Source organism: Larimichthys crocea, chromosome XXIII, assembly GCF_000972845.2.
Source record: "Larimichthys crocea isolate SSNF chromosome XXIII, L_crocea_2.0, whole genome shotgun sequence".
Lineage (NCBI taxonomy): Eukaryota > Metazoa > Chordata > Actinopteri > Sciaenidae > Larimichthys > Larimichthys crocea.
In genome coordinates, this window is record NC_040033.1 from 7,567,626 (window position 1) to 7,708,876 (window position 141,251).

Sequence of the window (141,251 nt, forward strand, 5' to 3'; positions counted from 1 at the left end):
CACTTCTCTTGGACTGCAGAAATTGAAAAATTGTGAACTCGAGTGTCTCTTTGACGCGTCCTCCCGATTGTACCGCGAATGAAGAAGGGAAAAAAAGGGTGGATAGAAATTGCTTCTGGCCTCGAAATGAACATGTGAGGACAGCCTTCGCCAAAAGCTGCTTTTGTTTCTGCTCCATTGTTCAAATGTTTTTGTTCTTATAAATCTCGACCAAGTTGCAGCCTTGTAAATAGTGACCCTGCAAAAAACTTTTCTAGTGTATGGTAGGCATTGGTGAACAAATGTTAATGTTGTTGGATATTTGCTGTTGCCAGTGTGTTGTTCTCTCTCTAGACGGAGAGATATTTCGACTTACAGTACATGTTTTACAGTATGTAATCAGTTTAGTAAATCTGCATATAAATCAAAGTTTAAATTTATTTATATACTGTGATTTTGAGAGTACAATAGTATATTGACTTAAATATCCCAATATAAATATTACATTTAATATGACAGCTGTAAACAGCGTCAACTGTTTGTATTCAGCAGATTACCCATAACAAACTAATTTACCTCAGACTGAATGTAATGTAACATTTCTTTCCCTCATCTGACTTCATTCAATCAATATTTCATACCAACTTATTTATATTCAGGACTGTAGCCTATGCCAGCATGCACTGGGTGAAGAGTAAACTTCCTAGATTCACTTTCCTCTCCTCAAAGGGGGACACCGGGGGATGCTGTAACACTGTTCTTTGACCAGGTGGAAGCCTTTTTCCCTTCCTTATTTCTCCTGAGCTCCAGCACAGTTCAGTCAGAGTCTGTGAACCTGCACCAGCATCACCTATCGCTAAAGTAGAGGAAGAAGTCATTGAATGTGTGCTGTCGACCAGACAGGGATATAAAACCAGCCGCTCCATGGAAGACGAATGAAGTAATCACTCTGTGCAGCCAGAAGATGCAAATTTTGGACCATTACACTGAAACGAATGTGCCTAATTATCATGCAGCACAACTAACGATCACTTCTCGTGTTTTTAGCTTCTCGAAAAACTCTCTGCAAGTATACTTTGGCTTATTCTAATGTTTACCGGTTCTAATTAAAAAAGAAGCAACTTGCAAAATTAAAACCAATTAGAGTTAATAAATGTTTTAATATATGGAGACTTTTCCATTTCCCTAACTAGGTCTTCAAGTAATTGTCCTGATTGCTGCGTGGAGTCATTTCCCGATTCTAAAGAAATATAATGGAAGCACAAATGAGCTCATTCATTACTTAGTTTATGAACTGTCCACATTATTTTCTTGCCATAGTTATGACCTTTGACATCTCTTCATATTTACCATAATTACTCACAGAAGCTCGCAGATCCATGACTTCCTGAGGGCGTTGAGGAATCAGCAGCAAATGAGACCTTCTAATATCCTCAGACATAAGCTCCGCATCGGCTGCTTTGCCGGGCGATGACATGTTGCGGATGAGTCACGTTATGATCCACTGTAAATCACTGATAATCACACAAAGCATCGCAGCCTAATGCATCCAAAGTAAACGCTTGGATGTTTCCTTTTCATTGTTTCATGTAACCCTGGAGCCAGTGCAGCCTTAACAATTGCTGTCTGATTGCAGCTGAAGGACATGACATAATGGAAAAATATAAGAGTGTAGAGGATGAAATGATGAACAAATGACACTGGCTTTCAGTGAAAATCAGTTCTATACAAATAGAATAAAAGATCCAACACCCCAAATAACAATCTAATCCATGCTGTTGTTTGGGGCACGGGCCCTCTGCTGCATGTCTGAAATCAATAATGATAATCGCAAAAACAACCAATTTCTCTTTTTTCTTCTGACCTTATTTCAGCCCGAATGTACCAAAATGAACTCTTCAAGTCAAGTCGGTTTTATTATTTTATTATTTATTTCAATACACAGTGAAACGAGACAGCGAAAGTGTAAAATATGAACAGTGAAAATCTGTGGCACTGGCTGATGCCATGTTGGATCTACTGCTTCTTCTGCCTCCTGTCTAATCTAAAAATCATCATCGGACCTGAGGTGGGCCGAATGATGCCTGGATGCTCAAACAAGTCATCTGTAATGGCTCCCACCTGTCAATCAGAGCGGCCACGCTGTTAATCCTGCATAACTTTAAGCCTTTATATAATCTGACCAGGTGAGTTTTATATAAATTCACCCTCAGTACAGTTGTCATGAACAGGGAAATTAGCTATAGAGGTGCAAACATTTAATCAATTGATCGATTAATTATGAGCAAACTGTTATAAATCCACACTAACATACATATAAATACACTCTGGAATAATGTGGGAAGGGTATCATTGTGTATTAACACCACCAACAACAATAACATATATAAAGCTTATTGTAAATACCTATTTAATCATGTTTTACAGCTAGTTGTATGTGTTAGTATCTGTAGTGGAATGTTACCAGATAAAAATCATGTTAAAATGATGAAAAAAACAATCAGATAAAACTTTTGTTTTTGAACCTAAACCAAAACACAACATGAACACAGATGCTCCTCACACATTTCTCCAACTCTGCCATCTAACATACTTCACTGGATATCATAATACTTAGTACATAGTTTGCTAACAGCCTGTGGTGCCAGGATAGAGGAGAGCTGTTTCTTGGCACCCGCACTGCAGGAGAAACAGATGAATACATCAGGCCGGGGGGGCTTCAGAGTTTAAAGCAACATTGTACAGAAGATATATAAAGATATGTTCTGCTGTTAGAGTAAAAAATATAAAATGTTTGGAAAAAGAAGATCTGAAAATCTTTAAATAAACAAACTTTTGAGAACAGAGGCTGAACCGTATCAACTTTTACTCTAAAAACCATGTGAAAGGTGAAGCGACGGGTCACCCGGCTTGCTGGTTGGGTGATTTGTATCCTGCCTGCACTGGACCTTGGTCATATATCATCCCCTTTTCTCTGTCCTTCTGTCCACTAAAGCAGAAATGCTGTGAAATGTGCAGTGCTGTGCCCAATGAAAATGGTTATGACCCCGTCACCCAGGGCTGAATACTACCAGATTCATTTCTCCTGGCTTTTTCCTCCCCCCTCTGTCTCACTCTCTCACCTCCCCCCATGTCTAGTTCAACAGTGACATGCAAAAATTGGGTAAATTACCACATTTGTAAACATTTGCACAAATTTGTGCATTATCAGAAGACAAATACAACATATTAATAATGTTTTACTGCCTGTCAACTCTACATGTTCCATGTATGTAAATCAGGGATGTCTTGGTTAATGCTCAACTGTTTTTACCTCACTGTGACATAAGATTGGAGGCTGTGTGCCTGCCTGCAGGTTATTGTCATCGCTCTGTCATCTCATATTTTGGGTGAAGGCTGGCTGTGTGTGTGTGTGTGTGTGTGTGTGTGTGATGGGTCTAGCCTTACTGCGCGCCACCCTCTCCATCAGTGCGTGTGCACGAGTGTCCGCAAAGCCGCTGCTGCTGCTCCTCTCCAGGCGCGCAGAACCATTCCCAAACTTTGATGAGCTGAAACCTTTCACCAAGGCAACAAAACAGGGAGAATACATTTTTTAAAATATAACATATAATTTACAGGTTGCGTCCGAAAATTCCGGTTGATCAAGGTGAGTAAACCTGTGAGCTTCAGATTGCAGTGCACGTTTTTTTTTTTTTTCCTAGAAACGCTGGAGCTCTTTTGTGTTTATTACCGACTATGTTTTTGCATGATCTACAAGTGGCTCCGGATACGAAGTGCAGTTTATAAGGCTGTCATAGTTTTGCAGTAACATTATGTTTTTCTTTTTTTAATATATATTTCAATCAGGATTTAAGTTGATTTTTACGCGCGTCTTTCTGGCTCGGTGTCACCTAATTTGCACACATTTACTGATTCCCATGAGATTTTTTTTTTTCATTTAATCAATCCGCTTTAAAGTCTCAATTTGAAGCTTTTTAGTTCTTATTTATCAGCCTAACAAACAGGTGTCAACATGGAGGGCACTCCGGTTGAAATTTTCAAAGAAGACAATAAGTGCCTCTCCACGCTGCTGGATGACTGTCCGGTAAATTCCTCATCCTGGGTGTCCGGATACTCAGACAGCCGCAATGTGACCCACGATGATAGCTGGGAGCAGGAGGGCATGTCTCCCATAATCCCCATCATCACTGCAGTCTACTCTGTGGTGTTTGTGGTCGGCTTGTTTGGCAACTGCCTCGTCATGTATGTGATCATCAGGTAAAGATCCTGCCATGTTTTCTCTTAAATATGTGCAATACTTCTATGAGGTGTCGATTTTGCAAGAAATACACTACTTCTATGGCAATATGTGTACATATATGTATATATAATACATGCATGTTGTGGGGATTTAAAATAGTTGCAGGGTGAACTTGAATCTAATGTCTTTCGGCACATGCAGGGGAGCCTAACTATGCCACATGTTTTTAGAAATACAGAAAACAGGCATAGGAATGTGCTACTACATTGTTACTGTAAACGTTAGTACTGGTGGAGAAGGCACTGGCACCAAAGCCTGAGCTTTCACAGTGACCTCTAGGCCATCTGGTCTATCTCATACCCTTACTGCCTGCAGTTTTCTTCTGTGATGCTCTCAACAGACAGATCCTTTAGAGAAAGAACATATTGCTCCAAAGCCAGCAGCAGCTCATCCAAAGAGATACATCTAAATGTTTGACATCTATAAAGTTGCAAGAAACTAAACTGGAGTTGCATTTTGACAAAGAAGGGGTTAATATTAATGCTGTCGTTTCTAATTCAACACCACAGTCGATTCTGCCTCCTTTAATAGTTACAAAGTGCCTGAAAAGTGTCACATTTTTACCCCTCAAGACCTTTAAAATATATCAACAATATTCTCTAGATCTTTCCTAGTCTGGCGGGCATAATATTAATCATTTCGAAAGCAGTGGTGCTTTATCAAGCTGATAGCCTGTTTGCACCTTATTGGGTGTTATTTATGGGGTGCGAGAGTCACAAATCTCCCCTGATGTAATGTGAAACGCAGCAGTGCCATCCAGAAAGCTTCAGTCCATAGACAACAATTACCCCAACTCAGATTGATTGCGACACCTGTCAGTAGAAGCCAATTTTAACGCTTGGGTTTCAGAAAAGACCGTACATTTCACTGTTTAGTTGCTCCTTGGAGGTTGATTCAGCTGATGTGAAAAGAGGTTTAGTGCTGATTCGGTGTGATGTAACGCTTTAACAATTTAAATGCTTGTTTGCAGGGATAGTTTGACGTTTTGAGCCAAACACTTCTTCACTATTGTGCAGAGTTACATGATGCCTGCCCGATATGAAGCTACAGCTAACAGCTTATAACCGCAACACATCATTTTTTACACGTTTTAGACCATTTTTGTATGGATTAAACTAACATACATATATATGGCGTGTTAAGTAGTGAACATTAGAGATTTTGTTACCATTGGAAAGCTGTTTTCTCCTATTTTTTAGTCTTTATGCCAAGCTAAGCTAAGCTGATCAGTAGAAACTAATGAATATTTTTCTAAAAATGTTGCTTTTGAGTGATAAATGCAATGTGTGATAACAACAGCGCCAACCAGGACATAATTTAGAATTACAAATGCAATTTTAATGTCAGTAGATAGTAAATAAGCACATACTGGCTGCTGTTTGCAGTAGATCAACTTTTTTTTGTCTTGCTGTTCTTGTTTATAGTTAACATTAGGTTTATTATAAACTAAAATAAAATGCTTCACTTTCTTGTGAGCCGTGAGAATGTTAGTCTACGTTAATCAGAACGAGGCAATTATATGGAATTTAGTTTTAATCTCAATGCTTCATTAAAATTAAAGTTATACCACTTTAAACTTTAAACTTTAAATAAGATTTTAAATTAAACTCTGCAAAGTCATCGTATGCTGCTGTAATCCCATTACACTTTAATGAAGTGGAAACAAGTTGGTTATATGCGGCCTGCGATCAGCAGTTATACCATACATTACAATGAAGTGTGAGTCAGAAAAATTACATTACAGATTCAAGGAAGCAGTGTGGACTAATGGACAATGTTTAATTTATAATGAGCCAAGACAGTCCTAATGAGTGGTTAGCTCTGGTTACAGGATCATCTTGCATGTTTAACAGGTACACAAAGATGAAGACAGCCACCAACATTTACATTTTCAACTTAGCCCTCGCTGACGCCCTCGTCACCACCACAATGCCCTTCCAGAGCACGGACTACCTGTTGAACACCTGGCCCTTTGGTGAGGTGGTGTGCAAGGTCTTCATCTCCATCGACTACTACAACATGTTCACCAGCATTTTTACCCTCACCATGATGAGCGTGGATCGCTATGTGGCCGTGTGTCACCCGGTGAAAGCGCTGGACTTTCGCACGCCGAACAAAGCCAAGATGATTAACGTGTGCATCTGGATCCTGTCGTCGGCCGCTGGGATACCTGCTTTTGTTCTGGGAGGCACCCAAACGAAGAGTGGTGAGGAAGTGCTTTCACCTTTTCCAAGCTGAAGAGCCTCAGAGCCTCACTTAGTTTTCCATTAGTCACACATCATGCATCCTTCCTGAAATAGATGATGTAAGAAAGAGCAAAATATTCCTGTTTGAGTGCAGATTAGCTGCTCCATAACTGCTTGTTAAACTGATAGCAGCACAGAGTGGGATTTTATTTATGATAGAGCACAAGTGCACTTCATCACTTCATCACTTCATCACTTAATTCACATGTTCTCCCTCCCTCTCTCCTTCACTCCTGCAGACATCACTGAGTGTGCCTTGCAGTTCCCAGAGCCGTACGTGTACTGGGACACAGTGATGAAGATATGCGTGTTCGTCTTTGCCTTCGTCGTGCCTGTGCTCATCATCACGGTGTGTTACTCCCTCATGGTCCTGAGGCTGAAGAGCGTCCGAATGTTGTCCGGCTCGCGGGAAAAGGACCGCAACCTGCGCCGGATCACTCGGCTGGTGGTGGTCGTGGTGGCCGTGTTTGTGGTCTGCTGGACGCCCATTCACATTTTCATCCTGGTCAAGGCGCTCGTGAGCGTGCCAGAAACCACAACGGTCATGGCCGCCTACTTCTTCTGCGTGGCTCTGGGTTACACCAACAGTAGCCTCAACCCTGTCCTCTATGCCTTTCTGCATGAGAACTTCAAACGCTGCTTCAAAGACTTCTGCTTCTCGGCCAGACTGAAGGGGGACAAAGTGTCCGGGAGCAAGAAGGGCCCCAGCACCATGCGGGAGGTCGCTGTTCCCCTGGAGAACCCAGATGGGACTAGTAAGCCCACATGACTAGCAGTGGAACTGTCTTCAATTTCCCACATTGGAAAAGAAGACTCACATGACCTGGGCCTAACCCACGTCACATCGACAATGTAGACTAGTTTTGGCTCGATTTCTTTTCATGAGTTCAAACACTGAGTGCCAACACTGATGTGATTTCATTTCAGAGATCAAATGAAAGTTACACATTATAAATTGCGTTCCATCATTTCTATAAATCAACAAAAAAGAAAAAAGCTCCTCTGCATGACTCCATCCTCCTCCCTGTGGCTTTTGTCACTTTGATCCATTTTTCTCATTTATCATAAAGATTGTCTATTTATCATTTGAACATGCAGGAAAACAGAAAGTCTTTAACAGTTTCTATTTTCCAACCACATCCAGTCCTGCTACAGAGTTTATTATTAAGAAGGAACTGCTAGTGAATTATACAGATTACAAGAATATGATCCCAAAATGTCTCAGGAAAGTTGTTGATTATTTAATAGATAGAAATATTGTAGAAAGAGGTTGATTGTGAAACATTACTGACTCATGTCAAGTTATGAAATGCTAATTTAACTACATTTTATTTCAGCCTTTCTCAGCTTTCATTTATTCCCGTCATTTCCTTTTGCCAAATGTGCCTTTAACAGTCCAGGATGACACATGTTTGCATCAGTGGAGAATGACTTCAGTAATGACAAGTGAATCAGGTCGAACAGCACTTAAACTCGCAGGAAGTTAAGTTCTTGTATGCTGTTAACGGTGAGTCAGTGGTAGCTGCATGAATCACTGACAAGCAGAAAGGTGCCAAAATCCTTTTTTTACATCCGCGAAGAGTTTGAAACGCGCCGATTGACCAGAATGTGACAGAAATGACTCATGTCGGACTTTGAGGTCGATGGATGGTTCGCAAACGAGCTAAAAAGTTGCTCTCGGTTGCATCAACGGCAAGTTTAGCGCTGTGGGAAAATCCTGGACTTGATTGTGCATTTAATATTTGACAGAGGGCTCTCTATCAGCTTTGACTCTGGAGTTGTGTCCAGTTTGATAAGTTGTTCAATTCATGGTGTAAAATTCCATCACGTGTGTGCTGTTTATGGCTTTTTACCCATGATACACATTCAAATACTATTATTGTAGAGAAATGTTCTATCAATCTGAAAACATGAATAGCTGTTCGAACAAGTTGTGCACATTGTTAAATACAGTTTATTCTGTCATCTGTACAGTATGATCGTATGTGTGCCATGCATTATTTTGTATAGATAAAAAAAGAAACCTTTGCACAGACATCATTGAAATATCCTGTATATATGTAGCATGTCAATGATCATTGCTATGATAGTAATGCGACATCAGCAGCCTATATGCTTGATGGTCTGTGCTGTTATTTTGAATGTACTGCAGATAAACTGTATTATATTTATATATATAATAAACATATCCATTGTATAAACTCATCTATTCCATTAGAGGAGAATTCAAGTAATTCAGTAATAAAATCCATTCCCATTAACACTCATCCCTCTGAACCGAAGCCTTGTGGGTTCAGGGAAACTTTTTTAATTGTTAACAAATCTTTAAACACATCATGTATACTGGCGTTTAAATATATTGAGCATAGAAGTTCTGTTACTTGAAAAAAAGAGACATTATTCTAAGAAACTACACTGTGACCAAGAAATCATTGTTTAGTTTGTTTTTCAGTTTCTTGTACTTACTGCTTAAATCTGCCGCTGCTGTATATTGGCTTTGTCTGCTCTCTACCTAGCAGGAGATGTATTGATCAAAACATCTTGTGTGTGAAGTGCTTAATATTAAAGCAAGTTTAACAAATCCACACTGATTCTCTCAGTTTGTGTAGTGTGTCTGATCGGGGATACGCTCCTCGGATGCTGCCAGAAATATCTTTGGTATTTTTGCTCTGCATCATTACTTTGGAATATTTAATATATTTATTTTAAGGCTCTCACAGTGCCCCCTTTTGATACAAGATGAGCAGTTTTAGTCGGGAGTCTCCGGCAGGTGTAGATTTTGTCTTTTAATGTATGTCAGCAGCTCCCTCCAGAGGAAGAAAAGAGGAATTACTAGAATATATGTTGTGTTGATGCTTCATCCACACAGATAAGTCCTGTGATTTCCAGGCTGATATCATTAAATCTGACCATTTACAATAGGGGGAACGCATCCTGACAGATTGGAATATTACTGTCAGATATATTGTTCCCATCTGTTCCATAGGAATAAAATAGCAATTTATATTTAGCCTATAAGTGAATGAGCAAAAGTCCATAATATTCAAAATAATATGATATTCCAAAATAACAGTAGTTGGTTGTGTTAATAAAGACATAAAACATAAACATATGTGCTGTTGTCCCAGTTTAAAAAATATAACTAGACAGTCATGAAATTTGGATTTCACTTTAACAATACAACATCTTCAGATAAAACTCACTCGGACTAGAGGAAACACATCTGGACGAAGAAACAGCACCTGCACAACACCTGGAGTATACTGGGGTGCAGATGTTTTACCTCTTACAGAGAGTGTGTGTGTTTTCTGTCTTTTGCATATCTCGTCCGATCCCCTTATCTGGCATGTGTTCACTGAGGCTGGCAGGGAGAGATAATTTAAAAAAATAGTTCAAGGACAAGAGAGACAGGTCAAGAAACAAGAAACATAATGTTCATTACTGAGCGGAAAACCAAAAAAGGAAATTGTGAGTGGGGAGATGTCCAAGACAGCCCATTTTAAGAAAAATGTATAAGAACCAACTGTTAGAGCTCCTCAGGGAGCCTTTTTCTCTGTAACCCCTTTTTGTGTGTTGCACTGTTAAACACTCCTTCTTGTACAAGAATAATAAATTCAACTTAAACTTTGATACTTTGAATCCAGTCCTCCTTATTCAAGGGTTCTTCTGTTTATTAATTTTCTTCACGAACAGACATACAAAAGACAGGACCAGACAAAAAACAGCAAAACCACACAATAACTACAGCAGCTAGACATGGAGAAAAATAAATAAACAAAAATAAAAAACTAATATTGGTTTTCTTTTCTTTTTCTTTTTAAACAAATCCTCTCATCAGTACAGCAGCAACATTTACATTAATATAGAAATGGAATCAAGAAATCAAGAAATGAACATATATTACTAAAGGAAAACAGAAAGAGTTTGTGCATCTCTGGGAACCACATATGAGCATTGTAGAATCTGGAATGTAAATTTATTTATTTATTTGTTTTCTTTTGTGTGTATATTTAAATGTTTTTTAAGGGGGACCCTTATTACATTTTATTTATTTTTCTGTTTTGTTTTTTCTCTCTTGCTTTGATTTGGCAAACCTATACATTAATATTGTGCAAGTTTGTGTGTGTGTGTGTGTGTGTGTGTGAGTGATTGTTGTTGGTTCTGTTTGTGAAGTGTTGCAGTAGTATAATTGTTCTGTAATACTAATAAAAACCAATAAATATATTTTGGAAAAAAAAAAGAAAAAAGAAAGAAATGGTTGCCATGTCAAGGGTTGTTCTTTAAAAATTCTCATAACACCACCCCTGTCAGTGGCATTGTATATTTACTGTCTGTGTTGATAACTTGTTGCACAGGTCAGGAAATACAGTAATATTTGTATTTATATAAAATAATTTTCAGAGATACAAACATAAACAAATCTCGGTGGGCGTGGCTACGAGTGAGCAATAATCATGTGACTCCCCTGACGTCACCCTGAAGTCTCTCTTCCGGGTGTTTTCCTCGGGTTGGTCCTGAAACTAGCTGCAGATTTTTCTTCAACTCGTCTCAAACTTTTTATTTTACAAACATGAACCGTATATTCGGCTCCGGGAAGCCCAAAGCTCCTCCACCGAACCTCACGGACTGCATAGGAAATGTGAGTACAGACACAGAAAGTACTTTTTGAACAGAGTAAACAAACACGGAGCTAACAGTTAGCTCCTCTTTATGAGCAGAAAAGACGTCATCGTTTAATTTATGTAACATTTGTCCTAATAAACAAATCAAATAGTTAATAAAGTGATGATTTATGGCTTTATTAGTGGCGGACAGGGTTAACCCAGTGGGTGTTTTGACTTTAAACACAATGCAGATAGTTTCAGTCGATAAAAAGTCACATAATTAATCAGCTTGATGTAAAAGTATTAAAGTATTTAATAATAATAATATTTTTTATTTCATAGGCGCCTTTCTGTCACCTTACAATAAATGACAGACAGCAAATAACAAAAAGAACCATAAAAGTATTTTTTAATTACAAGAATACATTAAAAACAGGTTAAAATAGGACAATGCATATGAATCAGATGGAAAAGGCTGTTTTTTTTTTAAACATGTGGGTTTTAAGTTCAGACTTAAGTTGTGAGAGTGAATATTTGAGCATCTGAGATATTATAACTTGGCAGAAAACAGGTCTGTGTTTCAGAGAAGTGACGTGAACCAGTTTTGCAGGTTATCTGTCTGGGCAGAGCTGTTATTATCCAACATGAGGAGGAAGAGAGGAAAACACGTGATCAATAATGATTAATTAATTCAGCTACTGTGTGTTTATCTGAGGAAAAAACACATGTTCAGTGCATCAGCTGATTAAAATCCACTATAAAACATAAATTTTTGGATTTACAGCATATTAATACTCAACTCGACTATAAATAAATAAATATATAATATAATTTATTTATAAAGCACATTTAAAAACAACTGAGGTTGACCAAAGTGCTGTAGATTAGATTAGATTAGATTAGATATACTTTATTCATTCCACCACGGGAAAATTTACTTGTTACAGCAGCAGAGGAAAGTGTAGCATACACTACAGACTTAGAACAAAGTAGAAAAAAGACAATAAACAGACAGAAATATCTATAACCTACAATAAACACGATAAACAATCAACCTTCAAACCAGACAAGTACTGAGGATAAAAGTGACATGATGTATAAAAAGAGCATTGTAATGTAAAGTGACCATAGTGTAAGAAATATTGCAAAGAAAGTGACCATGATACAAATAATAATATTATTGCAAGAGTAGTGACCATAATATAAATAGGTTAATACATATAATGCCATAATTACAAAAGGTTCAGATAAATGCTAAGAGACTTAAACTTCAAAAGTCAGGGAGTAAAAGTGTGTTTTTTATGGAGGATTTAAAAACCTCAGATGATCCGGCAGATCAGATGTGCCGGGGCAAGTTATTTCAGAGCCGAGGGGCCGCCGCCACAAAGACTCGGTCACCTTTTGGTTTTTAGTTTTGTTTTAGGGGCGAGCAGTAGCAGCCGACTCGAGGATCTCAGTGTACTGGCGGGGGTGTGGATGTGAAGAAACTCGGTCAAATACACATTATAACATCCATGTGTTATCAAAGAAAGTTGTTAACTCGACACCGGAGTCTTTCTAATCCTCTGTGTGTTTTGGTTTTCTCTGTGCAGTTTATATATTTTTAAATACATTTCAGAAAATCTCTGTTTATCAGTATGTTCATATAAATAACTCTTTCAGACAATAAAAGTATCTGTTGTGCTGCTGTTTTCCCCTGAGGTGTTTAAAATGAGTCACTGCTGCTGACCGTGCCTGCAAGTATCAGCTGATATCCAGAAATCTATTGTTTTGTAAAACTTCATTCCTATAAATGATGGTTACTAAGATGTTAATGACTTTTTTATTATTATTATTTTGAGTGATTCCTGCTGTTATTAATCAATAGTCGCACAAACATTCATGTCCTATCCTCTGTTTGGTTTTTACTCAAAGGTTGATTCTCGGACAGACTCCGTCGACAAGAAGATCGGCAAACTAGATGCTGAACTCATGAAGTATAAGGATCAGATGAAAAAGATGAGAGATGGGCCCTCAAAGGTGAGAGTCATTATCTAAAGCTGCTGTAAAACTTCAGCCACAGGACCCAAAGTCTGCTCAGTTATAAATAATAAATGTTTAAAATGAGCATCGTACATATTTCTATTTATTATAACCCATATACACTGACAGAAATGCTGATGAAGACATGTTTGACACGATTGTAAATCATTTTAATTCTGCACAAACTCTCCAGTGTGCCCTGGATTGTTTTTGAAGGAGACTTGCATTTTTTTAAATCTTTTACTGAGACAATACATGAATAAGCACACCTGTATGTGACAGCAGGCAGCAGCGTTTCACCTCCATTCGCTTCCCTAAAAAGTTGGTGTTCGTCATTAAAAATGTTAGCAGCAAATTTGTGAGTTCTCATCCTGATTTTTTTATGCTGTAAAACAAGATAAAAACAACTTTTATTTAACAAAATAAGTAAGATTGAAATGTAAAAAATGTGAAGTGCAGCCTCACAATTTTTTCAGTCAGGACAAAAAGTCTTATTGTTTAATGTCCGCCTTACACATCACGTGTTTGTGTGTCCAGCTCATGTTTCTGAAATATTCTCAATCATTTCTCATTTCCTAGAACATGGTCAAGCAAAAGGCGATGAGAGTTCTGAAGCAGAAGAGAATGTAAGTGTTGCATATTAGTAATTAGTATGTGTAGTGATAGTGTATATATTAAACATGTCAAATAATAATAGGTCTAACTGTATTTCATCGTTATATCTTCCAGGTATGAGAGCCAGAAAGATAACCTCATGCAGCAGTCGTTCAACATGGAACAAACAAACTACACAATCCAGTCCCTGAAAGACACTAAAACAACAGTAAGAGAGTAAATGATCTACAAGATGTGATGAAGATAGTGACTGAAGAAAAGTTTGCTAATATTTGCTTTTGCTTTTTAGGTTGACGCCATGAAGATCGGCCTCAAAGACATGAAGAAAGCATACAAGAACGTGAAAATTGATAAAATTGAGGTATTTGGTTCTTGGCTACAGATTTACTTCAACAGGAGATGTTGGGGCCATGGTGAAGATAATTGATGTCACGAGAGGAGGAGATGGTGTCACAGCTGATTGTGTTAGGGTCATCTAATGGGACAGAAATTGCTGTAGTTGTGAGCTCGGGACAGTGTGATCTGTACAATAGACGTCTTTGTGAGCATTTTACAGAGTCGATGGATGATATTTGAGCTCATTATCTTCTTTAACATTCAGGATCTTCAAGATCAGCTGGAGGACATGATGGAGGATGCCAGTGAAATCCAGGAGGCGCTGGGCAGAAGCTATGGCACACCTGAGATCGACGACGCCGACTTGGAAGCAGGTCAGTAGATGTAGAATTTAGCTTTGATGCCAGAGACCACAATTTAAGTAATGTTTGGTTGTTTATTAAAAGAAACAAACAGTGGTAAAAATGATACCATTTGCTGATGTGTTCACAGAGCTGGATGCTCTGGGAGACGAGCTCCTGATGGATGACGACAGCTCCTACCTGGACGAAGCTTCAACAGCTCCCTCTATCCCAGAGGGTCTGCCCGGAGACAGGTCGACCAACAGGGTGCGTCACAGTTTTAGGATCTTTTTAGTTAAAAGTTCTCTCCTGAGTGCAAAAATGTGTTAATTCTCTTTCTTCTGTTGCGTTACAGGATGGCGTTCTGGTGGACGAGTTTGGCCTTCCTCAGATTCCCGCCACATAAAAAGGAGCAATCAGAACACTCACGCTGGTTTTACATGTATCATAAGCCTTTTTTTCTATTTATCCAACTGACGCTCCTAGTCTTAGAGTGCAGCATTTATAATCAAAGCATTTTTCTGTCTAATCAATGATGAACAGCCAATATCATATCTCTCAGGTGATTGGTGGAATTGGGATTTTCTTAACTTTGTACAGTTTTCTGCAGCGTTGAGTTGCCAAGAACAAAAATAAATTATATTTTTCAAATTGTGCTAAACGTTGTGTGATGCATTAAGGTCATTCAGTGTTTATACAAAGCTCATTTTATTGTCAAGTTTTATAAGCAAAAGCGCAAAAATCAATAACTTAAAACATTATTTTGGTGATGACTTATTAGAAAAAGTAAATATTGATTTCTTTCAGTAGGGAAAAGGCTCAACTAAAGTGTCACATCCAAAGTGCTGTCATCTGCATCATCCCCAGTTCAGCCTGAACGTGTGAGGGAAGATTTTCTGGTGCAGATACTCGACCACGCTGCTCTTGTGTCGCAGTTTTTCAAATTCATAGTACGGGATCTAGAAGGAGAGAAAAAAAAAAACAGTCAGGAGGTCCTACTTGTATTTTCTGAACCATTTAACAAGTAGATATAAGTAGTAACATTTAGGCAGGTGAAGGGCCAACCTGAACAACTTGATATCCCAGAAGCTTCAGATGTCGCTGCTTCATGGCCTCTTTTCCAAGTAGCTGCCTCTTGTTTGTAGTGAACCTTTTATATCCGTCGATACAAAGAGCTATCCTGTAACACACACACAACGAACACACAAACCTGATGTTAAATCACTCCAGCTCTCAAACATGAACTTTACTTTTAGTATAATCAAAACTCTGAAGCTAAACAACTTACCGTGATAAATACCAGAAATATCGGGATACATTTTTTTGTCTACATCACCCATCCCTGTAAACATTTACCTTTTGTGTATGTCGTCATTCTGACTGGCAGGCAGCACGAATCCCTCTTCATCAAGTTTTATCTCCACGTCTACAGAAGCAAAAACAAAAATATCACACCCTTGCTCTGTAGACTGCAGCGAACATTTAGAAAAATAACCGCCTGTTTTTTTTTTTTTTTAAAGTATATTTTTTGGCCTTTTATGCCTTTAATGATAGGACAGCTGAAGATAGACAGGAAGCAGGGGGCAGAGAGAGGGGGAATGACACGCAGCAAATGGCCGTCCGATGCGGGATTCGAACCGGGGCCAGCTGCAGCGAGGACTATAGCCTCTTACACACGAGGCGGCCGCTTAACCCACTACGCCACCGACCGCCCATAACCGCCTGTTGATCAGGTATGTTACCGAGTGTGTAGCAGTATGGTGTCAGAACTTTGGATCCAAAGTATGAGCGAGCCCCGAGCAGATCCACCAGTCCGGTTTTCACAGAGTTGTACAGATGTACGTCCACCGGCGTCTCCAGAGAGCGTCCAAACATGAGGAAAGACTTCACACAGTACTTTGGAAGGAGCTTCGGACCCTGAGGAGACAACAGGAGCAATACGTTAACACTTAAATTTATAACATTACAACAAAAGCAGACTTTTCCAATGTTCCTCCTCTATTACACAGAATTAGATCCTTCTTGTGGAATATATTGTCTGGTAAAATAAAAAAAACTATGTATGTATGATGCACAAAAGACGGCAGTTTATCCGTAAGTCGGCAATTCAAATATGAAACATTCAGGTTAGTTTATCTTTCATTCTGCTACTTGATGCTCAGTTTATTTCATAACATTCAGAATGTTATCTGCAATATGTAGATGTATATTAAATAAAGATTAATGTCTGAACATCTTTGGGATCTTATTAAAAAGATCTGTTTTGGTATCAGCCTTCAGAATAAAAGCACAAGGGAATCATTACCAAACAACTGGCAACCTCTGTCGCTGTGAAGTGAAGCCAATGTGAATTTTTATGACTCACCTGTTCGAATTGTATTAAAGGTTTGTAATTAACAGTGTGGCAGCTTGTTTGAGCAACCAGGCGTCATTCAGCACGCCTCACCTCCACCCACAATCTACGCCTTTGTCGGGCGGCAGAGGCAGAACTGCCAAGATGCTGATAACCAGAGCCACGCTCACAACAGCTCTTCAGAAGCCTGCGGGTGACGTCATCGATATGACGTCCATATTTTATACGGTTTATGGCACCAAACCAAGTAGTAAACACACTGGATTAATGATTAATTAAAAGGGTGTGTATTCAGGTTTCAGTCTATTGGGCTGGACTCACCTTTAACATATACGACACACTCTTACCTCATAGAAAGGACACTCCAACTTCAAAGTCATGTAGAGCTGGGTCAGCTGTGCCAGGATGATCTGGTCAATCCCATTGCCCTGGTCTGGAACACAGTCAATGCATTCATTGTAGTCAGTTGCATTTATATAGTGCAATGCCACAACAAAATGAATCTCACAAAGAGTAACACATCAGCTGTTTCAGGATGGAGAGACATCCTGATGACATACAACGCAATCCACGCAATAATGTCAACATCAAGACACCACGGGATGTTTTACCTTGCAGCTGCTGGAGGAAGTAGCTGCTGAAAACTTTGGAGACAAAGTTAACGGGGAACCTCTCCAACATGGTGCAGGAGTGGAGCAGGTTGAGCAGCGATCGAGGCTGGAAGTGCGAAAAGCGCGAGTACAGGATGGTCTCCACTTTCCTGAACACGTCGTTGGCGTTGGGAGGGAGATAGCCGAGCTTTCCAAGAGCCATGATCTGCCTGGTCACCTGGCTGGTGGTGTAGTCGTCGGCTCGGTAGACGAAGCTCTCCGCGACGGCGTCACACACAGTCGGGGAGAGGATGTTCCTCCGCCCAAAGAACTGAATCACCTTGGTGACCGTCTCCGGGTGGGAGGTGAAGGTCATCGTGGGCACATACCTCTCCATCGCCTCCACAAAGAAACGATCGCTGTGACCAAAGTGCATAAGCGCCCCGAGCACGATGGTGAGCTCCTCGTCGGAGAAGCGAGGTACATGTCGTACAGCCTGTTTGCACAGATTGATCACAAGAGGCATGGCCTGGGTTTGATTCAGGGACACGAGGGCACCGAGCAGCCCGCTGACGGCTGCAGGATTCATGCGGGAGGTGACCGTCACAGCATGCGTGTGCATGGCATTCAGGAGGTCCTGATACTTCCTATCTTCACCCACGCCACCTTGTAGGAGTCTGTATACAGAAACGAGATCTGCCAGGCTCCACTGGGTGGGCTCCTGCTTCTGGATTTGCTCCATCACCTGCTCCAGCATCACACAGCCGGGACCCTCCATAGCCAGCATCGCAAAGCCCAAGGTGCACAGCTGCCCCACACTCATCTGCCCTCGGTCTAACCTCTCCTGGCTCTCAGACACCAGCCGCACCATCAGTGTGCTCCAGGGGTCCAAGAAGAGCCGCGTGCAAGCCCGGAGAGCCGACACCGCCCCGGCGTCCGTCAGCCGCCTGGAGTCCTGCTCCAGCTGGAAGCACAGAGCTCTGATGGTCTCCTTCTCCAGAACTGTGGGATCCTTCAGAGAGTTCCCCACCTGCTCCAGGTCGGCCACACGGTGAAGCACCGCTGCAGCCATGGTGTCAGACACGATCTCCACCGAGCGCAGCAGTGTGAAGACCTGCAGGGATGAGGAGCAGCTCCACAGGCGCTGCTGGAAAGACTCCTCCTCTGCAGATGTGGGTCGGTGCAGCTGGGTCAGACGGAACCGGGGCCATGAATCCCTGTGGAGTCCCACAGAGCTGCTGGCTACAAAGAACGGCTCCTTGATGGTAGTGGTGGTGGTGAAGCTCCTTCTCCTACAGTCCTGCTGGAGCTTCCTGCAGCCCTGTGTCCGGATGCAGCCGCCGGATGAGGTGCACAGGCAGGCGACACACACGGGCTGAGCCGCGGGGCCGGTGCTCAGCAGCCTGGCGGCTCCAGCGTGAGGGTAACGCCCGAGCAGAGGGGGGACTCTCTGGATCAGCTTCAGAGCCATGACCCTGGAAGAGCAGAGCTGAAACAAAACGTGGAAACACTCAGAGAACTCGTGGCCATGTCTGTCCAACCTTGAGGTTAGCATTAGCTGCTATCATCATGGCTAACCTAAAAACAAAGACCCGCGCTGCTCTAACTAACCTGTTTTTAACGCTAACACCAAAAACTAACACTAACACAAACAACGGGTGACAACATGAGACTGGTAAACATACCTGGACTCTCCAACTCCGGCTAAAGAGGTCACAGAACCGCTGACAGCGAGAATACCGTCATAACGTGGCTCCGTAAGAGGAGTGGGTCGATCGGGAACGAATCGTTCAATTCGAACGAATCTTTTAAATGACTCAGTCTCAGTGATTTGTTCATTTTCATGCATTTTCACATGGGAGGATAGGAAACATTGAAATTAGTTTGAGTCTCTTGTTCATTTGTCACATGACACAGGGGGCGCCACCACGGATTTTGGGCTCCATGAAAAGATATCACACTGCACTACCATCATGTGCAGTTTCTGTACCACACCTCTACCTGTGAAGGTTTCAACTCTCTTATAGTCCGATACTAACCGTACAAATATCTCCTGACACTGAGCTGTGATAATATATCACTGTGTAGACATACAGGCAGGGGCGCCGTATAGCATGGAAAAGTTAGGATATATCCAAGGGCCCACGACTGACAGGGCCCCAAAAAATAGGTAAACACCAATATAAAATGATTAAACCATCAACATTGAGTATATATATATTTCAAATATAATAATGACATTAATTATCTCTTTGTTTTTACGTGTTTTTAGGCAGTAAAAGTTAAATAAAAAATGGCCTTTAGCACATTTTTATGGTGGCTTTTAGTCTCACGTCAAATAGTGAACTACACTGCATAATGTATGCAGACTTGCATGCATGTACAAATCACCAGCAGTAAATATTGTGCTAGTACTAGTATTGAACTACAAGACGCAAAACAGTTGCAAGCATTTAATTGAAGTTATGTGAAGCTTTTGATGGGATAGTTAGGTCCTAGAGATGTGGTGACAACAGCTGCACAGAGGGGGCCCAATTTGATTTTTTTGTCATGGAGCCCAAAATTCCTGGCGGCGCCCCTGCATACAGGAAACACTCTGCATACAGATAAAGTGTTTGCTTAATTATAAATTAAATGTTCTATTAAAATCCATAAATGATATGTCAATAAAAAAATAAACTAATGTTTTAATATTTTCTTTTAGGGCCCCTGTCAGTCACGGGCCCTCAGAATCATCCTAACTTTTCGCCCCCTAATGGCGCCCCTGACAGGCCACTCAGGCTGTGTGAGAAGCAGTATATGCACAGTGGTTCGTTCATACAGTTTACATCGCCCACAAGAGGGCTACAGCGATGCACTAGTGAATAAACGAAATGACTCAACAGAAAAAAAGATTCGTTCAATTTACTGCCCGAGAGTAAGTGATACGATTCAGTAAAAAGACTCGAACTTCCCAGCACTATTGTGAGGCGCTCGTAAATGTGTAACTCAGTACACCTTCATCGTACCTTAAACTGCTCTCGTGATCTTCGCACCCCAAATTCCGCATTCCAGTAAACTGAGACATCATAGAAAAAGGTCATACGACCACCATATCACCAAGCTAATTAATTTAACGCTTTTATTTTAACTGACTTTTGAGGGATTAAGTAGATTTTCCGACAGCATATGAAGGCAGCACCATAGAGTTTGAAACTCTAGAGGGCGATACAACCAACTCCACATGTATGAAGGATTTACCTCAAATGAACTAGTAGATCTATTTACAATCGGTCAATTTTAATTATCTAAATGAATTATTCACAGCACTTTTTTGATTGTCACTTGGCAACAAAAAGACAGTAAGATACATCTACAAATATTTTCTATTAGTATATTCCTACTGTCATTATTGCTACCATATCTTCATTACAGTTTATAGTTAGTTGATGATTTGCTGCTGCTGTGCATCTGTGTCTCTCTATCTCTATCACAGTTCCACTGCTACTGTAATCATTTTATCATTCATTGTAATTCATTGTAATTTTATCATTCACTGTAATTCATTGTTATTTTATCAGTCATTGTAATTGTACAATATGTTTGTGTTGATTTGTTCTGTACACGTGACATCCATTGCACGTCTGTCCGTCCTGGGAGAGGGATCCCTCCTCTGTGGCTCTTCCTGAGGTTTCTTCCACCTTGTTTCCCTGTTAAAGATTTTTTGTGGGCAAGTTTTTCCTCACTCGAACCGAGGGTCTAAGGACAGAGGGTGTCACTCCCTGTACAGATTGTAAAGCCCTCTGAGGCAAATGTACTTTGTGACTTTGGGGCTATACAAATAAAATCTGATTTGATTTTCAGCTGAGGTAGACTGGATGACACCTTGGTGCTCAAACAAGCCACATTTAACTGCACCCACCTGCCTGTCAATCAGAGCAGCCATGCTCCTAATTATGCATAACTTTAGGCCTTAATATAATTAGAACAGGTGAGTTATGTTGAAATTCAGACTCACACAGTTGTCATGAACACGGGAAATCAGCTATAGCTGAAACACTTCTTTCTAGTACATAATGAGCTCACATAAATCCCAATACAGCTTTGCACAACTCCAACCTGAGCTGGTATAATTAGCAACAGGATATGAGGAGCAATTTAATCTATACCAATGCATCATATTTGAGGTATAACTTAGCACAAATGGGATATATTGAAGTACAGATACAGTACTGGAGTGTACTTATAAATAATAATGATTCATAAGGCATTCTGCAATGTAAATTATTTGTTTGCATACTCAGTCATAGGATGGGCTTAACTTCATCATGCTTATCTGATAACTCAAGCATCCTTGCATGTCTGTTACATAAGCAGTTTAATTACACAAGGTCACGCCCTCAGACAGGAATGCATAACCATGCATGCAGGCGGTCATGTTGTCAGTTTCCCTTGTTTGGGTTCATACCGTGTATTCGCCCTTTTCCAGAAAGAATTCAGCGAGTGCTAGTCAGCACATGTTGAATGAATTCGCTCAAGAGGCAGCGGAGACTTGTCATGACTCGACAAGCAAATGGTGTATAAGCATTTTAGTTGTGCCTCAGGAAAAAAAAAAGACAGAATAAAGCAACACGTATTTCAGTTGTCATTTATGGAAGGGAAAACAGTCAGCGAAGTACAACTTTAGAGGGCTTTATTTAAAAAGTTTATATTATAAAATGTAAAAATTCAGCTAAACCCAATCACATGAATTGCAAAGACTTATCCCTTAGAGCTTCCAAGGTGCTGCCTCGTCACATCTTTACATGACAGGAAAAAAAAAAGCAACATTTGACAACCGATTCAAGATTTTTCTTCTCATTAGAGATGTGTACATTTGGCAATACTGGAAGTTCACAGCAAACACAAGTGGATAGTTATTGCTTTGGTTTGTTTAAAATTGGGTTTATACTGGAGAAAAGTTGAGACATGCAGCACGGTGATCTAGCTGACAAACAGGGTGGAAAGGAGCACGCTGGTATGGCTCTTTAATCGTCCTTATCCTTGGCGCCGTGCTTAAGGATGCGTGTGAACTCCACATAGTTGAAGTTGCTTTTCTTGTCAATGGGGGCCTCCCTGAAGAGCTCGTCCACCTCCTCATCTGTAAACCGGTCACCCATTGTTGTGAGCAGCTCTCTGAGGTAATCTTCCTGGATGAAACCTGATGGGGCGGGGGGACAGTCAAATCAGATAAGAAGGCTCAAGCTTGAATATAGCTGCAATGTACCGAGGTAAAGAATCTTATTTTAAAAAGCTAAAGAGCGTTTTAGCATCTTTGTTTCGAGAAGAGCTTCACAGCAGCAGCTTCTACAGCAAACTAAGATTTTTTGTTGTCAGTATTTACCTGTCCCCTCCTCATCGAAGCAAGCGAATGCATTTCTGATCACATCCTCAGGGTCTGTGCCATTGAGCTTCTCCCCAAACATGGTGAGGAACATAGTGAAGTTGATGGGTCCAGGAGCTTCCATCATCATGGCTTCCAGGTACTCATCAGTTGGATTTTTACCTATAGGAAGACAAGCATCGTGCACTTTGAATAAGTCTGAAGGGTTTCAACTACACAAGTACAAATGGAATTAAAACACATGATAAACATTTAAACGTGTTTGCGTGTCGAACTAGTTTTCAAATGGCAAACAGTGTAGGTGCACACCCACAACCTTTCGCCAACATGTTGAAGTAAAATCAGACTCAGAGACTCTCCGACTCACCCAGTGAGGCGAGCATGTCGTGAAGGTCCTCTTTGTCCACAAACCCATCACGGTTCTGGTCGATCATGTTGAAGGCCTCCTTAAACTCCTGAATCTGAGACTGGTCAAACATGGCGAAGACATTGGAGGTGGCGCGCTGAGGGCGCTTCTTGGTGGTCTTTCCCTTAGCCCTTTTGCTCGACATTTTGACTGTTTTATACCTGTTAAAAAAACAAAAACAATATACACACACGTTGTTAGATTATATACTCAAGGAAGACGACATAAAATCCAAGTGTAAATAACATCTCCATATCATAAAAGACAGTCCTTCCTTAGCTACAATGACACAACAACAACAGAAAGGGAGGTGCTCAAGAATAAGACCAAGTATAGGCATGATAAGACAGACAAAGGGTCAAACACATGAAAGACATGGAGCCTCTCTGATCAAAGGGAAGTGCATCGTGTCATTACTCAAAATACGATTTCGTCAACTGTGTCCACAACTCAGTGACAGAGTATTTTAACTCTCTGGCAGTGAGACTCCCCAGTGTGCCGTCCCTCGATGAGCTATAAATGGAAATCTTTCTAGGTTGATCACCTCGCCGCCTCCGCTAAGGGCAGGAAAATTACTGATGTGAGGACAGATGGCCTTATCGGGCAATGTCTTGAATGTAGACTCCATGCACATCCTGATGTCGACAGATCACTGAGTGTGTGTTTTTAAAAACCACTAGGTGTTGATAGAAAAGCTTGGACAGCAAGTACCATCTAGATATTGACAGCACTGTATTAAGATGTTGTCAATACGGCTCAATATTATCTAGGACACTGGTAGGCTCCAACATTCAGTGAAACACAGGGTGATGTTTTGAGTTAGGGAACTAATTACTTAATACTGGATCATTTAGTGTTTTAAATGTCTATCACAAGCTTCCAAAGCAATTAAACGTGACAAGAAAGGAGGCAAAGTCTCACATCTGAGAGACTGACAATCAATACTTCATAGTTTTGTCTTGAAAAAGACATTTTTACTGCTCAGAATGTGAAAAAACACAGATGATGTTTAAAATATTGACAGAAGTGAGGCAATGAGAATAAAACAAGACATGTAAACCTTATCGTGACATTTGCATTTGCTCATATGGAACTTGCAAATCGTGTAAGCTTATCAGAAGCAACTTTATCTTCATGTTAATTACACGACAGGCACTGACGCACACAGTTTTAATGGTTTGCGGCCTCTAGCTTGAGTCATATTAAATATTTACGTGTGCGCACATACACTAGAAAACACCGAGCAGCGGCTGAAGTTACCCAGGTTGATTTATAATGCATAAAAAAAGGTGATAACTAGGTTTAAAAGTCTAAAATACGCGATTAGTATCACCCGCTTAGGTTGATACGCTGCGTTAGCAGCGCGGCTAATGTTAGCACATCCAAAATGGCATATTTAACCTCATATTAACCTCTAATTCAGACACACGCCTTTAATATCACCAGCTGCAGGGTGTTATCCTCACAGCAAAACATTTATACCGTAGCTAACTACCGCAGACAGAGAGAGAGAGACAGTCTTACCTGACAACAACCCGAGACTTGTCAGCTAGCTCCGGTGCTGCTCTTTTTCTCAACCACCGCCCTTCACTTCCTGATGTCGGGTTCCCGTGCAGAACACTCGGAACAAACCAACTGAGGAAAATAGGGGGAGTGTAGTCAAGTGTGAACACATTATTACAAGCTTGAGTAATAATTCACTCCTTGTTTCTGTCTGAACTTTATATCACCTCTCACTTTACGAAACTATATTCGAAAACAGATTCTACTCTTTGATTATTAGTAGTTATAAAACACATAATATACATCTACACCCCCATTGGAGTAAATGTAACTTCCACAAACACTCCCTTGCCTGCGTTGACATTCCTGGATATGCCCTTTTAAGGGCAGAAAGAATACGACGTCCTTTGCATTGTGCAATTAGAGATAACAGATGCCCGCGGGAACTAATGGGGGGTAACGTCAACAAGGCAAACACAACAAGAAGCTGGTATATTTACTAGAATATTAGAGGCAAACAATAGGGTTTATACTGTTTGTCAGGGGAAATAGCTAATTGCTTTTATTCCAGTAGGATCATTAATACATTAATATTAAATTTTTAAACAGGTAACCCGGTTAAATTAGGAATTAAGATCAATATTTTTTTAAGGCCAATAAAATGAGGTTCATAACACTAATAAATAAAACAATAAGAGGAAAAATGTTGATAGCGGAAAGGGCAGAAAGAATACAAAGTCCTTTGCATTGTACAATTAAAGATAAAAGATGGGTGGTAACGTCAATAAGGCAAACACAACAAGAAGCTGATATATTTACCGTTATTTTACATCTTTTGTTATCTGATAAATTATATTAATCAGAGGCAAACAATAGAGTTTATACTGTTTGTCAGGGGAAATTGCTTTTATTCCAATAGGATCATTAATAAATTAATGTTAAATTAAATTCTCCATATCTATCTCAAACAGATTAAATCAGGAATTAAGATCAATATTGTTTAAGACCAATAAAATGAAGTTCATAATCCTAATAACTAAAACAATAAGAGGAAAAATGTTGATAGCGTGGATAATTATAGATACTGGCTCCCCAGCGTAGGTCAAACAACAGTTGGTACCCCAGTCATTGCTGTAAAGAGAGGCTTATGGCTGGAGAGCGCACGAAAACAAAATGTGGAACTGTTGAGTCACAGGTTAAAACAAGCCACATCTGTCCTTTTTGTCCAGTTGTCGTATCACTTTCAAAGTTGATAAAAGAAATGGTTGAACATGTGCCATGAGTCACTGATAGTATGTTATATGTTTAACAGGCCTCGAATTTAGAGCCCTAAAAACAACTTAACTATTGTTAATCATGGGTACAATAGGAGATGATTTAAGAAATAACTTAAGTAATAAAAAAAATCTGATCTGATGATTGCCTGATGTTTAAAACGAGCAGACACAAACTATTATTATTATGGTGTGTTACTAAAAGACAAACACAGATGCTCCAGACAGCACAGAAACATTTTGGGGAACTCTGCATGTTGTGCCACCTTATGTTGTGATCTAGCTTTAATGTCAGACAAAATGTAATATGAGTGACTCACCAAAGTTAGGTTGAGAAAAATATTATTTAAAAAAACAACAATAATTGGGATTGGTTTAACCCAGGATTTCAAACTTTTAAAGAAAACTAGTGGAGGTCTATCAGATATCTTATATCTAGACATTAACCGTTTCATGTCAGGTCTAATTAATTCAACTTTTCAAGCAGATACAAGCCATTTCTTTCTCTGCAAATTCAAATCTTTCCAGTTGATCTCTTTATAATAATTCACTAAATGAGCTTAGACATGTATTGTATATTACATGTATTGTAGAGTCAATTTAAACCACTAGAGAGCGCTAGCTTCATAGCAAAACATTAATTTTGTTGAATGATATGATAGACTGATTATTGAAGTCATTAAGTTTCTTTCAGCATGTTATCCAAGCCTGTGTGTGAGGATTTGTTCATGGCTAGAACTGATAATTTAGACATTTAAACAGACTCGATGTGTGGGAGCCAAACAAAACAGAATATAAAAATAGTCCTAATAAATCCCATGAGACGTCTGTACAGTTGGAATTTCCTGGACAGCTGAAGACAGTAACATTCTTCCAGCATAAATATGATTAATTACAGCCATCTTCCCATGGACAGTCAAACCACTCTGTATGTAAGTGGGGAATGGGCAAACATTAGAAATACCATTGAATATAAAGCAGTCTAATACAACTCCACCACTCAAAATGATCACTTTAATCAGCACTTTTCTGACAAAGTTTCAACAAAAATGAACATTATACACTGGAGGCCACTGGATTATACAGATGTATTCATTGTAATAAACCAATAACTGTGTATAGGTTTCATGACTCCAGTTATAGGATGCTAAAATGCACTGTTGACACTGATCAAGCTTGCTAAAAATAGATTTCTGTGACATATGATGCTCGTATCATAGGGTACAATGGGATGAAGTGATTAGGTGAATGTGTTATCATGTTCCTGGGAAGATATGTGCAAGAGTCTTTCAATGGAATTGGAGAGTTTCAAGGAAAAGACTCTTCTATGAGCTGTGAGTGACAGCTGGTTGGTAATTAGGATTAGGATTATAGTGTGTGCTGTTCTTTGATGTTGAGTCATATTCACTAATGCTGAGGTTACTTTACTTTTAGGTGTCTGACAGGGTACTAATACATAGACTTTATGATATAAATATATATAATTGACTGACTACACAGTATAACATGGCAACAACGTGGCTTGCATTAAGGATTTGTTAGCACAGGATACAAATCAATAAGCATTTATTAACAAAATTTGTAAGGAAGAAATCACTGTATAACAAAAAAAGATATTTTCTCTGCCTGTGAGTGACGGAGATACATTTATTTGCTTTCTTGTTGCTTAGCAAGCTTACACAGAGAAACACAGAGTGTTTGTTTGACTCTTTTCAAGAGGAACAAAATCTGGCACCCATGGCTCAGAAAGCTATCAATTAACATGAAATATCTTTAAAACAAATCACATTTTATCCATCAAAAACTGTGCTGGAACTCACTGTCTCTAAAAAATTTATTTTTGTATGACTTAACACGCAAAGTTAAAAATTTATCATGCCTGCATTCATGCAATTTTGGAAGAATAAAAAGTAAAAACCTCCTATTATTCCATTATGAATGTTAATGCATGGCTACCCACACTGCTGGCCTCGCAGTCACATCATCTCGGTTCAGTTAGCTGTTTGGAGTGGTTGGTTCGCGAGTGAAACCAGATACAAACAAACTTAATTGATCATATTGGTTTTGACATTTTGTGAGCAACATTGTTGCTGTCAGAAAAATCCCCAGTATTTCTCAGTTTTATCCGACTCGTTTGCTTGTAATTTTGGTGTAAACAATGATGATATGAACTTATGACAGAGTTTGTTACATTTGGACAGTGATAGGTTAACTGTTTCCATTCTTTATACTTTATAGGTGCTGCCTGTTAATTAATATTTACTGTACAAACAATAGAGTGTTGTCAACCTTTACATCTAACTTTTGGCAAGAATGTGAATAAGCACATTTACCTTTTTCGCAAAGTAAAAATAGAGTTGACATGCACTTGAACTCCAGCACAAAACATAAAATAGAGTTGACATGCACTTGAACTCCAGCACAAAACATATGCGAGTCAACAAGCTGAGATCACTGCTGCTTCTTTGATGATTAACAGTCTTGGCTCTCAGTTGTAGTGTAAGTATTGTGGAAGTTAGTCACGTAGGCAAATGAATTAGCGCCTTGTATCATACTTGTAAATTATATCCCATATTCATTAGACAGCATGTAGTGTTGCGACCCTGCTTGATGTCTTTTATTGTTCTCCTCAGTGTTGATTTCTTTTATCAAGTTCACACTTCAGACCGCTGCCATAACATTTTAGGCACGTTGCCACGCTGCATTAAGTCATGTGGGACGGTGGTGGATGATGGCCAGTAAGGACGAAAGTTCAACATAAAGGTCTCAGAGGTGCTCATTGACATAATATTCTTTCCATGGAAACTTACCAGGTGTTTGTCTTGGAGTCAATTTCCAGAACAATGTCCAAACATCTGTGGCAGCTGAATAAAATCTGCCTGCCAAATGGCCTCCAACAGACTTGATTTAAACAGGAGTCTTTTCTTTTCGTGACAACTTTTATAAATTCATGTTTATGAGTCATACAGGCAAAAGGAGCGTGTTTTCATCAACAGCATCTCAGCAACAGAATAAAGTGGGGATTAAAAAATCTGCCACTGGATTCCGAGTTCTTGATTTGTTCAACCTTTTCTTTCAGGAGGTGTTTACAAATGCCCCCACTTGGGGACAAGTGGGGGCATTTGTGTACTTCAACAAATGAGAGTGAGGCTAAAAGGGAGAGTGACAAAGAGATATTAACGGGCATCTGATGCATGTGAAGCTAGTAACAATAGCGTAGCTAAACTTAGCAACAGTCACAGCTGAGACTGCTGCGGTAAAAGTCAAGACAAAAGCTGCTGGAGGTTCCCCAGTGATGGCATAATGTTGACTAAAAGCCAAGCCTTTCATGCTTGTGGGATGGACTTAAAAAATAACAGATGAATTAAATATAATATTGTTAAATTAAGCCGGCCGCTTGAGGACTCTCAGGACTGTGAGGCGCTTTTGTACTGTGACATTGATTTAAAGCGTGTAGACTTTGTCATATTAATAACTAGTCAACTCTATGACTTTTTTCCATATGTGTGTAGAGGAAAGAAATAGAAAACAGTGAACAAACCGAAAGACATGCATAGAAAACATGGACATTCACTTACAAATACAGTACATACCACACATATAGAGGCTTACATTTTATAAATATATAAGATGGATAAAGAAGGCAAAAATTTATATTGAGATTATGACAATATGGATAAAAATTGGACCCAAAATACAAAAATACCTGTGTTTACCTGCATATCAAACAGTAGTGCTCATCAGCAGAGACCTGCACCCATAAATGTGTTGCGCTACGGGAGTCGACGTGCCCCCCACACTCTGCTCTCAGCTATATTTATCTCCACCCTCACCATAAAAGGTTGTGACTGCTGCTTGGACCCTCTGGCAAGGGCCAATATTATTTTTGTTGTGTAGACCGCAGCCCTGTACGCACCTACCTGTAGGTTTGCTGGGATATCAAGCTTTAAGTCTGGACTTGGATCATCTTTTCCTCTAAAGCTTGGAGTTTGAGGCTTTTTGTCCAGGGTAAGTAACAACTGTTGTGCAGGGACAAGATGTGATAAGCCAAGTTGTAGCTGTTGCATATGTCTGTCTGAGCATGCTGACAAAGTGCCTGATTGCCTGGATCTTATATAATGTCTTGCTAGCTGATGTTGCAGATTTGAATTTGCAGATTTTGTGATGGTTAAAGACTTTTTCCTGTTTTTGTTTTGACATAAAGACATATTATTTTAATATATTCATCATGGGAATTACAAAAATTCTCCACAACATTATTTAGATTTAGATTTTTTTGAGTTATCCATGTTCAACCCGAAAGAACATGTTGAAGTAAATGAAAGCATGACCAGCTTGTCAGTGCAGCCCATTAATGATTTCAATGTTTAAAACTCCTACAATATATCATAACAGAAATATTGAACACTAACTAACCACACAGACAAACAGATAGGCAGCAGGAAACTCTGGGAACATAAAACAGGGCTCGTACCAGGAGTGGCCTGCAACATGTCTGGATCTATACCGTTCTACCAGAAGCACCATCGCCACTATGACCGTGGCTACCGCAGCAAGGAGACAGAGTCTAAACTGAGCCAGTACCAGTCCAGCAGCAGATATACTGCTGGTAGCAGCACGTCCACCACCAGCAGGAGCAGGGGGTAAGGAGAAGGAAGAGGATCATACAGTACCATTCATCAATCTCTGTCACAGGAAATCCCTCCTGCTCCCTTTAACACCATCATCCAACCCAACTGATCAAGTTCACCTCTGTTGGATCACATTCCTGTCACAGCATTGGGATCATCTTTCCAGCTAACAATCCTTCCCTTACTCTGAGTTTAAACTTTGATCAACCCTCACACACACCTGAGGACTGTCACTCTTTATACTGGTTGATTCCTGCATGAAGCTCTTTGCACGTAGATGCCCTGTTTGCTTTTATGCATGCGGACGAACTCCAACCTTTTACACACTTATCCTTGTATAATTAAAATGCTTTTGTCTAGTTTCTGCTCTGTTCAGAACAAAAACCCTTTGTCAAAATAAGGAAATGTAGCGTTATGTAATGGCTGAGTAATGGTATATGGCAGAGACTGAAATAGGAGCTTGACCTGTGCATATCAAGTTCGAGAGAAAGTAACAAGTGACAGTTTGTTGGGCTTGTCTACTTGAAATCTGAAGACCTGTGTTGCGAATTTAATATCTTCTTCCTTTATCTCCAAGACAAGAGGAGAATTGTTGTTGTTCATTGTAGTTTCTGTTTTCCAGATTTGTGCAGTCCCTGTTTAATGCATTGGTCATCTGTCTAGTGTTTAGAGAACATGCATGGGTCATATGTGTGTTTCTCAGTGTAGGCGTTTGTTAAATGTTTTCCAAGGAAAGAGAAAAGAGTAAATACCACAGCAAAACCAACACGTTGAATTGTTTGGTTTTGTGATGGTGTGTCACTCGAAAGGTTCTTCTCTACCAATTTAATGGAGACCCTATCGTTTATAGTCCCTGGCGAATCTTTAAATATACTGGCCTGGAAAGTGCGAACAGGTCAGAGGCTTAGGTTTATCCAACACCATCTGATCTTTCCCTTTTACACTCACTGCCCGGGCAGCCCACCAGCCACCAAACATGTGCTGAGGAAAGGAGAATTGTGATGCGATGATGATGCAAGTGCATTTATGTAGACACGAACATTGGAATTGTTATGTGTGGTAACCATTTCGGTAATGAAACCGAAGCTCACCATATTATAATCCATTTTTATGGGAGTTGTCGCAGCCCTGATCCTGGAAAGTCATGAGAATGTAAATGGTCAGAGCTGCTGAAGGGACAGTGACCCACATAGATACAGGAAAAACGAGAGCAGTTGCCCTGTCACCCTTCTTGCCCCTGCCTCCTTATCGGGTTCTTGTTATCTCATACCCCGAGCTCCCACCCCCAACTCTCTGAGTGGTGCAGATAGTGTTGCCACAGTTGAACTCTTTTGGCTTCTGACCAAAAATCTAGATTCAAACCTATCATCACTTTTCTAAATTTATACTGAGAAAGCACATAGAGAGAGATAATTGTTGTTTGTGGTTTGCACATATTTATGTGAGTATTTGGGCTATAATATCAGGTGTACGCTCAGATTTGTGTTGCAGCAGCAGTGTTGTTGGGTCCATTAAAGACTTCAGTGAACCTTAGTGGTGCTCTTATTGTCTTTTGTATCACATAGACAAAACTAAATCATCCACACTACTTTCACCTTAATCTACAACTCATCTACCCTCACCATGGCTTAATCCCCACGTGTTGATGTTATGTTATGATGTACACTGTCTGGCTGGGCGCCAGGCTCATGATATTCTATATGTCCCAGACTTAAAGTGTCTTCACATTCTGGGCTGGAGGCGAGCAGACTGAGCCCTGTACCAAAGAGAGCCAAGCCAACTTACTTGGCTGTGGATAGAGAGAACCAAATCATCGGCTATGTAGTGCCTATCTTCAGGGGCAGGTAATAAACTCTTCACCATATAAATCTGGAACTCAACAAGAATGTTTTGCACCATCATAAAGTTATTTCAGTTTTAATCACATGCCTTACTCCTCACATCCATCCCCCGGCGCTACTCCTGCAAACTCCTAGTGAAGAGTTTGCTACAGGATATTCGGGTACAGAGGAAGCAAGGGTGAGAGACACTGCTGCATACATGGCTCGCAGGGATTTGTTCACCAGTGGGCTGGAGATGGAGAGGTCAGAGCTGATCTCCAGGAGGGAGGCCATGCGCGAGTCGGCCGAACGCATCTCTCTGAACAAAAGGGTCAGTGGGGGAATTCTCCATGTAGCTATTTTGAGTTCATACAGGAAGCCGTAGACGTCATAAACACGGATAACACTGATTGTGACACCGTCCCCTTTAGACTTTAGTGTTTGTTTTGATCTGTACTCGCAAACCATCGTCCTTCATGACGTCACAGACTATCTTTTGTTACTTGTGATGTCATCACAGTAGATCACTTTGGTTCATGACATCACAGATATGTCAATACAGTACACTGTTCTCTCTAATGACGCCACAGATTAGCTTTTGATACCTGCCACGTCATCAAATTTGACAATCCTTTTAAACAGCATCACAAAACTTAATATTAGGCGACTACTTAATTACACTACTGCTTAGGAGCACCAAGTGCCTGTGGCTACAGTGGTTACTACTACTACTCCTTACTACACAAGGGAGTTATTTACGTCTCTGCGTGATTATGTGAAGTGCTATCCGACCATTCATTGAGCATCATAAAAGCCACAGCGACCCCCTCACTGTATTTATCTGTCTTCACTCTGCCAGATAGCCGTACTAATGGGCGACAAATTCCTGAGGTGATCGTGTTTCTCGAGACACAGGGAAGCAGTGTCCCAGTGGTGTTGTCATATTATGTGTTCACTTACTGGACGCACAACTCAGTGGGGGCTCGATACCCCTACCTATTTATAGGACATAATGAACAACACACACTCCCACGTATAACACGGTGAAAAATACATCTTGCATGTGTGAAACAAATAAAGATATGTTGCTCATTTTGTGTATGTAAAAGCTTTGTTTTTGCTTGAACCATGCATTGTGAAATACTGGTGAAATTATAGGGAGTTTATCGTTGGCGTTGGTACAACTGTCTGAGTTACTTAGTATTGTTCTATTTGTAGATCCATGAACACGAGGAACACTTTAAGCGTATGAACGAAGATAGCCTGATGCACCCCCCGGAGTTTGTGATTAAACCACGCTCCCACACCGTGTGGGAGAAACAGTGCGTGCGGCTGCATTGCACTGTCACTGGCTGGCCGGACCCACGGGTCGTCTGGTAGGTCAAAGACGTACATACATCACCCATAACATAACCTCATACCTGTTCTTTCTGTCTCCTCTCCTGTAACATCCTTTACATTCATCTACTTTCCATGGCTTTATTGTTTCCCTCTTGATTCTGTTGCATCCTCCTTAGTTCTGTCTGTTTCCACTGGTCTGTCCTCTTCAATGTTTTCTGTCTCCCACTACAAGGTACAAAAACAATGTGACAATTGACCCTCTTGCCAACCCTGGCAAGTATAAACTTGAGAGCAAATACAGCGTGCACTCACTGGAGATTAACAGGTAGGTGTAGTTTCTCCCATCCACATTTTTTAAAATAAAGAAACGTTTTGTGCCATAGTTTAATATCCATATTGTGTCACTTACATAATGAGGAAACATTGTGGAGAAGTCCTGGAATTTGCATAAACCATATATAACATATAGACGTCCTTTTTCTTCTGTAGCTTGGCTTGCTTTTAACTACAGCTGTGGTTTCTTAGCAGGCTTTAGTCTGAAGAATTGCAGTTCTCAGGCCCTTTAAGTTGAGTTTAACCCAGCCTGTAAGATTACTTACCCTGTTAACAAACCCAAGTGTCAATGAGGAATCATAATGTGGTTCTAGGGTATAACCCACTGCCACTTCCGTGATGGGCTGGTTTAACTAGTCACACTAGTTCATATTAGATTGGATAGATTTGTGTAAAAAATATTCACATTTTAACATTAAAGGAAAAGAAAACAGAGATTTTTATATTTATTTTTTCAGTAATTGACACAAGGACACATGATTACAACTTTATTTTTCATTTTGATGCATCTTTAGGTGAACAAGTCTCGACATTTCCAACAGAGATGTGACTCAAGTGATTCATTTGGACTTTTTAAATAGATTTTCTTATAGCCAGCATCTACTCACACTGCACTGTACTTTAGCACTGGCATAGTAATGTTGATACCCGCCTGTGAGCCAGACTGTGAGTCTAAAGATAGACCTAAAACCAGGGTTAAGTTACATTATCTTTCACACGTTTTATTGGAAAATGCCTGCAGTAGTCTGACTGTTGGTTTCCGTTATATACTGCCCACAACAGATACTTTCATGTACTTAGACCCACACCACCTGGTGCAGATGACATCACCCGTGGTGTCTATTTATTACCAGAGCATTCCTGGTCGGGAGTTATGGAACGCTTTACAGTCGTGGGCTCACATAGTTGGTATTATTTACATGTTCAAAAGGGCTGAGGTTGAGGTGGGGGAAGGGCACCGTACATGTGAATCCTTAAGGAGACAGAATGTGCGCATCATGGACATTGATCACCTGATGCTCTCGTCTTTCAGATGTGATTTTGATGACACGGCGCAGTATCGTGTCTCTGCCATGAACTCCAAGGGAGAGCTGTCTGCATTTGCCTCCATCGTCGTCAAGAGTAGGTTTCACCAAGTCATAAAACCATCACACCCCAGTGCTCTTAACATGAACAAACTCTCTACAACAAGAGAATTATGAAACCATAAAACATAAATCTGCATTTCTCTAAACCATTTCTTGGAAATACCTGCTCATTAGTTAATATAAGTCTCAAACAAATGTAATTTAAGTTGTGCCATAATAATAATAATAAAAACCCCACTATGTGATTTCTCATATTATTTTGATATCTTCCATCTTTGATGTCAACATATCTTGTCTTGTATGCACCGTAGGGTTCAAAGGTGAAGTTGATGAGTACCTGCCAGCACCCAGGCGTAAGTGTGAACTTATTGTATGCTGTATTGTGGAATTAAAGCTGCAGCAATAATTTTTTGTCCACTAGGGGGCAGAAGAACAAGCTGAAAGACACAGCCATATACTGAAACATCCTATTAAATCAACAGTTGCTGAGCAACGTTAACTTTATGATTATAATTCTGTCTAACAAAAATATCTTTAGCTGCACTGTGCAATTTATTCTCTTATTTTATTCTCTCTGTTACCTAGTCGCTAACTTTGTCTGCTGTTTGACACTGTGCATGTCCGAGAGACAGCTGCTCTATCAGAGTCTAATTTTGTAATTGTGAGACTGAGCTGCAAATTTTCTGGCTTTAAAACCAAAAACAACAAGCTTTAAAGAGGCTAAAAAAAGTCGCACAAAGCCAAACAATCCTGTATTAATGCTCTGTGGGTTTGTCATTGCCATTACAAGTTCACACTACGTGTAGCCATTTTATTCAATGTCAAAATAATGCAGCTTTAATGTTGTTATTGTGCATTTATTGCTCAAAAAACTAATTCTGTATTATTGACTAGAGCCCAACTGATATATCTATTATCTATTAGCTGATATTGGCCTGTCATAGATATATTGATATCAGTGTACATGCACCGATTTGAAAATTTCTCTTTTTTTACATGAAATAATACAGAAAGATGTATACTTTTATTTTATATTTATTGTATAGTTATTAAATTATTCATTGCACTGATTACAAGTTTATTGTTGAAATAAAACCTGTATCTGTCGGGCTCTGTTATAAACGTTACTCATGCTGGGTTAACTGCTCACACATGTGGCTGGAAAAAAGACAGTGGGTGCTTCTGCCCTAACAACTTTTTTGTTTCCTTGATGCTGCGGCGACAATGCAGGGGCCATTACTCAAGGTAACAGGGTGACAGGAATCTGGTTTGAACTTTGCTGTTTCCCCTGATCACTTTTGACTGTGTCCATGCATGGCCACTCTCGTCTGTATAGAAATTTCACAGTATTCTCCTGAAGTCAGAAAAATCGACAGATTTTTCATCCCGTTCCACTTTGCATGCATCAAGTGTCAAAGTATACAAACTAGTAAGCTAATGACTATAGAATTTATTACAAGAATTTTCTTTAAATACATCTGCATTATTATTATATCTCCATTTGACAGCAGAGTCCTGGAAGTGGGATGTATTGATGAAAGTGTTGTAATGTGGTTTTCTTTTATTTCAGAGATCATAATTCAATCCTACAAATAGTGTAAATGTTGTAAATGTGTAAATAAAGGTGCTAATTTTCATTTTCTATCACTTCAGCAGTTTAAATAACTGAAGATTGAATATTTTCACGTGTCTGTTGTGCTTCACTGTTTTGTGCATGACAAGTTTTTTTTTTGTGAGCACTGTACTGAAGTTTCAGAGTCACTCTTTTGGTTTGTATTTGTTTGTCGTCCTTTATCGTCACACGTGTGATACATGTTCTCTTCTCCACCTTCTCCTGCCTGACTAAAATTTGTTTTATTGTTCATGTTTTTTGTCTTTTTTTTCTCTCCGTGGATGTGATTATTGTTGTGATCATTTTCTGTCTCTTTCACAGTGCAGTGTTTTGTTCTTCCACTTTGATTTGAACACAGTCTGCTGTGTGTATGCAAACCGTTTGCACAATACCATCAGTCCAAGCTCTGACTCTGCCGTCTCATGCTTTTTCTGTAGAGGGCCCAGTCTCTGAGTATGGCATCAACTTCAAGACTCACATTGTTGATAAGTTCGGTGTTTCCTTTGGAAAAGAGGGTGAGACCATGAGTCTGGGATGCACGGTTGTCATTTACCCTGCCCTGCACCGCTATCAGCCGGAGGTCCAGTGGTACAGAGATGGTAAGCAGATCCAAGTTGTGATCTATTGTACTATATTGGCAGCTTAATTATGACTAAACTAAGATATGTTTGCATGACTCTGCTCTAGTGCATATTACCGAACCACCCTCCATGTTTTTTTGTTTTATTTTACAGGCATGCTGCTGTCTCCTTCTAAATGGCACCACATGCACTGGAGTGGAGATCGAGCCACACTGACGCTCACACACCTCAACAAGGAGGATGAGGGGCTCTACACCCTGCGCGTCACCACCAAGTCTGGATATGAAACCTACTCATCTTATGTCTTTGTCAGAGGTGGGTACACCTTCTATATATCTTGACCGCTACATTTTACATCCAGAAACATCCGACCACAAATTCAGTCGATGTTCCCTAAATGATCTGCTGCTTGACTAAATAACATATCCAGATGTTACACCAATGTTGCCTCCAAGCCTCACACTCTAAGCTCTGACTGTGACATTTCAGATCCAGAAACATCCGACCACAAATTCAGCTGTATGTTCCCTAAATGATCCCCAAGCCTTTAATTCTCTATAAATGTTACGTATCTACGTCATTTCCCCTGCTATCCCAGTCAGCACAAGTTTAATGAGTCCAGATTCCCACAGCTTTGTTTTTGTCAAGTATGCCATCAGATCAAGGTCGAAGTCGCAACAGCCTTGTCCTCTGGCACCTGATGACAATACCGCATTTAATGGTCAAAGTGTTTGAATGTGAGTGAGTGGTTTTTAAATAGGATATCTCTAATAGAGACACCAACAAGTGGCATCTCCCTGGCATCCTTTTAAATACCATGGAAAAAGCGGTCAGTGAGGCTTATCTTCTGCTGCCTTCAGAGACAATCTGACCTTTGAAGCTTCAGCTTCTACACATGTTGGGAGCATGAACATGCTGGAAAATAGATCCCCGTTGTTCCCTTGGTACAACTCAGGGGGATCGCCCAGTAAAGAAGAGGCCAGGTACAGTCTCCATAACAAAACGCTATACGATCCTGGCTGCCGTCAGGCTATTCTCAGAGAGCTCAGCTATGGAATGAGTCTGGCTGTGAGCTGGCAGATAGAGACTGTAAATAAATATCTGCTTCAAGGAGAAACAATAGGTGTCTGCTGTGTGTGTGTGAACACGTATCCGGTTATGATTATCTCCTCTTGTTTGACCTCCTTAGATCACAAAGTGGTCAATCGATGAAGTTACTGTTGACAGGAAATCTTTCTTTTGTATTTTTTTTTTTACGTGTTACATCTTTAAAAACTTTTATTTTGTAGATAATTTGAAAAGGAAGCGAGACATTCCTTTATAGGACGTAAACAGTAGGTGTTATTTCAGTATGTTTCTTTAAGAGTCACCTGCCTTATCCCCTTTCACCCTGGGGAGGGCTATTGCTAATTTTGTCCTCCTGCAGCTGATTGCTTTCAGCTTGTGTTTGACTTGAGGACCAGAAACATTCCAGGCATGGAGCCCTGCAGATACACAGTTCATTGCAGGGCACAGCTCACTTTAAATCAAACCAGCCACATTAGAATCATTAAAGACAAATCAAAGTGAATAAATGTGAAAATTTTGTTGTTACTGTTTGTGTTAGACGCTGATGCTGAGCTCGAAGGAGCTCCCGGTGCCCCTCTGGATGTCCGTTGTCTGGATGCCAATAAGGATTACATTATTGTCACCTGGAAGCAGCCAGCTGTTGATGGTGGAAACTCTATCTTGGGCTACTTTGTGGACAGGTCAATCAAAGCACTAAAAACACTAAATATATTCCTACATTTTAATAATAAAAAAAAAAAAGACTTACAGTATTTTATGATATGTGTCCAGATGTGAGATTGGAACTAACCACTGGATCCAGTGCAACGACACTCCTGTTAAGTTTGCCCGTTTCCCCGTCACTGGCCTGGTGGAGGGCCGATCCTACACCTTCCGTGTGCGTGCCGTCAACAAGAGTGGCATGAGCCGCCCGTCTAGAGTCTCTGAGCCGGTGGCTGCCATGGACCCGGCTGATCGCGCCCGCATGAGAGGTACTGCAAGCTTTAACGTATGTCTGTGATGGATCATCAGATCAGCATCAGATTTCTAACTTTTACATGATGACCCTCCGCTTGCTGTCAGGTACCTCTGCTCCCTGGACTGGACAAATCATTGTCACAGAGGAGGAGCCTGCAGGTATGAAATCTAATATTTAACAGTGACGTGAAGTTTTTTGAGTGTTTACTGACCCACTTCTTTGTCTCTTGACCATCAGAGGGAATCGTTCCTGGCAGACCTCTTGAGCTGCAGGTGACGGAGGCAACCAAGAACTATGTGGTGCTGAGCTGGAAGCCACCTGGAGAGAAAGGCCTTGAGGGTGTCATGTACTATGTGGAAAAGGTGAAACTAAACCTATCTAACAACATATTCCTTCATGTCACCATGTTTCTGGGACGTGACAGTGACCTTGTGTGCTTGTTTGTCAGTGTGTCTTGGGCACAGACAGCTGGCAGAGGGTGAACACAGAGATCCCGGTCAAGTCTCCGCGTTTTGCTTTGTTTGATCTCGCCGAGGGGAAATCCTACAGCTTCCGCGTCCGCTGCTGCAACTCCGCCGGTGTTGGCGAACCATCTGAAGCAACCGAGGCCACCACTGTTGGAGACAAGCTTGGTCAGAAAACAAACACACACACACATACATATCATAACAGCAGCAATGTTGGATCTTTGTCGACACAAAACGTGTCAAATGTTCTGGTCCACAGATATCCCATCTGCCCCAGGAAAAGTTGTCCCAACCAGAAACACAGACACATCAGTCGTTGTGTCTTGGGAAGCATCCAAAGACGCCAAAGAGTTGGTGGGTTACTACATCGAGGGGAGTATTGTGGGCAGCAGTGTGTGGGAGCCATGCAACAACAAGCCTGTAAATGCCAGCAGGTAAAATCCTCCCCTTACTCCTCCACAAGGTTTTGTAAAGTCTAACTGTTTAATATAAATATGTTGCTGGTTGATTTGCAGGTTCATCTGCCACGGTCTGATAACAGGAGAGACTTACGTGTTCAGGGTGAGGGCAGTGAACGCAGCAGGGCTCAGCCAGTTCTCCCAGGAGTCTGAGCCTGTGGAGGTGAAGGCTGCTATTGGTGAGTAACACTGAACACGAGAGGCTAAAGCAGGAGTCAGGAGACTGACTGAAAAAAGACGTACAGTATATTATACTGTAAGAATTATAAAACCAGCTGTTGGTGTTGTAGTTTGCATTTCTGAATTCATTTTGTGGTTAGTGTATGTCAATTATGCTCAGATATAATATGTCAGGATGTTTCTATGATATTCATATTCACAAGCTATCAGTAATGCTACAGTAAAGATATTATTTAAATATCTTAGATTAAACAAAGAAAAGGCTCTGTTCTACATAAACCTTTAACAATCATACTGAGAGAAATCATCATCAGAAATCATATGACTTATCATTTTTAAAAGGCCAGCTTTGGAGAAATATAACCTTGATTTTTAAAAGGTATTCTGGGAAATGTAGGAAACCAGTAATTGAAATCTGAAGTAGACATAGATGAAGCAGGTTTAAATATAAAAATAGGACATTTTACCACAAAATGACTCCAGAAATGCACTAAATACCACAGATTAAAAGTTTCAATATTGGGTGAAATTTTCCTTTAAAGTATGATAACAAAGAATGAAAGAACTGGTCTTTTCCTTGATGTTTTAAAATGATGTTGTAGGATTCCAGCGTTGTCTTCACTTCTTTATATCATCACCATCTACACTGTTTCCACCATGGTTCCACTCTGTCACCCTGTCACGTTATTCTGCACCGTTATGTGCCCCACCTACCCACCTCCCTGCCCAGCCACATCCACTCCCCCTCCTCTTCCTCCTCCTCCTCCCTGCACAGCCTGAGGCGGGGTCAGGGTCAGGACTTGTAGACTTCCTCTAATTTGGGTCAGTGCGATCCAATTCAGCGGTCGTTACAAACCAGCCCAGTGTCACACACCACCACCACAACCACCACCACCCTCCATTTCCCTCACCTATCCTGGGCACAAGACATGTCGGCCCACATGGTGCTAAAGGTACCACACACCTCTCCCACCCAACCGGTACCCTTAATCTGCACTGAGCTTCTCTGTCTTAACCTCTCTGCTAACAGATAACCTGGCAGTGGTATTGTTCTGGTCGGATTTTAATGACTAGATGATTATTAACTATAAATATTACTATTAAATAACTATAACTATTAAATAAATACTTACTGTACACCACACACACACACAGTGCTGCCAGACTGGTCTACTTTTTATGCAACTGGGAGGATAAAAATTGTGCTTGGGGTCATGACATAATCAGGGCTATTTTTGTACTATCTGGGTGGTTTCCCCCAAATAATAAATGATGTTATATTCTAATGTCCTGTAATGTGATTGATACTGAAAAGGGCACTAAGTTCAGTAGACTCACAAGGAGAAAAACTTGTTATAACTAGTATAAAGCCAGAAAGAAATACCACAGTCTAAAAATACTCCTTTAGGAGTAAAAGCTCTGAATTCAGTTAATTCAGTACAGATGTATTATCAGCAAAATGTACTTAAAGTATTAAAAGTGCTCTTTATGCAGAATTCCTCCTTTTTTAACTAACAAATAAATGTAAAAGCATTTTAATGTTTGTAATGTTTAATTATAGATACTTTGGATACTACTACTTACAGTATATGTTTTTTAATGTAATAAGTCATTAGTGTCAAATAAATGTACAATAGTAGAGTAAAAAGTATAATATTTCCCTCTGAATTGTAGTGGAGTAGCAGTATAAAGCAGCATGAAATAGAAATACTCAAGTACAAGTATGTCAGTATCACCACATTTAACCACTGGTCTATCCACATAAGTGAAAAACCTTTTATATTTAATATAAATGTGATTCATTTCATACTAAAAAGACACATCCTAGGACAGAGCGCTAAGTTATTTATTTAATTTTTGTCTTCCTCTGGTGCTTATTTCCAGCTACCGATCATATTTTAAGAAGAGCCACCCTACATTTGGGCTACATGGACCTAGATCTGACCAGACTTTATTCAACACTGTAACACTGTATATATAACATACTATATCATGGTATTTTTCCTATAATCATTTCTATCAGAACATGGCGAATGTAAGCAAAATCACATAAAGTAATCAAACTATTATTTCCACTGTTATCCTCTAAAAAACTCGTTACACATCACTTCATTAGTCTGCTGAGCCCAAACACGCACTGTGTAAAAAAGACCGATCCAGCTGCTCTGATGATCAGAGATGCTGTTTCTAATCTCCTGCATGTGTTCCCTGAAGTCTCTCTGCATTATAACCGACATAACTTTGGATGTCACTCATTCACAGTCCAGCTTTGTGCTGAGCGGCATGCTCTGTTTTCCCTTATGAAACACACTTGGTAAAAATGCCAATGGATAGGACGTAATGGTAATGTCAGGAAACAGTTGTACTGCTAACATGCACGTACAGGGAAAGTTACAGCTCACATTTTTTAATGTTGAGGAAAAATAGTAACAGCTAAAACCAATTACACTACTTCATGAATTAGATCATGGTATGGTGCAGCGTTCAACTTCAACACACCAATTATTTTAATCTGAAATCTACGAGCTGATGAAATCCACTGGCATTGTTACTAAAACACAGTGTTGTGTTTTTTCATAGAGGGTTGGCGCAAAGCCTGCACATCCACACTCATTGGCTGCTCTACTTCACTCGCCTGCATGTTCTCATAATAATAAATTAAGTGTAGTCACTTCCTCACACGGATGTCACCTGTTGGTCATCTTGTCTTCATTTTTCACTCCCCGTCAGATGAAGACATTTTACTGTATTTGATAAACAGATGTATTGAATTTTGTGCGATTGACTGTTTTTAAAAAAGCCTCTTTTGCTTTTCTCTGCTAACTCCTGTAGGGGGCGGCATCCCTCATGGTGTGTTGCCGGAGATGGGGCCGGGGGGTAACGTGGGCCAACTAACTGAGCACAGGCCACGCTGGACGGGCGCGCATGAAACTGTCCAGTCCCCCCCTGACACTAAGCAAAAGCGCAATAAAGCTCAGGCTGACACTGAAGCCAGGGAGGGGGCCGGGGATGCTAGCTCAGGCCTCGCACAGCCCGACCCCACGGAGTGTAAAAGCAAGGGGTGCAAGAGGGGCAGCGTGTCCTGGGCCCCTGACCTGGCAAAAGACCTGGTCTTAGAGTCTGTGTCGGACTCAGTTTCTGACTCACTTACTGACATAGCTGCACACTTAGACCCAGGCACTGCCGAGGTTCAGGATCAGGCTGTAGAGACAGTCAATGAGCCTGAGACCAAACAGGCACGTAAGTTCTCAGTAGATGCTTCGGCTAATCGGGAGACAGCGAGGCCCAGGAGAGAGTCGGCAGGTGAGCACCGGTCAGAGATGGAAATCTTTTTGTCAACTCCAAAACAAAACCACAAAAAACTCCATCAACCCCCCCCAACAATCATCCCCTACCCTGACTTTATAAGTTCTACTCTTATGTCACATGTTTTTGACATGATATAATGTTCAGTTAAAAGGCTCTACTGGTATTCCTCCCTTTAAGGTAAGTCACGGTAAAACACCACCAAACTTTAACTCAACACAGCCACGCTTGTCAAGACTTTTGCTGGCCACCATTTTCCCACAACATCCTCACCCGGTGGCTTGGCGTCAGTCACCTGGCACCTCGGGACCTGCCATCACATCGAGTACCCAGAGCACTTTAACACACAAACACACACACAGAAGTATGTCATGGCAGGAGCCAGCTAATCACAGCCTGAACTTGATAAGTGGGTAATCCAACCAACACAAGAGCAGGACACTTTGTGACCTGAGACCTTTATGGTAGTGAACTGTGTACTTCAGATGTCCACCTCTCGGGCACTTTGACCAACTTCTCACCCCTAAATAGGGGAAGGTATCGAGTTCACAAAACTATTTGTGTATGACAGGAAAATTTATTATCACCATGTTACGTGATCCAGCTTTTTGAGAGACCTCTTGCGCACAGTCACTCCTTCATCCAAGTCCCAGAAATCACTGTGTCCTTTGTCCATACCAAAGATTTTACGTAATATTTAACTATTTTACCCAATACTGTAAGGAATAATGTGACTTTTTTTTGGAAATACTTTCAGCCACTTTCTTGCTGAGAGGTAGATGAGGAGATACCACTCCACAGCCAAAGACTGGATACAGGGTGAAACAGTTAACCTGGATCTGTCTGAATAACAACAAAAAATCACATCCTCACACCTTTAAAGCTTGTTGTCTAAAATTAAGTTGAGTTTTATAGGGGTTAAGCTTCTGGTTTTTACACTTCAGTATCAGTATGGATTAAAAAACAAGACATAGCATGTTAATTAGTGAGCTTTGTTGAATTACGCAGGCTAAATGTTAATCCCTGTGGGGGATATTCAAGTGGAAGATGAGCAAAGTTACCCCAATATTGTCACTATACTACTCAGAGGAGTAACAAGTGTTTTAGAGAGGTCAGAGATCCTCAAACACGCAAGATAGTTCATAGTCTGACAAAGATTGAAAGAAACGTAACATACATTTATACAGTTCCTGTTCCTCCATGGGGAACTTTGAAGTTATTTCTCAGAAGTCTTCCCATAAAGAGGAATCTGACTGTTATATTAGCCACGAACGTGATCAACCAAACCTCTCCCTTTTGAGGAAACTCATTAAAATAAGTTATTTACACTATAAACACAGCTTGCTAACCAAACTCTTGGCTGACCCTTGTTACGGGTCACAGCTGTGAGGTAAGACTGTAAAGCTGCAAACTGTTCTCAAAGGAAAATACAAAAAAATTTAGTAAAGTTTAACAGTGTAATGGATACATTTGCACAACATCCTCTGTTTCCAGTATTTAGCTGACCGTCTCCTGGTTGTAGCTTCATATTTAACATAAAGACATGTACTGATCTTGTCATCTAACTCAGCAAGAAAGGAAACAAATGTATTTTCCTAAATCTAAGTTCTTTTAGCAAACCTTAATACAAAAGCCTGATGGTACAAATTGTGTTGTGGGTTTGACTAAATTGTGTTGCAGCATTAATCCACCTACGATTGTTTTTAAAATTAAACACAATCCAGTGATCGTGTAATATCTTGGCCATGGAAGAAAGCGAGCTGTGAATCAGTCAATATTTGCTGTAAACAGGAAAGTTCTTAGTAATGGGTCGCTGAAGCTCAACAGCATTTCCAAACACATGAAATGCAATTGACAAGAATTTCAAAGAACATGATTATAGATAAATTAAAGCAGTTGCCTGGAGGTGTAAAAGATACGTTTGGGATTTCAGAGTATCACCTCATTGTAGCGCTTCAGTTTCCCATTACTTCACCCTTTTCCCCAACTGAGCTGTTATGGTGTTCATATGAGTTTTCTGTCATCTCAGCCTCCCCTGCTCCACCCTATGGCATCACTGTCCTGGAGTGCGTGCGCGACGCCATGGTGCTGGGCTGGAAACAGCCAAACTTCGTCGGTGGTGCTGACATCATAGGCTACTTTGTGGATTACCGTGAGGTCATCGATGGCGTGCCAGGGAATTGGCATGAGGCAAACATCAGGGCTGTCAGCGACAGGGCCTATAGGGTGAGCTGATACTAAATTCAACCCAAACACAGTTCAACCCAAACACCCACGGGACTATTTCACAAGCAAGGCTTTGGTCATCTTCTTGTATCTTTGTCTCCAGGTGTCTGACCTGAAGGAGAACAAGAAGTACCAGTTCCAGGTGCGTGCAGCCAACATAGCTGGCGTCGGCATCCCGTCACTGCCCAGTGACACCTTCCTGTGCGAGGAGTGGACCATTGCCGTGCCAGGTTGGTCAGACTTGAAACATACAAAGTACTTGTTGTAATGTTAAACTGATAATTACAATCAGATGTTTTCACTCCTTAACATTAAGTTCCATGTCAAATTAGATAAGATATACTTTATTTATGCTCCCTTCGTTCCTATGGGGAATTGATTTTTGGACTCTGCATTGGACTTCCACAATAAATTAACAATTGAACAGCCCTCTGAGAACACACAGAACATGAACACCAGCAGCACACATCATAAATCACCAACTATTAAAAAAAGAAGTCCCAAGTCAAGTCAAGGTCTTAAACTTTGGGTTTCCTGAATGTTCCTTTGGTTCCATCTGTTTGGATTTATTGAAAATCAATTATTAGTTAAATTAAAAGTTAATTTTGCGACATGCTAACATGTAGTCTTCCCAAGTTACATTCAAGAGAAGTCATGACTCATTGGTCCAGTCCAATGGTTTTTTTTTTTTACTTTATCACGTTGTGTTAAGTCATCAGATTCAGGTCAGAATTCAACTGGATTTATTGGACCCTTAAATAGTAGCAAGACATAATCAAGCCCACTGGTCTGCTGTGTTTTAACCTACCTGTGTATTTCCCCTGTGTCTGTTTCAGGACCTCCTCATGACCTGCAGATAAGAGAGGTGCGAAGCGACTCTCTGGTGCTCCTATGGAAACCACCCATTTACCAGGGTCGTGATCCAGTCAACGGGTTCTACATCGACATCAAGGAGGCAGAAGCACCAGAGGAGGCGTGGAGAGGAGTGAACACTAAAGCTACAGAGAAGTTATACTATAAGGTCACCATTGTAACTTTTTTCTCTGAGAGATTTTGGGTTCACGTGCTGCAGCGGCCGGTCTGTAATCTGTTGATTTCCTTTCTTTTTTTTAGATTAAGAATCTGAAGGAAGGCGAGACGTATCTGTTCCGTGTGCGTGCTCAGAATAAAGCCGGTGTTGGAAAAACCTCAGATGTGACAGAGCCGGTCCCAGCTGTGACCAAACCAGGTAGGAGAAGGTGTTTGGAAAGGAATTCTGGTCAACTCCTGCAGCCGAGCTCTTTATTTCATGGTGTAACTTCTCCGGGTTTCAGGCACCAAAGAGATAGTCGTGGATGTTAATGACGATGGTATCGTCTCCCTGAACTTCGAATGCTGTGACATGACCCCCGACTCCAAATTCGTGTGGTCCAAGAGCTATGAGGAAATTACAGAGTCATCCCGCATGACCTTAGAGACCAAGGGAAACAAGTAAGACGTTGCTGAGACTCTTTGATCAACGCACCATCGCTCAGTATTCCAATTTATTCCTCCTAAACTTGGTTTTCCTGCAGGTCCAAAGCAGTTTTCAGTGCCCTTGGGGAGGAGGACATTGGCCTTTACTCATGTTTTGTCACCCACACCGATGGTGCTTCAGCTAGTTACAATCTTTCTGCAGAAGGTAGGTTACAAAGTCCAGAAGAAAATCACACGTTTAAGGAGGTAAATGTATTCAAAGTTTCTCTCTTTCCTATCTTTGTCAGAGTTGCAGAGGCTGCTGGTGATCAGTCACGACCACAAATTTCCCAGTGAGTGTTTCAGCATCACTGCTGTTTCTAAGTATGTCACGACCTGGACTGTTTTTTTTTTTAAGCTGACACTCACTCTTTCTTCATCTTTTCTCCTTAAACTAGTTATTCCCCTGAAGTCAGAGTTGGCTGTGGAGATGCAGGAGAAGGGTAGAGTTCGCTTTTGGCTGCAGGCGGAAAAGATGTCAGCAAACGGCAAAGTTGATTACGTCTTCAACGATAATCTTCTCTCTCAGGGGGAGGTCAGTGAACAAAAGGGGAATGAAAACAACAAAACAACAAAGGGAATGAACCCATAACCAGGAACAAAGTTTTGTGTGTGTGTGTGATTATTTCATGTTTAAAATGTGTCGTCTGTTTGCAGAAATACAAGATGAACTTTGACAAGAACACCGGTGTGATTGAGATGTTCATGGACTCATTGACCCCCGCAGATGAGGGCACCTTCACCTTCCAGTTGCAGGATGGAAAAGCAACCAACCAGTCCAGTTTGGTACTGATCGGAGACGGTATGTTCAGCCAAGCAAAACAATTGGGAAGAACTTCCTAAACAAAAGATCTATTGAGCCGGACTTCAGTGAGATTTTTGCTGAGTTCAAACTCTGTTTTTTTATGAGGCAATAACTAATGGAGAGCCAGTGGATACTTACCTTTCAACAGATACATTTAAATGATTTAAAGTGGTAGAAAATAATCAGTTGTTGTACTGTGTAGTTCAAATATCTTGGTGTTAAATTCGCCTTTTAAAGCCTGGTTAGTTTAGTGTACAGTGGTAATGCATCTGCCACTCTGCCACTCGTCCATTCTGGACACTGGAGGGCAGTAAAACACTCAAGAAATCACATCATGAAAGAACAAACAAGGTTGACAAACTGAACCGCTCCCACCAGTGAGAAGTTGGGCTGTACTGTATGATTTATTACTATTAGTGATTTAAATAAAATGTTACACACGTTGTTGACAGACTTAATGTTTCATGTATTGTCTATGTAATTAATTACAGTATTAGAAATGTTATGTTGTGTCAGTTTCACTTCTTGCCAGTCCTGTTTAGGCACAGCTGATTCCAAACTACATTCATGTCCTCACATACTTTACATTTAACCAAACGAGTATCACATTGTTAGATTTTGTGGTTAGATGAAGTATTTAACTGCACTGTAAACTCCGTGTATTTACAGTGTTCAAGGAGCTGCAGAAGGACTCAGAGTTCCAGAGGAAAGAATGGTTCAGAAAGCAAGGTACCACACGCTCACTATCATGAGTATTGCAGCCCTAAATACTATACTATACTACTATACTAAATAGTATTACTCATGTATTTAAGGCCACAACCAATAATCATTTACACTATTGATAAATATGCTGATAATTGTCTACATTAAATGATTTGTTGTGTGTGGAAAACAATATAAAAATCACAAAAAATTACACACTGGAAAGCAAATATTGAATTTTATCTTAAAAATGGCTTAAATAATTAATTTGAATGAAAATAGTTGACTGATTTTCTGTTCATTGGCTAACCTTTGAGCTGTACTGGAATCACTGTTGATCCAGTTTGCATTACATGTTCTGATCTCCACTTTTCCGTCTGGCCCAGGTCCTCACTTTATCGAGTATTTGAGTTATGAGGTGACACCAGAGTGCTGCGTTGTGCTGAAATGCAAGGTGAGACCAAGACTTTAAAGATTTTCAAAAGAATAAAACTCTGTGAACATCTTAAGTTCCTCACCTCCTCTTGCTGTTGCCTTTCAGGTTGGCAACATGAAGAAGGAAACCTCAGCGCTGTGGTACAAAGATGGACGCGAGATCAAAGCAGACGAGCACCTCGGCTTCAGCGAGGGAGTGCTGAAACTGGAAATCGCTCAGGTAAGAACACGAGAAAAGAAACCTGTGAGGTGTGAATTTATGTATATATATGTATATTTCTGTACTGTATAACTGTCACTGAGTTCATTTGCATATATGAATGTACACGCACAGCTCTGATTATGACAATACTCAACAAATATATGGCTCCTTCACATTTTCTGAGCCTCTTTCAGTGTCCACAAGATGAGGCCTTTGAGCAAGTTGGAGTAAAAACTGATCAAAAGGGCGCTGATAAAACATTTAATTCTTAACCAACATTAACATATCATATGTTTAAGACCTAACAAGGCCATTATCACTCTCTTCTCTTTTCTTCTCTGTTTTAATTTTCTCTTTCGTATTTCATCTAACCCTCTTTTCCATTCTGTATCTCGTAACTCATTCCCATACCACTGTGTCGTGTCTGAACGTCTGTCCGAGTGGCACTCAGTCCAATGACATGACATCCTTCCTGGTAGTCTAACATATATAAACATGATGTCAAATGTGTCCCATTTTCAGCGCGACTCCTGTGCAGACACAGCAGACTATGTCGACAGCCTAATCTGGAGAAGACTAAAAGTTGGGATCAGTTATCTGTTGTCATCATGGGCCAACGGCCTCTTCTGGTTTTGCCGTTCTGCCTGAGAATGCTTTTTTTTTGTTTTTGTTTTTGTGTTTGTCTTTCTGCTTTTTTGCTGTTGCGTCATATATGTGTTTTCTGCAGCACCCATAGCAGAAGAGAAAAGCTTGCCTTTTCAGATGAATACAAATCATATTCCTTGTTCTGTGTTGTTGTTGTTTGTTTGTGTTTTTTTTTTTTTTACAACTGAATCTGACGTTCTTGTTCTCTCTGTCAGATTTCCAAAAAGGACTCTGGTGTGTATAAGGTTATTCTGAAGGATGACAGAGGAACGGACACTTCCACGTTGAATCTGACAGATCAAGGTAACCCTGCAGAGTCAGTTCATCACCTCATAACTGCAGCTAATATGTCACGTAACATGATCAAATCTTGTTCTCTTGTAGGTTTCAAAGACTTGATGAATGAAGTTTTCAGTTATATCGGTAAGCCAGCCATGCCTGATTCATTTTTAAATCATCATTTTAACTCAAATATATTTTTACAAAGAATTTAAAAGTAATTTAGAAGGGTTTACTGAGGGAATGATGGTGAGAGATGAAGGAATGAGGGGGGGGGAAACCAGAGTAGGAGTACAATGAAGAACTGGTGTCAGCTGGTGTGAAGACAGGAAGGAACCAGAAGAGTCGAGACTCGGAGTCTATAATTTGGTGAGAAATAGCGGAGGGAGGGAAGTGGAAACTGAGTCAAAGAAGAAGGGAAAACTTAAGTGCTTAAGTGGTTTTTGTGTGGAAATGGGATGAAATTGAGGCGTGGACCTAAAACTGAATTCATTTCAACTGCAGCCAATTCCTCCACTCCACTGAAGATCACAAGCACAGAGCATGGCATCCGACTCTACACTTTTGTCAGCTACTATAACGATTTACTCCAAGTGACATGGCACTACAAGTACGTATAGCATGTGCAAGCATGTGTACGTTTGGTATTACATTACAGCCACTCCAGTTGATTTCTTTAAGAGTTATACTTTAATTACACATAATACTTGCCTACATGTTATTATATCAATGTGTACATCTAAATCTGTAGTACTTTTAGTGTTTTGTGCCTTTTGAGACAGATTGTATGAATGTAGTACAACAGTAAAATGTCTTTATTCTCTCTCTGACAGGGATTCAGCCATCGCCTTCTCTGACCGTATAAAGAGTGGTGTGGTGGGAGAGCAGCTGTGGCTGCAGATCACAGAGCCCACAGAGAAAGACATGGGAAAGTATGCCATTGAGTTCAACGATGGAAAAGGTGGCCTGAGGAGGACTGTTGAGCTGTCCGGTCAAGGTGAGACCGTCAGCAAACGTCTCTCTTAGCCGCAGTGGTTGTATAGTAACATTATAGTAACATTATAGTAACATTTCATGACCCCTAATAGATTTGTTTCTTATCACGTGAATCCTACACAAGCTGCATTTCTCACATAATTCACTCAGAAACAGAAACACAGACTCAGACACCTACAACCTTTCTGTTTGTTTGTTTTGCAGCATTTGACGACGCTTTTGCAGAATTCCAGAGACTCAAGTAAGTTACTAACTACTCAATATCTATCTTATTATTGTCTTTACAACAAACAAAAGCATGTGTTTCACATGCTCCACATAGACACACTGTTGGTTAATATAAACCTACAGATTTGAGTACATACATGAGGAACTATTCACGCATATCAAGCCTCTTTCACTTTCACTTCTGATTTTTCAGACCTTTACCCTAATTTCTTCTTCCTTCTTTTGTTGTTTATCTCTTCAGAGCTGCTGCTGTTGCAGAGAGAAGTAAGGGCTTCTTTATATATTGTTTCAAATGTTTCAATTTAAATTGTCTCAATGTTTCTAATGCTTAACTAAAAGAAACATCACACAGTCCTCATTCTTTCTACCTAAATAAATTATCCAGACTATGTATCAGTAAACACATATATTTATTGTATTTATCTATAAAGTGTCATCTTCAGTTTAGAGATGGGACTTTCTCATCTCAGGCCTGGACTAAAATACCTTTATCCATTTCTACGAGTCCAACTTGGCCATTTACTTTGTGTTTTTGAAGGTGCAATAGAAATAAATAAAATGTATTTAACATTGAACATTGTTTCTTTCAGATCGTGCTCGAGTAGCAGGAGGCCTACCTGATGTGGTCACTATCCAGGAGGGCAAGGTATGGCAGTCATAGGAAAACATAATGTCATGTATTTTCTCTCAAGAAGGACGCTCAGCCTCTATCTCTGTCATTATTATATAATATTACACATGTGTGTTGCATGTTTGTCCTCCTACCAGGCCCTCAATCTCACCTGCAACATTTCGGGCGACCCCCTGCCAGAGGTCACCTGGCTGAAGAATGACAAGGAGATCACGTCCAACGACCACTGCATCCTTAAGTTTGCATCAGGCAAGTTTGCCAGCTTCACCATCACCGCCGTGGACACAGTGGACTCTGGCAAGTACAGCATCCTGGTGAAGAACAAGTACGGCACAGAGAGCGCGGACTTCACCGTAAGTGTCTTCATCCCTGACGAGGCTGGCGGCAAGAAAAAATAAAAGCGGTCCAAATCTTGTCGTAAATATGTATAAATGGAAAAATGCTGGAAACAGTTAAAGGAAGAAAAAAAGAAAAAGGTTTGAGGATGTGTTCGATGTTTTGTGTAGAATATAAACTCTAGAGGTGCTGAATCTGAAATGAAATGTCCAACAGTTCAGAGAGAAATCCAGAGTGTGGTTATGATTTGTCACTTAAAATAAACAAGAACAACAAATCTAACTGAACATTAAAAAGGGTATTTGTGACATCATGTCACTGGTGCAATTTTAGCTTTTGCAAATTCTTTTCCTGTGTTTGCTTTAGAAGAAAAAAACTGAAACATTACTTGACGAAAAGCCGAAGATAACAGTTTGACATGTTGATAGGATGCAACGCTAAGTCATAGAAAAGAAAGTCAGTGTGGAATGTCTTTGAGTGTTTATACATGTTTTATCCCATTTGCTACATATTATGCATACTTTACTGCCAACCAGGTACAAAAACACTCAATAATGTTTGACTGATCCCTGAATTATTCCTGTATTTTAGGCAGTTATGTTTGACTGATCCCTGAATTATTCCTGTATTTTAGGCAGTTATTTATATAGTATCACATTGAAAGCTTTTGCAGAGACTTAAGACATACTAGTGATAAATCTTCTTTTTTTTTAAAAATCAGTGTTGCTTAAGTCTTCAGTTGTGATGGGAATCTAGAACATCAGAGTTTCTAGCCTCTGCAATTTCCGTTGAATTACGGAGTAACAATGACGTAACCTTGACAAAGACACGGTGGCGTTATGCAACAACTTTCACATCTCGCTTAGTTGTTGGTGGCAGTTTTTGCACCTGTCAAGCTTTAGTAGCAGATATATTTAAATTTGGCTTCTATATTTCAGACAGCCGTAGACAAAGGCAGGCTTCTAATTTTCTAGACTTTATCAGCTTTGGCTAGTTAGTGCTGTTTCTGCTTGACTTAGTTTGCTTCTTGTTCGTATTTTCAAACTGTTTTCACAAGAGCAAAGGTTGAGCCAATGCATCCGATGATAGCAATGATAGCATCCGTGACAAGCGTGAAGAAATACCACATAGTGGATATGCAAGCTGTCTTGTCTTGTCTTTTTAAACATAACTTGGACCCCAACGACAAGCTATGATACCCTAATGATGCTCCTCAGACTAAATTAAAACTAGTAGAAGTAAACACAATATGGTGCAAATGGGTTAAAACATGATCTTTACTGTAATGTGCCATTTCACCAGATTTTACATTTAGTCCTGTTTTGTTATTCAAACATCACTTCCACTGTCTCCCTGTCTGTACCGAACACTGTATGTTTGCCCACTGTCACTGTTGTTATTCACCACTGTTATGACACTCCCTTCACAGTCCATCATTAATGATTACGATGCCTCGTTATTTGTGATTATGATGATAACGATGCCACTGTAATGAAGACTGTTAGTTATTGTTGCATCACTTCCTATTCCCCTGTTTCTTGAGGACACTAATAAAAACAAAGCATGTACTTCCCCACTTCCTCCTCCTCTTCCTCTTTGAGTTGCCTCACGTTTAGTTTGAACCTTTCCAACCCTTTCACTATTCACCTTGTTGTTTCAGTTTCCCTTTTTTTCCACTCCCAGTCACAATGTCTGTAGACGTGGACTGCTCGAAGATCAGCCACCAGCATGGAGACAACCCCTCTCTTTCTACCGTAATAACCATGGTGGGCTTGATTGACGAAGCTCTGGAAGAAAAAAAAAACACAAACAGAGCGAACGAAATCAAGCTCACCTGAGTGTAATCACCTGAGTGCTGTTTCCCCTTGTTGTCTGGTCACCAGCACCCAATGGTATTGTCATATAGTAGAAATATAGGTTATAAATCACTTTACTCATTAGTTTTATCACATGAGTACTTCTGCTTTAGACGATTGGAAGTCACAGTCCAGCACATGATCTCACATTTCTGTACAGATTAAACAAATAGTACACACAGGCAGGTTTCTCCCTCTTTGGACAGAGCCAGGCTAGCTGTTTCCCACTGCTTACAGTCATTATGCTAAGCTAAGCTGCTCCTGTCGTCTCCTGGATGTAGTTTCATGCTGAGCAGGACTGTATGTCTGTAAGTCATAAGGGATGTATCTATGGCTTAATTACATATAATTTTAAACAGAATAGATTGACCTATTAGAAAGTGGGCTAAAACCAGCCCACTTAACAGCATCCATTATATGATGCGCCTAATTTTCTAATTTGGGAAACGCTGGTTTAAACTGGTTGAAGAGTCAGATCATTTTACTTAAAATGGAGCGACACCCTTCCTTGTGTTTCAGGCAGAAATCAGTTGAATTATTAGATATAATGCATCCCAAGAAATGGGTTATAAAATGAAGGGAATACGGGTTTGGATAGATTAATTATCTGGATAACTTTCTGAGCTCATTGAACCTCCTCGGTAAGTAGTAGACATCATTCTTTGAATGGTGTGTTAATTCTGATTAAAGCATTAACTCGAGTTATTCTCCTTTCAGCTTGAGATTACAGAGGGAACACCTGACTTGGGTGTGACTTCATATTGGACTGACGCAGAGGGAAATGTCGTATATGGCCCAAATACCCCAACGGAAAAGATGAAAAGTCCCGTCACTGGAACAAAAAAGGAGAAGCGAAAGGGTGAGAGGGCTGAAATGAAACACGTCTGTTAGTCATTCGTCATGAGTCAGATGAAATGTTTGCTAATGATTGATCTCTTGCAGAATCTGTAACTAAGACTCTCCTAATGGAAAAGATCGAAGGCAACGAGGAGTCTGAAGTGCAGGAAGATAAAGAAAAGGTCGCAGCAGAACCCAAAGCTTCAGACCCAGAACAAAAAGAAGATGCAAAAGAAGAGGCTGAGCAGACGGTGACCTCCGTCCAATCGGATGCTCCCGAGCAGCCTGCAGCGGCAGTGGAGGAGCCAAAAACACAGAGTGAACCCAGTGAAGAAAAATAACGAGTATACTCGCATTTACGTGCATATGCTACAAGTGTGATGTGGGCTTTTAATATGATTGATGATTTATTTTAAATTTGATGTTGCTTTTGCTCTTGTGTTGAGAATATTCCACATTTGTGCAATAGAATAACTTTTGTTTTATATCTTGTATTCATGACAACACTTCACAGACCACTGTTTTTATGGTTTGCCTGCATTTGATTTGGATATTTTGTCTACTCTGTGTATCTTTTTCATCATATTTGCTTGAATAAAGGATGCTGATATACATATCTATTGATTTAAATGGTCACATTTGTTAATATATAGACTCAAGACTCAATTTTACAAGGGTGAGGTGCTCACTTGTTGGAGAGAAGAAAGCAAACATGAGAAATACTTGGGGTGAAAGAGGCCTGCTGCTCTGTATATGATCGTGACCTCTGACCTCCACATGGAGAGACTGGAAACTGAATTTCTTCACTGTGATATTAATTTGCTGCATAAACAATGAGCATGTTGTATTGCATCCGCCTTGGATCAAATCTGATCCAATAAAAAAACTTAAAATATATTTCTGATGGTACAATAATATATGTTATCCAAAATATAAAGTCAGTCCATCAGTAATACAACAGTTGGAACAACTGTAGAGTCATTCTACAAAACATTAAATATATGTTCATCCTCCAAAACAGCATATTTCACACCTCAGACATTACAGTCCTTCTTAATATTACTAATAAATGTACACCATCTAAGATGTAATATATGAAATACACTTTTTACACTAGTGAAAATGTCCCAGTTTTTGCAAAGCATCAATAGAAATGTATATTTATATTTTAAGACCAGTATGTAGAAATCACCTCCTGTGTAGTTGCTGATTTCTTCCACATTTTCTCCCTGTTAAAAGTTTTTTGTGGGCAAATTTTTTCCTCACTTGAACTGAGGGTCTAAGGACAGAGGGTGTCACTCCCTGTACAGATTGTAAAGCCCTCTGAGGCAAATGTACTTTGTGACTTTGGGCTATACAAATAAAATCTGATTTGATTTAATTTGATTTCAACCCCCTCATGTCAGTCTCTCCTTCCTAGAAAATCCTTTTAGTGGCAGTGTTTAGTTTGTCGGTCATGGAAGTTCAACATGCCACATGTGTGAGAGGGTCCTTGTAGATAAAGGTTTCATTCTAAGAACGAAACAAAAAACAAACAAACTCATTATGATTCTTATTTTCAGGTGATTATACACTAATGAAAACATAGATATGCATATTATATTCCATTTCTGTCGTATGATTGTACATAGAGCCAACTGTGACAAACCCCCTGAAATGTAATATACAAGTATAAATCTGCAGAAAATGAAAAAATCCCATAATTTAAATCAATTTAAGCGTCATTACAGATACTTTTAGAGGTTAGTAGTGCAAGAAAAACCCCGACATCCCTCCTTAAATGTCTAATAATTAACCCTGATAATTAACCTCATCATATGTCCTCCTCCTGCGCTGTCATCACGTGCAGCCTGCGCGCTGCAGGGTCACGTGGCGTGTCCGGCTCAGCCGCAGAGACTCGTCGAGCTGCCGAGGTGCGACTGCCGCCGGTGAGCCTCCACTGCAGCAGGTAAGGATGATTTAACCGGCTCTTCTCCTCAGTACCGCCATGTCACACTTAGGATAATAAAAGTAGACAGAGTAAATACTAATGCGGGTTAGTGCCGCTCCTCTGTGCTGTAAAAACACCGGTATCGGAGTCCTTGAAACCTTCCTGGGGAGTCATTTAGCGGCTTGGTTGTAACTCCTACTGAATATATATTTTTAAGTGTTGTATTATACATATCTATGTTATTTGCTAATGTACGACACGTTGTTTCTATTTATAAAATCCTCCTAAATGTCTCTGATGTCAAATTACCCCCCCGCAGCTGTGTGTCCCTGAACGCCTCATGGGTTTTTAAGACGATACAGGATGACTTGACAACATCTACAGGTGCTTTTGTGCACATTGGACTCCATTCCCTGTCTATATCATGAACATTATGAAGCAGATGGACTTGTTTTTTATGATATTGAACTCTGTGGTTAATAGTATGAAGGTTTTATCTAACCCTCAAACAGAGATAAGGACCCTGAGTTAAGATATATCACTGTACTGTGGCTCTTAAATGTGATATGAGAGCCAGCAGGCTGTTTACTGAGATTCAGGCTATAGTAACACTGTTGTTTTTAATAATAATGAGAACATCATTTATATAGCATCTTAAAAAATGGTTTATAAAATGCTTTGACAGCACCAAAATAGCAACAGAGAACCAGGAACTGAAGCCAAAGAAGACAAATTAAGATTTTGCTTATGTTTTTTCCTTCTTAAAGTCTGAAATATAGCTAAACAACCAGTGAATGTGAAGGTATTTACATTAATAACATATCTTTTGACAGAGATCATATCTGCCACACATACCAGCACCAAGATATTGTCACATATCGTGCTGAAATCATTTAGATTTTGAAATCAATATGCCAAACAGATGCGTTTAGTGATCTTCAAATATGATTTGATTAATCAGGAACTGATAACTGGTGGTTTGGAATAAAAACCTGCAGAGTCAGTGATCAAAACAACAACTGGATGACGCAGACTCACGTTGTACACTTGGATGTAGCAAGCAGGACATACGTGCAGGGACAGGGAAAGCTAGATTTGTGCTAATCTTGTAAACAGGATTAACACCTCTTAAGGTTCCCTCAGTGTGTCGTGGATGAGAACTGGCTGTGCTGGATTTGTATCATCGAATACTGGGGCATTTTCTTAGGTAGCACACAAAATATTACCAATAATAAAAAAAAAACAAAGGTTTAGGAGGTTGGTTAACTTTATTCTAATTGCACTGTATCCATGGAGACCGCTTATTGTCTTAATATGAGGCTGTAAAGGGCTGAAAAACAAAGCGGAGGAAGAACATCTGCGTGTTGTCACTTTTGGTTTTGTTTCCTTCTTTTGTTGTTTCATGACTTCAGAAATGTAGTTGCTGACAAAACAATCTAGAGCTGAAACAGCTGATTAATGTATTAGACAGTTGACAATACAGTTTTGCATAAAAAAATGTTTGATTATCAGCATTTTTGCTGATATTTATTTATTTTCTTCCGTGATTGTGAAGAGAACTTTTGAGTTTCGGACTGTAAATATTCAAACTTAACATAATTATCAGGTTTTTAGGACTCCATGGTAACATTTAGGTGGCTTTATTTACAGAAGATGACAAAAAATTAAATATAATATGCATAGCTATGTTTATATTAGTGTATAATGACCTGAAAATAAGAATCATTGTGTTTTTGTAACCTTAAAATGAGCCATGAGTGAACCATGTTGACCCGCAATGTCTCTACAGTAGCATTTCATGGCCACTGTAGTATCCTCTTCCCGTTTGGAAAGGGAGAGTGACTAGAGGGGGTTGCAACCTGCAGCTATACTGTTAGATGCCACTAAAACCTACACACTGATCCTTTAAAAAAATGAACTTGACCGCTCAGCTGATGATGAAAAGTGATAAGTGCACCTTCAGCTGAGAATGTTTTGCCAAATATAAAAGTCTATACATAAACACTAATACTGATTAATGAACAAACGCTATTTGAACTTTTATTTTCAAGGCCGCCCACATCACCACACTGCTACATCTCAGTTCAAGTGTTGCAGCAGAGCGGTCTGTGTGACGTGCTGTGGGAGTTGAGGCTCTTACTAAATGTGGTGAGGTGTGTAGATCACGCAGACTGTGCAGTCAGCTCACCAGAGAGTTCTGGTTGTGCAGCGTTGCTATCACGGCTGATGACTCTCATCTAGACACTTCTGCTTTGTCCATTAAATGAGCGCTGCACTTTGTCTATACAATGTTCTGTGCTGGATAAAGCCGCAGCACAGTGCATGGGCACACTGTACTATTATCAACTGGTGCCACAATATGTACACTGCCTGGATGCTGGATGGTGACTTTTGTTATTTTGTTAGTTTGTATTAGTTCAGTCAGTTACAGCTTTGGGCAAGACTGAAATAACTGACCAGCTATTGGATGGGTTGACATTTTGTTCAGATATTCATGGCCTCCAGAAGATGAAGCCTACAGACCTGATCCCCTGACCCTTCTTGCCAACAGCAGGCCAAAGTTTTCAGTTACTGTATCCAGAGAAATATCCCAACATGTACTTGATGGTTTGGAACATTTTGTGCAGACATTCGTGCTCCCAGGAAGATGTACCGTAACTTTGGAGCTAAAACCTGAATTTTCCTTGAGCGCCTTGAGTGAAAGTCAACTATTAGATCAATTATCTTAAAGTGTTAGTTTGGATACATAGAAGTGGGATTGTATAAGGTACTTATCTAAAGTGTATTACCTACAGCAGAGATTGGCCAGTTTGCCTTCAGGCCGTGGTGGACCAGTTACTCCTGTACTCTGTGAGGTAAAATTGTCAGTGAGGTCTGGTGGCTTTGAGCAATATAAACAGGTTATCTGACTAAAGCGGTATAAATTCTCTAAATATAGTGTATGCTTACACTGGTATTGATATTTGTTTATGTATTTTTTATTTTCAAGTGGCTAAAATACGTTTTGCTGCCGAATTGTCCACATTAGTGCATCGTTTATCTTCTGTGCTGCTTCTCCAAACTTGGGTCAAGCCTGCTGATAACTGATTATGAATAAGCACCTTATAACCTTAAAACCTGTAACCTTGTAACCTGAACTATCCCTTTTTAAAAATGTAGTTTAGACATTCATGTTCCCCTCAGGATGACCCATATAAGTGCAAAACTCAACAGTCCTATCAGCTTCAGCTGTGCTATTGCTTAGTAGCATTTATCCAAAAGAGAGCCACTAGCATTGCTCTATAGACATTCAATCCTAAAGTCTTTAGTGATCCACTGACTTTTTATGGAGTTTAGTTTGTGACCTCTAAAAACAGCTGACCAAATTCCTGCACCTCAGCTGAGATTAATGCTAACAGACTACAGCATGCTTAGAGGCATTACCGTGCCAATATGGTCAGTCATACACTGACATACACTAAAATGCAGCTGTGGCTGTGACTCTGTCTTTGTTTTTCTCATCATAGAGTGGATGATTAGTCATCTATTAGTCAAATAAATAATTCATAGATTAAAATGTTCCCTCAAGCTGTTCTCTCTGTTGAGACTTTTAGAGCACAGGTTGGCAGTCACGGGTTGCTGGTGCTAAGAGGTTATGTAACCGTTTCATGGTTCAAGCTTTGGGGTAATTTTCCCTCAGAGAGTTTGTGCTCAACCAGAGTGGTTAGACAGGATGTAGGAGCTGTGGTGCATGGCACAGACCAGGAGCAGGTTGGCGGATGAGGAGGCCTTAGCTCAGCCTCGGTCCTGTTGGGGTGACATGGAGCTCTCAGGAAGGTTTAATGTAGAGCAGCAGGACCGGCGGCTGCACCTGAGGTCCTCTTGGTCTCTGGTGAGTTGGGGTGCTGGTTAGACGTCCATTTGAATATGCAGAGTGAGTGATGTTTTTCATTATTAATTTGGGGCTCTGTTAGAGTTCATTTAAAAGGAAAGCTGACTTCATCTTTAACCCGATTTTTAGAGTCTGTCTCTAACCCTAACCTAAAATTAACACCTGTAGATTACCTTTCTATTGGGTGTGACTGATAAAGAATAATCACATGGATAAATGAATTAAATTATATTGTATTCACACAGAATACAGAATATTTCCATAAAGTCAGCAGCAGAAGCTGCAATCAACAGTCGCTGATCTCGGTGTAGCCATAATCCATCAGAACCCCTGCGAGACGAGAACAAACAGAAACTCATAGAAGAAGCTCAGTTACTAACACGCATTAACAGGACATTAATGTGTTCAGATGGAGAGAAGAGCTCAGTGCATCATCAAACCGGCCCAGCAGGCCTGTAGCAGCATCACTAAGCGATGGTTCAGCACCTGATCTATCTTAAATGTGGAGAGGGTGTCTGAATCCAGAACCAGAACTGGGAGCTGGTTCCACAGGAGAGGAGCTTGATAGCTGAAGCCTCTGGTTCCCAACCTACTTTTGGAGACTACAGGAACCACAAGGAAGCATTCAGTCTGACAGCATGGTGTTATAAACATGAAGATTTCAAATTCTGTTATGCAAAGAAGTTAAAATGAGAGAAACATGACTTCTTTCCCTGGTTCAGGTCAGTGAACATGCTACATTCTGGATCAACTGCAGAGTCTTAAGAGACTAACTGGGGCAGCCTAATCCAGCCTGGACTGATACAGTATGTGCAGAATGTTTATGTGTTTTTACTACCACCACTTAAGTGCATTATAGTTTAGTTGGTGGCTGAATGGTTTCAAAGTCAGCTCAGCTCAGATTTAGTTACCGTAATGTCCTACAAACTGAAACACTCGTTAAGTTTTATCAATGATCTCAGTCTCAAAATGAAAGTGTGAAAGTGAAGTGGCGTTGTGTGGTTGACACAAGATGTACAGATGTGTTTTAAAACCACTCAACCTACTGTAGACTCACAGATCAGTTCCTCAGACACACAAATCTTTGTCTTTTGGGGATTTCCTTGGTGTTTAACTAGTTTGGTCACATTTTTAAAAGTGTGTTTTCATGAGGACGTGTTCAGGAATGAGTGAACGACTGAAAACAGAGAGCGATAATGATAAAAGGGTATCAGCTCGTCTTCATGACAGGATGAGATCTCCCTCTGTGTGCAAATGTACTTTTCTAGACGGGTTTAATGTTTGTTGATGCATCAACTTAGCATCTGTTAACTGATTTAAATTAAACAGGTACAAAAAATATTGTGGCTTTGCAACATAAGGCCTGTTTTCTTCCTTTCCCGTTAGCTGGATGTTGCCAGTGCTGCCTTATAGCATTACGCACTTCACTCAAGTCGTAGTAGTGCAGAAAGAGATGTACAGGTTGCAGAGAGTGTCAGAGGCACCGTTGACCTGATTAGACATCAGTGTAGCATCAAAATGAAAGTGAAAGTTACTGTGAGGTAGAACAGTTATATAATGTTGCTGTAAAATGCTCATATGACCTCCAAACTGCAAACCACATACATTAATAAGAAAGTTTAAAAAGAGCTAGAGTAGTTGGCTGACCTGAATTGGACTAATTATGACCCAGTGTTCCTCGTGGTGCCAGAAACACAAACTGTCCAGGCTCTGCTCTGGTCTGCAGCAGCCTTGTCACTGCATTCAGGGTCGCCTGATTAAGTCCTGATCAGCTCAGGACTCTTTTGAGGAAAATGGGACACAGCCGCTGTGTTTAGGGACCAGCTTGCATTTCACTTTGCAGACTATTCTGAACAACAGGAGCTTTAATACCAGGACACTGGCCTAGTAAAAAAAAAACTAGTGCGTGGTTTCATTCTGCTGGTTAATTCTGGTGTTTGTAGGTTGTTACATATATTCTGTATGTTTTCGCTGACAGGTGGACACCATGAACTACGTGGGGCAGCTGGCGGGCCAGGTGCTGGTGACAGTAAAGGAGCTGTATAAGGGGATCAATCAGGCCACTCTGTCAGGCTGCATCGACGTGATCGTGGTGCGACAGCCTGATGGGACGTTCCAGTGCTCCCCGTTCCACGTCCGCTTCGGAAAACTGGGAGTGCTGCGATCCAGGGAGAAAGTGGTGAGGATAGTGGGAAAGTTTGTATTTGTTCCAAGGCAAACATTTCTATTCAACTCCTATGCTTAGTTGAAGTAGCAGCATGTTGTTATATCCCCTCCTCCAGCATTTAAAACTCTAACGTGGGATAAATGTGCAGCTTGAACCAGCCTTTCCAGTGCTGTGACTGAGCTGCACAATCGATTTTTTATTCTTCCTCTCCCCTCTTCTTCTTTTCCTTCCCTCTGAAGCTCTCTGAACATTACCATCCAACCCACTCTCTGCCTCTCTTGCCCTTCCTCTCTATTTATAGACACTGCGTAGTCGTCAGCTGACGACTGAGGTGGGATTCACAGACTAAAGCTCAATCAAGCCTCTTATTCCCAACTTGGAAATTCATCCCCATTCAAAAAAACAAAAAATGTGTCTTACAGGAAAGCCTCATCTTTTACATGCTTACGTGAGAGCGAGACAGCGCAGGAAGTAGTCTGTTGTTGACAGAGACCGTTTCAGTGATTATGTAAAGCATGTGGGTTAAAAGCATCTCTGTCACTGCTGAGAAACAGAGCAGGAAAAAATCTGATCTGGACGTCATATCAAATGTCAGCATCTTGCAGAGACTTTCAATAGATTTGAGTTTATTTTTAACCTCGATCATTTAAAAAAATGTTCACGTTTAACAATCTAGTTCCACCCAGGCGGCCCAGTTTTGAGTCTGTTTGATACACAGAAACTCGTGGCTCATGCTGCAAACAGCAAGCCTTCATACAAACCGCTCTTTGTTTCTTTCTCTGGCTTAACTGTAAATCTGCAGGTAAATCTGTGGCACAGTTCTTCTTATAGCTTTACTGACTCTTACTGGGGTTAACGCTAAAACCTGAGGAGAGCACGGTGAACTATTGTACACAGTAAAGCTTTGAGTGCTTCCTACAGCAGTGTGTTTGTTTGACTCTGCAGATTGACATAGAAATCAATGGGGAACCTGTGGAGCTACACATGAAGCTCGGAGACAACGGAGAGGCCTTTTTTGTCCAGGAGACAGAACAGCACAACGTGAGTTTCTCCAAGGGCATTCCCCTCATCCTCTGCTGTATATATACCTGTATAACATCAACATGCAAGTTAGAATTTAGCTCAAAGCATGGCTGTAGATGGATTTCTTTCTTTTACCCCTTCACAGGAGATCGTCCCGGCCCACCTGCTGACTTCACCCATCCCCACAGAAGAGGCTCTTTTCAGGAGCAGAGAGGCCAGATGTGCGGGAGCTGTGACAGAGAACATTCAGCCTCTGAGTCCAGAAGACCCGACCTCTGGAAACCTGCAAACCTGCTCCACCACCACGGCTGTAAAGAAGAGGAAGAGACGCAGGAGGAAGCACAAAGCCGAGCCACGCAAGGAGGAGCAAACTACACCTGCAGGCGGGGAAGTCGAGCTGTGCGAGCTCAGCTCAGATGAAGAGCATAACACGTACAACGGACGGTAAATACTCAGTTTGAAAGCTCAGTGTTGTTTGCTGTAAACCGTCTGTTAATTTATCTGTTTCCTGTCTCCAGGACGTCTTCGCTCTCCATGATGAAAGACAACATGGACCACAGGCAACAGTCCCCCCTCACCGCCCTCGAATGGGACAGCTACCCTTTCTCTGATGGAGACTGGTCGCCTTGCACTACGTATGGGCCCTGTGAATATTTATATCGTTCATACAAACAGAGACAAACAATGAGACAAAATTTCCATTTCATCAAAACAGAGTGACTCAATGGAAATGTTTGTTTACAGCAGGGAGATGTCCGGGCCCACGTCGCCCAAGAGCGACTCTGAGCTGATGGTGAAGCCTGGACAGAACATGCTCAGGGCCGAGGCCCACATGCAGTGGACCTGGGGAGAGTTTCCAGAATCCACCAGGGTGAGGTTCAGGTCTAGACTTGTACAAATCTAGTCTAAACTTTATAACAAGGGAGGAACCTGTGGGGTGGAATTGCAAGTCTACTTCGTGTCCTAATTTCTGATTGTGCTGTTCTTTCTCACATCCAGGTCAATAAAAAGGACAAATCCGAGCCAAAGACTTTGACCATCACTCCCTCTGAGAACACACATTTCAGGGTGATCTTGAGCACAGAAGCCATGGAGGAAGAGTCGAGGGAAGGAGAGAGAAGCACAGATCCTGTTTGCAGTATTGTAAAACCAGAGCCCCGGACCATCAAAGTCGACCTGTGCAGCTGCAAACCACAACCCCCCGAAGCTTCATCACACAGTGCAAACATTATCAAGCCAGAGCCAGACCTTTCAAATATAATCTCTAGCAGGTTTACCTCCGAACCATGTCCCACTAACTCTGATCTCGGCACAAAACCCATGCACAAGAGGTGGACGTCTTCACCGCCCAGCCGCAGGGACAGCGGCTCGGCTGCCAGTGGGAGCGGTAACATGGCAGGAGACTCCTCGAAACCTACCGACTCCCCCATCAAGAGGAGAGGTAACGTGACTTCTTTTATAACTCACTCTGAAAATGTGTTAACTGAACTAAATGTGTGAAATGAAAGTCTTATTTCTGTTCTGCATCTTTATTAACGTGGGAAAGTAAAACTCCAGATAGAGTACAGAAGGTACTCTACAGCTAAATGTAAGTGGAGGTTAACAGGAAGGATGTGGTTTCTGTTTGGGCCTAGACTTCACACTCTGTCTGTGGCTGCTCCGCATTCACATGCACATAAAAAAAGACTTCCGGTTGACATCTCGTATCTTGCTTTCATGAAGGTGTGAGGAAGAGGAGTCAACATCAGGGGCCTGAAGATATTTACCTGGATGACCTGAACGCTCTCGAACCCGATGTTGTTGCCCGTTACTTCCCAAAAAGGTACGAACCTGAAGTGAAGTGGAGTTAGTACAACTTTTAGTATGTGACAGTTTAATATTTGTGCTGTGCAAACACAATTTGAACTCAAATATACTGAGTTTGCAGCCCTCGCTGTAAACAGGACCACATTAGATGTGATTGTCATTACTCTGCAGTTCCTTTGCAAGAAATAAAAATGGCTGCAGCTGTTTATACAACTCAGCGATTCTTGCTGTGTGAAACTGGGCTGTGTGTGTGTGTGTGTGTGTGTTTCAGTGAGTCTGAGCAGGTTCCTAAACACTGGGTCGAGATGGGGAGGCGCTCTGGATCTCAGTCGCCCCAGTCTGTCGGCAGCGCGGCAGCAGACAGCGGCACCGAGTGCCTGTCCGACTCCGTTGGCGACCTCCCTGACGTCACGCTGTCGCTGTGCGGAGGTGTTGGTGAGAACTCGGAGATCTCTAAAGGTAACAGTTACAAATTACAGCAACACTTTTTAGTGTTTTGGAAAGTTCAGCAGCAGCTAATTGTTACTCACACTGCATATTATGAGGTTATTTTGTAGATGATAGAAAAGGATTCATTTGTTGTCTGTCTGTTAAATCCTTTGCTTTGCCCTCCACCTTGCATTTTTACATGTTTTACTTTTTTACCTTAAAGTACAAATCTTTAATTTTTATCTTTTATCTAATTCACCGATTCACAAACTGTGGGTCTTCATTATTTCTTAGATAAGGTCGTAAGAAAACTTTTACAAATAGTGTATACATTAGGCCTACGTTGCAGCATTTCATCCATTCCTGTGAAGAAAACTAAATGAATATTCTGAGCTGCTTAACAGCCTCGTCCTACATTACAAACATGAAGCTAACAGAACAATGATCAAGTGTCACAGAGACCTGTGAAGTATTAAAGATTGTTGAAAATGTAACAAAAAAAAAAGTTTCAAAGAAGCTCAGTGAAAACTCATCTCTGACGCAGTGCTTACAGGAAAGGAGGAACCGTTTTACAGAAACTTCCTGCAGTTATTGTGTTCACTATTTGGGTTAACTGTATATTTTATCAGCTGTTCTATACGGTTAGTTATGCCTTGAATATAATATGAAATCTCCATAAATCATGTTGCTTAGTCAGGGGTCGTCATTTGAAGTTAAAGGTTGTAAAAGTATTTTTTACATTTGTCTCTTAGCACATTAATCATGTTACTATCATCCTTAAATAAGGAGGTTGCATTGCATTTTTGACTCACTTGCATGTTTTTTTATATGTTTCATTTATTCCAGATAAATTCATGGAGCACATTATCACCTACAATGAATTTGCAGAGAATCCAGCAATAATCGATAATCCCAATCTGGTGGTTAGAATCGCAAACAGGTGAGTCACTTTCTGATTTACAAAATGGTTGGACGTTGATGACGTGCAAAAGCTTAAAAACTAAATTACAGCTTTTTTCCCACAGGTATTACAACTGGACACTGGCAGCGCCGCTGATACTTTGTATGCAGGCTTTTCAGAAGAACTTACCAAAGGTATTATAACGTATTTGTTATACAAGTTAATCTTATACTGTCGCTGCTGTGTGTCTGTTCATACATGAATCATGTATGTGAATGGCAGGCTACAGAGGAGGCCTGGGTGAAGGAGAAAATGCCCAAAAAGTCTGGACGCTGGTGGTTCTGGAGAAAGAGCAGCGTAAAGCAGGTACCGAATGTGTTGACAGAATACCGTTTGCAGTAGTTTGCATTGTAAACGAGTCTAAACAAATGAAGGACAGGTTCCCCAAATGTTGTCACTCACCATTTCATCCATGTTTTGCATTATTATGTAAAGAAGCTTTCATTGTTTATTGGTTTTAAACTTATCTTCCTCTGTTCAGTTGTCATCAGAGGCAAAGTTAGAGAGGCAGGAGTCTCTAACCAGCGAGAGCCCTGCCCTTCACCAGGCCCCAGAAACACAGTGAGTCAGCAACAAAGCTCTGCCCTTCACACAACACGACAGTGTCGGGTAAACATCGTGTCCCACACAGGCTGGATTAGCCTGTTAGTCAGCGAGCAGTGCTGCTGTTTCATGACTCAACATTAAGAAATAAGGAGACCTTTACATGCCGTTTGAATCAGGTTGATTTTAGTGTTAGAGATTATTAAAACTGCATAAAAACAAAAACATCCTGTATGTTTACTGCTGAACAAAGCAGAGCTATGAGGTCTGCTGCCCTCTAGTGGCTTTGAATGATTCTGCAGGTTTTTGTTGACCCTGAATCACACTATCAAGTATCAAATGTGGCTTAATATCATGTGTATCATGCTTATTTTGTCAGATATATCTAAAATATTGCAGGTTGTTCTAGTTTCCATCATGTTAACGTTGTGGTTTCTCTCCTACAGACAGAAAGCAGCAGAGTGGTCCAGCGACGACGAGACTAAAGAGCTGAACGCTGTGGCACCTGCTCTGAAACCTACTGAGCATGTGCAGACAGAAGGCCCTGCTCCGGCGCCTTGTCACTCCTACAAGAAGTCCCTCCGCCTGTCGTCTGACCAGATAGTAAGACTAGTGTTACTGGTAGTGTGGCTAAAATTAGGCAAAGAATGAAGCTGCTGATTAAGAGCACTGAAGTGCAGTGAAAAAGGTCAGCCTAAGAGGGAAGAGGAAAGCTTTTGATTTATTTTGTGCAGCCAGAAACTCTGTTGGGTTGCATTTTGGGTAATGTAGGCATTAGGTTTTAGAAAAGAAGAAGAAAAAGAAGATATCTCTGGTTGTGCCGGATCGATTTTGAAACTGAACTCATCTTGTGTCTCTCACAGGCGAGCCTGAAGCTAAGAGACGGGCCTAATGGTGTCACCTTCAGCATAACCACTCAGTACCAGGGCACATGTCGCTGCGAGGGCACCATCTACCTGTGGAACTGGGACGACAAGGTCATAATCTCGGACATCGACGGCACCATCACCAAGTACGAGACGAGTCTGAACATCTACCTTTTCATTATGTTGTGTTTAACGGCCTACATTCAGTCTAATCTTCTTCCCACAGATCAGATGTGTTTGGTCATATTTTGCCTCAGCTTGGGAAAGACTGGACTCATCAAGGAATTGCAAAGCTTTACCACTCCGTGCACGAGTAAGACACAGATTACTAAAAGATGTCAGACAGTGAAGTGGCTCCATTTAAGTGAAAGACTGAACGCATCAATGAATATCTGTCTGCTGCAGGAATGGTTACAAGTTCCTGTACTGTTCGGCCCGAGCGATCGGCATGGCTGATATGACCCGAGGATATCTGCACAGGGTGAACGACAGGGGGACTCTCCTGCCTCAAGGACCCCTCATGCTCTCCCCCAGCAGCCTCTTCTCTGCCTTCCACAGGTAAGACTCCCTCTCTAAACATTTGATCTAAGCAGATCTCTGCTTTAAAAGGTACCAGTCTGCAAGAAAACTACAGAGGAGATCAGTGGAGAAATGTCTGTTCAGTTTGCTTTGCTAGAATTAAAATGTGCTCTTCATGAGCTGAATAAACAAACAAGGCCATCATGCGAAAAGAATGGATATTTCTGTGCAGTTATTCTTAATGCCTGGGTTGGATTTGTTCGATTTCCCTGCAAAATCAATGAAGCGAGGGGGCGGAAACACTGCTGCCAGAATCAACAACAACAAAACGAAAGTTCTTTGTAACTTCCTATAATACTAAAACCACACTGTTGAAAGTTCTACATGAAAATTAAATTAAAAGTTTTGTATATTTACACTGATTTAAAACTTTACCAAGCTGAAGCTAAAGTTTATTTTGAGTGTGCAGCACCAGCACCAGCAGGTCTGTAATCTTTTCTTTCTCTTGTTAGAGAGGTCATAGAGAAAAAGCCTGAGAAGTTCAAGATCGAATGCCTCACCGACATCAAGAACCTGTTTTTCCCAAACATGAGTCCCTTCTATGCGGCTTTTGGAAACAGAGAGAGCGTAAGTGTAACATTTCCTCGCATCCTTTTCTTCACGTTATCATCACAGCAGGTTATATTTTTATGAAAAGTATAGAATTTACCGGCCGCAGAGACGTATAATTAGATGTTCAGTTAGATGCCGTGACTTTGAAATGATCCTTTTTTTCTGATGTTTGAAGGACGTGTTTGCCTACAAACAAGTGGGCGTGCCTGTGTGTCACATATTCACAGTGAATCCCAAAGGAGAGCTAATCCTCGAGCAAGCCAAAGGCAATAAAACATCGTGAGTATCAGTGGAGTCATTGTTTGTGTCTGTGAGCTGCATCTCAGACAAATGTTTATTGTTCCCATCGCTGGTTTATGTCTTACAGATACAGCCGTCTGAGTGAGCTTGTGGAGCATGTTTTTCCTTTACGGAGTTCACAACACAACGTCACCTTTAGCTGCCCGGAGTTCAGCTCCTTCTGTTTCTGGAGACAACCCATCGCTGAAGTGTGTTTGGAGGAGCTGCTTTAACTGTTTAATTACTTGAAATCAACGACTGTATGCACTGGTTTAATACCGATAAGTCTTTCTGTAAGGCCACTGAAGTAGTTTGGACACATTCCACTTCAGTGAAAAAGTTTGGGATGTTAATGTATCCCATGTATTCTCATTTAGGATCTTCCACTTGCAGAGTTTTTTCTTTGTGTTGTTAAGAGGCGTTTGACACGTCAGCTGTTTTTCTTATCGTTTGTTATGAGAAGATGTAGTGTTAGCCGTTGTTTTAGGTAGTGGAGGTGCAGAAACTATACGAAAATACAAGGTAATATTTATATCAGCTATATTTTCATCCCTTTAAGGCCTTATTCACACTATTACAGTCTTATTTCATCTTTGCTCCAAATGTTCAGGGTTTTGCACTAATATGCTTAAAAGAAAGAAATGTGAAATTGTCTCAGTTAATAAATGCATTACCGCTGTTAAAAGAACAGAAACACTTCATGATCTGTAGATACTGCTGCTATTTAGTATTCAGTGTTTTTTTTTTTTTCCAAATTCAGATTTGACGAATTCAATGTTTTTGCAATCGTGAAAACTACAGTACATGGACGTCAATCCCTCTTTTTGTTTTTATTCTGCTCGGTATAAAAACGTTACTTTCTATGAAAGTGAAACTTCTGTGTGAACAGAACACACTGTATTTTCCTAGTTTTTTGTTGCTTCGGGTGTTTTTCTGTAGATTATCTCGTGATAATCCAGTTTACATGACGGTGTAAGCACAAAGTATGTTTTGGATGACGTGGCTGCCATTTGTTAGACAGTGTGAGAGACAACATGAATTACTAAGTCCTTTTTATAGTGTCAAACTTTAGTTCTACTGGACATAAACTGTGTATAAAGAGTATATTTACGTCATGTTATTGTGTTAATAAACTGGTGGATAAAATGTCCTATGTTTGGATGATGCTTTAATAAAAAACAACTGTATTTGAAATAACAATCAAAGCTTATTTTGCACATTCTTGACAATTCAAGCACCAACAAGAAGATGAATCTGTGTGAACTGGAACTGTACTACAAAAAAAACATCTGTAATAGATTTCTGGATCAACAAAGAATTCAGATTTTAGCACAAACAGTTCATTAACATCAGTAAAATACTGGGTGACTGTTTGTTCTTAAATATTACTGCAGTGACAATTAAATGTTAAAGCAAAATATATATTTGTAAGAAACAAAACATAATAAAAACAATAAAAAATAAAACAAATGCAACGTAAACACACTATATATTAATACTCATGAAAGAAATAATCTTGCTTGCTTTTCTCCATCTGGTAAACTGTCTTAAAATAACATCACTACAGTATTAGTGTATCCTCAGTATTGTACACCACACTCCATGGCTTATATAAGGTGTCTTTAAAAAAGAGCAGGGCTACCGTTTTGATGGGCTGGGGTAAAGAAGCACGGCGCTGAAAGATGACAGGATCTCAGAGGAGGCTGAGATGGCGAGTTTTCCAGCCGTCAGGACCAGTCCCACTCGATCTCCTCTCTTCAAAGGCAGGACCAGGCTCAGCGAGGTCGAGCTGCTGCAGTTACATTGGTCATGAGACGACGGTGCCGTCACTCCTGACAGGAAGCCTGTGGAGTCCAACTTCTGGATGCTGCGACTGGACACTGATAGGACCGCCTCGACCCTCTCACCTCGCTGGGCTGCGAGCACAGCGGTTACCAGGTAGCGGCCTTCTGTGGGAGCTGTGAAGATACCTGAGGACACAGAGAGAAGCAAGTCAAAATATCTTAAAGGTCCAGTCCGGAAGATTTAGACTGCATCTATTTAACCATTGAACTTTAACTCGCATCGACTCTTAGTGATATACAAAGTTTCCTGATGGACAGTAAAGTAAATTGTCATGCAATGTAAGCTGCCAATTGCAGTAGGCTAGTCTACCGCCGTTGTTTTGAACCACTGGGAACTATTCACGGCGGTATGTGGAGGAATATAGATGTGGAGTGGATCCAGTGTCGTGCCAGAACCGGAGCTGGGCAAGCTTGCGATGTTATCCGATTAATTCCATAACAAAGGTTTATGCTTTATTGTCTGGGCCGGTAATAATCACCTGTATGAGCATTGTAGTGTCCTCCATCGTTGACCAGAACCTTGTTGAATCGAATGATCCCAATCTCTCCCTGGAACGACGGCAGAGTCAGGCCAGCTGAGAACGACGCCGTCTCACCTAAACACAGGAGAGGGGGAAAAAAATCACAAACGAGTCCAAGACCCCAGCCGAGGTTTGAACCAGGAACCTTCAGCGCTAACCACTGTGCCACATCACAAACAATCAAACGTTATATGAACAGAAGCAGGTTGTTGTATAATGGATAAACTCTGACCTGAAGCCTTGGCAGGTTTCTGTGGTGACGGTCTGTGCGGCAGGTTCACATCTGTCGATCAAAAGGCAAATAGTCATCCGCTCTTCAGAGGTTGAGAGTTGTGATGCAGCACAAAAACATTAAAGTGTATTTACCTAGGATTAATGGCGTGCTGGGCTTTAGTGAGTCAGTGGATTTGACTTGGGGGGTAGCTATAAAAAAAAGAAAAAGATGAGACACGTGAAACAATGCTGGGAAACATACTGAGCAGAGTGAACAGAGTGAGTCTCACCTGGAGCTCCAGCAAAACCCTGAACGGGCATCATGCTGCCGTCAGTCCCCTTGGGCAACTTGGACGAGGTCATTCTGCCGGGGGGTCCCGCCTCTCCGGTCTCCATTACAGGTGGCTGTGGGAGGGAGGCATCCAGGGGGACAACTGGCACCGTAATGATCTTATTTGAACCCTGGGGAAGTCCCGTGTCCTCCACAGTAACCTGAACACCTGAAAAAGACAGATAAGGCAGTGAGCGATGGGACTGAGGGTGCAGGTCAGATGAAGACAGATGCAGGGCCAATTGTTTGGAGGTCAGATGTGTTAACAAGCCAGCTGGTTACATGGTGACTCCTAAACCTCACTGCTATAAGTCAAGTCAAAAAAATGTCAATTATGAGCAGGAGAGGCTGCTGACTGGGATATAAAAAAGTGAACTGAACTTTGGGCCAACTGCAGTAATCTTCACTTTACAGCAGCAGTACCTTCTGTAATTATATATTTTTAGTAGTAAATCTTGCATGCAGACGTGCTGATGCTGTGAATCCCATATTGCCATAAAAAGCAGGCTTGCACACTGATTTTCAGCATTGCCGGGTGTAGTGTGGTGGTTCTTAAACTGGGGGCAGGGCCACGGCCGGGCGTCGGACATGCCCAGGGGAGAAAATGTGGAAAGCGCGTAAAGTTAAAAGAAGCAAATTCACAAAGGAACAGTAAGCTACTGAGTGTGATCTGATGCTGATACAAGGCAATCAAGATTTATTCAGATGTCAAATAAGAAACTCAAATTCACTATGAATATAACTCATAGATTTTTGTGTTTTGTGTCCAAAAATGGGCAAATTTGGAGCAATTTATCTTGTTTCATTTGAACATTTGAACAACACAGTTTGAGACATCGACAGAAAACCACTGTCAGCCTGTGCAAGCAGAGACTCGTGTCTGACCTCCAATACCGCAAACTATAGTCTGAAAATGTTAGATGAAAAATGAGATACCTCTCTGACAGCTAACAGAAATTAAAAATGATGTTTCACAATTCACTGGACTGCTTTCCTTATTTAATTTGACACTATCAGGACTTTCAAATGACTCGTTGGCACCAACAAAGATCGACAAACCTCACAGGAATAACGTGCAGTTATTTCTAATGTCGTATTTCCACTTTTCCCACTTTAATTTTCACCACGAGAAACGTGCAATTGTGTTTATGTTTATGCCCGGGCTACCGCTGACTCTCATTAAACAGCCTAACAGTCAGTGATTACCTGGGCCTGTTATTACGGTCATAAACAGAGAAAATGACAGACCACTGGTCCATCTCCCATCATATTGTGATCAGGTCTGAAACTACATGTGCCGCCGCATTCCTGAGAACCACCAGTGAGACGAAAACCTGGAGTTTATCAACAAATCAAACCCCTACTGGCTCGGGGGCACATAGTCGCCGTTACCCTCTGGTCTGTTCCAAAAGGAAAAACCAGCACATAAAAGGCATACCAGCAGCATACCAAGGCAGGGCCACATGTTCAATCACCAGACAGTTTGTCCCTTCACCCTGGGGAAAAGGGTAATTTAGTGTAGAAGGCAAGAAAAGTCTGCCTGTTAAACACACATGTGCAGAGAGGAACTGGTGTGTAACCGTAAAAACAGCACAGGGGGTAGAGTCTGCGCACATGTGCATCTGTTTCGCCGCTCTGCATTTGTTGGTCGTGTCGCTCCTCATATAAAGCGAGGTATGCGCTCCAAGTGAGTCGCCTTTGATGGGAGCCATTCAGATTTCAGACCATGAGGATAACATAGGCAAACACATGATGTACTATACGCGAGAGTGTTTGTCATGATGAAAGAGCTGAGCTGTAAACAATTGCAGCTGGATCTGCTCTACATCCTTCCACCAAAGTACCATGGGAAACCCTCGCTTTGTTGTTAGTCACCAGGCACTCCGGTTCCAAGATACAACAGCCCCTTGTGTTATAAGAAAGGCCACTTTTCCCCCCATTACATACCACATAATGACTGCACAGCAATTTGGTGAGTGTTGACTTTATGAGTCACTGTTAGCCGAAACAAACCTCTGAAGACTTTTCATTTAGGAATCAATAAATCCAGCCGCAGGAGCTAAATTTCTCCCGTCAGATAATCTTACACCGATTCCGTCGGGATAACAGTCTATAAAATGAGCAGCCACCAAAACGCTGGCAGGCTTTACGGTCCTTGAAGTCGTTGAAGTCAGATCCCATCTTGTTTTTTGGTGCGCAGGGTTATCGGTGTTTGACCGCTGACTAGAGTGTGTCATCCTACAGCAAGTCTCCTTATCTCTCATAGGTCAATGACCTACCAGCTTCTCCACCGAGCCTCGTCAGAAGCAGGAAAGTGTGTTTTCTTATCTCAGAACGTCCTCATAATAGAGCTCCACGATGCTGTTTTTAAGCTGGTTGAGGCCACCTTGTCAAACACAATGAGAAGGATGTGCTTTAACGCGGGAAAAGGGATTAGGAACCCGAGGAACAAACTGAGGAAGCGGCGTTTTGTGGTGATAAATTACTCAGTGAGATTTTCACCAGAGGAACAATAAAAAAGGAGGAACATCTCAACGTTTGGGGTCATTTTCATGGATGAGATGTGGTCAAAAGCTCCTAAAAAAAGCTGCTGAAGACCATGAGATGTGGATCTTTTATGAAGATTTTTTGGTGTAACTTTAAATAAGTCATTAGTTGAGTCTTGATGAAGGGTTTATATGTTGTAACCAATGTCTTCATTCATAGTTAAAGGTCCGGTGTTTAAGATTTAGGGTGCATAAGAACTGGATCTAGATAGGGCCTTTTCATACATTTCGCAGCAACCATCATGTTTGGAACAGGAGGGTTAGATGGGGTTGCAATCTGCAACACACTGGACCTTTAATAAACACTTTACTAATACTGCTTTATACATTAGTTATAGGGCATTACTATGAAGTATATGTGGTTGCCAGGTTGCAAAAATCCCTTTATCACTTCTGTGTTTATTTTCCTTCAGCTACTTTTGGAAACACCTGTAGAGTATCTGGACCTAAATCTATGTATTAATATTCACTAGTCTAGACTTGTGGAGCTATTAGAAAGTGTTTTATTTATCAACAGTTGAGCAACATTTATAACTGCATTATTACCAAACAAGAAGGATAAACACTAACCATAAAGATTTTTAATATTCTGGCAACCCAAAGTTGTTTTTATCAATGGGTTAAAACGGATCTATAAGGCATTATTTAATGGCATTTATCAGCATCGTTAAAACCTTTTATAAATGGTGTCTTGTTGGCCTCTGGTCAAGACTGGATGCTCAGTGTTTTCTCAGCTTTGAGCAGCTGTAGCTGTGATACACATGCACCGGACATATGGCCCACTGCTGAATGAAGAAAATGGTTTTCAAACAAAATCTCAGAGGCTTTTGGCTCATTTCTTTCATGTTGTATCAACACGCTGTAATAAACCAAAAGTGAGAATGTCATGATTAGTATGCAACGAAATCAGCTCAACTATGACTTATTGCATTTCTCTTTGGCCCTTTCTTCCTGACCCATCCATTTAAGGTTAACAACTGGTATGACATCATGGTAAGCACATTGACAAATGGCCCCTGGGACTCTGGTGCAGCTTTGAGTGTTTATTTCAACAGAAAAGGAACTCAGCCGTGGAAGTTAAAAAACTGGGTGAAGACTGCAGTCGGATTCGAAGAAACAGAAGTAAAATGAAGTACTAACGAGGGTTTGGGGAAAAGGAGTGGTATAAATGTCGATTCAGTGGCACCTAATCTAAACACAGTGAAGCTCTTAGCTCTGAAATAAAGGCACCCTTGAGAGGATTGCTGATAAGCCGAGTGGAGATTTATCTGTAATGGACTCGTCCAAACAACATTTTCCAGTCTCTTAAGATAAGCAATGAGGGGGAGACAATAGGATGAGACAGTTGGCAGGGCGAAGACAAACAAGGAGCCAAAGTTTTCTCAGTGAGTAACATCACTTAGCATGAGTGGAAATCATGAATAAATGTGCCACCGCTTGCAAAACTTACCAATGACAGAATGATGAATTAATGCCATATTATGAGCCATGGGGTGGAGTGGCAACAAGTCATCACAGATTGAGTATTTGGCAAAAATGAGTTATAGAGATGAGAATCAGAAGCAAAACTGATGCAAAGCCTCTGGTTTAACTTGGACTAAAACCAGAACAAGAACCAGGACTATTTTACCTCCTAGTAGATTCTGAAATGGATCATATGCTGCATCACCTGCCCCATAAACCAATGACTGAAAACTAGCCGGTCCCAGAGGAAGAGACTGGGCTCGTAAACATTATGGGCGTGCTTCTAGTTCACATTTACAACTGTGAAAGTCAGAGAAGTCCAGCTCGGTCTCATAGGCTCAATTAGTGAGCAGACTCATACAAGAAGTATGCGGTGATATGAGAATCCATACTCTCAAATATGCTTACAACAACACAACTCAGCCTCGCAATAGTATTTAGCATTAATCCTAAATAAATATCCAAAGATCTGCATGATGAACAAGACTCCCCTGATGCTCTCATGTTTAAAAATTAAAAAGTTTATGAACAAACACACTCATAGATGCAAAAACTTGGATGCACAAAAAAAGCCAAGTGAGCAATATTTCTTTATGCCAAGGCATTGCTCAACACAAGTGGGGTCTATTAAAATCAAACATGTGTCTTTAATCAGCTCTGCCTCCTTTAACTGAGAACATGGTTAAATGAAAGTCCAACTTCCTTTCGCTCTCAGAGAGAGACACAGTCAGACTATGATACACACCAATGGACTCAAGTCCAAGCCATGATCTCAAAGGTTTGGAAATATCACAGCACAGTTTCTACTACTGAAATCTCCATGGACACCTGAAGAAAACCATGGAAAATGTAGTGCCGCATGCAGAGAATAGTCATCATCAGTGAACTGAGTCATTCACATTAACCATCATAAGCTAGTGGTCATACCAGACCTTGTAGCAGTGAAATCCTTGAGTGCATTGACTTCAGCAACAGTATAAAGAGTTACCTGTCTTTCCTTGATTGTTGTTCACTAGCGTCTGGAGGTCTCCGGCTACATTAGAGATGTGGTTCTGGAGGTTCTGACAAGTCCCCCGCAGTCCTCCGATATCTCGGGCGTGAGCTCTAACTGTACCATTCAGCTGATTCACACAAGTCCACAACCCGGTGACGTGTTTATTCAGACCCTCTTTGATCCTCTGAAGGCTACTGGAGATAGGGTCCAGCTTGCCGCATAAACTCTCCACACTAACAATGCGGCTGTCCATGTGGGCGATCTCCTGCTCGACGTCTTCCGCTTGCACCCTGCAGCGGTCGGCCTCGGCTTTCACCTCCCTGCCCAGCTCATCCAGCCGGCTTCTCAGCTCATGATGCTGAGTCCTGTGGAGCTCCAAAAGTTCCTTGGCCTCCTGCTCAGCCCCTGTTTTAACTTGACCCCAAGTAGAGTTGAGACTCTGCAAGGACTGAGACTGCTGGTGGACCACATCTATCAGCGAGTCTTCCAACCTGCCCATACGTCCTTTCAGATAGCTCAACTCATCATGTACGTTCGTAATGCTAGTGCTGGAGTTCAGGAGTTTCCCCTCTACGGCTCCAAGACCATTTATTTGGGCTTTTAGACTCGTCTCCACAGCATCTACAGCTCTTCTGCAGTCCTGAAAGTCTTGTTGAATGTTTTCTATAACACTAAAATTAGCACTGCACTCCTTTGTGCACATCTGGTCCAAGACATCGAATCGACCCTCGAGAGTTTGAACAGAGCCCTTTAAAGAGTTTATGTCACTCTGCAGACCACCAGATGGGGAGTTGATGCTTGTATCTACCAACATGGTGGTGAGTCTGTCTTCCATGGAGGCCAGCTTGTCCTCGAGAGTCTCGCTCAGATCTTTGATGGCCTCTGCTTGTTCGACCTTCAGCTTTTCCTCCACAGAGAGGCACTGGGCTGCTACAGTCTTCTCCGATGAGTTACAAAGTATCTCAAGGTTCTCCACTCGAGCCAGAACAGAGTCAGATATCCGGGTGTCTTCCTTTCCTGGATCAGCCATCTTGGTCTTAAGGTCCTGGATCTCGTTGCGGAGGTCAGTTTCCTTTGAGTCCATGAGCTCAGCCAGGCTGAGGTAGTTTGCTTCTTGACCCTCACACTGCTCCCGAACTGACACGATCTTATAGTCGCATGAGTTCTTCAAGTCTGCCATTTTGATATCCATACCCTCCATTAACTCTTCTCTCAGAGCGCGGATCTTCTCGTCCAGATAGGCACGCAGGTCTACATCATGGGCTGGGGGAGCTGGAGGAGGTGTGGACAGCTGGTTCTGAGCAGCCTCCATTAACAGATGAATTTGTCCGTCATGACGGTTCACACGCCCCAGCAGGTCATCCAGGGTATTGCTCTTGGACTCTAGATCGTCCGAGACCTGGCTGATCTTGTTCATGACCTCATCCATCACTGTTGTATCGCCCGCGAAAGAGAAATCCTGCACCTCAATAGTTTGGGTCTCTGCGCCTCTCGCACTGGCAGGCTGTCTGACATTATTCAGCAACGTAACCAGCATTTTGCTGGCGTCCTCCTGGAAATCCAGTCTCAGGTTGGAGGACATGTCAGTCATTCTTGCCTGCATGTCAAGGACCATCTGGGACAGTCGCTGCACCTCCTCCTCCAGGTGTTGCGCATTTTGATATCCTCCATGACCCCCTTGTGGTCCGTGACCTGTCTGACCTCCAAACTGCCCCTCCCCTACCCAGGGATGGTTCCTCGGGGCCTCGGTTCGCCGCTCTGGAGCTGTACCAAGAGCAGAGGGTTGAGAAACAGGAATAAGAATGCTTTTATTCTGACATTTTCCCAACAGTTACGTATTTGTTTAATTTGGTTTCACATATTTTCATGCCAGACTTCCTAAGATAGAAACATGTATTTCACCTTGTTGGGCTGGAACATGTCCAGAGGCAGAGGGAGCATGAGGCAAGCGCTCGACTTGGATGAACTTCATGTCTTTGATCTCCCGGCAGTCATGACCCTGGTACCCAGGGCAGCACCTCCACTCCAGTTCTGTTACAGTCTTGTATGCAATCTTATACATGGGCCTAAAGTGGGTCCGATATCTAGAAATGAAGACATGAATGCACTTTGTTCTATTATGTACAGATGTCCGTGCCAAATGTTTGACAGAAATTGGGAAGAGGGTGTTTGGATACTCCTCACCCTCAGACTGGAACGCATTACAGAACGTTATAAAATTTTATGATCTGACTTCTTTGAATGTTTTTAAATCCACACTGAAAGACCTGGATACAGATTCGTTGGGGTGGCATTGCGTAAAAAACTCTTATTCTTGGATTCACTGTTGTACTTTTGAGATGTTATGTGTTGTAATACTTTCTGTTTTGTCAATGTTGTCATATCTGTTTTAATTTACTTGCTCTTAATTTGTGCTGCTGAATGTTTTGGCCACAACTCTCTTAAAAAAAAGACATTTTTAATCTTTTCCTGGGTAAATGTGGGTTAAATATAACTACTCAGTATGCGACTGTGCAAACCCCCCTCTCATAAACACAAAGTAAACTTGGACAATAAAATCATTTTGCAGACGACTAGGACTAAATTAACACATGCTACATTTGCAATTAATTAATCATGCAGAAAACAGATGAAGGCTTTCCACCCTTGTGTGTGTTGCTCTATGAACACTGAGGCAAAACAAAGAAAATCAGAGTAATGGTGGTCCATGTGTGCCATTCATGAAGATTCAACACAGATGCCTGAATATTTTTGCTTCATAAGTCATAAGTTTTTTTAAAGATTCTTCTAAGAATAAATGCCCATTTCAAGAAAAGAAGGCAAGTAAGCCCTGTAATTAATAATACACAAACAATAAAGTGTTATGAAAAGCCTGATTAGTTTGCTACAATATAAATGAGTGGCAACACAACTGTATTTTAGGACCTTGATACCCAACAAAGCTTTAAAACTAAATAAAAATATACAACATCTCAGTCCTAAACTCACTACCTCTGCATCAGTAAAGATAAAGGCATTGCATCATAATGGTAAAAATACTAACAAAGGCTAAAAAAAACATCTGTCCTCCACCCAGTGCCCCGCACTTCTGGGAACTTACATCACTTGTTGCTCACAGTTTGGCAGCTCCGGTGGACACGGTAAACCCTCTGGCTGCACGAAACTCTCCGTGCCCCCCACGACGGCACAGCTCACGTTTTTGTGCACAACGTAGGCGCACCAGTTTCTGCGGAAAACCACCGATTAAAAAAAAAAAAAAATCACACCTCATGTAGTGAGATCACCGCATGGGTAACTTTTACACCATGCTTAAATTTACGCACAGGAGATAAACGCCACAAATCAATGAGCTTTTCAAGAACATGCACACGATAAAGACATTCATTACTCACTTATTTCTCTGGCGGGTGTCCGTGCCAGAGTATGCATTTCCCTGGAACATGTTATACTGATAAGGTGTTCCACTGATGAGAGGAAAAGTTATTAAAAGGTGAAGAAGCAAAGAGGCGCAGGGTCCGCTCTTCATGGTTAACATACTTAAAACTCCTCCAGTATCTGTACTCAGTAGCAGTGAGGGTCTGTGGTCCAGTGATCAGTGAAGGCACCGCGGGTTGTTCCCTCTCTCTCTGTGCTGCGCAGACCTAAACAAGCTCCTTCCAGATGGGAGATTGGATGTGACGTTTCGGGACCCCCTCCAATACTGACAGATGCCTTTTTTCCATTTCTCAGATAGCGCGCACACACAAACACACACGCATACACATCCACTGCTCACATCCAACTCTCTTTCGGCATCCAAAAACACATACATAATTTCCGGAGGCCTAAATTTGGATAATGATTGTCTTTGTTTCGAGAAGGCGCCACAATTATCCCGTGCGTAAAATGTGCGCACATGTCCAGATCGCTCAACTAAGAACTTTAACATTTCACTGAAACTATTGTCGAAGAGAAATGAGGACAACAAGCAAAGAAATCTTTGTAAATCTATATATTTTTCAATACATTCGTTGGACATATGTATAACATGCATGGACAGAACTTTGCTATAAGAACTTATAAAACGATAAAAAACACAGAACTGTACAAATAAAAATGAATAACATGTCAGTGATCTGCGTAATAAAATAAAAGTACCAAAGAGGCATATGGTTTAAACTATAACGTAGAACCAGTCAGCTTCTTTTGTGGATCTCTACTTCTGTCTCTTTGTCATGATGCCGGATGGCTCAGTAGCATCTTCAGGATGTCGTTTCACGGGTAATACTGGTCTAGAGGCTGGAGACAGAACACAGGTCGGTTAGAAATCAACAATACTAAAAGCACAGGAAAGTAAAAAGCTTGAAGGTCAACAAACGTACCACGTTGTCTGTCAATATCCTTCAGCTGTCGATTGAATTCCTCCATTTCTTTTTGCTTTTGTTGCATTTCAGGTGAGTTCATGTTCTTCATGTGCTCCTCGCATTCCTTTGCTGCGTTATCCCTCTTCACCACAATCGAGTGATACTGAATCAGCCGGTCTGTCGAATAAAATGAGAGAAATTAAAGCTAAATCTGACAGAGCGGGACCATAAAAACAAACTTAAATAAGAGATGAGGTGTCACCTATTTGTCCTTTAAGAGTGTAGTAATGTGTTGGGTAAGGGGCTCCAAACACTTGTGACATGATGTCCGGGGCTTTGTTTTGGGTGCCTCCGAACTTTCCCCTAGAACTGATCCGGTCCCCCTGTCTGGTCAGGATGGTGGGACACTGGGTCTTATTCTGGACCACCTGTAAGCAAAGGCTTGTTTAGAGGAAAAACAATCAGTGGGCCGTTCATTTGCGGCACGGCTCCTGCTGCAGGCATCACTCACCGCCCTCCTGTAGTTGTTTGCAGAGTCCAGGTCATCTATCAGGATAGTATCTCCGAGGATGTTTTTAAAAACTGCAAAGGGAGCACAAGGTAGGAACCCTTCAGACCTGTTGTGACTTATCTAGAAATTCATTAACTCTTAACTGTTTATGCTGAAAAACATCCATGATCATGGAGAAGATATTAAAGGAGGATGAAGAGCTTTTACCCATGAGTCAAAACTAAAAAACTATAGAAAATCCCTCAATTAAAAGTCATTTAAACGTGCTGAAAGAGGCCCAATTTCCGCTGCAGAGAAACCCCTCCACCTCTGTGAGGCTGAATCCCAGGTGGAACCATTTACCCAAGACTCACAAGGAGTAGCAGCAGCATGAAGGAAATACCTCAACAACAGCAAACACAAAGAAACCTGGGGATCCTCTCCAAAAAAACAACAACACAGAAACACTGCACATAAATTATAAATCTACCCTGAAAAAAAGAACCAGGCAATGTTACAAATCCATTCAAGGCGCCTCACCGATGTCGCAGCTCTCATGGTCATGGGGGTAAATCAGGAGCTTTCTGGCGTAGACTGGATTCCCAGGGGGGTCAAAGAGATTGCGTCCGTTTCTTATGTGTGGCAGCAGTCTGTAAGCAATTGAAATCTTAGTGGAGAGACTGCAGAGATGATCTGACAGCATACTGAAGACCATACTAGTGTTTCTGAAAGATTTAACCTGTTTTGTTTTTTGTTTTTTATTAACATATTCAAATTATTTTCCTCCTGTTCTGGGCAGTCATTGACAACCAGAGATGAGATGAACTACACTTAATAAGGCTGCAACTAATGATTACATCTATTATCAATCAAGCTGCTGATTATTTTCACAATTAAAGGCCCAGTGTGTAAGATTTAGATGGTTTTAATAGCAGAATATGCCTGAAATGGAGGAAGTGGCTCCTCTAACACAGAGTCTGCCATGTTGCTGTTTTTTAGCAAGCGGCAACCTCCGTGGCTGTAAAGTGAAACCAATGTGGAAGTGCTAAAAACTGCAGTTCCTCAAACGTCCACTTGAGGCTGGCTCCAGAAGTGAGTCAGTCTCCATAAGTCCCCATGTTCAAATGTCCAACTTCACAGCAGAAATAAACATGTTTACAGCCTGGTACAAAAAACAGTTTTGGTCTCTGTAGCTAATTTCCACGTTCATGACAACTGTACTGAGGGTGAATTTATATATAACTCACCTGTTCAAATTATATTAAGGCTTAAAGTTATGCAGCGTGGACGCTTTGACTGACAGATAGTAGCCGTTACAGATGGTTTGTTTGATACACGTCTTTACTGATTTTTAGATTAACCAGGAGGTGGAAGAAGCAGGATTACCAACATGGCGGCGGATTAACCAGGAGGTGGAAGAAGCAGGATTACCAACATGGCGGCGGGCATCATTACATATTTTGAGTTTCAAAACGGCTCTTCAAAAACCTGTGGGTGATGTACATTCTTTTTCAGTGTATTTTGCCACCATAGATATATTATTTTACATTTTAAAGGCCAGGTTCACACAATTATTCCAAAACAGAATCTGCATATCAATCAACAATGACAATAATCATTAGATGCAGTCGAAATAGTGACGTGATACAGACTCACACTGCATTACAATTCAAAAATACATTCTACTCCTCTACACGGTTTGCTAAATGGTGATCTCTGATGTAAAGAATGTAATTTGTCAGAACTTGCTGAAGCATGCAACACCACTGGTATGGTCCTTTAAGTAACAGTCATCAACACACAATGAAGCTCAACAACGAGCAGCAGGAAGGAGGCTGATCTCTTTCTTCGGTTATAATTACAGTCACCGTTATATGTACTTTAAACCACAATGAAAGAACGACCCTGTTATTAAATAATACATCATGAAAACATGAAATCAGAACTTAATAAGTTTTGTCCCTCGTGGAGGAAGATGCACCGGTACTTTCAGATTTTCCAGTTTTTATCTCCTTGATAAATATAATCTATAATTTGATGAATGAAAGCAGGACTCGAAGGATTGAAGATGTTCTTGTTGCTCATTCGTTAAATAGTCTACGCGAGAACGAGGTGCCACAAAATCTTTAAATTACTGTTGTTGGAAGGCTCGGGTAGGAGAAGGCTTACAAATTAAAAGACTATAATCAAGAACACACAGGAATCTCATCAGGAGAGATACTCTGACGCCAGCAGCAACACTGAAATGAATCATGGTGCCTGAAGGTAGAGTATGAACGAGGTGTTTCGAGGAAGCTGCAGGAGGCTGAATGTCAAAATGAAGTTTTTACAGTCACAAAAGACGTCAGGCTTTTTTTTTAAAAAGACACTCACTGACACAGAAGTCGTACCTGTCGCCTGGTGTCACAAACACACTGTCCAGGGCCATGACCTGCTGCCTGCCTTGTGTGTCGCGATAGATCCTCCGCGCCGCTTCTGACGTTTTGGTGATGACACAATCCATGTCCCCCCTGATGTGCCAGGAGATGACCCTCGCAGCAGCATCATCCTGCACGTACGCCAAGTGGCCAACCTGCATTCAGAAAGGAAAAGATTAAAACAAATAAAGTACAGTGTGAGTTCTTTAGCCCCCCACTCAACTCAGACTTAAACATCGTCCCAAAAACTGACTGGATGTTACAGTTTTAAGGTCTCTCTTTCCATGACATTACCATCCCCAAAACATCCTGCTGCCCCTTGAAGTGATCGCGGATGACGCAGACTCTTCTGGGTGCTTTCTCGATCCTGTCAACATCAGCTTTCTTCTCTGCTAAAAGTCTATCAATAGCAGTGAGCTGCAAAGAAAAAAAAAAAAGCAAATTGAACCTCCTGATAAACGGATCAGATAATAAATTCTGCACATACAGAACAGTGAAGAATCTTACGGTTACAGGTTGCTTGATGTTCACGCTCCTACTTTGCAGCTCGATTCGATGGTGCGTCTCTTTTTTAGCTGCTTCCTGGTATTGAGCTAGTATGGAAGAAATATTTACAATTAAAGGCCGCACAAAAAATAAAGACACAAGCAGGGCATCGAGAGCTGTGTTCGCTTTTTCTTCATAAATCAAACTTTCATTCGTTTTACACACATTATTAACTCATATAAAATGAAATCTTACCCTCCAACATTTGACGTAGTTCATCATATCTAAAGAAGATGTCTTTATAATGTTCGATAGCAGTTATGAGCTCATCTCTCTTCCTCGTTAGCTCTGCCATTTTCTGTTGCTTTTCCACGTCTAAAAAAAGAAAGAAGAAGAAGAAGAAGATAAACAGACTTTAAAAGATCACAGCTTTTGGTTTGTTTTTTTTAGATACCACAAGAATACAATGAGTGTCAATTGAAACTCTTTTTCCGAATCATACCGTTGTAAAATTCGAAGCGGAGCTCGAAGGGATCGAGGGGTGTGGAACGCATCCTCACTTCAGGTTTGAAGAGGAGGATGTACGAACTGCCGTTCTCACCCGGGCTGTTCTCCATGACGGCCAGCCTCTGTGCAGAATAAACACACATTTATCATATGTGTGATGTGCATCACGGGGCCTTTACGTGCCAGAACAAAGGCTGTGGTGTGTTTGCGGTCACTCACGTTGATGTCGGCCTTTCCTTTCGCCAAGCTAAACTGAACGCTGTTGGCTTTGCCTTCAAACAAAGGGAGCGTTTTGTTGTTGTATCCACTACAGTTCTTTATAGAAACCTTCACCGTCCCATCCAGATCCTCCCCAGCTGGGTTTCCATACGAGTCCTGCAATCGGTCAAAAACACCAATGATTCATATATCTAACTAAAAGGCTGTTTCTGCTCTGTCATAAAGATAAATGACATCTGAGGACATGAGCTCACCATTATCCTTAGAGTCATATTCTCCACCAACGTCCGGCTGGAAATGGCCTTGCTGTAGGAAACAACTGGGGTCGGTGGCTGAGAGTCAGGTCCCAGTTTGACAGGTTGATTGGCCACCACGTTTACACTAATCTAGGAGACGAGAAACAAGAAGGTTAGTCATTTCTCTCAGTGAGTCATTGAGAATTATGACCTAACCCCCTCAGTAAACACACACTCTCCTGCCAAACAGATATGACACATAACTTTTAATATCTCATAATTAAAAGGTTCAACCTACCTGATTACTGAACAGGAATTTGTCTTTGGCTATTTGTAGAGAAAACTGGATGGTGTGCTTTCCAGTGTGTTCTGGGATCTCTTTATCTCTGCAGTGAGAACAACATTTACATTTCTTTAAAAACAGTCAGACATTTTGGAAAATAAACAGGAAAGGAGGGGAAAGAGGAACAAAACCCGCCTACCAGCCAATCTAAAGCTCAGTAATTAACACAGTAGCCAATGTCTCCTCATCCAGCTCTCGCTAAGAAAGTGATTAAGTGTACTTCCATTTGCATTTTACCTGAAGTAAAAGCAGTCGTTCTTCTCATTCTCCATGGGTTTACTACACCTCAGCTCAGTGGCCTTGAAAAGTAGAAGAATATAAATTAACAAGTAGTTTAAAATAAAAGCAAATAAACAAACAAACAAAAAATCAGTGGGCAGTCACCCACCCCTTGTGGAGGCGTGTTCTGTGTCGCTCCCCCCCTCCACAGAAACATGGTCACAGCCGCGGGGTTAAAAGTCATCATCGGGCTTCCTTCGTCGGACAACACGGTCACCAAAAACACTGTACACAACAGACACAGCTGCCCTCAGTTTGCAGAGCACTAAAGCGGTTGATTTCAGTGAAACAAGAGCTCGGCGAACAGAAAAAATAAATAAATACAAACCTGGAAATTTGCCTCCAGCAGGAAACTTGGTGTTGGTGTCATACTTCACTGTCAGGCTGACAGGTTTGGTGGGATCAGGGAGTACGGTGATATTCACTGATGGACCGGTGATGGGTTTCTTGTTGAAGGACCCCCTAAACTCTAGCTGATAGTACCCCCTAGTGAAACAACAGGGGAACAACAACACTCCTGCTACTGACTGCTGGGACATGTGCTGGAAATGTTGAAGTGAAATGCTCCCTTTTTATACTGTATTATAGAAAATGTCACTCACTTTGGTCCGCTCACACTGGTGACAGTGAAAGAGGCTTTCCCTTCAGCGTTCACAGGTTGTGAGGTAACAGCGGTCGTCAACTGAAACAACAAGAAGATCATTGTATTTCTTCTGTTCGATGCTTCTGTACAACTCAGAAGTATCTGACCATTACTTCGGCAGGAGTGTCGCACCTTCAGTGTCGGGGGTGAGGACCTCAATTCTACAACAACCCTGCGGTCTGAAGAGGGGTTTCCCCACTCATCGCATAGTTGGATGAGAAACGGCGTGGGGATGCCGCTGTCGTTCAACACCTGCAAAGGCTAATCGATACAAAACAAACACGTGCTTTGAAAGTTTGTTTGTCCCTCTGAATATTGACAATGTACAGCAGAGGGGAGACAGGAAAGGAGGAGGAGAGATGAGGATGCTGTCTTACCTTCTCCGGCTCACTGACTAGTTTAAGCTGTGCAGGTACTCCAGCGGTGACTTTTACTATGACCCGCTCCACATAACTTTTGTAGGTGAAGCAGATCTCTCTGGGGCCAAGAGTCCCAGACTGGAACCGAATCCCCGTTACCAGAACAGAACAGCAGCTCTCCTGACGTCAAAACACATATCTACAGGTCAGTATTCAGATACTTTACTTGAGTAAAAGTAGTTGTAAAACATCTAAAAATACATCCTTACGCCGCATTCAAAAGAAAACAATCATGCCAACAAGTGGCATTTAAAGGCTTGAGTATGTTTTAGGATGTCCATGCATGGTTCCAGGGAGCACATGTAAAAATAAATAAAATAAACAAGGCCGTGTGTCAAGGCCACTGTCCAGGATGAAACATCAAAAATACAAGACTACATCAGAAAGACGGCCCCGAAGGATGAACTGCTGAGAACAACAGGGCCAAGGTGCTGTGGGACTTCAGCTTCCAGACTGACAAACAGCTCCTGGCTAACCAACCAGACATAGTGGTGGTGGACAAAGAGCAGAAGAGGGTAGTTGTGATAGATGTGGCGATCCCAGCTGACGCCAACATCAGGAAGAAGGAACATGAGAAACTTGAGAAGTATCAAGGGTTGAAAGAGCAGCTGGAACGGATGTGGAAGGTCAAGGGTTGCGTGGTCCCCGTGGTAGTGGGGGCACTTGGGGCAGTAACCCCCAAACTGGGAGAGTGGCTCCAGCAAATCCCGGGAACAACATCTGAAGCATCATCCGTAAATTTATACGGGATGGAAATTTTCAGGTAATAAATCAGACCTTGCAGACACTCCCCCTCAGTGAGGAATGCCTTAAATGCGCCCAAGCAAAGATTTGTTACCCTGCATACATACTGTGCTTGGCTCTTTTTAATGGTGTGGAGGTGGAGAAATGGAGGTGAGGAGGTCATGGTGCCACAATATGCAGGAATATGTTGGAGAACTAAGCCTCACGCCACATAGTAGATTAAGTTTGTGTCTCTCCTTTCTTACCTGCCACGTAAAGGCGACAGCCGATGTGTCCAGACCGTCAGCTTTCACGCTCATGTGGTTCACACAGCTGGGGGTAAGCGACTTGGTTACATTGTCATACTGGTCCACAAGCTCCAAGTCTGTATCAGAAACAAATATGTGAGTAATCGTTTGTGCAACCAAATACTCAAAAGTGAGACTTTTGGTGTGATTATGTTCAGACTCACTGATGTTTCCAGGCAGGATTTCACCTAACCTCAACGTGCTCTGGGGCAGAGTTACTTTCAGGCGTGCTGGTTCATCCGGGCGAGGCCTTCAAGCAAAACAAACAAGAGTAAAGACAAAAGATACGAGTCTGAATATTAAAGCAAAACTTCAACATATTGAGAAATTAGCCGCTTACCCCTAGTACGATGAGAAAATCAATTTCTGTCTGAAGACAGTTAGTGTAGCTTAGCATAAAGAAATGAAACTTATTATTTCGTACGTTGTTAGTGAGTTTAATTTCTAGTTTCATATTTATCTTACTGACAAAACAAAAAAAATAGGAATATTTCCCAGAATGAATTATTCCTTTAAGCTAAATGAATCACAGCTTTAAATCTGGTATGGGACTTACGTTATGGTAAAGGAGACAGACACACTCTGGTTTTGGTAGGAGACCTGGTAGAAGTGCTCTTTTTGCACCTGCCTGGGCACCTGAACATCAGGAAGCTTCCCCTGAACCAAATCGGCCAGATTTGCGTCTCCTGTCCAGTTTACCTTAAGCAAAGTCAGAGTGAACAATAAAAACACATGGACTCCTGGTTGACTGATTTATTGCAGTAATCATTAATCATAACACACCCAAACCACTGGAATCTTTTCAGATGAAGCATAATCGGTTACAGAGTTACAGTGTAAGAGATGCCAGACATACCTTGATCTTGGAGCCTATTTCAGCAGTGAGCGGTACCTCTCTACCAGCCTCATCATACAGCCTATAAAACAGATTCTCCAGCAAGCCTCCGGCCATCCACTCGATCTTTTCCTTGTTCCTCAGCACCAGATTCTCATCAACTTGGCTGTACAGCTCCATCGTGGCCACTCGTGTGCTGGGAATCACCTTCAGCTCCCTCACAACCGCCGCAATGTTTTTCTGATTCTTGTGGGGAAAACACAGACACGGGCATGGAGACATCATGATCATGAGACTTAAATCAGAGAAATGTTCTGCTACTTGTTTTTACTTACAGACATCTCAAAATGAACTTTGAGCTTTTGTGGTTCTCCCTTTATTATTTTCAGGTTGATGGGCCTTGTCACAAACTGTCCAGTTCCTGTGCTGCTGCAGTCGATAACGTCCGGTGCATACCCATGAACCTGAGATTCACAAAAAAAAAAAAGGTGAGGATAAGTCAACCAGTGCATTCTAGTTATGTATGATCACTCAGGTATTATTAAATAAAAAAATAAGTAGGCCAGGAAGATGAGAACATAACCGTAGACATATTTTATTTAAGAAAAAAAAGGACTAGAGTCAAAAACATATTGATCGAATGAGGTTTCTGTTAAAAAAAATAAATAAAAAAATTGTATGATACAAAAACAAAAAAAGAGTCTTCAGTTATGGATTATTTATTTATTTTAAAACAACATGACGTAACTTTTATTACAAGTCTGTACATCTGTTCTTTGTGTTCCGGGTACAATCACAAGTGATTTCACTGATTTTTGGTGAAACTGGATCATATTTTATGGAGAGAAAATGTTTCCCGTTTGTCCCCCTGATGTTCTCCTCAGACGGTTTAGTAATCAGCTGCCAACTGTAGCTGCTGTTAGCTCAGTTTGTTAGCCGGGCTGCCCGAGCTTTGATCGAGTGTCCGAGCAAGAAGACTCTGCATGAGAGTAAATCTGGGACTGGCTTTTAGTCGCTGGTGAGCTTGTCTTGTGTTTTTGCACTTCCGACTGATTTTTGGCTGTTGGAAAAGTTGTTTATTGCTAGTTTTAAGTAATAAGTAATGTAATCATAACAAAGCTGTCCATATTTACGCTTCAAATGCCAACTTAGGGCACCAGATCACAGCCCTTACCATAATGCCGCTTTAAATTGTAAGATTTACGACCCAATAAGAGCACTTCTGACCACATGTTTTGTATCTGGGAGTGACAAGCCCTCTTGTTTTCATATTCTTCTGGTAAGACGATGACTAATGTAGTTGTTGCCGCTGGGAGTTTTTCTTTAGCTGGTAAACAGGATAAACTGTTACGCAAGAGCGCTAATATTCTCATGAGACAGATGTTCGCTTGCTGAACTACATTAATGCTGTAAAAACAGGCGCCATGTTCTCAGCAAGTCTAGCTCCCTGCGTCAGTCTAGTATGGTCTGAATGCTCCTTTTATAGTTCTCACACAGACATCTGATGACTTCTGGATGGATCTGCATCCCCATACCTGGCAGCGAACCGTCTGTTTGGGGTGAGCGGTGATGTTTCCAGCCTCATCGTGAATTTCAACATTAAACTCGACACGGCTTCCGTTCTCCGCTATGATTGGGTTTTCTTCTGGCATCACATGGAGGGAGTGTGGCAAACCTGAAAAACATTACCATGCAGCTCAACTGAAAGCACTTTTTTTAGGGTGACTATCACACACACACATACTGATGTCAGTGGGGGGGTTGTCAAGCTGTGCTAGCCTCCCACTGAAACATATGTGTGAAAACGGTACTAACAACCAAAATACAACGACCCATTTACTGTAAAACATTTACAAAGCTGTTGTAGCAATGTCACCCAAATTGACAAAACTCAAATATTGTGTATTGTAACACAAGCTCACAAACTCACCGGGATAAACAAATATCTTGATAATCTGTGTCTCTGTTTTCATGCCAGGCAGCGTCACAGTCAGGTCGAATGGCTGAAAAATAAACATGGAGATAAACAAGAGCATATCAAGTTGTTCTTTGCATCAAGATTCTACTCTTTTACACTTTATAATTAATATTATAACATACTTTCATCAACATGTTTTCTAACCTTTGATTCTTTCTGGACTCTTCCTCTTGCTTTGACACTTCTGATGGTGAACGTGGTTCCGCTGCTGTCCACTTTCTCATAACTCACCTCCAGGCCACTAAACATTAATAATAATAGTTTGAAGACATTATGAGATTTATGTGGTAGCTGGCAATATAAACATCTACTTAATCAAATACAAATAAGCTGCAGAAACTTGAGGTTGTTAGAGAACGAGGAATAAGACAAGAAGAAAAATATACACCACCAGTCGAAGGATTTCAGTTAACAGGTGTGGATTGTCAAAAGTGGATTTTCTTGCCTTATTAATGCGAAGTTGTGTGTTGTTTAGAGGTTCTGTTTAGCATACAGTAAATAGCTCTATTCCACTACTGTAGTAATTCATATTATCCACTGAACTAAGTAAAGAGAAGCAACAATCCATCATTACTTCAAGACATGAAGGTCAATCAATAAAGAAAATATCAAGAACTTTTAATGTGTCTTCATGCACAGTTGCAAAAAACATCAAACACTGATGAGGAGGTGTGACGGAGCGGGGTGCTTTGCAAGTGACACGATATGCCATACTGTCTGGTTTGTGTTGGACCATTATTTGTTGAAAGAGTGCAGCATTAGACGACTTGGACTCAACAATCACCCGACTTAAATGGTTAGGGTTGAACTGGACCACAGAGTGAGGGAAACACAGCCAACGAGTGCTCAGCACCTCTGAGAAGCCCTTCGAGACCGTTGGAAAACTATTCCATGTGTGTTTTCTCATAGTTTTTATGTCTTCACGTACGAAAAATAAAGAAAAACCATTGAATGGGAAGGTGTGTCCAAACCTTTGACTGGTACTGTACATAAAAGAAACATTTAAAAAAAAAAAACAGTTAGATGTTTTACAAATAGAGCAGAGTGACCTACCTGCATTCAAGTACAGGTTTGAGATTGGGTGGAGGCGTCGTTGGGTGGCCATACGCATCTTTTATCCGCAGAGGAATGTCGAATGGCGTTCCTACATTAAGAGAGGGGCTTGCCACATCGATGACGAAACTCTCAGCACTGCCCTCTGGGAAGGATAAAACAGTACAAGAGTGTGATCTGGGCATTCACAAAGGATAATTAATATGGCAGTAAACGTAAACGTTCAGTGATTTTCCTTACCTTTGATGGTGAAATTGAGTTTGTAGCTTGGAAGCTCGCTGCCTCCGAAGACGGTCACGTTACTTTCATTTATCGCAGTGTTCAGACACAGACTATACTTCCCCAGGTTGGTCAAATTCTCTGTCAAAAGTGAGATGTTTGCGAAATGTGTACATGATCTTTCAGCATACGAGAAATCACGGCATCCAAAAGATAATGAAAAGGTAGACAAATAAAAAGAAACATACCAAAGCTTTTGAACCAATAGGCCCACTTTCCATGTGAGGCAGTGAAGGAGGCAATCTCTTGATCCCCTTTAGCACCTAGGTATGAAAGGCAAACAGAGTTTATAACAAGATTTAGAGAGAGAAAGAACATTACAACTGATTACAAAGGGTAAACAAAGTAAAGCTTGGGATGAGAAGCTGCCGTTTAGAGGAACGTCTTTCTTTTTTCTTACCATGGTGGATTAGTTTGAGCACGACAAGAAGTTTTTTCACTGGTCCTTGGCCCACTGACGGCATCCTGCTTAATGAGTCCTCATTCTTGTTAAGAATTTCGATTCTGAAAGGCCCTGTGAAAGTGAAAACACAAAACATTCAGAGTGACGTTTGGACGTCTGACGTTTTTAACATGATCATATTTATGCACACTCATTTTACCTAACACAGTCCCAGCTGGACGAATGGCATTCTGTGGCCAGGGGTTACGGTCAGGCCAGTCCACCTTAAGTTTCTCTGGAAGTCTGGAACAAACAAACACATTTATTTGAGCTGAATTTGATATCAGTGTGCATTGTTGTTCTGTTTGTTCGCTCATAAACATCAGGGGAAACAACACCAGTGGACTTATTTTACACACCGTTACCAGAAATATTTCTTTTCAACGTGCATTCACTGTGAAATAGACAAACTTATGTGGTGTGGATTGTCGTTGGTTTCTGTACTTCAGGCGGGCTTGCAGCTTTTCAGAGCAGACCATATTACAGAACTTTCCAGCAGAATGACAGGTGAAGGTTACACTCCACCACAGGCCAATGTGCAGAAGGCAGAGCACATGCTCAGCAGATATTTTGTGCGGATCTTACTCATTTATTGTCATCTATCTCCCAGCCATAGAGAATGTATTATGCCTATCCCAGCTGACTGACGCAGTAAAACAAACGACAAACCTAAAGCCCCTCACTTCAGCCATCCAATGATCTGTGACAAATCTGTCAAGACATTCCTGAGATCATCTTCCATCTCAGCCCCTTGGTGAGAGAGGTCAACGGCACCCACTTCGCCCTTCCACATTTCCACTACATAGTACAGTTCTACTTGCTTTTGGCACCTCTACTGATAATTAATTGCCACTGAATCACATCTAACAAACATCACTGAGTGGTGTAAATGATTATATGGTACTCTTGCCTGTGTATAAATCCATTTCCAGGTTAGTCCAGATTAGATGCAAGCAGAATGAGAGCACTTCCCCTAACTGCTTACTCACTTGGCAAGGTCCTTGTTGATGTTTTTTATGATGGCATCTTTGGTGGCCGTCTGGTCAATCTTCGAAATGGGTATGATCCTGACCTTATCGTAAAGTGCTTTGGGTTCCTGGAAAACAGATTTGTAGTAAGTTAACTCAAAAAAAAGAAAAGAGGTGTTCATAGATCACCTAAACATTGAAAACGCTTCAAGAGAATCAAATTGTTTTTACACACAAAAATCACTCAACATTTCCATATCTTGTCCTTTCGAGGATTGACATGTGAGAAACAATCCAGAGTCAGTCATAGATGAATGCCTTTCTTACCAGAGCCAGTTCAACGAATCCTGCTGTGGCAAACACGTCTTCTTTGTGATTTCCGTACAGTAAAAACCGAACCACGACACCGTACAGATTGATCCCCGTTTTATGAGACTTCACCTACGTTATGAGGAAATATGTAGGCATCAGTGAAGAACTCAGAATAATGAGAGTGTACAGATATGAACAAAAAGAGATGCTCACAAGATCGCCTGTCGTGTAAGTTTTCTTGTCCCATACGATGGAGGAGAACGTCGCCCAAAATTCCTGCATCTTCTTCGGCAATTCTGTTCGTGTTATGGTCTCCATGTAGCCCTTGAACTGGATTTGCTTGTCCAACTTCTTGTGACAGTTTTCTAGCCACTTCGTAAACTCCTTCTGAAGGTGACCTCTTTGTTTCTGGGGACGTGGAAACAAAACAGTTCGTGAACACTTGGTTGGTTATTTCTAGTTCTTAAATTAAAACAAATGGACTAAAAAGCTGCATTAAGATAAAGATTTTTTGACCTAAGAACTCGTGTTCTACTTCTGGTTTATCACATTTATAGTTTTCTGTATGTAAATACAGGTGTGCGGGTGCCAGTCCCTGATTGGCCCCAACTGCCAGAGGCTGGCTCACGACTGGCTGTGTCCTTGGGAGTGAGGAGACTGGGACTGGGATTGTTTATTAACCTTAACACCTGGTTTTTATGTCACTTCCTTCTACCCCTGTTCACGTTAATATCAAAACTGTAGCTTAATGCAGCTTTAGTTCATCCCTCTAGCAACATGTGCTGCTGAACTTTGTCTCTCAGTGTGTTTGAGCACCTTGATGGGGGAAGGACGTAGTGGCAGACCTGCTTTCTTTGACTGATCTTTTTTCCCTGTCACACTCTTGCTCGCTAGGGAAATTCAACATACAAAGAACATCACTAACAAGCTTACTTATGGACTCTATAATGACTGCAAGTCTTATAGTCTTTGCTACAGTTTGGCACCTTGAGCAGGGAGGGGGGAATCTGCCGAACTGTTCTTTTCCTGTGGACACTTCCAAGAATAAATATCATCAACATTTAAAGGAACATATAACTTTTTATGCACAAAGGGAATTTCTTTAATGTGGGGCTGCAATCTGTCCTAATTATCGAGAAAAAAATAAATGTGTCTACCTGTCCGTTAACAATGCGTGTGAAGATAGTGTCCTTGTTCTTCAGTTTCAGCTCCAGGTCCATGAAGGTCAGCTTGTTCGTGCTGACCTGGAATTTGTCATCCGTGAAAAGCACTCCTGAAATCCGATTGTAACACTCTGCGGGCAGCTTTGATTTTTTATCTGTGCACCAGTCAAACCTGTAACAAATGGATGACACAGAATGTAAGAAGGCCAACACACCGTGCAAGTTCTTTAATAAATTAGGTTAAAGATGCTTTCTTGCCAATGCTAAACAGAGAGCTGGAGCCAGAAGGTTATTAGCCTAGCTTAGCATAAAGACAGAGAAGAGGGAAACAGCAGCGTTGTGCAGTGTTGTGTGGGTGTTTTATTTCTCTGATTTATCAGCTTTCACACTACCAGTACTCCCTTTGTCTCATTCACTGTGAACATTCTTGGCTTCTGATAGATTTTAGCATAGATTGAAAGTCAGACACAGACACTGAAGCTGGGTACACGAAATAAACCAATCAAGGACACAACTGGGAGAGTATTATAGTGTAGTCCATGAACTATGTACCCAACGCATCCAACGACCAGTTTCAGTGATATTTCAGGATGACTGTGGAGCGGTTTGACCCGTCTAATCGGATCGGCACTGTAGTGACGTTGGACAGCGTTTCTGTTTCAATTATTCCACCGCAGGTTATTGCATAATGCTCTGGCGGCTCTGGCCCCGTCGCCCCCATACATTAAATAGCTGTTAGTGTGTTTGTGCATACTTGTGTGGTCTTGTGTCTGTTAATGAGAGTTTTACAAAGGCTTTTATTTTGAAGGGACTCTTATTTTGAAAGACTTTTGTCTTGTCTGTGTGTATGTGTGTGTGTCTCTCCCCCTGAGAGAAACAGAAAATCTCTAAATGAAGCCCCTCGAACAGGTGGCCAAAAATGCCAAACGGTGTGGCGTATCCAGAAGCCGAAGGACCATGAGCATCTTCATCTTGTCGACCAGTTCTGTGTCAAGTTTGAGAGCTAAATGTTAAAAACTTTGGCCTCGGGAGTTTGAGAAAGAACAGCTGCTCCCTGCTCCATTTGGAAATTTCTCCTCCAATTTACATGGGAGTAGAAGATGCAAATATGTGGCATGGGTATAGCGTGCTGCTTCGATTCCTTGGCCCAGACACTGACTTCCCATCAATTGCTCCACTGTGATGATTAGTCTTTGTGCTAAGCTAAGTGCCTGCTGGCTCTAGTATCAATTGCCTCATTTGACACTCAAATAAGCACATTTTCCTTTTAACTCTTATAAAAAGAGTAGCCCATTAAGTGACTCCTGTGTTTTTAAAGTCAAAGTGGAAAGAATGTGTATTTACTCAGAGACTGTGGTGTAAGGGATGAGCCGTCCATTCCAGAAACAGTCAAATATCGCCTTTTTCCCTCTCGCCTGATGCTGGACTCCGGACTCGTTAGCACAATCATCGTCATCATCCGCATCAGGAGAGGCTGGAAAACCAAGAACCAAAATAAAAATCCACAATTTGAATCCCAAGCTGTCAAACAGACAGAGTAACATATTCAACATTTCAGAGTAAGTTAGTTTAAACACCTTGCTCAGCACAAGGGTCTTTAGGGTAAGTCTCCCTGTCGTAGAGGAAGGGATGATACCGAATGACTCCTTCCACTGTGCCACCGTCTTGTGCAGTGAGCGCCTTGAACTCAAACGTGTCCGCAGCTGAATTTATGTACAGGGTCTCCATGTCGTTGTCAACATCCCTCAGATCCATCACACGGGGACATTTGGGAGGCTTCTCTCGCAAAGTGATCTGATCAATGAAGAAGAGTCAAATGATAATATCAGCTGACATAGACTATATTTAGCAGAAGATTAAATGTTTTTCCACCAGCAGCCTCACCTGAATGTTAATTTTTGTTTGATTTGAGTTTCTAGAGTTCTTTCTTGTGTCATTTCCATTGACTCCATGAATGTAATAGTGATATATATGACTGAAATATGGACAAAACAAATATTATTTACATGAAACCAATCGAAGCAGACAATCAGTACAAAAACAGGTGATTTTGTTGAGTGAACTTACGCTAGCTGTCTGACCCACACTTCGAAATCCTTTTTCAGAAAGGTGACGTGCTCGGGCTGCACTCCCATGATGACCACCGCTGTGAAGCTTTCCTTCCTAGATTCCTCGGCGATGAGGGCATGGAGGAAGTGTTCGTCATCGTTTTTGATGTGTTTAGAGTCGCCAGGCTGCAGCGGTACGATGAAATAATCACACACAGGATAGATAACAGAGCTATTAACAAAGAGAGCTCCAGATTTCCAGTTCTAAATCATACTAACCCTGTGTTGCGTTCATTCATCCTACCTTTCTGTTTTTGATCCTCCCGCTGTAAATATCCTCATTGTTCTTCTCTTTTTTCTCAAACTCGTCTTTTGACAGAATCAGCTCATGGACATCTGGGGAGTTGACTGGTTTACTCATCATCTATTAAAACAAAGGAAAGCTACAGTTATTTTTTTCCTCATTCATTCAAGTGAGGCCAGTCAGGCAATGCTGGAGTGCGAACATGAAGGGTGCAAAGGGATCCAGCAAAAACAAGCGCAGGGATGTCTGATAGAAACGCTGAAGCTGGCTCAAATTTTTCCTGCAACTCATTGTGACATCATCCTGACCATAATATATATGTCAGCACCAAATCCTAGTAGAGTAGTTCTCTGGCAATGCAGTGGGGCAGCAACTAATGATTATTCTCATTATTTATTAATCTGCCCACCATTTTGCAATTAATTAATTATTTAGTTGTTTATTTGACGTCCTCAAATGTCGTATGATATTCTGTTTGCTGTCACAGAGGAACCGAGAAACCAGAAAACATTCCCATTTGGGAAGCTGAAATCAGAAAATTTGGACATTTTTCCTTAAAAAAAAAAAAAGACAACATAGTTGGCAATTACTTTAACAGCTGACACCTTATCGATTAATCAATTAAAAATGGCTTAATTGTTGCTACAATGCAATAGTGCTGCATTCTTTTCGTGAACTTACTCTGGCTGAATCTCCGATGTAGAAAGCAGCCTGTTTTCCTCCAACTCCAAAGTAGGATATATCGCTGTTGAGGCTGCGAGGGACAGGGTCAGGCCGGATATACCCCTCTTGCTGACTGCAGTAAAGAAAAAACAAAAACCCAGACATGTACCAGAATTTACAACTAAAAAGATAAAATATCGGTGGCGTACCTTGGACGATCACGGTTGATCTAAAGCTAGAAAGTCAAGCACACTAACCTTGCAAATTTGCTGTTTTCCCTGGAAAATTTAGAGAGTCTGTACACTGCCCAGTTGTTGAGCTGTTTAGAGGTCATCCCACACCCGTTATCTAAAACAATCACTGCAGGCTTCCCAAGACTTTCATCAAACATCTAGGAAAAAGAGACACAATTACAGATTTAGATAAATAAGAATACAGACTGTTTGAACTCTGACATTAATTTAGGTTAAGATAAACAAATATTTGATTAAAAACTGCAGATAGAACCAACCATCCGTATCTCTATTGTCCTCACTCCTGTGTTCTTAGCTGTGGCAGAGAGAGCGTTGTCGATCAGCTCAGCAAGCGCGTACGCTGGAAAAACACAAAGAACACAAAGGTAACAAGTTAGGAGTGAATATGTGGAGCTTAATGTCTTTGTCCATATCAAGAACTTTCATCATGTAAGCACTTACGCAATGAATTCTGGCCCTCGCTGGCATAGTACTCATACATGCCGCTCCGGATCAAGGTATCATAATGGGGCAGGTAATTGATCTGCTCCTCTGTTGCCACTGACAGGGCTTGGTTCTTGTGTTGCAACAAGTACAGGGTGCTGCCATCCTGAAGCTCCTCTACAGTAAAATAATATACAAATATACATGTTTACAGTACACATTAAGCAGAAATGCTTTCATATTGTTTGCTTTCGCAGCAACAAGGTCCGATTTACTCACCAAATTTGTTAAAATCCAGGACTGTCCTGTCCGTCGTAGCGACCACAAACGTTTCATGCGATCCGATTTTAAATTCCTTTAAAGGAAAGTTGAAATAAGTGTCAATTATCACTTCTTTACAGCCACTCTTTAGAAGAGCTGAAACAAAAGAGTCAATTAAATGAAACTATTAAAGCAACTATTTGGAGTCAGGAATCAGTTTATTGTTTCGGTTATTTGTCAAGCAAAAAATGCATTTTCCATCTGACAAAATAAACAAATTGGTTGAGAAAATGATCATCAGATCCAATCACAGCGACAACCAGGGCTGCTTTTTCAAACAACTGACAGCCTGTAAGAGCATAGACATATATACATAGACGCCGCATTGAGCACTGAATCATAAAACGTTGTTTTTGGTGCCTTTTTGATTCCCAGATATATTAGTGTGTGTGTGAATGGGTGTATAAGAGGCATTAACTTAAAGAACTTTGTAGAAAGGCATTTTATGAAGTTCAGTCCATTTCCTTGTATTAGTTTACGGGCAGATCTGCCTTATCCAATATGGCGGACCTGTTGACGTATCGCAACCAACGACCAATCCGCTCAATGCGGCGTCTATGTATATATGTCTATGCTGTAAGAGCAGGAAGAGGACGTAACAGGGAAACGACGAGGAGCTTTACCCAGAGTTAAGTCAGATTTTTTTTAACGCAGAATTTTAAGACATCTCAAATTTAAGCAGCCAGTGCCTTCGCTTGAGTATTGAGATGGTTTCTGGATTGACAGCTAAACTATGTGTGACCTTACACCAAGTGGACAGGGGCCTAAACCAGGCATGAGTGGGTGTCAGAATGCATCTGTGTTAAGGTGTATGTGGTGAGAGTTTTATGTTCTGCGTAAAAGAATTCATCTGCTTCCCATTCACGCGTAGTAAAACTCTTAGAGAGAGATGCTGTTCCTGGATCTGTAAACAGAGAGGATCCCAATTGCTGATAAGATATACAACAGAGGAGGTCCAGAGGAATGTAAAGGGTTTTTGCAGATGTTTGCCTACACATATATAAAGATTGTATCTTTCTATGTTAAGTGCAATTGTCTGTGGTCTCTTTAGCACTGATATTAAAGTGTCAACTAAAGTTCAACTTGTCTTTTGTTGTGTATATTCTCAGTTGGACTGACCCGAAATTGTTCATTTAAAGCTGAAAATGATACAGGTTTGATGCGGCGTGCAGGCAGGAACACAGTCACACCCACGCAAAGGATGTTTCCACCTACGTATGGGCAAATTATTCAAGTAACGAAACCTAAAGTGAATGTAAGATTAGCGTCACAATAAAAAAATAAAAAAAAGGTTTCACTTATTTGCTTAATCACATCTGGATGTGTGTATCTGTAAAAGGAACAATTTTCGGAGTTACTTTTCCACCAAACTTCTTGAAAAATCAGCATCAGCTATCAGAGAGTGGCATGACACCATAAACATGAATTTAATGTGGCATGAACAGACCTGCCCACGTTCCGGTTTCGTTTCCTTGAAAGGAATTGACGAAGCATAACAAATGTACGCTCACGTGCCAGTTTATTATGTACACTAATGCAGTATAACAGAACACCCCCCTACCCCTGTAAGTAGTCCTCTTGTCTTCATGGAGCTTATTATGTTCAAATTATCAGTGTTTCAGTTCATTCAGGTTAGTTTATTTACAGTATATCAGTCACAGGATTTAATTTAAAAATAAGAACGTTATACCTGTTAGAATGTTTTCCTAACTTAACATTTAGGTGAACCACGTAACCCATGAATTTTAGGATATTTGTCATGTGACAAAGGCACACTTGTTAGTTTCCACTTGACATGACATAAGCATATTGTTCATTCTAATCGCATGCCAGGATGGATCCAAGCTCATATGAATCTCAGACCTTGAACTCATCTCTTGATGCATCAGCTACGAAAACCCATCTTTAAAATAACTTGTATGCATAAGTGCATAAGTTTTAGCCCCATCAAAAATTACACAGCTCACCAAAACATTGGGTTTGTAACTCCCAGCACTCTGCTGGGACTACTGACTTTCAGTATCGTTTTCAGGGAACTGCAGTTGTTGTTGTTGTTGTTGCGTAGAATGACAGGACAAGGCGTGTTGAGACGTAAAAACTGCACCCAGCTGGATTAATCATTTAATTTAATTACCACTGCTTCAGGTTCACAACATGTCCGTGTTGCTTCACAACATCCAGGGCTGGGTTTTAGATTCATGCTCACTCATTGACGTGGTATTCACGCTGCATCCGATATCAGGGTGGTCAAAAGTCACGTGTTAAGTGTCGTTTTAAAAGGAAGTGTTTATGAGATCATGATGTAAGTTAGTTAGTTAAATCTGTTATTAAACTATAATAATCTGGCAACTGAGGACACAGCTCTTTGGAAATCAGATTATAATCAGGCTCCTATGACAACATAACTTCTTGTAGACATATTTTCTTTGAAAACAAAATAAATGACAGTCACATGCTTTGATTTTGACACTTTGATTTTGCAGGAATTTAGCGCTGCACAGGTAGTGCAAGTCAAACAAGGGCAATAAATGTATTTAGGGACTAACACAGGTGCTTGTGCACTGTAATTAAATATCAGAACTACTTTATTAATCCCCGCAGGGAAATTGGGTTTGTTACAGCAGCTCCCAAAACGGTAAGTGAGATAGTAAGTGATAGCAAGAAAAAATAGAAACATTTGAACTTAACATAACATCCCAATAAAAAAACTTTACCCTTATACACCTACACGATATACAATGTAACACTATATACACAGACATGCAAGAAGTAAACAGACACCTTTGATTTGAATTTGATTTGAATGAAGGTGTCTAGTTACTCCTTGCATGTCTGTGTATATACTATATACAGTTTAATAAAACCAAAAACAGTTAGATAAAAGCCAAGTAACAGTAAACTTGCACTGCACAGCCAACTGTGACACATTTCTTTTCTTGATATACCTCATTGTGTATACTGTAAATACTGTTAATTCTGTCCATACTGCCATACATATACTTATATTTATATTTATACTGATAATTCTGTTTATATTACATGTCTTTAGCTTGTATATTTTTTTAGATTTGTATATTTTTTACATCTTTTACTTATATTTTATATGTCATGCTTATGCTGTTTGCACGGGATAAGAGGGAAATGAAATTTGTACATATAGCAGCACTGACAATAAAGTTGACTTGACTTGATTTATTAATTAAACCATAATAATCTGGCAACAACATCTCTTCAGGAATCGGATTATAATCAGGTTGCTATGACAACATAACTTCTTGTAGACATATTTTCTTTGAAAACAAAAGAAATTACAGTGACGTGTTTTGATTTTGACACAAAATGATGCAGAGATTTACCACTAGAAGTCAAATAAAGGGCAATAAATGTACTTGTGTGCTTGCACACTGAAATTAAAAGGCAGTTTAGTGGCTACATAACACGTTGAAACATCAGGTGTTAACTTCTTAACAATATAAGTGGGTTTTGTTGGTTGCATAACTGCTGCATTAGATCATAAATCTGTGATGTTCATGCACACAGATGCCTGTTGACATGTTGTTTTTTAAAGCATGTAACTTCACACAGCAGAGTAACGTCAGCATTACCTTGTGCAGGTGTTTGAGAAAGTCGTTGAAGTCCAAACCACTCGACTCCAGAAACTTCTGGGTGGCTTTGCCATTTTCTACGCGGCAGTCGTAAACACAGATCCTCTTGTGCTCCTCTCCTCTCTGCAGGAAGGACGTGGAGACCCGCTGAGCCATCTTCAGCTTCACCTAGCAACCGTGTAGCTAAGCTAAGCTAAGCTAAGCTACATTAGAAATAACGTCCGTCCTCGTCTCTGGCTGACGTTAGCGCGACTTCTCGCACATGAGGACTTTTAATAGACTGTGTTATGTCATGTGTGTGTGTGTGTCTCCTGTTTTACCAACTCCGCCTCCTCACACCATGTGTGTGTGTGTGTGTGTGTGCACTTTCGCTGTCGCGTCCTTCCTGTTTACGTCACAACGTCCCCTCCTGAGTCTCGTTCTCGTGAACGTTAGCACAGATCATGAGCGGGGTTTTTGTTCTCCTCGGAGTCACTACAGTAAAAAAAAAATTAAATGTTTCACAAGCAACATGTCTTCTGAACATTCTGACACTAAAACGTGTTTTAGACTAAATAAATCAAGAGTAAATTCACTTCAGCAAACATACTCTCGCGAGATTTTGGTACAACGTCTTCTCTGTCCGTAAAATCTGATTTCACCAAATATGATACAAAAAAAAATACATATATGTACGGAAGCCCTGAAAGGCCATACATACTTACATTTTATTCCACCCGTTTTCCCGTGATAACGAGATAATTAATTCGAGATCTCGAGAAAACACAACGATAGTCTAGTGTATTAAATCAAGTGCGCCCGTATTACAGAATATATGGCAAATGCATGTAGTGCATGATACGGAGCGAGCAAACCTATTACGCCACTGTAAAATCCCTTTGATCCATAATTTCTGACAAACGTTTGTACACTTGATCTCAGGACCATCCTGACTGTTGACTCACTCAGTATCATTTTTGAGCAATTCAGCCTCAAAGTTCATTATTTTGAATTGAAAAGGGCATTATGTACAATATTTACTCTACTGTAAAATCAGTTGGATCCATAATTTCTGACAAAGGTTGATACACTTGATCTCAGGACTGGAGTGAGGATTAGCCAAAGTGTATCAACCTTTGTCAGAAATTATGGATCAAACTGATTTTACAGTAGAGTAAATATTGCACATAATGCCCCTTTTCAATTCAAAATAATGAACTTTGAGGATGAATTGCTAAAAAATGATACAGTAAATATGCTTTATACTGAGTGAGTCAACAGTCAGGATGGTCCTGAGATCAAGTGTATCAACCTTTGTTGGATCAAAGGGATTTTACAGTGGCGTAATAGGTTTGCTCGCTCCGTATCATGCACTACATGCATTTGCCATACATTCTGTAATACGGGCGCACTTGGTTTAATACACTAGACTATCGGTTTGTTTTCTCGAGATCTCGAAATAATTATCTCGTTATCACGGGAAAACAGAGGAAATTATCTCGTTATCACGAGAAAACGGAGGAAATTATGTCGTTATCACGAGAAAACGGAGGAAATTATCTCGTTATCACGGGAAAACGGAGGAAATTATGTCGTTATCACGAGAAAACAGAGGAAGATTAGCTCGTTATCACGAGAAAACTGAGGAAATTATCTCGTTATCACGAGAAAACTGAGGAAATTGTCTCGTTATCACGAGAAAACGGGTGGAATACAATGTATGTATGTATGGCCTTTTAGGGCTTCGGTGGAATACAATGTATGTATGTATGGCCTTTTAGGGCTTCCATATTTAGGGCTTCCGTATCTATATATAAAGTGTTTTATTTTATTTTATATTTTTTCTACCTCAGTTTTTTTTTTATTCTATTGTATTTGTATCGTATTTAGATATACCGGACTCCTATGACGACCTAATTTAGAAGACCGGAAGTGTGTCGTGATTGTGACGCAGCATCTCCTCGTACCGACTGTCTTTGGTTTCTACGGAACATCGCTGGGGTCAAACAACACGCGTTTCCGCGAAAATGAAAACACGAGCACGCCGCTGAGTTTTTAACTGACTTTCAGTATCGTTTCCAGTGAACTGCAGGTTGTTGTTGCGTAGAATGACAGGACAAGGCGTGTTGAGAAGGAAAAACTGCACCCAACTGGATTAATCATTTAATTTAATTACCGCTGTTTCAGTTTCACAACATGTCCGTGTTGCTTCACAACATCCAGGGCTGGGTTTTAGATTCATGCTCACTCATTGATCGCTGGTATTCACGCTGCATCCGATATCAGGGTGGTCAGAAGTCACGTGTTGAGTGTCGTTTTAAAAGGCAGTGTTTTCAGGTTTTAAAAAGCCACTTCAGTGTGAGAGCCTGTGCTGCTGCGGATGGAGGAAACGAGGATGTGTTGCAGAAAACAGACAAAGCATCAAAGGTAAAGAGCCAGGTGCTGCTCAAACTTTACTTTACAGCCTGAACTGCTGATCCTAGAGCTGTATTCAGACACCCAGACTGTAATTTATGTGTTTAATACAATATGAACCATCTTTTATATTTTCTAAGCAAAAACTTCCATCCATGAATGACTATTAACAAAAAAGACCTCACCTTTAAACTGGCTTTATAAGTGAGACATTATGTTTTCTTCACATCTTACGAAGGACCCAATGTGTGTAAGATCTTAGTTGCATCAAGCAGTGTAGTTGCAGATTGTCAATCAACTGAATACCCCTCACCTCCCTCACCCTCACCTTCCAAACCTGCTGAAAGAAACTAAGATGGCCACAAAACTCACAAGAAATGTGACAGGCCCGTATGTGGAGCCAGTGTTTAGTTTAGTTTTGCCTGTTCTGACTCCATGTAAGAGGACACACTCTCTCTGTAGATATGAAAGATTAATTCTCAGGTAATAAAATACAACAATCGTTATGTTCAGGTGCTTATAAAGTATCATTTGGCCTTGGAAAAGACTGTCTGAACATTACAAAACAAAGAAGGACTGCCTCTTCTATAACTGATCTTTTCTATTATTGTTTAGTTTGATTAATTATTACCCTAATGAATCATTTTTTCTATAAGATGCTACAAAATGGTCAATAATAGATGGCAATATGTTTCCAGAGCTCAGGGTGATTTGTTATTTGACAGTCACTCCAATATATAGATATTACGTTTACTATCACATATGACGAAGCAGCTCATGTTTGCTTTATGGGAAATTAAATTTCACAGAAAATGTAATTGATGTAAGAAAAAAAAACTATCATCATTATTTTCACACAAAGTAGCACAGACAGAAACAATGGTCAGGGAACAGAGACTGTGCTCTGCATGAATTTTATCTTCAATAAAATATTATTTGGCCTTGGAAAGAGAGTCTGAACATTACAAAACTATAATTGCGTATAATATAATATAAGATGAAGAAAAGCAGCAATTGTGTGTAAATGTCAACGAAAAAGACGGAAACAGTGGTGTCAGGAAGCAGACAGTGTAGGGACAGGATCGTGGAGCAGAAAACTCTCTAGATGAAGGTCAAGGAGACACAATGAAAAACAGAGACTGGCTGGAAAATAATGAGGATAGGCTAAATTATGAATTTATTGCCCTTTTCATGTGTATCATTCAGTGTGCAATTATTTGTTTGACTTCCAGAAAAGAAAACGAAAACACAGCGAACTCAACCAGGGGGAAGTCGATTCACAGGCCTTCCATGAGAAGGTAGGCTGAGTCTCATCCTCTAACTTTGAGTCTTCGCTGCTTGAAAACGATTTTTGCACACATAGATTGTATTAAACTTTTCATGTTTCACGGAGATGACAGTTTGACTAGGGGGAAATCCAAACGTCAAACTCAAATTTGCTCGTTAAATGTCCAATTCCAGAATAATCACAGTCACTAAACAAAGGTGTTCAGTATGCACATTACATAAGTTAAAGTGTAGATACTGATTGATGAACTTCATCATCAATGTTACACATCAGAGTCAGGTCTTGGGGAGAAAACTTCTATATATGTGAAGGACAGTTGTATAAAGCCATTAATTAAAGACTCTTTTAAGTAAAAGTACTCATTATGCAAAAGGAATAATATAATATTAATACTATTTGATCATAGTTACAGATGCATCCGTGTGTTAGGATCACTTTAATGTTGCAGATAGTAAAAGGTGGTGCTAACTTCAATATCATCCTGGTTAGCTTTCTTTATAGTAATACATAATAATAAATCCATTTCCTATAACCACTTATCTTATCTTATGGACAGGAGGCAGAGTACACCCTCAACAAGTAATCTCTTTATTACAGGGTTTACAGGGTTAACCATTCACACTCACACTCACCTAGAGGAAATTTAGATTCACTAATCAACCTGTTAAGTGCATGCCTTTGGACTGTGGGAGCAAGCCGGAGGGAACCCATGCAGAAACATGGGGAGGAAAACATGCAAACTCCACACAGAAAAGCCTTTTTGAAATTTGTAATTTAAAATAATGTTTTATATTTGGCACTGAAAAGCACTGATGAACATTACAAGTTTTTACTTCACTTTCAAATACAGATCAGGTCTGTCATCCTGGAGGGAACCAAGACCTTGGTGGACTCTGCTCGATCCGTTGGACACCTGAACGGAACGACGGACGCGGCGAAAGAGCCTCTTCCTTCTCAGGAGTGCAGCCTCGCTGCTCTTTGTGAAATGGCTAAAGAACTCCCTCTAGTGGATGAGGAGGAACTGGAGGAGTGCGTCCAGCAACTTGTTGCTGAAGATGGCTGCACTTCACACGTCGACCTGTTCTCTCGGGTAACAGAGAACGGTGCGGACTCGGCTATAGTTGTTACATTGATGGGAGAGCAGTATGTAATCCCACCATGCACAGCCTTCCTGCTTTCTGACTTCACAAGAATGCAACCTCTAGTCCACTGTGAGTACAATGCTGGAAATCTGAAAATAAATGTGTTTTTTCAGGACATCTGGAACAGATTTGACAAAATGCATCATAACTGCAGCCACTGCATTGTGGTAACGTTTAAATTATGATAAAAGCTGTTCGGTCGTTGGTCATTTTGACAATAATACGACCACCCCTTCCAGAAATTATCACTGTAAATACTTCTAGTATGACTCAGCGTCTTTCTCAAATGAGATGATGTTGTTTACTGATTTTTTTTTTCCCCTCACACAGCTGGAAGTAAGTTTGACTTGATAGTTATGGATCCACCGTGGGAAAACAAGTCTGTGAAAAGGAGTCGCAGGTAATTTGGCACTGAAACATTTTAGAAGGTGTAAGATGACGAGGCTTTCTTTTTATCTCCAGTGATGACATTTATGTGTTACAACAGCACAAGAGGGGTTAGTGAGAAAGGGAGGAACTATTCACAATAAGATAAATCACTCTCAGTGGCCCCTTTTTAAAGGTTTATGGCCCTCGAGTTGTTTCTATCTCAGTTTGTTCTGTTTGGGGGATTTTCAGGTCGGAAGACATCAAAATATTCAGTGTCTAAAATACAGGACAAATTAAAAGTTTGACCTGATGATGGCACTAGATGAAAAGTTCAATCCATCCAGTAGCTGTTGAGACATTTAACTCAGAATAACAAATGTCAACCTCAAGGCGGCGCCAGAGGAAAAGTCAGGAGATTTACTGAAGTCACGATGATGCATTTCATTTCATTTATTAATAAGCACAGCATGCATTAATCAACATGTCTGTGACAATGGAAGAATAGAGACAGACAAATCCCAAAAGGAGGACACAAGCCACGCAGAGCAACAGGAGACAACAGAGCATCAGTACAATAACACAGCAGCAACAAATGCTATTCGGGCACATACATCCATGCAAGTAACACAAAGTGACAAACACAGCCATGAAGAGAAACAATAAACAATTAATACAGGTCTTTATATATATCTTGATTAATATACAGGTCAGTAAAATAGTGATATACGCTGTACACGCCAAGAACATGAGGTATTAGTGGATATTCCATACACACCCAAGCCTACTGGACTAATTATTTTTGCACATTTTTATTTGCACTTGTCACAAATATGACCTAAGGCAGTAGTTTTTAATGTAGGGGTCAGTGCATCTTACGGAGATATTTCACTAAAGTAGTAAAAAATCTAACCTGCTGGTGGCGCTAGAGGAAAAGGCAAGGAATCACCAAAGTCATTGCAACACATCCACTCTGAACCACAAATGTTAACCTCACGGTGGCGCTAGAGGAAATAATAAGTGTCTGGTAATGCCTCAGATTTATCTTGGGAAGCATTGGGAGGCTCCCGACCCCGAGGTTAGGAGCAAATGCAATGGACCGACAATGCATTTATTTTTAGTTTATAAGAATCATACTGAAAAACAGATTGCATTTACATATCATAACTTTTTTCATCTGTTCTCACAATAAAGATACAGCTTTTTGCCCTCCACCCAGCTGAAACGCCTCCCTGTACCCCTGCTGGCGTCTCCGAACTGTTTAGTGGTCACCTGGGTCACAAACAGGCCGAGCCACCTGCGTTTCGTGCGTGATGAGCTGTATCCACACTGGGGGGTAGAAGTTGTGGCTGAATGGTTCTGGGTGAAGGTACACACACTTTGAATAGATATTCATGACATAGATGGAAATCTGATTGGTGTGATTCCAGATGTTTTGCTCTTTTCCCTCAGGTCACCACATCTGGACAGTTTGTGTTTCCACTGGATTCACAGCATAAGAAGCCTTATGAAGTGTTGGTGCTGGGCCGATATCGCCCCCCTGCTGATAACTCCACAAGGTGTGAAATGTTTGACTTCTCCGTGTGTGTCTGTGTGTTCACACTCTTCATGCTGTAAGCTTTAAATATATCCATTTATAATTTATATATTTATTCTCAGACTTGTTTTCAACCTTTCAGCTCTTCAGTGACATCAGAGGTCCCTGTGGAGGATCAGCGTTTGATTGTGAGCGTCCCGTCAGCTCTCCACTCCCAGAAGCCTTCACTCTCAGGTAAAACATGTGTCTGAATGCCAAACTAGTCGGTATATCCGAGAAGTACAGTGCTGTTATGTGTTTTACGGTGCCACCAGAGGGCAATGCTGCAACATCAGTGATTGTTATCTTGGTACACGGCTCCTACTACAGCCTGCTGTAACATACGCAAAGGCAAAGGTGTGAGTCAGTTATTTAGGTTTGCATGGCTGAAATTAAAAATGTGCTACTCTGATTTCATTCCACGTTAGAAGAGAGTTACAATTACCTGCAAGATTATGACCACAGTGTGTTTTTGTATGAGAAATAAACACGTATGAGTCATTATATAAGTAGAAATATCACACTCTTTGAATATACAACTTGCTTTTCCATTCATAAAGTTGCCATTTTTCTTTTAAGAATGCTGACAGTGTTTGTATACGCCTGTGTTGGAGGTGAGAAAAATGCCCAAACTAAACATGAAGGGTCTCTTGTATCAGTAATACCTGGAGGACTTAAATCCTCAACTCATGACAGTTTTGATCTGTCAGTGTGCAGACATCCGCTGCTCAGATTTGATCAGATCTGCCTGTATCTGCACAGATTGTGGCATGGCAACACTTTTACTTCAACGTCTACTTAGGATCAACGTAAAAACCTTCACAATGAATATGCAGGGACTATGAATAAGAGAGAGGCTTGACGTCATTTCCCTCCCTCTCAGGGGAATGTGATTTATTGTGCAGTATGGTGAGCGAAACGCAGCCAGTGCTTGCCGGTGCCCTTTGAGAAGCACAGGAAAGCCTCCACCTCATGGAAGTGCCTGGATATTGTTGAAATATGGTAACTTAAATCATAATGATGCCACTGTGGAGATAAAATACCCTAGAGACGGGATTGAGAGTGATTGTGTTCAGTCTCCTTAGCATATTTATTTCAGTCACTCCACTTTCTCATAGTTTCTTTATTTAGATGTACAGCTACAAGATGAAGAAACTAATTTGCACCAATAATTAAAGACACATTTATAGAAAATGACTTTATTTGTGCTGCTTTTTCTTTGCATATAGGCCAGAATCAGCAATATCTCTCACTATTGTGTAAGCTTGTTGCATCTGTTTTATCTCCAGGCACTACGTTCATATTTGTGTTTTTGCAAGAGGTGAGAAAGCTCCGTTGGCAGTGGGTGTGGCTCAAATCTGTGATAGTAACAATTGTAAATTGCAGCGTGTCTTGAAATATTAGAAGGGCGTGACCCAACTCTTGCACAGATGCCAATAAAAGCAGAACATTGTATTTATTTAACTATTTGAGGTGATAATTTAACACCTCAGGGCTCGAACTGCTAGAAATTTCAAATATGTCCAAAGACCTTTGGCATTAATCATCCTGAGCTTTGTTAGTCTCATCACAAGCTATCATCTCCGTAATTCTGCTGCACTTTGTTCTCATGTCGAGCATGTCAGGTCTGCTAGAGCCAGTGGGCAGCCTCACTGGTGTGAAGCCACAACCCTCGAAGCCTGCGGGGTTGAGAAACCCTGACCCACTTCTCCTCCACTCTCAGATGGGGCTCCTATCACTGACATTCTCGGTTGCTATGGAGAGATAAGGGACACCATTACTCCTTTACAGATACAACACATCCAGATGGTCAAGCTGCCAGGGGAAAAAAAAGTGTTTGCACTTCTCTGAATGACAAGACGTGTGGTTTTTATTAATTAGGGCCCCCTACAACTTTAGAAATTGTGAAAAATTACGTCTCTTTCCAACTTGGTATTATAATTAGTGGTTAAAAGGCTGGTCGTAACATTCGTCTCAGAAGGAGGCACAGTGCCAACTGTGTGGGTTGCATTACTGTTGATTGGGGAATGGTTTTGTAACAGGGATCTATGCACCATTATCTTTCTTTTACTTGATCACATTTATGGACCATTTAAAAAGAACAAATTCAAACATTCTTCAGATTCATTAGATCTTCATAGTGGTTGTTTCAGAGTCTTGAAATCCTGATCACAAAGGGGGTTTTTTTATATTCTGTGAGACTGTGACACTATGGTATGTGAGATGATTGTAATTGTTTTGGTCCAGTTGGACGTTGGAGAAGCATGGCCTCTAGGGGCTACTTGACATTTTTGGATCCACTGAGGAAGATGTAATTGGTGTTTACATTTCGATCTGTGTAATCAATAAAATTCTTTAAGATTCTTTAAGTACTGAAACAGGGAAGCAGAGTAAGAATGCTAAATTGAAATAGTGCACTTGCATCCTTTTTTTCCAGAGATAAATTGTTCTCTAAACCACATGGGGGCAACGCAACAAGTTGTTACTGTAGTAACATTGCAGAGACTGGCGTCTGTTTAAACACCCAACAGATTCAGAGAAACATTTTCATTTGAAGACTTGTTTTAGTCCAATACTCTTATTTTTGCTCGGTTTTGTTCTCCACGAAAGGATCTATCTCTGTTAGCTTCATAACGGTAACCTTGCTAGGCAGTTGCTGTTGAGATCACAAAATCAAAAATTATGTCAGACTTAGAGAGCATGTAACAATATTTATATTTGTATATATGTATGAAGAAGGATGTAAATGAAGATTTAGATGGGGCCAAAAGCAAGACCCTGTGGGACTCCACATGCGTACTTAGAATCAAAGTCATTGATTATATTTACGTAAAAATATTCTATTGGAAAGAAAGGACCGAGAAATTAGTTACTGTACTATAATTTAACTAATGGAACAGTATTGGTGTTAATGCTGGATCAACCCTAGAGAGAATATAAGAAGGCTTGAAGGCAGTATATCAAAGACTGAAAAGGTTCCTTGTCTAGAGAGTAGTTAAGTAACACCTTTCTTTCCTTCAGGCCTCTCTAGGCAGAAGTTTCATACGTTGTCCCATTTCAAAGTTAAGAGGATAATTAGACCTTTTATTCTCTGTGTTCAGCTGTGAGGGCTGAGTCACCGGTTGGGGTTGAATTAGTCGGAGGGCTGCATGTTTGGCCTTTCCACTCTGAGATTCTCTGACGTGCGAAGAAAGAGAAAACGGGAGGCAGGACACCACATTGTGCAGGTTGGATCGGTTTAGGGATCAGACTTTTAGTGCTCATTAACTCCCTGAGTGTTGGCTGAGGCGAGAGTCGGGGCGGTTTGAGCATGCACAAGAGCAGACAGAGTAGCACAGGGGCAGGGGAAGTGAAACGTATCTGTCAGGTGTGCAGCTCTTGGAATATCATCACTTAGACTCAAGGTCACTGCCAGTCTCTCCACATAGAAAAATCTGTGCTGTGCTGTGACCGAGCTGGGCAGTTGCCAGTGCTATTAACTTCCTATTATAGAGTAACAAGCGAAGTGCCCTCATAAGAAATGGATGCAGTGCAGTAATCTTATAACCTAACGACTAGGGTATTAAAACGTCAATTTCTTTTTTGTGACCAACTTTTTTATTGGTTTATAACATAAGTCACACAAAATGGCACAAACGTTATGCATTTGACTGACAGATGAGAATATAATAACAACAAACGTCTCAGGGCAACTGTGGTTTACATTTTTACCGTGCTGATGTGATGTAGCGGTGTACTCCAGGGTGTGTCAGTGCACCATGACATCACTGTCCTGAAGAAGAACCATACAGGGCAGTAAAACACTACTTTCATCCTGGTGTTAAAAGCTTCAGTACAGTAACATGGACCTGTTTTCCCCCATGTTTTGTGTCAAAGTGACTAATGGGGACAGTTTTTGAACTTCATCCAATATTAAGGACACGAAATGGGCTACAATGTAATCCCTCTGGTGCAATTGCGCACCATCAAATTGCGTTCATTAAAAGTGCTTGAGTAGCTCAGAGTGCTATTATAAGTGTCTGATGACATTATGAAAAAGACCCTACAGAAAAATGAAACATTTTCTGTGTCTTTCCCTTGATCCAGTCTGTGAAATGGGCAAAGGGTCACAGCACCCACAGGAACACCAGTGGTCTCTTGGGATTTGCAGCCTTGCAGCCTTGCAGAAGTTGGTTCACCCTCCTCTGACTGTTCCCCCTTTTCTCCCCCCTCTTCATCTCTACACTGCGGCTCAAATAAATATGACCGACCATCCCCATTGCTGAAAGCAGCTATTTACCCATGACACTGAGCATCTTTTACATAACACTAAGCTACACTATCTGTACTCGTGCATCACTACAGTCACGTTTCCACTGTTGACTTCCTGCAACAAGTCACCTCAGCCCTTCTGAAATTTCAGAACGAGACTTCCCCAAGAGTGAGACTTGATTAGATACACATCGGATGAAGGGAAAGGAACAGATGATGCTTGTTTGAGCAACCAGCAACCTTTATTCAGCCCACCTCAGGTCAACAGACGAGGAGGCAGGATTGTCAAGATGGTGACGGCCAGAGCCACCACACTCTAAAGCTTCACAACGGCTCTTCAGAAACCTGTTTTTCACAGCTGCTGACTGCAGCACTCTCGCTCAATGCTGGACCAAATTCAAAAATTGTTGTCCCCATTAGTCACTTTGACACAAAAACATGTGAAAATAAAAGTCCAGGTTCAAAGTTATTGAATAAAAATAGAGACAGCACGCCTATGGCAGGTAGAACCGGTTGTTCATTGGGTCTGTAGGTGAAATATAAAGTTATAATGTGTAGGGGCACATTGCACAAAGAGTGAGAGGAAGATGGGTCAATAAGGGCCCGAGAACCCATTCATCATCCTCATTTCTTTCTTTCTGCAGAGGTGTTAAAGCCCTACGTTGGAGGTGAGGCCAAGTGCTTGGAGCTGTTTGCCCGATGTCTTCAACCTGGATGGACCAGTTGGGGCAACGAGGTGCTCAAGTTTCAGCACACAAGCTATTTCACTTTGACACCAGCAGATGAACGAGAAGACGTTTCCAAAGGCGAGGCCACACGTGTGTGCACGGACAAACCCACAATCACACCGGTGTTAAGCTCACCTGGAGAATCCCCACCTCCACGTCGCTGTCCGACCACCGTGGACTAATGACGGGCCTTCTGCACGTGTCACATCAGCATTTCAGTGTGTTTTTAATAAAGATTCAACTCCAAAATATTTCGATAGCAGCTCCCTTTGATCTGTACTTCTCATGCACGTGGGACGTTTGACTTATTTATGGGTCAGGGTACATTTTTAAGGTGGTTAATCACAGGGTTGATGATGCATTTGGAGAGATGAAAGTGCATTTCTGTGCAGCTATGTTTTTAACTCCCCGCACTGCGATCAGATAAACAACACGAAAGGTTTTATTTTTTTGCCTTTCGAGTAATCTTTGGCACGATATTTGTCCTGAGGATGATCAAAGTATTTCTGTTTTTACTCGTTTTTATGCTGTTTTGAACTGAATTTCATTTTAATGAAGAAATAGTTCCACGTTGAATGTTTGTAACTTTCCTTTAACTGAAATTTTGTTTAAAGTTGAACTCACTGTTGTATCCTTCACTCTGTCTTTGTACTGTCAAGGACGCCCAGCTCTATCCTTACATAATTTGTCCCTGAAATTTCCTTGTTTCCACTGAAAGCGTGCTCTTCCCCGTGTCACACTTCTAACCGTCAGCATAGCCATTAACCTACCTTTTCCTCTTGGGTGGGGCCTCTCTAATGAGTCTGTGGTCTCCAGAGAGAGGAAAGGTGGTGGGGTGGCGGTGCTGTGGGGATGAGCGGGGCTGTCTTTACGGCAGAATGGGGAATGAGTTATGGCCACTGCAGCACAGTACACATCACAGCTAATGAAGCCAAGGTGTGACTCCAGCAGGATCATTTACACATTACCTTGTCATGCTCTCTGGCTCTCTCTCTCTCTCTCTCTTAGCACACACAGCCAACACACCAATCTATACATCTATTTCTCCTTATCTGTCCAGACTAAAGTTAGAATCAGAGGTAGAGAAATGCTTTGTAGAGGAATGTTTCAGTACCATATACAAAGAGGAAAAACAACAGTGACAATGTGAGTTTTCAGCCACTGGGGCCTTTAAGTTTTAGTTGTAAGTAAATTTGGCTTTGTTTAGTGAGACAAGAAAAAAACTCTTATCACAAGGTCCACTCACAGTTTTTTACCCACACCTGGTGGCCTTCTTCAGCAGATCATTCAGTTGTCATGGACAAGGTGTAGGCCTGGTTGTTACTTCGAGACCTAAGTTTGTAATTTCAGAGACTTTTAAGTAGCTACCTTAATTGCCTTCTACCTCCTAAAATATCTTTGCCTTCTTTGCCTTGCAGTTTGAAAATGTCTGCTCTACGACAGCAGTAGAAGCCAGAATCTCCTTTTAAAAATGTCGATAAGGCTAATAAGTGACGGTCCAATGTGAAGGATTTATTGGCGATCTAGCGGTGAGGTTGCAGATTGCAACCAAATGAATACCGCCTCGCCGCACCCTCCTTTCAAGCATGTAGGAGAACCAAGTGGCAACCTCCGTGGTGGCGAAGTAAAGCCAGTATGGAAGTGCCAAAAACTGCAGTTCCTCAAACGTCCACACGAGTCTGGCTCCAGAAGTCCCCATGTTCAAATGTCCAATTTCACAGCAAAAATAAACATGTTTACAGCCTGGTACAAAAAACTGTTTTGGTCTCTATAGCTAATTTCCCCGTTCATGACAACTGTACTGAGGGTGAATTTCTATATAACTCACCTGTTCAAATTATATTAAGGCTTAAAGTTATGCAGAATTAACAGCGTAGCTGCTTTGATTGACAAGTAGGTGCTTGTTTGAGCACCCAGGAGTCATTCAGCCCGCCTCAGATCCACCGGCAAACCACGTCTTTCCCAATTTTTAGATTAGTTGGGAGGTGGAAGAGTCTGGACTGGTAAGATGGCAACATCCAGAGCCATCACACTGTGAGCTTCACAACAGCTCCATGGACAACAGTCCACGCGAAAAACTTGAAAGAGTATCCAGAGTCAGTGTTTGATTTGTCTGTTCTGGGCTACTGTAGAAACATCATGAAGCAACATGACAGAATGTGGAAGAAGACACGCTGCGTCTGTAGATATAAAAGAATCTTCTCTGAATAGATCCCTGTAAATCTGACACACTGTACCTTTAATTTCTAAATAGGTTATAAAAGTGCCACAATGAGGTCCTCGTCATTGAAAATCAATTGAATAGATGGATACTGGCAGTATGTGGAATTGCAAAGTTCTTCTGAAATGCTTTATACAAATGTGTGTGCGCAGCTATGTGTTAAAATGTGTTCATTAATGTAAGTACCTCTACTTATTTGACCGTGTCCAGTTATCTAAACAATTTATCACTCCATACATTTGCGGCACTTTCACTGAATTAAATGTAATGAAGGACATCCTTTCAAAGTGTAAACAAGAGGAGGTGCTTAATATACACAGCTAAGGTTAAAGAGTTACTGCTAACAATGGAGAAACAGCTTAATTGATAAAGAGTCAAATGGCGTGATGAAATGTCTTTTATAAGCTGGAGGTGGACAGGTTTTCAACAGTGCCAATCAGGTCGCCAAGGATTTCTCGTTATTGTCTGAGTTCCCATGGTAACAAAAGGCAAATGAAAGAAACGCTCACCACTCATCCTTGAATCTCTCAGAAATAGTTGCTTCATGAAAAACGCCACAAACGAATGAAAAATTCATTCGGCCATATGACGCATCCATAGTTGGTTTGGATGATTGTTGATTTGTTTCCAATACCTTTTCGTTGACGTTTTACCTCCTTCTACTCTTTCAATCCGCATCAAGTTCATTGATCATGAATCAGAAACTTATAAGTTTTCAAAGTCCTCTTCACTATGTGAACTAACAACAATAACCCCTGAGATAGCAAGCTACAAATGGCAAATATTCCTAACCCACTGACACTATAACGAACGGATGGCGTATCCGTGAAGTCACATACAGGTTTCTTTGGGGTCCTGCTTCTTTCGCCTCAGCTAATCTAAAATTGGGCAAAGACATGGATCATTGGCCGCACCTACCTGTCAATCAGAGTGGCCACGCTGTTAATTATGCATAACTTTAAGCCTTAATATAATTTGAACAGGTGAGTTGTATAAAAATTCTGTTTTTTGTACCAGGCTGTAAACATGTTTATTTCTGCTGTGAAGTTGGACATTTTAACATGGGGACTTATGGAGACTGACTCGTTCTGGAGCCAGCCTCAAGTGGACGTTCAAGGAACTGCAGTTTTTGGCACAATCAAGGCACAATGTCATTTCTAACTCAGTTACAGTATCATTCTCAAAGCCAGCTGCCAACCAGATATATTTCCATTCAGATAAGCCTGCCGTGGACCTGTCATAGCTGCCTACCTGAATTCTACCTTATCACACTATCACTGTCTATCCACTTATCTGTTGGTCTCCTTCCCTTTTGTCCTCCTTTCTCATCACTGGATTCTTATATTTCTGCTCAATAGTCATCATCTCTGAATACACAATCACTCTCTAAAAGCCCACAACGCACCGCAGAGTGATGTCACCACGGTCATCATCTCTCTTCCAGGCGCCAGTGGATGGAGAGTGTCCTGTCAAACCCAAGATGAAGCACCACAGTAAAGACATAGTCATCCCTTCTTCCTCCAGCTCCCCCCTCCCACTCTGCTAAAGAGAAGTTTTCTTTTCTTTGCTTTAAATCAGAGCTATTTGACTTCGCTGACAATTTCACAGCTCACACCAGAAGCAGGAGCTTCACCTCAAATTGTCAATCAGCTGAGCACTGATTGCTGTTGGCTTTGTGGGAGGAGATGAAGGACTAAGAGCATTCTTTACACTGGAGACCACAGTTTCACCGATGATTTCTCTCAGTCACAAACAGGAACCACTAAGAACATCATCGGCCATCCCTCTGGAAGGCTGATGGCCTGTAAGTGACACAACAATTGTTCAATTTAGCAAATGAGTGCAGGGATCCAACACAAACATGTGGTGACGAGACCACAATGCAAAACGGAAACCAGATGCTCGTGGTTTGTTCCAAAAATTTAAAAATCACTTCAATCCCACTGACATTTAAAACAATGACTCAGTTTTTTTGTGGTCACCCCATTTGTCTAGATTAAGCTAATGTTGTCCTTTATTCAATATCTCTGTCTTTAGCATGCATTATCTGTCATTTCCCATAAGCCCTACGTCATTGCTGTGTTTCTTGATTGTCCTTGAAATAGTATACTCTTACAATAACAGCAAGTATTGTACTTTGATAAAGTCGGATAACTTTTTAGAGACAGATGCAAAGCTTCGTGCCAAGACACATGGGGGAAATCACCTAATTTGAGCTAATTTATATACATGTAGTTAGGTAGTTTAGTCCATTGGTGTCACAAGATAAATATGAAGTCTTGTGAGATGACTGTTTAAGAAATAAATGGTAGATGGACTGTACTTATACAGCCCCTTTCTAGTGTTCTGACCACTCAAGGCCCTTTTACACTGCATATCACATTCACCCATTCATGCACTGACTGCACTGGCTACCATGCAAGGTGTCAACTGCTCATCAGACAGGAGCTAATTCATTCACACACATTCACACACTGATGGCACAGCCTTCTGGAGCAATTCGGGGGTTCAGTATCTTCAAGATCTTTGGAAAAAACAAAGTTCTTTTAGACGAATTTGTGTTCATTTTTTAGACTTTTGCTTTTTTTGTGTAAATTTTTGGATAATATGACCTCTTTGGGAGATATTTTGAGGTGAAATGTCTCTTGCTTCAGACATTTGAAACGTGACAAGGGGCCCCATCTTCATTTATGTGAACTGTTAAGATGAAAAATGAAAGTGAAACCAGTGACCACTATACTACAACCTTTATTATTATATATTCTGATTTACAGTACTGCAGTAGCCTGCGTTTGTACACGTAAGCATGAGTGAGTCTGTGTAGACATACATGAGTGGCTGTAAGTATTGTGTATGTAAGATTTGTAGTTTAGGTATTGGTTTTGGGTATTTGTCTTGTATGACAGACTGACTCAGTTTGATCATGGCATGTTGAATGTATTGTCTAAATTAATAAAAACAATCAAACAAACTAGTAACTACATCTGTTAAATGAAGGTGGTGGAGTAAAAAATGCAGTGTTCCCTCTGAAATGTGATGAACAAATATAAAGGAACATTTTAAATCTACTTAGTTACTTTGACTATAAAATGTTTAATTCTATGATTAGTTCTCATTTCATGGGAGGATTGTAAGTAATACATGTGAATCAATGTTTCAGGATGATGTGTCATCTTCAGAAGTTTCTTTTCACACCCTTTGATCAGATCAGACGTTTTGCTCGTGCGCTAATGAATGATTTTGTGCAGTCTCCCCAGCGTGTAAGCTATCACAAGAGAATATCCCATACTGCCAATGGTAAACTGCCAGACATATTTCCCATGTAATTTTTTGGGGTATGAGAAAGTTGAAGAAAAATGTTGCTGTAAATAGTCAGAAGCTTTGTCAACAACTCCGCTCACAGAGGAGAAAACAAAGCCTTTGGTTTAGAGACAGCCGTGCAGCAAACTGGCAGCCATCACGGCTAGATCTCCCACAGGAGGCTGCGGGGGGATGAGAGAGATAATTATTTCCTAAGAGGTGCTGCTTCTCCTCGTCTGTCTCAATCCCTCGGCCCCGTCCTCTGTGCTGCCTTTGCTAGACACGCAGCACTGCAACAACTACAATGAATGAGCTGCAACACTTAGTAGTTTCGTCAGTCAGCATAATCAGAGAGAATGTGAGATGTGACGCTGAGGGTGCCGACGTAGAAACTATTCCCAAGGTATCAATGTATTACGACTTACTTTAACTTTTGTGGTTAAAAAGAAACACCACCAGTGGATATTTTTAACTCTCATCTTTTCTTTTCTGCGAGGTAGACAGTACAGCAAAGTAAGCAGCAATTTAGAAAGTTAAATTCTGATTTCTTCACACTTTCTTATTGTTATTTAGTTTAATGCAGACTCTTATTTTTTGTACTCTGACTCACACTTTATTATTCCTCAGCATAAATCCTAATAGTATTTAATATAGTGAGTTGAGGCAGCGTGTTGAGATTTGATTTCTTTTCTTATTTACACTCAAATGATAATTTCATCTCCTCAACGGGTTCATTTACCTCTAAATTTGAGATGAGGGGAATCAAAGCAAGCGCTTTGCGGAATATCTTAAATGTATTTAGGATGTAGACTCTGGTAACATAATCTGATTTAACGCCATGCCATGTACTTTATTAAATGTTTCAAAGTCACCCGAGGGACAAGATATATCTGGCTGTCATTAAATATACATATGAAGAGAGGAGGAAGAGAGACGAGCATGTTTCAGAGCTAAATCGAGACACGCTGTAGAGATCATCATTTTACAAGAACACACAGATCTTACACTTCTAAGGAAGAAGAGGACTCAGTGCTGAAAAGCCACATTAGCCACACAATGCCGCCGGTGATTCAAGGAAAATGAATGGTGAAAGAACATTTGGATAAAAGTTTAATTATATTATAAGTTTCTTTATTAAGTTATAGCATTACATCCTAGTTGGTAAATGCTTTGAAATGTTTACCACATGGTAAACCATGCCATCATTTGCACTTACTTGTGACATGCTTGTGGACCCGACTCTTGAAATTTCAAATATTGCAATCATTATGTACAAGACGACTGCTCGTATAATTGAATTTTGTGTAATTCGGCAAAAGATGATGCAAATGGATGTTTGTTTCCATCCGCTGTTTTTTTTTATTTGGATTCAATGCTAATATTAGGAGTTGGTTCACAAGATAAGCAGTAGGTGGCACCGATTCTCCGGTCGGAAAAACAGAAGCACAACAAGGTGATGTGATTGAAAGAGCGCCAGTCGAGCTTAAAATGGTGAAAAAACAACACAGAAAACATGAAACTTCTTCACGATTGTGTTGTGTATCAATGTGAGCGAGGTTACATCAGATCTGTGTAAAACTATCATGGATGAATGTGATGAAGAGACTGCTGATGTTACAATGAACGTTTGCGGAACTGACATGCTAACACAAGCCAGGAAAATTGCAGGATCTTCGAGAGCAGGGTGGCTAGGGTGTGTGATGAGGAGGTGAGAAAGGCTGTTGGTGGCAAAAATATCCAAAAAGCAGAGAGGATGAGACTGGGCTGGACATAGCAGATACATCAGGCAGAGAAAAACAAGGTTGGAGCAGGGCGATCACAAAAAGCCAACGTTGAAGAAACAGAGTTTAGCCGTAGTATAGGTTACCAAAGGGGAGGCGGAACAACCTGGCAGAGTCTGGGAGTCTTTTATCCTGTTCAGGTTGATTGGATGATGGGATGCAGGTGTGATGGTAATTAGGCAGGTGAGAGTGAGAAACCACACCCAGCAGCACAGACAAACAAGCAGTGATACTAAATTCACCCTCAGCAGAGTTGTCATGAACGGGGAAATTAGCTACAGAGACCAAAACTGTTTTTTGTACCAGGCTGTAAACATGTTTATTTCTGCTGTGAAGTTGGACATTTGAACATGGGGACAGCCTCAAGTGGACGTTTGAGGAACTGCAGTTTTTGGGACTTTCATATTGGCTTCACTTCACAGCCACGGAGGTCGCTGCTTGCATAACACAAGGAGAGAGAACAGCTGACAGGGATAAAGACTGAATCCTAACCGCCGAAACGGAAACAGTCGATCATGTGAGTTAAATGTTTGCTACATCAAAACTTGCGTACGAACTTTCATATGTTTACAGTGCTAAAAAGCCAGGGGTGCCAGAAATGTTGCTCCACGTCTGTTGGATGTGTCAAAAGGCAACTGTAGACAAATGTATGTTGTTGTAAGTTGTTTGACTGCCCTTGAGTTGTAAATAACAATAATAATAGTCGTAATACTGCTCTAAGTTGGAAGACAATCGAGTATTCATACCAAAAAGTCACATGTCTAAAAAAAAATGTTTTACCAAAAAACAAACACAACCGAGCTCCTGCTGCATGCCATGACATCCAAAAGCTAACAAACCAGCAAGCTGAAACGCAGTGAAACACACAAACACTGTGTCAGAACTGTTAAGACTCACACATCTTGCTCAGTAGTCTGATTTGCTGTCATTTCATCCCTCCGATTAACAGATATTTATTTACGTCTCGTGTCTTCGGTCTTAATTTGATTCACGTTAATTAGTCCTCGCTGTCACTGTGTGGGTTTTGCTTCATGCCGCTCTCCTCCCGCCACACGTCCAAAGACATACATGTCAGGTGGAATGGAGACTACTAATTGCCCACTGGTCTGAATGTGAGTGTTAGTACATTTTGTCTTCTAACTGGCAACCTGCTGTCCAGGGAATATTTCTGCCCTCTGCCCAGCGTTTGGTTCAGTCAGTATGTGCATCTCTACGTTGAACCTGTCTTCCGTCTCGTATCACGCAAACTTCTTTCTTTTTATCTGTTCGTTTGACAGCGCTCAAAGATAATAAATCACACCTATGTCGAACATCTCAACTGTTCTATGCGACTGAAACTATTCCTCGAGGCTGACTGCTTTTCCCCCGGGAAAGTATTACAGCTTTATTCACATCAAGCTCATTTTCAAATTCTTTCCAGCCTCTCACTGTCAGCATTCAGTGTCAGTGAGGCCTAATGGCAGATGGACAGATGGACGGCTCCATCCATATTCATTCACAGGATATCTCGTGTCTCTCATGTAAAGATCTGTCTGTCAGCGAGCGGCGTGCGTCAGCGAGTCAATGGAAAGGTGTCAGAGTGAAGCAAAAGGACTGTTCGAACATCAAAACAAGAACAGCCAGTCCAAAATAGTCACTGAAGGAGATAAATTGAGGGATATTAGCAGCTTAGGTGTCAAAATGGCTGACAGGTGGATGGCAGCAGGCAGGAAATCAGTCTGTGCCAGCTTTACAAATCTTTTGGCTTTGTTAAACAGATAGATTTGTGACAGCTCTCTTTCCCCCGTCAGTCCTAAATCTGCTCGCTGTTTTGTGCATTCACAAACCCGGTACAGTAGCAGAAGTAGTAGTAGAGAGGTGAATTTGTGAATGGGCGACTTTTAAAAGAAACAAAAATGCTATTCCAGAGTAAAGACTCCGCATAGGAGACACCTCATTATTTCGCACAGGAAGCTTTTCCTCAGTATTGTTTCTGTGTCAGTGACAGGTCATGTTGCATCTCGGTAGATGTATTGCTGCAGGGTACTCCACTGTGCGAGGAGTAAACAGACTCGTGGAAGTTTTTAATTCTGTGGGAGGAAAATTAATCCACGCTTCTGAAACTGAGCAGTTTAGGACTAAATGATAAAACTGTATTCCGGTTTGATCGTCAAGTCATAAATAGTTTCACAGTCCGTCAGCGCTGATGTAATGATGCCGTTAAACTGTAAGATGACACTTTAACAGGTGAGTGAAAACTTTGGAAAGGAGACAGGTTATTTAGGGATATACATTATGTCTCCGTTCACTTTTGATCAAAGGTGTTTCTCATGCTTTTGACATTGTCACTTCTTTTCCACCATAAAATAACAGATCTTAGCTCATTTTGATGCTACATTGACGTGTGATCAGGTTAATGCTGTCCCACTCTGTGCCACGTAGGTCTGTTCTTCAAATATTAACTAATCTTTCACGGCACTAAGTCACACACCACACAACAATTTCACTGGTGTTAGTGAAACTAGATCATATTTTATGGAGAAAACTCTCTGTGAACTCTGTGAAGATAATGTTGCAAGAACTGTGAGTTCAGAGGAGGATTGTTAGCGTACCACAAGGCTTTTTAGACCACCACAGGCACAGGGCAGAGCTGGTGTCGTGCTAGAACCGGAGTTGGGCACGTGAGCAATGTAACCAGACTCGGTAGTCTCTGTGGACATAATGATAGAGGCGAAAAGACCGAGTGAGTGAGCAAGAAGCTGCCAGACAAGGGTAAATCTGGGACTGACTTTTAGTCGTTGGTGAGAGCTTGATGTTTGGCTGTCTAGCCTGGTAATTCTTTGTTCAGCCCTTTAAGGTTTCTTCAAATCACCACTGCATCCAGCTGTGGCTGAATGGGAGCAAATCCTTGCAGCCACACTGTTATAGAATTGAGAATGTATGCTTGTATAAATTGAATTGTTTTGCAAAACTATTGCTTGTTATTCCTTGAGAGTGTGTGGTTTTTTATTTGCCTGTGTCCCGTAGTGACACTGAACCCCCTTCATTCATCTCATGCTTGTCCTCGCCTCATTAGATTTATTGTATTTACCGGCTCTCAGCTGTGCCATTACACAGGAAATAGTCACACAGAATCGTCCTTTCCTTCCCTTGGTACAATCTGTTTTGTTAAATTGGCTACAGAAGATATGGCAGACACAATGGTATTTTATTCAGTAACGTGAATTTGTGCAGCTAGAGCTCCATTCCTCCTTGTTTTGTGAATCATCATTGGTTTCTGGAACAGGAGAAGCACGTTGTCAGTTTCAGCTGGAGAATACCAATCCCCGTATCTCTGCTGAGCGAAGGTCAGTGGTGCCCCAAAGAAAGCTCGGTATAATAAAAGATACCGGGTCTTTCTCCTCTTAAACTGACACTTTGTTGGTGTTAGCAGGCCAATTGATGATCCAGAGAGTCAAGTCAGAGAGCAGCGTAGAAAATCAAGAGTAAATGCACAATTTCAGTCGACTGTACAAACTCTGTGCAGCTAAACAAAGCGTTGCTTTAAATTCTGGTGAACATCCCAAACATGCCAGGCTGAATTCTGGGTGAATGCATTTAACATGATGCAGAAAAAATCTCCATTTTATGCTTTTTATGCTGTAAGCTGGTAATGTAATACATTTTTTCTCTGACTGTGTCAATCAAAACTGAATATTATTATCTGTGTAAAGAATCTGTGAATATATCTGTGAAGAATGTATGGCTATAGATCTTACAGGTGTATCTAATAAAGAGGTAAACAAATATTGTATATTTTGTATATTACAAACAAGAGGAAAACACTGTTTCTGATTTTTTTTTTTCCTGCAGTCCTACCACCATTTTTGACCATACAGTGTAACAACAACCCAAGTTTGACCTGCAGACCAGAGGTACGGCACGAGGGAGTATCTCCCTTGATCCATACAGTTTTAAAAACTTTAACACAACTGTCAAATACCATCTGTTAGGGGGCACCATGTGGAGTGAGGTACGTCTGAACTGGTTTGTCTTGAGGTAACAGCAGCACAAAGTAAAATGCAGTGGATAAGTGTTCAGCCCTTTTTTGTCCTTGTGCTTTGGAATCTTTGTTTTTCTGGATTTGGGCTTTTCTTTTGGGTCTTTTTGTCCCTGGCCTGGCTCGCCTCTCTGTAAGTTTTGTATTTTGTGTTAATAAATCATTTAGGGCTGCCTCCTTCTCCTTGCACCTGCAATTTGGGCCTTTCTTTAAGTTACCTTGCTTGCACAATCGGCACACTGTTATGTTTTCCGTTCTCATGTAACAGCAGCAGTCGCAGACCACAGAAAACTCTTTTTTTATCAATAAAACCCAAAAATGTGAAAGTGAAAACACACTTTACAAATTGATCATGATGTACACGAAGCACAAGATTTAAACCTCCACTGGAGTGAACTGGATTAGTGCTGTCTGTTGGCCCTGCCTAAGTCTTGACTTGCAACAAGCAGATGCCAATGCATGCAGCTGAGGAAAGGGCAGATGAAGCCACACCTGGATTCTTACTTGAGGGTTAAAAATAGAGCGGAAGTAGTGCGATTTGTCTCGGCCATATTAACCGTATCGGTGCAACAGCCGTGGCTGTCAGTGTGGCACAGGGAGTATGTGAAAGTGAGTAAATCTGTGGGTGTAAGATGTGGGTTTGTGTTACTGAGGCTGCGGCGCTGGCAGATTGCTGCCAGTAAGAGCCAGCTACCCAGTTCTTTGGAGGGGTTTCCATCAATCACAGTCCCAGTGGTGTGTCTACGCTTTCCTAAACTCCCACCTCTGCAGCAACAACAACCTCTATTTTTTTCTTACCGTGACCTTTAAAGAGTACGTGCACACAGGGAAGTAGAGGTGAGATAAACGACTTAAAAGCTTTATTAGAGTGACGTGCAATTTGTAGTCGAAATATGACAATCTAATTTTCACAAAGGCCACAGATATAAAAAATATACAAATCTTTTATAACCTCCAAACACATGGGGAGCTATCACCGTCAGCCTTTGTATGAACAGCAGAGGGGATACATTTTACAGTAATAAAAATAGCTTCAATTCAATAAATCCCCGTGTCAACAAAGCTAGCAGTAGGGCGGCTGTTTAAACAGGCTGCTCATACAGCAGTATGGATCGGAGCTTTATGGAAAGAATCCGATGGATAACCTTTGTTTTGTATTGACTCAGACTCTCTGGGTTAGTATCCTGATATTGAGTTGACTGCAGGAGAAGTGATGAAGTGGAAGTAATGTAGTGGCCTGTGAATTTTTATTTGTTGAAAGAGAGTTTTAAAGAAAATTGTACAAAAATCTGTTTTTATTAACAATAAACGAACCAATGATGTTTTTTCAGGAAGTCCTTTTCTGGACATTTGTGGCAAAGATGACTTGAACAAAGTTTTGCACCTGTTTTTAAGTTTTCAACTTTATAACTACTACTACTACTACTTTAAATTATCTTACAGTAGGTTTAGGGTTTAGCACACTTTTACCTAAAATAAACTATTAATGCTTGTAATATATTTGTGTCAATTAACAGAGGGACAAGAGCCAAACTTGCCTTTTTAGCTTTTCTTTTTCCAATAACAAGAACCATCATTAAACCTTGCAATCCTAAATTTTACTCTTCTCTGGCGGTCACTTTCTCCTTTTCTTCTTTTTGCTTCCTCTGTCAACCTCCTCTTCGGCCTTTTTGCCTCTGTCTTTTGTCCATAGAGGATGCTGAGGTTGGTTACTTAGCCTGCCTGCCCAATTCTGGTTCTGGCACAACACCGGCTCCATTCCCATCAGCATTCGCCCAGGCCTGAAAACCTCCACTCGAGGGCTATCACAGTCCGGGCAGCCTGACTAACTAACTGAGCTATCATTAGCTCACAGCAGCTACTTTAACTGTCCATCAGGAAACTCTGTAAATCACAGAGAGTTGATACAGAGCAGCTGGAGGACATCAGAGCGAAAACCAGGAAACATTTTCTTCATAGAATATGATCCAGTCTCAACAAAAAGTGAAATAGTTGGTGGTGTGTGACTTAGTGCCGTAAAGAGTTACATACTTCTCGTGGGTGATCATACTGGACCACAAAGTTACATAGTGCAGAAACGGATGAATGACAGAGACTCCATTCACCTGATCACACGTCAGTGTAGGAAAGCGATTTAAAACTGGTTATTTTATGGTAGAACAGTTACACAATCTTGCTTTAAACCCACAGCACCAAAACTCTGCTTATGATTGAATCATCCAATGCTGCAGGGCTTCATTTGATTGCATTTTGTTCTGTTATTGCATCAACGCCCTGCAACTTCTTGCATGTTAGAGGACAGTGGTGCATGAACATTTTAAGGTTACATCTTTCAAAATTACAATGTTCCCCCCCTCTTGTGAAGTATTACTTTAAGATGTGTGAAATTTATCACCAATAAAAATGTCTCCACCCAGGAGAATAGTCTGAGGACACGCTGCTCGTTTCTTCAAAAAGACATGAAGAAAAAAAAACTTTATATTGCCATAATGCCAAGGGATGATGAATCATTCACACTGAGTTTAGTGATCTACTGTAGTCTGTCAATTGAATAGTAATGAATAACACCACACTGCCATGCTGTTTTATTCATATTGTGTTAGTTTCAGGACTGAAAGTGACAAACAAGCTGACTTCTAGAGTTTTAATAACATAACTATTCTTTTAAAAGGCTACACTAGGTCGTGCTGTGAAAAGATCACATTACATGCTCTGGTAACTCTAAAATTAAAGAGCCATATTTTAGAAACAACAACGACAAAGACACAGCAGCCAGCTAATATTACTTACTAGTCCAACAACAAGAAGCCCTGCTCGGCGCCTATCTTTCAGCCTTTTGTTTCACAAAGCTGTCATAAAAATCACTCCCAGATCTGGCGTTTCTTTCCTTAGCTCATAAAGTCATCACCTTTTGTCTTTTTGCCTCTGTTATTGTGTCCATAGAGGCTGCTGAGCCCAGTTACATTGTCCACTTACCCAGCTCCGGTTCTGGCACGATGCGGCTCTGCTCCCTGCCAGCATTCGCTCAGGCCTCGGGCCTGAAAATCGCCTCTTCCTGGTGGTCAAAAGCTCCTGTGGTACAAACCCTAACACTCCCTCGGTGCTCTGAGCTCATAGTCCAGGCAGCCTGGCTAACAAACTGAGCTAACAGCAGTTTGCAGCAGTAAATCACCGACGTACGAATGACAACATTCGCCCGATTACACATCAGTGTAGCATCAAAATTCTCAAAATCTGTTATTTTATGGTAGAAACAATGTTGCTTTAACATTGCCTGAGTCCTCAGTCAGTCCTCTTCAAAATGTTTCTCCAGCAAGGTGGGAATGTTCTGCCCAAAGATAAATGAATTTCACCTTTTAATGCTGAGTGGTCGTGATTGAACCATCTGTAATGAATTTCAGGTCAAGGTAGCCTGTGGTGGCAGACTGAGGGGTTCACACGTGTGTCTTTTTTTAAAATGTTACATCTTAACAGGGGTTTAATCGCTCATGACAAATCAAACCTTCACTAATCTGTGTCTGCTGTTTGTTATTTGAGGTTCTCATGACTTTAGGTTTTAGCTTTCACACACAGTCCAAAGTTTAGCTCTACTAGAGACGAATCATAACCTTAATTCCACTTCTTATTTTTTCTCGAGGCGTACTCTATAAAAATCTGTGTTTTGAAAAATTCCATCATTATAGATCAGCAACAACGAAATGCAGCTACCCACAACCACACGCTTGTAGTATTTTTTTTTAAATTTTTATTAAGCCACAAATTAGAATTTCAAATATTTTGCTCAGTATTGGGACCCGGATGCCCCGCAGCAACTGCCACAGCTCATAAAGCTTTTCCCTGTTCGATTTAAGTTACATTTCCAAGTCCACACTATATCACTTCCCTCCTTATTCCCCTTGTTCCTGACAGCTCGCAAATCTGAGAATGAGTACATCTCCTCTAATGATATAATATAGTGTATCTGGCAGTTTAGGGAAATCCATTTCGTGGACGGTTGTAATTACTGTACCCTCTGGCACAGGGGAAGACTGTGGCTGTAAACCAAATTAACCAGCAGTCAAAATGAGTCAGGCCTGCCAATGAGACAAGCATGAACACACTTCCTTAGGTTAGACTTTTGTTTTACCCTGAAGTTAAAGCTTTGTACTGCAGAGTGACAGGTATCCTAGCTGCGCTTCCTCTTGTGAAACTTTTCATCGGCTGAGGATTTTTTCTTGGAGTTGGTGTTAACAACACCGAGGTGATCGAGCATCGTGCTGCCAACTGGCCCAGCAAGAGAAAGAGCGACAGGGTGGTGACAGGCCAGGGCACACAGGCCTCAGTGAGTCACTGATATGGGACAGCAATGACATGCCGTCACTTCAGCATCCGCTCTCCAGGGCTCCGGAGCACTATGTGTGAGAGAGACAAGGGAGGGCAAAAGGATATGGAAAAACTAAAAGTCACTCTTTTCAACAGTGAGCTTCAGAAATAAAGATGAAATTGCGTCATCACGCAGTGAAAATGCTGTCCCCCAAAGGTAAATGGCTCCATCAGCAAGCGCACAGAAATGTTTACGTCGAAGTGACAATGCCTTGTAGCCACTGTAGTAATTGTGACTGGTGTCCATCGGGAGGAAGGTAGGAAATAGTGTGACGTCATTACAAGAGCAACAAAATCCACAGAGGAAGGAGGTCGGGGTGGATGAACGGGTCAACTGTTCATGTTTCTTCCAGACAGTCAATACTGGTTTCTTTAAGTATATATACATGTACATGTAGAGTATTGTACACACGTGATGACACAGGTCCCTAAAAAAGAAATAATTTGAACCCAAACTATGATCTTTCTCTAAATCAAGCCAAGTCGCTGTGCCCGTTCCTTGCTGGTCAAGCTTTGACTTGACGGAGAGACGTGACACATTACACACTTGTCCCCAAGCAATCAAGGAGGTGCTAGAGATTGACTTCAGGGGTCAAAATGTAAATAAACAGGCATCTGAAGCGGCATGTATGATACACGCCGTCTTGAGTTTAAAATAGAAAGAAAAAGCCACTGTGACCTTTCCTGTTTTATGATTCAAAAACAGGCATCACCGATCTTCCACAATGTACAAGTTCATATCAAGAGACACAAGACACTGGGAACGCAGGCATGAGACGCAAAAAGTACAGTCAGTGTGGAGAGCAACAACAAACAAGGTGTTTCGTCCTTTAATTTAAAGCGTCAAGTTAATTAAATGAAAAATATGCAGCGCCAATAATAAACCTCAATCTCGTCTGATTCAGTAACAGAGAATTTGAAAGTTGTATTAAAAATAGATGTGACGGCAATGTGGTAGTCACATCACATCAGGACTTCAGAGCAACACGTCAGTTAAGAAATTGCCAGAAGCAATTAATACCTGAAAGGTAATGACATTAAACCAGATGGTTACTTGAATAACACATGAACTTATTTATAGAAAACATATCTATCATCAGGAGTTGAGTGAACAATCAACCGCTGCTGGTGTTCACATTAATGAACGACTTGTGCAAAACAGTTTACAGACATAATTAGATGAGTCAGACAGGCTTGTGTGAATAAACAGGAACTGAATCTGCTCGTTGGCAGAACTCCTCGTTACACACGATGTTTAATATCATCTAATCGAGTTCATTTTCATTTTACAAAGCCGAGACCCTAAAGAGCACCGTGATAACTCCTAAAACAAAATATCGAGCAGTTAATGGATGTAATTCTACAAATGAATCCTAATTATTCAACTTAATATACGTCTCTGTTTTCGGTGTACCTGCGAAGGATTCTTCAAACACACTTCAACCCACAGAGGCGAGCTTGACCTTAGACGTTGCCTCCTCTCTGTGGTTCCTTGTCTATTTTTAAAAATGGATAACAAGTTCAGTCTCTTGGTTTGAACAGTTTTTACTTATTATTCAGCTCCTAATTTCTGATCTGACGTTCCACTGAGGATAAACTGCTCGACATCATTTTTTGGAGAGCTTATTATATTTTCTTTGATGTGGTGATTCACATCGCTGGGAGTCAGTCTAAAAGGTGCGAGTGAAGGTTGGGCGGCCAGAACCTGACCTGTTGATGTGAGGATTGCATTAGTTAGTATCTAAAATCTAAAAGCACATTAACTATCACTATTCTAGGGTACTTAGTCTTCAGAGTGTATCTTATTTTGACTCGTGTCCATAACCTTAATTCCATCTTTGTTTGAAAATTAGGAAGGGAAACTTGGACAAAGATTTATGTAAATATTTACAACTCACAGTGTCATAAAAGGTGATCCAAAATGAGTCAAAAAACCTCGACCCGGTCCAATACCGACTTGATGCTTCACGTTACAAGGTTTATATTGTTTCATAACTGCCTTCTTCGCATATTGTATGCTTTTAAGTTTGGTGGCTAATCTAAAAATCTGCAAAGATGTGCATCATTGGTGGAGCTGAGGTGGGCTGAATGACGCTTGGGTGCTCAAACAAGCCACCTCTAATGGCACCCACTTGTCATTTAAAGCGGCCATGCTGTTAATCCTGCATAACTTTAAGCCTTTATATAATTTGAACAGGTGAGTTATATAAAAATTCACCCTCAGTACAATTGTCATGAACTGGGAAATTAGCTATAGAGACTAAAACAGTTTTTTGTACCAGGCTGTAAACATGTTTATTTCTGCTGTGAAGTTGGACATTTGAACATGGGGACTTATGGAGACTGACTCGTTCTGTAGCCAGACTCAAGTGGACGTTTGAGGAACTGCAGTCTACGGCCTGGTCTATATCCACACCTTTTTTTGTACCCAAGTGCACTCAACACGCCTTACAGCGTTAACAAAACTGTTGTTGTTTGAGCTTAAAAGTCTGTAAAGGAGGAATAACCTCCTAAACCTACGTACTGTAAAACACAGACAAGTTATAGATGTTCTGACGTCTGTCATTCAGGTGGAGATGTTGCTCTAATGGTACGTCTAGTTTCTACTCCAGGGTGTAAGCCTTTCTTTCATGTCATTGATACAGTTTGATATGGAGAGGAAAGTGACAGGTACAGCTTCAAACATGAAGCCTTTAATAGCACATACACTTTCGGACAGCTTGTTATGAAGTTATGACAGCGGCAGCCTGTTTGCCCCAAAACTTTTGATATTCTCCTCACACGCTGGAGCTTTGTTGTCTTTGGACAAACTCAGTCAGTACATGACTGATGCTTATGCGAATGTAGCTGAGGATTTTCCTCAAGGACTCATCCATAACATTTCGTTAATGATTACAGGCCCGCTCCGTCGCCAAGGAGGAGATGAAGTGAAAGAGGAAGATATAATGGTTTGACCACTAAGCTCTCTTCACAGTCAGCGAACAGCTTAATTGGGCACCTTTTGGGCTACTTTGGCATTTACTCTCGCCTTAAATAAAGTCTTGTCCAACAGGAACAACTGCCCCTAAACCCCTTTACACACACACACATAGACACACACCTCCAACACCTGTCTCTTCTTTATCCTTCAGACAAACTCTCTTTGGCCCGATAATGAAAGCTGAAGGATGGAGGTTTTGCTGGTAAACACTAAGCACTTTTGCTACCCACTGATATAAAAATAAAAAAACAACACTTATTGTTTTATGGTGTTAAGTTTGGAGGGATGGAGCGAGACATTTTGATGATGGGAAATCCAGTACTGAAGTGGTTTTCTTGACGAGTTTGGAGCTGAAAGCTGAAAGAAAGTGCCATTTTCCAGAAAATGACACTAAAATACTCTTTTCTTGTCATTGTTGGGTCATATTGGTAATGTATACTACATATTTATATAATATATATTATATATATATATATGCAGTATTCAGTATTATTTCTATTTTTTTGCTAAGCCAACATGATGTGGCAAAGTTCCAGTGTCACTGTGATAAGTAACATTAATGTAATTATTCGATTTCAAATTGTAATCACATACTCTACTACTCTACTAAGTGAAAAAGTAATCACATTACTACAGTATAACATGTTACTTGTCTTATTAAACAAAGCACATAATTGGATTATAAATTCTGATGCATTATTACCAGCTAAAAGTAAATAGACTGGGTGCATGTATCTCGACCTACACAGGCTGTAACGTAATGTAAATGTTGCATCAGTAGTAATACAACGATATATACGCAATAACACTCTGAATTTTGCATTTTACTTTTGACACTTTAGGAAAATTTGGCTAATAAAACTTTGACTTGTAAGGGAATATTTTTACTTCTTCCACCGCTGGTAGCATGATCCGAATGTAATGAGATCTTTGGATTAAATGCATATAATTGTGTACAACAGTACATCTTCTTCTTCTCATATTGTGGAAAAATAATGTGATTTCTGCTGTGTTTCTTACTCCTGGTTAGCACACTTTAATCAACTAAAATGCCAGTGGAGATGTGAATTGTCACACTCATTATCTTGAGTGAAACCAGTTGCTGATGACGCCTCTTTATTATACAAAATGAATGATGCTAATAAAAGTGTTTTGCTTCTAGTCATAGAAAGCCTTGAAAAATATCACATTTTTTAAATTGCATTAAAACACAGCAGTTTATGCAGCATTACTGTACTGTGTGTAGAGCTTCCATAATATATATAAGTTTTTTTATTCGATAAAAGTCTAAACAAGACAACAGCCTCCTGCATCAAATGATTAGAGGATTAGCCCAGAGGAAACAGCATGACCCTGCGTGGGATTTCATAGCAGGTTAAATTATGACGATCATTGTCATAATCTAAAAATGTGGCAGTCGATAAGCAAAGAGTCATTTTGAAGTAAGAACAAGCCGTTTTGCTGAAAGACCCGTTTGCAGACGTCGGAGCCATACAAACTCAAAGACCGCCTTGATCTTCTGCGTACAAGATGAGATTCTACCCTGGGAAAAGTGCTCGTGACAACTTGACTTATCGGCCTTTAAAGAAAAGTCTTCAAACAGATGTATGTGGTAATGTGAGCTAGCAGCGGGCCAAGACCTGCAGAGAGCTGCGTCTTGTGCCCTACTTAACCTGTCAAGGCCAGTCTGAGAACTACTCAATCAAGTCTCTGCGGGCGAAAAGAAAAGAAAAGACAGAGTGCAAAGGTGAATGAAACATTGAGGTGATCAAAGAGGCTTGTGTGTATTTTTATCCCAAGGCGTTCGCCAGTCTTGCTCGAGAACACGTAGCTCTCTATCCATCTTGGTGTGAACGCTCTACTACGTGTGGAGCGTTTCTTCAGAGCTTCAGAGGAACGAGCTACCTGGACAGCAGCCGGCGTGACGGGTTGTGGCGGATGAGAAGACTTAAAGAAGGAGAGAGGCTTCTCAGAATAGCTGCACCCCTGGGAGACTGTGTGGGTGATGTTTGTGCCTGGCTGCTAAGTGGTTATTTATGGAAAGCTTTCCGTGTGCTTCGAGGGGATCCCTTTGATAACAAGAATCCCTGGAAAACAGCAACCTGCAAATCTAGTAACATTTTATGGAGTGAATACAGCTTTTTTTAAAACTCTCTTTCTCCTACAGTAGCATCAAGGTAGAAAAGAGTGAGGTGACACAAGAAAACAAAAGTAAAACATTTTAATTTTCTTTTTTAAGACAGAAAATGTTCAGAGTTGTGTGAACTAAAAATTCATATTAGAAGTTGTCGCATAACCCTTTCCATACAGAGCAGGTCTAGATTGTGCACTGACTCAACAATTCCCACCATGAGCAAGCACTTGGCCACAGTGGCAAGGAAAAACCTCCTTTTAACAGGCGGTGGGTGTGCAGTGATGATTTCCCCCTCAGCCTCGCACACACCAGTCCCAGAGCGACACACCATAAACAACACCACAATCACTAACAGTGCATGCATTCACACATAACCGAGAGCATTCCAACAGACTGAATGTGTGTTATAGAAATCCCCCTAAAACAATGCATCATGAGCAACACAAGACGATAACAGCCAGGGGAGATTTAAACACTTTGGACTCTGAGATGGTTTTTCTTTTGTTTTCACGTCACGTCCTTTAGCAGTTTATACTGTCATCTTTTGTTGTTATGAATCTGGACATGCTGCATATCTTTGTTTTGTTTTGGGCTGAATCTGCCCTATGTTGACATACAATCATAAAATAATAATAGAAACTCTGAAAACATCTATGTTTTGCAAGACTAGTGGCTGCGACTGCAGATTTTAGGTCTGAAATGATTGGCTTAGAACGATGCATGTGACCCACGGCCATGTTTGTAGTCAAACTCCTGTCCCCAAGACTTCTCTGCATTTTCTGCACATGTATTGTTTTATTTTATTTATTCTATTTGCTGTAACATATATCCACCTGATATTTGTCAAGAGAAGTTGCTGAAATGAAAGTTCTGTCACAAAGCTATAGTGTTACACATTTATAAGTGAGTTTACGGCACTCCTGGAGCTTTGTTAGTGGGTATATGGCATTTACCTGCATCACCGCAGACTACACACAGACAGTGAATGCTCTTCCAGAGCCACGTTGAAACCCCATTTTTAATTAAAAACAGCTGACAGGTTATCAAATGTGACGCCCACCAGCAACATGTTTTTAAAAAAAGAAAATGTTTAACAGTGGTAACAAAAGACTGAAAAAGTCTAAGTATACTTGAGAAATGCTTTTTTCTGACCTACAGATGAGATCCACAGATGCGAGGGGAGAAGGTGCTCTTTAATATGTTTGCTGGGACCTCTCATCAGGGGTAAAAACCTATACACACCCAGTCTGCATCTGCACACCTGTTAACATGTGTTTGTCGACACATGGCCGTAAATCTTCTGTAGATTATAAACTGTGTGCGGTCTCACGATTACAAAGATTGTATACTGTATATTTGCTTGCATGTGTGTGTTCTGCAGGTGGGGATGGTTTTAGTAGATCCACCGGAAAGCCAATTAAATCACGAGACATATGCGCTGCTTTGTAATTAGCTATCAGGATGATGATGCACAATAATAAAGACAAAGTGGGTGATTTAAAATGCCCTCTGTTCCAGTATTAAAAAACGATGAAATATTATTCGGAAAAACAGAATATACTCGAAATCGATTGAATCGTGATAACCTGTTTAACCATTATATAACATTTCTTAAAACAACAAGGGGGGACAACAAGGGAGTGACCCATGGGCATCACAGTGGGCAGTGACACAAGAATGACACTCAAATGCTTCAATATCTGGTGGTGTAACCCTACACAGGGCTGGCATCGCTCTGTGGGGGGCTCGGGGTGACATTTGAGTACAGCTCCAGGAGGGCCAGATGTGCGGCTTTGATGGAAAAGAGACGTGTCAGCTCAGAATACCAGCGTGACAGAGACGGCACATGCGAGGGAAGACCGGTCCCAGCGTTGGGACACCACTGTCCTTTTCCTAAAACCCGGAGGGGAGTTCAAGTAAGAGCACAAAACTCTCGATACAATTTCAGGAGGTCTTGAAGGACGCGTCCTTAATTCACTGATCAATCTGTACTGGAGGATCCTCGACTGTAAGAGACAAAATAAAAAAGGGGGAAATAAATAAAGCCAGCTTTATCGCTTGCTCGCTGTCAATTAAAGCAAAGTCTTATCAAAGCCCTTCAGTTTTATTAAAATGCAGTGCACTGACAGGCGAATAACCTCTGACAAATTAATTGAATTTTGACAGACGGCTCATAGCAAGAGGAGAGCAGTGGAGATCATTAAACAAACCTCAGTGGAGACAGACGTTGATAAGCTCGGCTGTTTGACGGCAATACAAGACGTTATATGACTTTATTATAGCGCAAATATGTTTGCGCGCGTGTTGGGTTCATTATAAATCCATCCAACAGCAGACTTTTATGACTTAAAGATGGTTTCGAGTCATATTATAAAGGGAGACGTAGACAAAGCAATGCTCATCTTTAAGAGGCGTTCGCTTCACTTTGGGTGAGTTTGAATTGCACTCAACAACGCAAAACTCACAGCTCGAACAAGCTCAGTGAAACTTTTCCTTTCTTACTTCTGAGATCAGAAATCAATACAAATGAACACTTCATATAGCAGTATATATATATCTATCACATACTTTCTAGTTGAGGTGTCTCATTTTCTCCGGTTCTTATAGCTCCTATCCCCTCTGTCCATCATGAGAAGGCGCTGTGAATTAAACCTCTCGTACTCTTTCCTTGGGGAGAACCTTGACATCAATAGTCTGGTCCGTAGACCATTTCACCGCCTCAATCTCAGTCTAGATGTCTTCACACTCCTCTCTCAGAGAGCTCAGGGATTTAGCCATGATTGTTCTTTTGTCATTAAAAACACCCTCTCCCTTTATTAACATCTTCAGGGCCACATAAACAAACTCTTTCCTATTATACTTTTTTTTCCCCTGTAAATTTTCTATCAATACTTTTTTACATTAGTGCAAGACGCTAAAATGTTTGAGAGATATTGCCTTTTGTATCAACCATGTGACTTTTTAATCCAAAGATTAGCGACTTTAGGTGTTGATAATAAGAAGAATTGTTTGAGATATTCTTGTCTTAGTGTGTCTCAGTGCAGTTTTAGAGCTTCTGTGTAATCTGTGAGATAACATTCGGGAATGTGGCTTTAAATGAACATGTCTTTTTCACAATTTGTAGCCATGCGAAAAGTTACTTTATGTTCATTTCTAATTCGCCAAAGTGAACATGGTAAACATACCTGCTATCCCTGGCATGTTAGTATTCACAGTTTTAGATTAGATTACTCTCATTGCAGTTTTGGTTGAATAAAAACTGAAGTGAAGACTGTAACTCTTAAAATACAAAGAAAGAGATGCTATTGTTCTCTGAATTGTTGCAGTATGGTGTCAGAAGGCTTAACTTACATTTCTTTTGTCATAAAAGACGACCAAAGGAAGAAAAAGGCACTTTATTTCATTTATTTAACAATAGGACCTTCATTAAAAAAAAAAAAAAGTGGATTAAAAACACAAGGACCTCCTTGATCAGCGCAACAATTGTGCTATTAACTCTGATTACGAGGACATTTATAATGACAGTGGAGTAGAATAGTAAATGATTACTCTATCAGAGAAAAAGATAAAAGCAGCGTGAGTTGATTTTTAGCTCAGGAAAAGTGGAAACTAACGTCCGGGTTTGAATAAAGTACTTCATGTGGTCGTATTATGTTGAGAAGCACCTCGTAAACAAGTGTGTTTAAAGAGTCACACTGGGGCATTGGCCTAATATGTGTGGGCATATAGAGTGAAATAAATATTAAATGACATCATATTATTATTCTTTGATGGAGTATATCAAAGCTGATTTCTTCTCATTGAAAATAAGGACGAGTCTGAATGCTGATGAGGTTCAGTCAGACTATCAGACACTGACGCTGTAAGAGTTCGTCTCTCGTGTGCAGGGAAATGTTTGGCCCCGGCTCTAACCTGTATACCTCAATCTGCATGATGGGGGAGGAGTTCAACAGTTTAAAAAGACCTTGATGTCAAGACTTGATATGAACCACATCTCCCAGCTGTCCTGGAAGCACCAAGATATCCCTAACAAGAAGTAAAAGGACATCATCGACTAAAAGGCGCTTGGATAGATGAATGGAATTCATATGGAAATATTTAGCAGTAGTGTTTTATTCTCAATGCATGTGCCGTGCAGAAAAAGTGGCCTTTGTAAGTGTGGTTATAACTTAAATAAACATTTTACTGATAAACTATGATTATTCTGGCAAGCATACTGCCCCAAATGCCCCTAATCTATGGATCAGGTAACATGGATGGATGAAAGTTCCTGTTGCTGCA

At 40.9% G+C, this 141,251-nt stretch overlaps 9 protein-coding genes and 1 long non-coding RNA gene across 17 annotated transcripts; 6 read left to right on the forward strand and 4 right to left on the reverse strand.

Annotated features, from left to right (window-relative positions):
- The first annotated feature begins 3,387 nt into the window (after positions 1–3,387).
- Positions 3,388–9,076, forward strand: LOC104925292 (delta-type opioid receptor). Its single transcript, XM_010738886.3, has 4 exons — positions 3,388–3,625; positions 3,972–4,236; positions 6,133–6,485; positions 6,765–9,076. Exons 2-4 carry the CDS (start codon positions 3,992–3,994, stop codon positions 7,292–7,294), a joined length of 1,128 nt encoding a protein of 375 aa, XP_010737188.1. The 5' UTR covers positions 3,388–3,625; positions 3,972–3,991; the 3' UTR covers positions 7,295–9,076.
- A 1,932-nt stretch (positions 9,077–11,008) lies between these two features.
- Positions 11,009–15,099, forward strand: chmp5b (charged multivesicular body protein 5b). Its single transcript, XM_010738887.3, has 8 exons — positions 11,009–11,164; positions 13,044–13,148; positions 13,731–13,777; positions 13,881–13,974; positions 14,056–14,127; positions 14,368–14,476; positions 14,595–14,710; positions 14,799–15,099. The coding sequence occupies exons 1-8, from the start codon at positions 11,096–11,098 to the stop codon at positions 14,847–14,849; spliced, it is 663 nt and encodes a 220-aa protein (XP_010737189.2). The 5' UTR covers positions 11,009–11,095; the 3' UTR covers positions 14,850–15,099.
- Positions 15,100–15,134: 35 nt separating this feature from the next.
- On the reverse strand, positions 15,135–19,205 carry fastkd3 (FAST kinase domains 3). Of its 2 annotated transcripts, XM_010738888.3 has the most exons (7): positions 19,072–19,205; positions 17,408–18,875; positions 17,144–17,229; positions 16,186–16,360; positions 15,800–15,869; positions 15,509–15,623; positions 15,135–15,402 (listed from the first exon to the last, which is right to left on the reverse strand). In XM_010738888.3, exons 2-7 carry the CDS (start codon positions 18,855–18,857, stop codon positions 15,301–15,303), a joined length of 1,998 nt encoding a protein of 665 aa, XP_010737190.2. In that variant the 5' UTR covers positions 18,858–18,875; positions 19,072–19,205; the 3' UTR covers positions 15,135–15,300. The 2 variants fall into 2 exon arrangements, with proteins under 2 accessions (XP_010737190.2, XP_027130070.1); XM_027274269.1 differs by lacking the exons at positions 15,135–15,402; positions 15,509–15,623 and having other exon boundaries at positions 15,855–15,941; positions 16,166–16,360.
- A 2,792-nt stretch (positions 19,206–21,997) lies between these two features.
- On the reverse strand, positions 21,998–24,803 carry myl12.1 (myosin, light chain 12, genome duplicate 1). Its single transcript, XM_010738889.3, has 4 exons — positions 24,679–24,803; positions 23,116–23,315; positions 22,749–22,910; positions 21,998–22,565 (listed from the first exon to the last, which is right to left on the reverse strand). The coding sequence occupies exons 2-4, from the start codon at positions 23,297–23,299 to the stop codon at positions 22,393–22,395; spliced, it is 519 nt and encodes a 172-aa protein (XP_010737191.1). The 5' UTR covers positions 23,300–23,315; positions 24,679–24,803; the 3' UTR covers positions 21,998–22,392.
- Positions 24,804–29,785: 4,982 nt separating this feature from the next.
- On the forward strand, positions 29,786–52,877 carry myom1b (myomesin 1b). 4 transcript variants are annotated; one of them, XM_019271653.2, is made up of 38 exons: positions 29,786–29,939; positions 30,355–30,574; positions 32,272–32,406; positions 32,539–32,713; positions 33,601–33,758; positions 33,956–34,048; positions 35,090–35,178; positions 35,456–35,497; positions 37,194–37,355; positions 37,491–37,652; positions 38,944–39,085; positions 39,177–39,376; positions 39,468–39,521; positions 39,601–39,725; positions 39,812–39,995; positions 40,090–40,264; positions 40,346–40,467; positions 45,804–46,000; positions 46,104–46,230; positions 46,837–47,021; positions 47,114–47,228; positions 47,314–47,470; positions 47,554–47,660; positions 47,743–47,787; positions 47,893–48,029; positions 48,152–48,296; positions 48,969–49,028; positions 49,391–49,458; positions 49,546–49,659; positions 50,164–50,223; positions 50,502–50,589; positions 50,671–50,709; positions 51,070–51,175; positions 51,399–51,562; positions 51,766–51,802; positions 52,031–52,053; positions 52,380–52,435; positions 52,558–52,877. In XM_019271653.2, the coding sequence occupies exons 2-38, from the start codon at positions 30,423–30,425 to the stop codon at positions 52,816–52,818; spliced, it is 4,461 nt and encodes a 1,486-aa protein (XP_019127198.2). In that variant the 5' UTR covers positions 29,786–29,939; positions 30,355–30,422; the 3' UTR covers positions 52,819–52,877. The 4 variants fall into 4 exon arrangements, with proteins under 4 accessions (XP_019127198.2, XP_019127199.2, XP_019127200.2 ...); XM_019271654.2 differs by lacking the exon at positions 50,164–50,223; XM_019271655.2 differs by lacking the exon at positions 30,355–30,574 and having other exon boundaries at positions 29,787–29,939.
- A 2,031-nt stretch (positions 52,878–54,908) lies between these two features.
- On the forward strand, positions 54,909–56,065 carry LOC113744459 (uncharacterized). The gene is made up of 2 exons (XR_003461551.1): positions 54,909–55,471; positions 55,555–56,065. It is a non-coding gene; the product is annotated as an uncharacterized LOC113744459 (long non-coding RNA).
- A 1,202-nt stretch (positions 56,066–57,267) lies between these two features.
- LOC104925299 (phosphatidate phosphatase LPIN2) lies at positions 57,268–70,877 on the forward strand. Of its 2 annotated transcripts, none has more exons than XM_019271635.2 (20): positions 57,268–57,397; positions 63,229–63,429; positions 64,363–64,458; positions 64,586–64,884; positions 64,959–65,075; positions 65,185–65,311; positions 65,440–65,881; positions 66,163–66,262; positions 66,518–66,705; positions 67,522–67,615; positions 67,701–67,770; positions 67,859–67,942; positions 68,118–68,197; positions 68,626–68,782; positions 69,043–69,191; positions 69,272–69,358; positions 69,451–69,603; positions 70,077–70,191; positions 70,352–70,455; positions 70,544–70,877. In XM_019271635.2, exons 2-20 carry the CDS (start codon positions 63,238–63,240, stop codon positions 70,686–70,688), a joined length of 2,799 nt encoding a protein of 932 aa, XP_019127180.1. In that variant the 5' UTR covers positions 57,268–57,397; positions 63,229–63,237; the 3' UTR covers positions 70,689–70,877. The 2 variants fall into 2 exon arrangements, with proteins under 2 accessions (XP_019127180.1, XP_027129891.1); XM_027274090.1 differs by having other exon boundaries at positions 57,291–57,397; positions 65,188–65,311.
- A 733-nt stretch (positions 70,878–71,610) lies between these two features.
- On the reverse strand, positions 71,611–82,109 carry emilin2b (elastin microfibril interfacer 2b). The gene is made up of 9 exons (XM_010738900.3): positions 81,761–82,109; positions 81,469–81,594; positions 80,271–80,452; positions 78,363–80,132; positions 73,324–73,533; positions 73,187–73,243; positions 73,053–73,103; positions 72,779–72,895; positions 71,611–72,425 (listed from the first exon to the last, which is right to left on the reverse strand). Exons 1-9 carry the CDS (start codon positions 81,901–81,903, stop codon positions 72,094–72,096), a joined length of 2,988 nt encoding a protein of 995 aa, XP_010737202.3. The 5' UTR covers positions 81,904–82,109; the 3' UTR covers positions 71,611–72,093.
- A 235-nt stretch (positions 82,110–82,344) lies between these two features.
- Positions 82,345–104,827, reverse strand: smchd1 (structural maintenance of chromosomes flexible hinge domain containing 1). Of its 3 annotated transcripts, none has more exons than XM_027274214.1 (49): positions 104,430–104,827; positions 100,783–100,858; positions 100,522–100,680; positions 100,338–100,420; positions 100,084–100,217; positions 99,845–99,959; positions 99,164–99,283; positions 98,879–99,045; positions 98,696–98,786; positions 98,389–98,605; positions 98,156–98,285; positions 96,806–96,983; positions 96,635–96,674; positions 96,465–96,538; positions 95,862–96,056; positions 95,664–95,777; positions 95,358–95,464; positions 94,529–94,611; positions 94,327–94,440; positions 94,115–94,189; positions 93,888–94,007; positions 93,648–93,792; positions 92,739–92,835; positions 92,547–92,619; positions 92,152–92,291; positions 90,952–91,080; positions 90,638–90,862; positions 90,338–90,480; positions 89,946–90,031; positions 89,740–89,858; positions 88,709–88,870; positions 88,464–88,592; positions 88,291–88,370; positions 88,017–88,174; positions 87,798–87,913; positions 87,647–87,708; positions 87,365–87,452; positions 87,085–87,216; positions 86,831–86,986; positions 86,607–86,733; positions 86,360–86,479; positions 86,126–86,211; positions 85,913–86,035; positions 85,592–85,773; positions 83,742–83,851; positions 83,223–83,293; positions 82,974–83,139; positions 82,730–82,888; positions 82,345–82,646 (listed from the first exon to the last, which is right to left on the reverse strand). In XM_027274214.1, exons 1-49 carry the CDS (start codon positions 104,583–104,585, stop codon positions 82,564–82,566), a joined length of 6,015 nt encoding a protein of 2,004 aa, XP_027130015.1. In that variant the 5' UTR covers positions 104,586–104,827; the 3' UTR covers positions 82,345–82,563. The 3 variants fall into 3 exon arrangements, with proteins under 3 accessions (XP_027130015.1, XP_019127178.2, XP_019127179.2); XM_019271633.2 differs by having other exon boundaries at positions 96,635–96,683; XM_019271634.2 differs by lacking the exons at positions 96,465–96,538; positions 96,635–96,674.
- A 1,493-nt stretch (positions 104,828–106,320) lies between these two features.
- mettl4 (methyltransferase 4, N6-adenosine) lies at positions 106,321–116,425 on the forward strand. The gene is made up of 8 exons (XM_010744104.3): positions 106,321–106,835; positions 108,056–108,121; positions 108,962–109,322; positions 109,584–109,653; positions 110,814–110,988; positions 111,072–111,178; positions 111,299–111,390; positions 116,091–116,425. The coding sequence occupies exons 1-8, from the start codon at positions 106,605–106,607 to the stop codon at positions 116,354–116,356; spliced, it is 1,368 nt and encodes a 455-aa protein (XP_010742406.3). The 5' UTR covers positions 106,321–106,604; the 3' UTR covers positions 116,357–116,425.
- The last annotated feature ends 24,826 nt before the right edge of the window (positions 116,426–141,251 follow it).

What these genes read in the sequence shown, in the direction of transcription:
- chmp5b (XM_010738887.3), top strand. Translation starts at nt 11,096, where the DNA reads ATGAACCGTATATTCGGCTCCGGGAAGCCCAAAGCTCCTCCACCGAAC. An exon ending in TGAAAGACACTAAAACAACA is followed by an intron (nt 13,975 to 14,055) that starts GTAAGAGAGTAA and finishes TTTGCTTTTTAG; the next exon opens with GTTGACGCCATGAAGATCGG. An exon ending in GAGACAGGTCGACCAACAGG is followed by an intron (nt 14,711 to 14,798) that starts GTGCGTCACAGT and finishes GTTGCGTTACAG; the next exon opens with GATGGCGTTCTGGTGGACGA.
- myom1b (XM_019271653.2), top strand. Translation starts at nt 30,423, where the DNA reads ATGTCTGGATCTATACCGTTCTACCAGAAGCACCATCGCCACTATGAC. An exon ending in TCATGTACTATGTGGAAAAG is followed by an intron (nt 39,726 to 39,811) that starts GTGAAACTAAAC and finishes CTTGTTTGTCAG; the next exon opens with TGTGTCTTGGGCACAGACAG. An exon ending in TTAGAGACCAAGGGAAACAA is followed by an intron (nt 47,471 to 47,553) that starts GTAAGACGTTGC and finishes GTTTTCCTGCAG; the next exon opens with GTCCAAAGCAGTTTTCAGTG.
- fastkd3 (XM_010738888.3), bottom strand. Translation starts at nt 18,857, where the DNA reads ATGGCTCTGAAGCTGATCCAGAGAGTCCCCCCTCTGCTCGGGCGTTAC. An exon ending in TGGAGTGTCCTTTCTATGAG is followed by an intron (nt 16,361 to 17,143) that starts GTAAGAGTGTGT and finishes TTGTCTCCTCAG; the next exon opens with GGTCCGAAGCTCCTTCCAAA. An exon ending in TGGGATATCAAGTTGTTCAG is followed by an intron (nt 15,403 to 15,508) that starts GTTGGCCCTTCA and finishes CTCTCCTTCTAG; the next exon opens with ATCCCGTACTATGAATTTGA.
- smchd1 (XM_019271633.2), bottom strand. Translation starts at nt 104,585, where the DNA reads ATGGCTCAGCGGGTCTCCACGTCCTTCCTGCAGAGAGGAGAGGAGCAC. An exon ending in TTCCCCCCTCCCTGCTCAAG is followed by an intron (nt 96,539 to 96,634) that starts GTGCCAAACTGT and finishes GAATTTCCCTAG; the next exon opens with CGAGCAAGAGTGTGACAGGG. An exon ending in CCGCTTCGAATTTTACAACG is followed by an intron (nt 86,480 to 86,606) that starts GTATGATTCGGA and finishes TTCTTTTTTTAG; the next exon opens with ACGTGGAAAAGCAACAGAAA.
- myl12.1 (XM_010738889.3), bottom strand. Translation starts at nt 23,299, where the DNA reads ATGTCGAGCAAAAGGGCTAAGGGAAAGACCACCAAGAAGCGCCCTCAG. An exon ending in CGACATGCTCGCCTCACTGG is followed by an intron (nt 22,911 to 23,115) that starts GTGAGTCGGAGA and finishes GTCTTCCTATAG; the next exon opens with GTAAAAATCCAACTGATGAG. An exon ending in CTTCGATGAGGAGGGGACAG is followed by an intron (nt 22,566 to 22,748) that starts GTAAATACTGAC and finishes CCGCCCCATCAG; the next exon opens with GTTTCATCCAGGAAGATTAC.
- emilin2b (XM_010738900.3), bottom strand. Translation starts at nt 81,903, where the DNA reads ATGTTAACCATGAAGAGCGGACCCTGCGCCTCTTTGCTTCTTCACCTT. An exon ending in CAGCACGCCATTAATCCTAG is followed by an intron (nt 73,104 to 73,186) that starts GTAAATACACTT and finishes TTTGATCGACAG; the next exon opens with ATGTGAACCTGCCGCACAGA. An exon ending in ACACTACAATGCTCATACAG is followed by an intron (nt 72,426 to 72,778) that starts GTGATTATTACC and finishes CTGTGTCCTCAG; the next exon opens with GTATCTTCACAGCTCCCACA.
- LOC104925292 (XM_010738886.3), top strand. Translation starts at nt 3,992, where the DNA reads ATGGAGGGCACTCCGGTTGAAATTTTCAAAGAAGACAATAAGTGCCTC. An exon ending in GTCATGTATGTGATCATCAG is followed by an intron (nt 4,237 to 6,132) that starts GTAAAGATCCTG and finishes CATGTTTAACAG; the next exon opens with GTACACAAAGATGAAGACAG. An exon ending in AGGCACCCAAACGAAGAGTG is followed by an intron (nt 6,486 to 6,764) that starts GTGAGGAAGTGC and finishes TCACTCCTGCAG; the next exon opens with ACATCACTGAGTGTGCCTTG.
- LOC104925299 (XM_019271635.2), top strand. Translation starts at nt 63,238, where the DNA reads ATGAACTACGTGGGGCAGCTGGCGGGCCAGGTGCTGGTGACAGTAAAG. An exon ending in CTCCCCCATCAAGAGGAGAG is followed by an intron (nt 65,882 to 66,162) that starts GTAACGTGACTT and finishes GCTTTCATGAAG; the next exon opens with GTGTGAGGAAGAGGAGTCAA. An exon ending in GAACTCGGAGATCTCTAAAG is followed by an intron (nt 66,706 to 67,521) that starts GTAACAGTTACA and finishes CATTTATTCCAG; the next exon opens with ATAAATTCATGGAGCACATT.
- mettl4 (XM_010744104.3), top strand. Translation starts at nt 106,605, where the DNA reads ATGTCCGTGTTGCTTCACAACATCCAGGGCTGGGTTTTAGATTCATGC. An exon ending in CACAGGCCTTCCATGAGAAG is followed by an intron (nt 108,122 to 108,961) that starts GTAGGCTGAGTC and finishes TTTCAAATACAG; the next exon opens with ATCAGGTCTGTCATCCTGGA. An exon ending in TCTGTGAAAAGGAGTCGCAG is followed by an intron (nt 109,654 to 110,813) that starts GTAATTTGGCAC and finishes CTCACAATAAAG; the next exon opens with ATACAGCTTTTTGCCCTCCA.